The 122,643-nt window shown below is 36.5% G+C and overlaps 8 protein-coding genes, 1 long non-coding RNA gene and 2 other non-coding genes across 43 annotated transcripts; 5 read left to right on the forward strand and 6 right to left on the reverse strand.

Annotated features, from left to right (window-relative positions):
* Positions 1–17,539: 17,539 nt before the first annotated feature.
* On the forward strand, positions 17,540–20,074 carry LOC18430037 (uncharacterized). 3 transcript variants are annotated; one of them, XM_088859784.1, is made up of 2 exons: positions 17,540–19,422; positions 19,829–20,074. In XM_088859784.1, exon 1 carries the CDS (start codon positions 18,720–18,722, stop codon positions 19,407–19,409), a length of 690 nt encoding a protein of 229 aa, XP_088715910.1. In that variant the 5' UTR covers positions 17,540–18,719; the 3' UTR covers positions 19,410–19,422; positions 19,829–20,074. The 3 variants fall into 3 exon arrangements, with proteins under 3 accessions (XP_088715910.1, XP_020520569.2, XP_006840264.2); XM_020664910.2 differs by having other exon boundaries at positions 19,834–20,074; XM_006840201.4 differs by having other exon boundaries at positions 17,540–19,416; positions 19,834–20,074.
* Positions 20,075–21,799: 1,725 nt separating this feature from the next.
* Positions 21,800–44,405, reverse strand: LOC18430032 (syntaxin-111). Its single transcript, XM_088859887.1, has 9 exons — positions 43,795–44,405; positions 37,739–37,851; positions 34,656–34,727; positions 34,057–34,116; positions 29,900–29,994; positions 27,926–27,995; positions 27,226–27,374; positions 26,815–26,828; positions 21,800–23,167 (listed from the first exon to the last, which is right to left on the reverse strand). Exons 2-9 carry the CDS (start codon positions 37,823–37,825, stop codon positions 22,206–22,208), a joined length of 1,509 nt encoding a protein of 502 aa, XP_088716013.1. The 5' UTR covers positions 37,826–37,851; positions 43,795–44,405; the 3' UTR covers positions 21,800–22,205.
* Positions 44,406–52,114: 7,709 nt separating this feature from the next.
* On the forward strand, positions 52,115–58,463 carry LOC18430031 (cathepsin B-like protease 3). The gene is made up of 11 exons (XM_006840197.4): positions 52,115–52,243; positions 53,957–54,010; positions 54,114–54,194; positions 54,292–54,448; positions 54,605–54,609; positions 54,701–54,775; positions 54,987–55,112; positions 56,728–56,946; positions 57,055–57,168; positions 57,285–57,320; positions 57,942–58,463. Exons 1-11 carry the CDS (start codon positions 52,187–52,189, stop codon positions 58,071–58,073), a joined length of 1,056 nt encoding a protein of 351 aa, XP_006840260.1. The 5' UTR covers positions 52,115–52,186; the 3' UTR covers positions 58,074–58,463.
* An 835-nt stretch (positions 58,464–59,298) lies between these two features.
* On the reverse strand, positions 59,299–60,790 carry LOC110006907 (uncharacterized). Its single transcript, XM_020664933.2, has 4 exons — positions 60,682–60,790; positions 60,480–60,565; positions 59,687–59,820; positions 59,299–59,595 (listed from the first exon to the last, which is right to left on the reverse strand). Exons 1-4 carry the CDS (start codon positions 60,731–60,733, stop codon positions 59,547–59,549), a joined length of 321 nt encoding a protein of 106 aa, XP_020520592.1. The 5' UTR covers positions 60,734–60,790; the 3' UTR covers positions 59,299–59,546.
* Positions 60,791–62,902: 2,112 nt separating this feature from the next.
* Positions 62,903–62,974, reverse strand: TRNAG-UCC (transfer RNA glycine (anticodon UCC)). Its single transcript has one exon. It is a non-coding gene; the product is annotated as a tRNA-Gly (tRNA).
* Positions 62,975–63,052: 78 nt separating this feature from the next.
* LOC18430029 (Mitochondrial transcription termination factor family protein) lies at positions 63,053–64,930 on the forward strand. The gene has a single exon (XM_006840196.4). It carries the CDS (start codon positions 63,530–63,532, stop codon positions 64,721–64,723), a length of 1,194 nt encoding a protein of 397 aa, XP_006840259.2. The 5' UTR covers positions 63,053–63,529; the 3' UTR covers positions 64,724–64,930.
* LOC148783454 (uncharacterized) lies at positions 63,053–72,620 on the forward strand. Its single transcript, XM_088859785.1, has 5 exons — positions 63,053–64,934; positions 65,549–65,654; positions 71,374–71,500; positions 71,587–71,662; positions 71,752–72,620. The coding sequence occupies exons 2-5, from the start codon at positions 65,623–65,625 to the stop codon at positions 71,949–71,951; spliced, it is 435 nt and encodes a 144-aa protein (XP_088715911.1). The 5' UTR covers positions 63,053–64,934; positions 65,549–65,622; the 3' UTR covers positions 71,952–72,620.
* Positions 72,621–74,945: 2,325 nt separating this feature from the next.
* On the forward strand, positions 74,946–79,116 carry LOC148783455 (uncharacterized). Its single transcript, XR_016050337.1, has 2 exons — positions 74,946–76,053; positions 78,864–79,116. It is a non-coding gene; the product is annotated as an uncharacterized LOC148783455 (long non-coding RNA).
* Positions 79,117–80,970: 1,854 nt separating this feature from the next.
* On the reverse strand, positions 80,971–81,849 carry LOC18430028 (uncharacterized). The gene has a single exon (XM_006840195.2). It carries the CDS (start codon positions 81,814–81,816, stop codon positions 81,172–81,174), a length of 645 nt encoding a protein of 214 aa, XP_006840258.2. The 5' UTR covers positions 81,817–81,849; the 3' UTR covers positions 80,971–81,171.
* Positions 81,850–82,367: 518 nt separating this feature from the next.
* On the reverse strand, positions 82,368–85,122 carry LOC105420330 (pentatricopeptide repeat-containing protein At5g48910). Its single transcript, XR_016050338.1, has one exon. It is a non-coding gene; the product is annotated as a pentatricopeptide repeat-containing protein At5g48910 (transcript).
* A 1,640-nt stretch (positions 85,123–86,762) lies between these two features.
* LOC18430023 (protein serine/threonine kinase) lies at positions 86,763–118,555 on the reverse strand. 31 transcript variants are annotated; one of them, XM_088859787.1, is made up of 19 exons: positions 118,498–118,555; positions 118,315–118,380; positions 118,000–118,243; positions 116,558–116,592; positions 116,340–116,411; positions 114,092–116,200; positions 113,157–113,484; positions 112,813–113,028; positions 112,634–112,706; positions 111,867–112,072; positions 111,719–111,781; positions 111,323–111,531; positions 94,939–95,050; positions 94,290–94,805; positions 91,440–91,753; positions 89,143–89,386; positions 88,363–88,436; positions 87,289–87,424; positions 86,763–87,126 (listed from the first exon to the last, which is right to left on the reverse strand). In XM_088859787.1, the coding sequence occupies exons 3-19, from the start codon at positions 118,138–118,140 to the stop codon at positions 86,986–86,988; spliced, it is 4,989 nt and encodes a 1,662-aa protein (XP_088715913.1). In that variant the 5' UTR covers positions 118,141–118,243; positions 118,315–118,380; positions 118,498–118,555; the 3' UTR covers positions 86,763–86,985. The 31 variants fall into 31 exon arrangements, 12 of the variants coding, with proteins under 12 accessions (XP_088715913.1, XP_020520453.1, XP_020520452.1 ...); XR_016050357.1 differs by lacking the exon at positions 118,498–118,555 and having other exon boundaries at positions 86,763–87,123; positions 94,290–94,792; positions 112,634–112,709; positions 113,157–113,481; positions 118,315–118,411; XM_020664794.2 differs by lacking the exon at positions 118,498–118,555 and having other exon boundaries at positions 86,763–87,123; positions 118,315–118,394.
* Positions 118,556–122,643: the final 4,088 nt, after the last annotated feature.

Here is a 122,643-nt window from a genome sequence, read left to right on the forward strand (position 1 = left end):
CAGAGAGAGGTAATACAGAGTTGGCAAGATATGACACTCTATGTGAAGAGTATTCGATTTGGGAATAGCAAAAAGAAGAATAAACACAATACCTATAAAAGCATATTGGTTTCTTCAAATGAAGAGATATATAGAGAGACTTGGTGGTAGCATAGAAACACTAAAGATCAATGAGAGAATCGAAATTGTGATATTTGAAATAATGGGATGAAGAAGATATTTCCTTCATGGTGTAAGACAGGAGAATCCAAGTGCCGAAGAGATGGACACTACGTGACATGTGAAACCGATGACCAATATATTCTCCATCAGTTGCGTGAACTTTCATGATCATAAAACCTTTTCAGACAAGTAAAAACGATGAATCGAGAAAGCCCATGTACCACACTACATGATTTTAAGGTATGAAATCTACCCCACATTACATGGTAAGATCATATAGGGAAATAAGATTCAATAACTTTGTTTAATATGCTTTGGTTAGATTTTGGCTAATTGTTTTATGAATATGTATGGAGTGTACGGACATTAAGTGATAAGTGCTAACAAATTTGAAAGAGCCGATTTTGAATATCTTGTGTTTTTGTGCCTCCTTATGCTTGAGTATGAACTACTTAAGATAGTGATACATATGGAGATGTGATGTGATCAAGGGCTTTGAGTCCTAAGGGTGAAACACCAGAGATGGGTGTGGCTTATTCAAATATATAAGCACAAAGGGAGTGTTCTAATGGAACTCGGTTTTGGTGACCATCATCTCAATAACGTCTATAATATGATGTGTTGCATGTGATGATGATCTCTTGATAAATTCTCCATAATTGCCAAAAAGGAAGTATTTTTTCAAGGTTTTAATAAATATTATTTAATCGTGCTTTATTTTGGATAAAATTATAAGATAATATATATGATTTGTTTTGAGAAAACCACATAATCTTGCAAGGTCTATTAAGTCTTTATGAAAATCATTTTAAACTGTCATACTATTATATAACTATTGCTTGTGAATGCATATATATATATATATATATATATATATATATACCAAGTCAATTTTTTTTATTAAAAAAAAAACATTGTGTCTTGAAAGTATTTATAAAATTGGGAGAAAAACTATCATGCACTGTTTTTATTTTAAATACCTATATGCCTCCACCCATGTTTTTAGTTATTTAGAATCCTCGATTACCTAAGATTTTGAACCATAGGGAATGTTGTAGGAATGGAATCATGCTAGGCTTTCTTCACACATGTTGTGTTGATTAGATAACTTGGTTTGTATGAATTTACTACCAAGATGTCTAGTGTATTTAAACATTTGTGGTTCATGAAAGTTTTTGCATATTGTGAAATCAACGGGTATTGAATTACACATTGCACGAGACTTGATATGCTACCTCATGATATATGTATAAGAATGTTGAGAATGTATATGTTGTATGTGTAATAATATAGTGGGAGGTGCTACAATCCTACGTTTTTTTAGCTGCTTGGATATTCAGATATATATATGTACAAGCTATCTCACAGATCTAGATGATGTGAAGTCTACATCTAGATATGTATTCATGCATGGAGGGGGTGCAGTTTCTTGGAAATCAAAGAACAGGATGTGATGAAATTGTCCACCATGTAGGCAGAGTACGTGGCGTGCTGTTTGGTGATCGAGGAAGCCGTATGGATTAAGAAATTTCTTAATCGACTTGACTTTCACCTCATGCATTGTGAGGCAGTAAGAATTTTCTGCAACAACACGACGACGATATACGTGTCAAATGAGCCACGATTCTATAAGAACTCCAAGCATATAAAACCATGTTTTTATCACCTGAGGAATAAGGTGAGATTAATAAATATCGAGATCTAGATAAACTAAATATTTCAGTGGGAGTACCTGTTAGTATTTGACATGCCAGATGGAACAACAGACTATAATGTTGTTCACCCATGGAACCCAAATGTGTGGTGTTAGTTGTATGGTTACAAAAGGGAGTAGCTTATTTGAATAACTCTTTTGAGCTCATGAACATACGACCCCATGCGATGAGGGTACGTGATGGTCTTCTGCGACAACAGGTCTATGATTAGCGATGTGATGTGAAAGATGAGCTACGACCACTTTTGGGACGAGATCCGAGCAGCAAAGAGAAAAATGTGTTACCTCTACAAATCATTTTGTCAAAGGATTAATGACGAAAGCCATGATTAATGTATTGAGAGAATAAGTAAAAATGCTACAGAGAGATTGTAATTGGGAGACAGCGATGGGAATGAGAAAAAGAGAGAATGTAAGATCTCCAAAGGCCAAGTGAGAGATGTTAAGTGTATGTGGCCTTTAAAGGCCTTATAAGTGCTTGTAAAATGAAATAATATAGTGGAACATGAACTCAATGGGAGTGTGGTCCGTCATGAACCATACTAAGAAAACGATGTTTGCTGATACTGGACTGTGCTTGACGATCTAGGCCAGTCGGTTGGAAAGCCTAAGGTATCTAGGTATAGAGAACAAATAGAGAAGAGTTATGGATTATCCCTTGATAAGGTCGGCGTTTATGCCTGGATGAATGAACCGAGGGACTGTGTGACCCTTATATGTGATGGTGGGCATATAGAGACGGGGACCAAAACCTCATCCATGATCCATCACACGACATGCATGTCGATAGATCGTTCGAAAAAGCCAGATATCTACCTTTTAAGATGAAGTATATGCATGTACGAGAGATATCCCTATGCGCCATAGAGCTGTGGTCGCATAAGGTCTTTGTGACCTTGACTCGTCTCTAAGGGAGGACCTAAAATCCACAGACTAGGAGTGCGACCCCTTAGCTTATCGGCCAGATTTTGGTGAAATGAGCTCCTGCTTAGACTGTGGGTCATGGGAAACACTGGTTCTGTCTGATAAAGTAAGTGTGGTCCGTAGTCCACTGTTGAAGGTGGAGTGCCCCATGATTATTAATTCAATTCCTAAACCATATAGATCTATTTTCCAGCATATTAATTTAATTATGTTTGTTTTATGATATAAATTGTTTTAGAATTATTATTTGAATTTTTATGAGTCTTTTGATATTTTATTTATAATTTTTGGACTTATAAAAATAAATTATTTATTTTACAAAAGTATAAAATTCAAATAATATTTTAAAAAATAATTTGTTAAATATCATAGGAGGCCCATAGTGCACATGAGCTCACCATGTACCATGTGGTGGGGCTCACACATGCCATACATGGGTGGCACGCTCCACCTCTTAGTTGTTTGCTCTGTTGTCAAGTTATTCAAATTTAGGAAAAGTATATTGTGGCATGTGATCTAATATTAGATATGGAAAAGATTGACCAGATCTTATCCTAAATATTGAAAGCATATATTGACTTGACATTTATTTGAATAGTATGAGAAAGAAGAAGCAATTTATGGAATGAATAATATTTAAATCAGAGTCAATTTATTTAAATATATTGATGGGAAATTGGTTTAAGGAAAAGGGGATAATGGTCTAAGCACCTTCCATAATGTTGATGGTCCATTTATGGAATTGATGGCTCAGATCTCTCACCCCACAAGTGATCAATGGCCCATATTCAATCTCAAGAAATAGGCAAATTATAGGAAACCCTAAACCTAATTTTTCTCTATAAATAAGGGTGCACCCTCTCCCTATTCTCCACACTTTTCTTTCTCCCACAACTATCTCTCTCCTCTCTCTCCCATAGGGGCATGCCCACTCTCTCTCCTCTGGGTCTTTCTCTCCAATTTTCTCTCTTTAACCCTCTCTCTCCTACTTTCTCTCCTCTGGGTCTCTCTCTCCATCTTTCTCTCTTTAACCATCTCTCTCCTAAGCCTCTAGAGGGGCACGCCCCAACCTTAGGTCTCATACTTTCTCTCATGCTTTAAAAATACTAAAGGTGGGGAAATTAAGGGTAATCCAATAAAACTCTGGTGGTTAGAGCTTGTAGAGATTTAATGGTGAATACTCAGTTTGACCAAAATTTGCTTTTTCAGCTCAAGATTGAAGCTAAACCATTAATCCCGTGCCATCGGATGTTGGTGACGCGGTGTGGGGTGTAATAAGCCCGGTTGAGGTAATCACTGTCACTCTTTTTTTTTTGTCTTGCTATATTTAATTATATTTGTTTTATATTCCCTAGCATAAGAATTGTGGATATTTTATTTGTTTAAAAAAAATTAGTTTAATGACATCAAGGTTTTTTAAGATCTTGGATTTCTTAGTTTTATTTTCTTTGAAGCAATAATTATTGGAATAAGACTATTTGTAAGTGATCTTTGACAAAAAAAAAAAAAAAAGGGTGAAAAAGAAGAAGAAAAAATTCCCTGGCAAGATCGCATTAGTCATTCTTTCAAAAACATATCTTTGTTTTCCTATGTCTTTAGGAGGAATTACCTTTCTTATGCATACCATTTGCAATATTGAAGGGGGGCAAATATCGTCTTGAGAAAGCACTCCTATGTGCCCAAAAAAAAGTCGGTATTTGGCTAATGTCATTCATTATTGTCTCTATTTTCACTCATCAAAAAAAAAAAAAAAGTCGGTCTTTGGCCTATGTCATTCATTATTACCTCTATTTTCACTCCCCAATTTTCAAACCGTAAATACCCACCCCGTCTATGCGAGAACCCTTTGGTTTTTGTTTAATTGACGGCCTCTCTTAAGGACCAAAAAAAAAAATTTAAAAAAAAAAAAATATATATATATATATATATATATATATATATATATATAGAGAGAGAGAGAGAGAGAAAGAGAGTCGCTCTCTCATGAAGAAGAGAACAAAGATATGAAAGGGAAATGTTGAAGTGGTAGTGGCGATTTTTATTTTCTTAATCCAAGGAGGAATATGTTTTCTGAATTACTCAAAAAGAAAAGGAGTAAGTTTTCATTTCGCTGACTAAAATGGGTGATTAAAGAGAAAGAGGAAGTATGGTGGTCCTCAATAATTCCACATCTGGGATGTTACGTGGTGTGGATCAACCGTATTGAAGTGATGTGCCACACAATATAATTTTCAAAAAAATAGTTAAACGTGCCACGAGTGATGTCTCATGGACTAGATCGGCCGGCTGAACCAGCTCTAGTTTGGATAGGTGAACTCACAATCAAGATCCACAAATTGGATTAGTTCTCGAGTGTGAGAATCTGTTCAAAAAACTTAAATAATACTTTCAATTTTAAAAATAAAAAATTTATATAATGATAAAAACTAAAAAGGGTGCAGTTTGTATAGAAAGTAAAGTGCATATTCAAATAGTATCGAGAAATGTAGTTTCAATATTGGAAATCTTTATGATAGCCTTAAAATATGTTTTCATCTCTAATTATAAAAAATTAAAGCTTCAAAAATAGTGCATATCGAGCATATCTATGATAATTTGAAAATCTCGAAAATTGACGGTCCAAAAATAAGTTACAAGATGCACTATTTTCAAAATTTGAAAGCTATATTTTTATTTTTTCATGTCGATACATCTTGATGATGAGATGATCAATTTGAGGATATTTGAGCATCAAGACAACTTTTTTTAGTAAAATTTTGACGTGTGCTCTAATTTAATTGTTTAGAGCTTCAACTTTTTCCAAAATAAAATAGGTGAGAAGGTGATGTCGATTCCATGATAAACTCTTTGACTGAACTAGGTACTGAGAAGAATACACCCGCAATTAATTCTTATACTTGCACTCATGTATGTATAATGAATGGTATGGGCAAAAATGAGAGTCATAAGAGTGAGTAGAGCGCGGACAAAAAGGTCATTGTGAAGAGGACGGAATGATGAAAGAAGTAGCAACGTGGCTCGCTCTTTTATCACACCACACAAAGATAGAAAGCATATGCCATTCGAGGTGCGATATATTGATACACAAGGAACAAGGATGGGGACTCCTCACCTAAGGAGCTCCATTATATGTTTCCTTGCTATTGCATCTAGACATGATCTACAATCAGTTTGGTAGATTACACTTACTCCCTCGGTTAGAAGATTCATTTGGGAGTATTTTTTCAATCTAAAATTTCCATAACCATTTGAGAATTACTAAATGATTATTCTCACAAAAAAAACAAAAACAAAAAAGAACTCATCAAAGGAGTCTAGCTCGAACTCACCAAGGTTCACACCCAAGTCAGAGATCCAACATGGCCAATTCCCTCGGAAAATGATAAAGTGCGACCTTAATGTCAAGAGACTCACTCCATTCTTTGGCCCTTTCCCCATAATCCCATCCCAAGGGTGCCGATTTGGCCTGACATGGATCTCGAGTCGGCCTTAATCACTCTCTCATCTATAAGCACATCCTAATGCAAAGAATTTGATATTGTACTTTTTAATAAGGTAGCATTCAGCTATTCTTACCCGACATCTTGGGTCCATGCTTCTATGAGCAATGGAGTTGAAAAATTGCTTTCGATGAAAAATTCAATTGGCTATAAAAGGGTGGAACATGCTATAAACATGAGCAACAACTCATCTCCTTAAATAACCTACAAATTGGATCCCATTTAATGGTGATGCAATCGTCAAAGTAACTTATGTGGCATGTTTGAATCTTGAAGATGTGGCTGTAGAAGCTTCTTCTTCCGAGGAACTCACGGCTTCCATGGTCCCCCATGGAAACTGCATCTTTCACTTTTCAATATTGTTTTTGAGTGCTGTAGGATACTGCGGTTCATACAAAATGTGTAGCATTCTCAGTTACCAAACAGGGAAGTGCTACAATATTAGGAATTGGCGTGTTTCAAGACCACCACTTCTAAAAGCCAAACACCCACGTATTAACTCTACTCTCTTTAGAATATATTAAGCATAACCAAGCCGATATATGTCAATAACGGTCTCAAGGTAGAGGGGTGCCGTAACATAACATTTCGAGTTCCGTTCTTACGACAGGCAAGAGACCCCTTCCCCACCAAAGTACCCGCAATTCTAGAATTGGATGGCTAGCGAATAATCTTGGAACAACTCTGAGAGAAAGATCCGGCCCGGGGGGAACAATGTCTGCTTGAGTTTTCTTGTCTCTATTTTTAATTATCCTAAAATAGTCTTTTTAACAATCAAAATACCCTTACCCTTATTATGATGTATTTTAACTTTATTGCAATGTATTTTGCATGTATCCTATTTTTCAAACGTTAAAAAAGTAGAGAAATTTACGTATGGACACGGTAGGAGGTGTAAATTACACAATGGGATCACGTTTGTTCAAATTTACACATGAATACTATAGGGGTGTTAATTACACAATTTGGGATCACGTTTGTCCAAATTTACGAGTGGCACCTCCTCTCTCGCGTCTTTTTTTAAGCGATGTAAATACTGTATAGGAAGAAGGCTGTTATTTTTCAAAATAAAAAGAGCCGTCTGATGTTTAAAATACCTAACTGCATTATATGCCTATGATAGAGTTGGTAAAAAAGACGCATCTCTCTTAATACATTGAACCAAAAAAGCCCGACTTTTTAATCCGTGCTACCCTTGGGTCCACCTCCACTTTTTAATGCGTGCTACCCTTTGTAGTTTGCCACCCAAGCAACCCGTCCATTCCGCAATGTGTTACGCCCTTGGCTCACCTCCCCAAAAAGCTCCTCAAAAATAAAAAAACGAAATAAAGTCTAAACAGTAGAGACGAAGAGAGAGAACTAAAAATCCTTAGCTTTGCCACCTGCTGAAGCTGCTGGTGTAGCAGTAGTAGAGTATGGGATTCACATTAACAAATGGAAGAAGATACCATTCTTCCAATCCGATGTTTTCTTTCTCTGGTGCCAAGTTCCGAGTAAGAGAACCCACCCTCTGCTACTGCGCTCCATCCATGTGTGTGTACTGTGGAATGAATTATAATTCCATCCCCTGCCTCGAGTCAAATCACACCTACCTACCACGCAAACAAAACGTGCTCTCTGTCTCTCTCTCTCTCTTTTCATTTCACTCAATGACTGATTTTTATTTCACTAGTCTATTTCTTATCAAATAGGTGGTGTTTTTCCCTCCCAACTAAAGTGAATGAAGAGCAAGAGGGACAGGATAGAGAAAAGAAACAGAATATAAAAGTCAGTGGTGCTTAGATTGTTTTTCTCTATCATGAGAAGGCGCTTCTCACATGTGAAAACACCTTATTTTCTCTCTAAAATGAGGTTTGGTGAGTAAAAACCACTTGGGCATTTCAAAAATCCTCTCTCTCTCAAATACCCTCCTCTCTCTCTCAAACACTTTCTTCTCTCTCTTTAGAATGGCCCCTCTAAACTGGGTATTCCACAAACTCACAAAGGGTACAACAAAAATGGTATCCCTCACCTGCTAAAAAAAAAAAAAACCATTCTCTCTCTCAATCTCCAACCTCTCTTATTTCAGCACGTTTCCCTCTCTCTCGAGCGTTTTTATGCTACGATTACCCTCTCTTTCTCACGCGACTTCTCCTTTTCCCAAATACGAACCTCTGTATTTCTCTCTCTCTCCTATAAACTTTTTTTTGGTTTAGCCTCAATCCCCGCGGACAACTCCTTTTTTTTGGAAAAAAATAAACCCTCTTCCTGTCCGGCGTTTGCATTGTCCGTTGTCGGACAGAAGGCAACTTAAAAAAGAAAAAAAAAAAAAAAAAAACAAAACGTGAAGTGTCGGTACGTAAATTTCTCTAAAAAGTTAAAAAAAAAAACCATTCCCCAACAGTTTCACCTATTAAAACATTAAGACCTTACTGAGGCATGGGTTGGGAAAGAGCTATAATATTTAGTCTCTCTCACTACCCATAATTCCTCTCACTCTCTAATAAATTTTAGAAGTATTTTGGTCGCCAAAGAAAACCCAAGAACTTTGCATGGCTACCCTGAGAGAAGCTATTGCGGAGCATCATGATTTACACTTTAACCCATTAGATTCTCTCTCTAATCCAAAAGTCTTGACGTACTTTATGTGCAGGAAAGTTGGTTGATTTCCACCAAGCTTTTCTGGTATTTGTGTATTCGTTTTTATGCTTCTTTGGTGGCTAATTTAATGGTGAGAAAGTTCCTTTCTTTCCCCTTCCGCAAGTTTAAGGGAAAGCAAGCAACGAGAAGTATATATTTGGGCATGTTGTTATAGCTTGGGAGCTCATTTAGATGATAATTGTATGCTAGATTTGTTACTATTAAGTGTATAATAGTAGACCCATGCCATAGAAATTTTAGAAATTTATAAGGGATTCCATCTAAATAGAACTCAAAGCATATTTTCGTTGCTGAATATTCTTTTAGTAGCCTTTTCAAAACGATTCTAAAATCTGGTATCAGAGCTTTGGTTACTTTGAATGGATATTACAAAAACTATTTTCTCCGATTTGGCGAAGATAGAGAAATTAGATGGCTTTAAATTTTTTATTCAGAAAAATAAATTGTCTTTCTTGCTGCATACTATAGAATTGCTATATGTGATTAATGAAGAAAAATCGGCTGAACCAAATGATGATACAACTCTTAGAGATAGGCAGAGGTTTGGGAAAAAATAATGATTTCACATGTAAAGGTATAGTTCTAAATTGTTTTAATGATAGACTACATAAAGCATTTGAATGTTATTGGCAATGCTAAAAATTTCTGCTTGTTATTGAAAAAAGGCCCACGGATGATAACTATGTAGCCTAATATGAAGTGTGTGAAAGATATAAATGTAAAAGATTAAGGAAATTTAATGGGTGCTTGAATATTATGATGATATGTGTGTCATGGCTTAACCAACTAGCTGATTGTGGTGAACCCATTCGTGAACATCAACAAATTATGGCAGCGTTAGATTTCCACTCCCATCCGACGATAGCATTTTGACTCTTACTGATGTATTGTATGCTCCAAATATGAGGAGGGACTTGGTTTCTATCTCTAATAGTGATAGGAATGTAGGTGATGTTTATGTAAAAGATGGGAAAATGATGCTTTTGTTGTAAAAGTTACTACAGTTGGCAATATTTACAAGTTTCACATTAATTATAAAATGAATAGGCCATTTGCTTGTGATGAGTGTTCCAATATTTGATACAGAAGGCTTAGTCGCTTTGGTTTTGAAAAACTAGATAGATTAATGAAAGAAAATATTACCTTTATTTAGAAAAAAAAAAGTTCACATGTGTAAATAGTGTAAAAGGAAAAATGCATAGACAAATAGTTTTTAAGGGTAAAAGGGTACAAAACCTACTTTAAATTATCCATACTTATATTTGTGGTGAATTAAAATCCAAAAAGTCTGGGTGGAAATGAATATTTTATCTTTTTTATATATGATTATTCTAAATATTCTTAAGAGATTGTATACAATGAGACCATTTACTTTGGATACAAGTTGGTCACAATTACTTACAATCATCTGATGTGAAGTTTGATAGCTTGAATGTATCACAAAGTTCAAGTAAATTTCTTTTGAAGTTTGAGCATGGTCAATGGAATAATTGCAGCCACCCAATTTGACATCCAATGGCCAAAATTAATGTCTCACCTTGTACCAAAGGTAAATGGTCACATTCTATACTTTCCCTATTCTTACACTAATTTTATAACTTACAAAGATTAAGCATTAGATAAGTTTTCAAAAATATAAAGCAGAAATTAAAAAACAATTAAATAAGAAAATTAAAATCTTAGAAGTGATAAAAGATGAGAGAATCTATTATCATGAGTTCAACCAATTTGCAGTGAGAAACCTTATACTCCTCAACAAAATGGCATGGTTGAGAGAAAGAGTCAGACATCGATTGATATGGTCAATTGTATCTTAGAAGAGGCCTGTGTGGGGTATAACTATTGTGGCAACAATATATGCATTAAAACAGTCCTTTCAAAATTGACTATTGTAACGCCTTTTGAGCTATGGTTTGGAAGAAAACCTAGTCTAGCCTGCTCTACAACACATGTTCATATTCTTCATGTAAACTAGTGATATGGTACAGTGTAAGCCCAATGGCCCAGATTGAATTTGGGTTGGTCTGACGATCACAACGTCATTTCGTAATATATTTGTAATATTTTTTTTATAAATCCAAATCTTATTAAATTTGAGGTGTCCATCGAAGTGCACCTAATAAAAATATTTAAAAAATAAATCACAAAAAATAAATTTATCAAAATATCCCTAGAAAGTTTTAGAGGTATTTTGATCAATATATTTTTTACGAATTATTTTTTAAATATTTTTATTAGATTATTCAATATTTAAAAAGTATACCTCCAAATTTAAATTGATTTAGATTTGTAAAAAAAAAATTAAATTTCAAATACAAAATGTAATTGTGACCATTAAATCGGCCTATATTCAATCTAAGTCCTTGAGCTTACATTGTAGCTGTAAGCTAGTGGGCTAACATCGTATTCTTCCACACAGGCACATATATTTTTATAGTAATTTGTATGATATTATATTCATAAAGATTAAAAGATAGAAAATTGAGAGAGGCATATACGATTACCCATAGGAACAACCATCATCGAGGAGGACTAAGGGAGCAACGATCGTCCTTGCCCAAATCTGGGAGGTATATATTGATGCCATTAAAAATTCTGATAGGTTAAATAATGGGGAAGATGAGGGCCTACTTATGGTTGACCTTTCTTCTCTTTCCAAGCAAATGAATTGGGGTACCTGCAAATCATATTTATTCACCCTCACTTCCTTCTCGATCTTTCCAATGAAAAGAAAGGAAAAGGGTATCAATCAATCGTGGCTTTTTGAGATGCAAATGACCGAATCCAAAAGTCCTTTGATTGATGGGACCCACCCTTTTTATCTTTCACGAGAATAATAATAATATAAGCTTACAAATTATAGAGAGGGAGAACTTGGTTCTCTCTTTTAATGGTAAACAAAAACGAATATGAAGATTGAGAGGATAATCCCACTCCAAGTTGTATTAACTGGATATCACTTGGTTGCTGGCGTCATTAGAGCATGGATCAAGAATTAGAGGAGGTTATTTTAGTGATTATACTACTATTCTGTGCTGCATTGGTTGCAACATGAATCTAGAAGGGAACAAGTGTTGTTGCCCTATCTCTAGGGAAAATAATAAAAAATGTAACAGGGCCTCCAACTTGAAAAAGATGCAGTCGATGGTTCCATGGCAATACAAGAACAACTTTAGAGGGAGGAGGGGAGAATCTTGGAACAAAGTAGGCAACGATTGAGACACCCTTGTGGCTTTAGGGTATCTGCTCTTTCTTTGCATGAATATGGACCACGAATTAATAACCACCTGTATTTTGGAGATCGCCTTCCTTCAAGTTAATGGTAGGGGACGGCTTGGAGCGATCTCGGTAACACCTGCAAATCATATGCAAATATTACTTCAAATATGCACCAGGCCATCTTCCTTGTTAAAATGAATGCTGACGTCTCTTTCCAGACTTTCTAAAGATAAAAAGAGAAAAGATAAAAAGAGGAGAATATAGAGAACAAAGATTCATCAAACTTACAAGGACTTGGACTTTGAATTGCTTTTGGTGCCACTTGCGGTGTGGCGGCTAAGGGATTGGAAGTATGAAAGGCTCGCAATACGTGTATGTATGTATATAAAAAATATTTTGCTCAAAGGAAATTATTAGTAGGAGAATGAGCAGTACCTAAATCGCAGTCTGACCATAGTTTGCAATACATGTAATGACAACATGTCGTTAGATGAAAATGTTTGTATTGTTTCGGTTTTGGGCTAAAAATGTAATGTGGAGCCAAAAAAAATGGAGTGTCAAATAAGTTTTTTGAGTGAAAAAACGATGATCAGATTCGGGTTTGGTTCAGAAAGAGGACAGTTGAAAGATTGAGTGTACATGCGTTTATCTGGGCGTACATATGGTAATTTCCAATATCATTTCCTTCTTGGTGCTCAAAGGGAGTTGTATCGAATGATCCACAAGCAATTTGACAAAAATAACGAAAAAGGATAAATTACTGGGAATTTTAGAAAGTGTCCGGGAAAAGTTTGTTTTGAAAAAGACAGGGTTTCTATAAGTCCATGTAGAAATCAGACATCTCTTAAAAATCTTTTCTTGAGATGGATTTTTGTACTTAATTTTTAAGGACATATAATCCCTAACATAGAGATAAATAAATTTTGAAAATTAGAAAAATAATTTTATTAAAAAACATTTGAACCGCTAGTTTCAATTATTTTCAGATGGACCATCTATTTGCATCAATTTTTAAGATGAATGTTGTATACCTCAGAGACCGCAAAATTTCCTTTTTCAAAATGATATGATGCGGGTATATTCCTTTAGGGATTGTATATAATGAGATTTACCTTTGATACAAAGTGATCATAGTTACCACCGATGTGACATTTGATAGCTTGGATGTGTTACAAAGCTTGAAAAAATTTCTTTCCAAGTTTGAGCTCGGTCAATGGAATAAATGCAGCTACCCAATTTTACATACGATAGTCAAGATTAATGTGACCATTTTGTATCTATGGTAAATGATCTCATTCTACACCTTTTCATTTCTTTTTCTCTTTTAAGAAAAAAAAAAAAAGGGGGAGTTCTTCCTAGGTGATTTTGAAATCATGGCTTACAAAATCGGAGAATTTTTTTTTGTTTTTTTAAAAAGAGATTTGCTAAATTGATTCATACTTGTTGATTTCACACCATCGAAAAGTTAACATAAGTAAATTCGGAAACTCGAAGCCAATTTGGAGAGATGTTTGAAACTGATTTAGAGAAGAAAAGGGGATTCATTGTTGAAGGAAAAATTATTTCCAGACGAATTTATTCCCATGAGCATCCATGCTCATTGTAATGGTAGGTGTGACGATAGGCTGGTAGACTCCATGCAGCTCAAGCTGGGTGTACCAGGCTGGGCCCAGGCCACCAAATTTTATATGATGATGTGAAATTTAAGGCAAGTGTCTGAGCTGGGCCAGACCTGGGCTAGGGGCTATGGTCTGATTTTTCTGTTCTGGCATCTTTTATGAATTTAGAGGACTAAAAGATTTACCTCTACTGGCCTGGAGCGGTCCATCCTAGCCCAATCCCTTCAATGGACAAGGCTGAGCCACATGGCATAAAAGTAAGGCTGGGCCAGGTCTAGACCGGGTCCGAGCTGGCCCTCTAACATCCCGGGCTGGCCTCAAGTCAACCATGGCCCAGCCATTCCCACCATGAATATTAGTCCACAAAAGTAGGGAGATGATCAAATGACCCATGCTCAATGGGAGTTTAATGAACCTGCCCCATCCGAAAACAAGCACCATTTGATGTGGAGCCCGTGCCAAAATTGTCACGAACTTTTTGGGCTATTTTATGAGAAAGAAAATTTTAAAAGGTATTTTAAAAAAAAAAAAATATAATAATTAAGGTTTTTTATAAAAATATATATATATATTTTTTAAGTGAGATGTGACCAAAAAAAAAAAAATTCACAAAGATAGGTTAAAGTCATTTGTTTCTCTCTAGAGTACATAGGGTTTTCCTTCCAAAAATCTCAAAAAGGTTTGGAGCTTCTTAAGTGAAGCTCGTGTTCTCTAATGTAGGTTATGCAATTAAAAAAAGGGTGCGATTTGTATAGAGCCTAGGCTCTAAACAATCAAATCAGATCTACCTTCAAATGGTGTCGAAAAATATGGTTTCAATACTGAAAATATATGTGATAGCCTTAAAATCTATGTTCAACTTTATTTATAAAGTTTAAAGCTTAAAAAATAATGTAGATCGATAGATCTATGAAAACTTGAAAATCTTAAAAATTGACGGTCTAAAAATGCCTTACAAAATACACGAAATCTATTTTTTTCTCATGTCGAGATGATCAATTTGAGTATATTTGGACATCAAAACAACCTCTTCTAGTGTAATTTTTTAGGTAGGCTCAAATTTGATTGTTTAGAGCCTCGGCTCTATATAAACTTTTCCTTTTAAAAAAAATAAAACTATTTTACATGTCTTTACACGCATATAATTTTTATAGGGCTTCAACCTTATATAAAAATTTTTCCTTTTTATGATCACATGTAATTGGACATTCACAGGGGACCAATCTCAATCCTCTAGATGGGAGTGAGCTCAAATAATTTCACAAACTAAAATAAGTTATATTTATCGGATCATAATTAATGAACGACATTATTGTCATTCCACTCACATTTGATACTGATCAAGACTGGATGGATTCATTATTTTTTATTCTTCTCACATTTTTTAAGACTTAATCATTTACTTATTCTTTTTATGAGTATATTTTTATTTTTTATTAGAGTTAATTTTAGAAATTATTACAGAGATATTATTGTGGGAAAGAGTATGATCTATTTTTAGAGAGTTTGTTTTAAAATAGGAAATTTATCTTATTTAGTTGTCAGGATTACAGGAAGGTTATGTTTTGTTTTTTTTCCTTTTTTTTTTTTTTTTTTAAATGAGAGTCCATTTTGTTTTGTTTTTTTTGTACGATAGAAGGTTATCTTATATTTGAGAAGTGAAATTTCTCTTTTAGTACTTACCTTTTAGGTTTTTAAAGCAAACTCTTTTAAAAGAGGGGGGGGGGGGGGGAGGTCAATTGGAATGAGATAGTTTTTGTTTTAGAATGACCAAAAAAAGAAAATACAGTTAACGTCCTCGTGGGTTTTTTTTTTTTTGTTGTGATGTATGGTTGAGATCTCGAATACCCTTGTTTATGTTCTATTATTGCGATTTTTCCTCAGTTTTTTTTTCTCTTTCTAAAATGCAACTGTATTTGTCAATTATTAGCTGGCAATAAATTTTCAACTTCGTCAGGTGGTATCAAATGTCGGTTCTTGTGGAATCGTGGTGTTTGTCAATAAAGCATCATGGTTGGGGGACATACTAGACGGTTGGGTATCGGGAATAAGCCCATCCAACGAGAACAAGGCTGGGGTACGTACTCGATGGCCAGGTACCTGGAATGAGCCTATCTAGTAAGAACAAGACCTCCAAGTTATTGAGAAAGAAGACTTGGAAATGCAAGTTGAGCTAACCTAGCACTTGGGTAGAACCCACCCAGCTTCAAAGTACTATGATGACAGTAATGAGTCGGAAGTTATATTCGAGAACCCGTTTTATGCATATGCTCCACGTTAGGAGCCTCATGTTCGGGTGAATGGATCATGGGATTTAATTTATATACATGATTTCGAGGAGATCGAGGTTGATTTTGATGTAGGTCATATGAAAATCAGCAGGTTTAGTTTGGGATTCGCCACCAATATTTTATATATATTTAGATGACGAACAAGATCTTGTAATAGATACAATCTATGATGATGATTAAGATTTCATAGTTAAACCAATACTTGATGAAGAAAAAGATGAAGGACTCAATAGAGAATTAATAGGTTAAGTTGGTTATTTCATTGAAAGTTCTCATCTCAAAGATTCTCGATTAGTGTATCGACGGTTTCTTAATTTCAGTACATAATCATTGTATTTTGATCAATGCAATAATCCACAAGTCTCAATATCATGTTTACAAGATTAGGGATGAAGAAAGTTGTGGGACTAATGTGAATTTCATCTCAGTGTATTTCAAAACTCAATGATAAAGTTTTTTCCAAATAGGAGAAGATTTCAAAACTCAATGATAAAGTTTTTTCCAAATAGGAGATGATGCAGATCAAGGATGGATGGATACGGTATTTTTTTTATTCTTCTCATATTTTGGGCTAATTAACCAGTTTCTATGGGTGTATTTTTTTCGTTAGGATTAATTTTAGAAATTATTGCATAGATATTATTGTGGGAAATAGTACGTTTTATTTTTAGAATGTTACTTACTGTAAGCACAGTTGTATGCATTGCATATATGATTTTCAATGGAAAATAAAGCGCCAATGCATGTGCCCCAGCAGAGGGGAGTAAGGCTATGGAACAATTTGGAGTGTTACAGGCAGTGTTGGAAAAATCCAAGTGGTCTGAAAAACCGGCCGTGAATCAGCTGGTTGAATGGGTTTCATTCAGTAAGTTAAAAAAGTATTTAAAGCACAAAGCCCATCCAAACCAAGTAGCAAGTAGTGAAAAACAAATATAAAGCTGAGGAGTATTTTTTAAAGAAATGAAAAACATAAAAATTAGTATCGTTGGCCAGACCGGGGAGTTCCGAGTTGCAGAAAACGGGTGACAGGAGGTATTTATTTAGTGGCATGGTTGAGACAGGCGGCATTGTTTGTCTGTTGTCATTCCCATTCGCGTCCAAAACCAAAAAAATCGAAAGAGAGAAGGGGAAGAAACAGGTGTTGATAAGGGAGAGAGGTTTGGAATGTTGTGTCGGGTGTGAGTTACCTGAACCTCACCTTTAACGTCTTCCTCACGCTTGCTTTACCAAACTCTAAACTTTAACGTCTTCCATTCACTCTCTCTCAAAACAAAACATGCATACTTCTCTCGTGACCAACCACTCAGTCTGATAAAGATAACCCTGTTTTAAGCAGCTTTTGGGGCCACCAATTACTACTAACACTACTCAATAAAACCTCCAAACCATGGACCCAAACCCGACGCTCGATACGTCAACGCTTCTGTAATTTCAGTGTCAGAAATTTTAAAGATCGACTAAACATTTTTTTCATAATAAATTCATAACTAAAAAAATGAGGTCTTGTTTTACAACACACCACACGCTTTTTACAACTTAAAAAAAAATAAAATTCATATATATATATATATGTGTGAATCTTAAGGTCGAGACATCAATTGGAGGGTATCAAAACAACTTTGTCGACAGATTTTTAGAGCGTGCCTTGCGATAAAATTGAGACCCGACCCGATATAAACTTCTTCCATGTTTAAACGGCATAGGACTTTCGTTCCTTTCCTAATTTGGAGGTATAATAGTGCTGGAAGAATATGATGGAGCTCAATACTTTCAAAATGCAATGCCTGAGGATGCCTCCGTCTTTTTCCTTTCACAGTAAGCTAAGCCATGCTTATATTTGTGAACTAAAACCCAATCATATATGCGTGCAATAAAATGCCCCTCCTATCGAAATTTTAAAAAGAAAAGCAACCTTTTTATTCCCGACGGTGTCGTTTGTATAGAGCCGACCCTCTAAACAATCAAATAAAGTGCACTTTCAAATAGTGTTGAGAAATGTGGTTTCAATACTAAAACTTTTTGTGCTAATAGCCTTAAAATATATTTTTATATTTAATTATAAAATTTAAAGCGTCAAAAATAGTATAGATCGAGCATATCTTTGACAACTTAAAAATCGACGGTCCAAAAAATGTATTACAAGATGTACTATTTCCAAAAAACTTGAAATCCATTTGTTTCACATATCCATGTATCTTGATGTTGAGATGATTGATTTGGACATCAAAACAACCTCTTCCACTGAAATTTTTGAGATGCCTACTGATTTGATTGTTTAGAGCCTCGGCTCTATATAAACTTTTTCCATTTATGAAAGAAAAACAGATCATATAATAGATTGCTGTGGCCTTTAAATACACTTCCCTATTTTGATATATTTTCCTCTAAAAAAATAAAATAAAAAAATATTTATAGCGTGGGTGACCTTTCCAAGAACGAAATTTTAAATTTTTTTTTTACATATACGTAGTGTATAGGTATAAGGAAATCATATATACGAGAGTGCTACTTTTTTACTTCCTTCCCTCCCCCTAGACGGGCAGGTTGAGGTTGGTGTACATATAGGATTCATTCAAAGGTCTCCCTCCAATCCCATGCAAATACTTGGATTCTTTTGCAAAGAAAAGAAAGAAGACTCATCCCTCTATCCATGATTCTGATTCCTCTTATATCATACTATACTTGGCCCCCCTTCCCCCCCCCCCGCCCTCATTCTTTACCTTCTGCGGCTCCGCTTCTCCACCCCCGCCCTCATTCTTTACCTTCTGCGGCTCCGCTTCTCCATTGCAAAAATATTAACGCTTCCATTTTCTCTCGAAAAAGAAATTCAAGCTTGTCACTCTTTATAAATACCCTTCTCAGATTACACCTTTTCTGCAAGAAAACCCCATCTCTCCTTCCTTTCTTCATCTTTTACTACTCCTTTCCACTTTCTTACAACTACTCCTGCTGGTCTTTTTGTTCTCTTTTGGGTTTATTATTGAAAAGAAAGAAAGCCAAAAGGGGTGATAGTAAGATGGGTTCTCGCAGCTCTTCTTCTTCTTCACCATGGACTCAAAGGCAAAACAAGGAGTTCGAAAGGGCCCTGGCAATATTTGACAAGGATACACCAGAGAGGTGGGATAATGTAGCCTCCATGGTTGGTGGGGGTAAGTCAGCAGAGGAGGTTAAGAGACACTATCAAATACTCTTGGAAGATTTGAAGTGCATAGAGTCAGGCCACATTCCCTTCCCCAACTATCGGCAACCACCAAGGAACAATATGGACACCCCCCACCACCAACACCAACAGCAGCAGCACTTTACCAATGGAAAATCGTCCTCTGCTTATACCACCTGATCATGAGGTAAAGGTACCTATTATCTGTTTGTTCTTCCCTTTAAAAAGCGCGCATCTTGTTATTTTGCAATGCATACTTGGACTGAAGGTATCTTCCGCTCAATAAGTCCTCCTCTTCTTGTGTTTATTTCGTGGGGTTCTGGTTTTTGGGTATTTTATAAATTAAAATATGCAGACCTTAGATTACTATAGAAGCCGAGGCACCGTACCATCAAATCCAAGGAACCGCAAGCTTTTCTTGCAAAAAAAATTGTAAGTTGCTTGTTTTTTATAAGAAATGGTGAGGGAATCAAGGGGAGGAGGACCTGGGTTCTTATTAGCATTTTCATTATTATAATAACTAGTTGGTTACCCCATGACACTAAAAAAACCAACTGGGCCCATGTATTCTTACTAAAATCTTTGTGGTTACTTCATAGTGCAGGCAGGCAGGCGGGCGGGGAGGCTTGCTTGATGGAGAGGGTAGTGTTGGTGGTCTAAGAATGGAGGAATATCCCGCTAATCTTGAAAGAAAGCCGCAATGAAAGTTAAAATGGCAGTGTGTAGTTGTTTTTATATTTAGTCGTGATCTGTAATTTCCCTTGTCCAAGTAACTCTTTGTTGGGCCTCTCACTGTATTGTAACCTTCAGAATAGTAGTAGTACATGAAATCTTTCTCTCTCAAAGACTCACCTGCCGTGCCGCAACACACATTTTTCAATGGTCCCTCCCTCCCTCCCTTAGAATATCAGCACTATTCGTAAAATTGGAAAGGAGGTGAGAAATAGTAGCCCCTTCAATTCAATGCTCATTCATAGTGAAATAGTAGTTCAAGTTCAACGCATAGCTAGGTCAGGTCTACCCAAATTTCAATATTTGCATATGTTCGCATTTAGTGCTATTCTTAATGCTTTTTCCATTTCCATATACTATGTATGGTGGTAACCTGCATGCCAACTCATGTTCCCAAACAAACACCTATGTATGCCCCTCTCTCCAACACTTAATTGCTCTCGCCCATCCACAATTAAATAAAACGAGGAATTATCATCTCTCCCTCATACACATCTATAAATACTTGCACCCAAACTTTCAAAGGTGAAGGCTTTTTTCAGTAGATAAACAGCAGTCAAACTCTAGCCCCATTCCCTTCAAGGGCCATAAATCTCCCCTCTGTACTTGGCAACAGCATGGTTTTAAAATTAAACATTCCATTCATTTTTTGATCAATCAAATTAAGGAACTCATTTATCGTGATTGAAGAATAGGCTAAATTGACAAACTCTCCACTCCAAGATTTGGGCTTGCAAGAAAGCAAATCCATTGATCCCTTTCAGCCTCGGTCACACCGGTCGGGCCGGTTGAACCCGTGGATTCAGCATGATTGGATGCCTGAATCGCACACGTGGTAGGTGGAGTTCAGGGTCAGGGTTGAGGAGTTCAGTAACGCACATTACTCCATGGATGCCCACGGAGTCAGCATTTTTGGATGCCTGAATTGCACACCTGGTAGGTGGAGTTCAGGGTCAGGATTGAGTTCAGTAACGCACATTACTCCATGGATGTCTGAATTGCACACCTGGTGGGTGGAGGAGTTCAGGTCAGGGTTGAGTTCAGTAACGCACATTACTCCATCGGGCGAAAGAGTTGAGTAACGCACAATGGACCCACTTCTTTTGCGAAGCCCAAGTGTACACACACCTCCTCCATCCGGTGAAAGAGTTCCGTATACTCCGATCATAAATTTTGGGATCCTACCAAGAATCACCGCATGATTATGTTTTTAATAGAGTAATTTTGATTTAGTTTTTTTTTTTCCTAGCATTCACAGAGTGTGATTGATCCTTGAGTAGAAGACGTTCCATCTCAAAAATTTAAAAAAGTGCTCCTACATTATTGAGTTTTATTGGAGGGGGAATGAAAGGAGAAGCAGCAGGAGATCTTTTGAGCTTAAGAAAATTCCACATTCGAGGAAAAGAGGGAAGAGTGACAATGTGTTTGCATAACCCATTGTAATATCTTGGAAGCATTCACTAGACAAATTTTGCTCCAAATTCAATGAACAAGGATAAAACTTACAAATAATTTCAATATGAAAATCAAACCATTGCTAGTGATCTGCAACAAAATTCAACCATTAGAGAAGCAGGATCTTTGGAGTTCTGAAAAATCCACAGTAGAGGAAAAGAGGGCAGAGTGACAATGTGTTTGCATAACCATTGTAATATCTTGGCAGCATTCACTAAATAAATTTTGCTCCAAATTCAAAGAAAAATGAATTGTACTCCAAGGATAAAACTTACAAATAATTCCAATATGAAAATCAATATCAGCAACAAAATTCAACCGCCACCATGAAGTTGAAATAACTCCTAACTATACTTTCCAAGCACGAATATTCACTAAATAAATTTTGCTCCAAATTCAAAGAAAAATGAATTGTACTCCAAGGATAAAACTTACAAATAATTCCAATATGAAAATCAATATCAGCAACAAAATTCAACCACCACCATGAAGTTGAAATAACTCCTAACTATACTTTCCAAGCACGAACATCCTTCCCAACAACAAACGGTATTCCACATTCTATCCAAAGAAAAATTAAGAAGAAAAAAAGGAAACCCTTATATCTTCTCATAAAGCTGGAGCTTGAGCAGAACTCCAACCCCTATGAAATCCATGATCCCCACTTAAACCCACTCTATAGCAAATTACAAACCAAGTCTTACCCACATAACTCTCCCCCCACCCAAATATAAATAAATAAAGAAAAATAAAATAGAAAGAGATCTCACCCTCACCCTCTTTCTCTCTCTAGGAGTTCAAGCTGGCGATGATAGGAACTATAACAAAGAAGATGAGAGCAAGGAGCAGAATCAACCCAATACACATCCACTTCCTACTGCTCCTCTGGTATTCCTTTGCAGCCTTGAGGTTCTTGGTGCCATCCTTGACATAAGTCGCCGCACTCATAACATGGTGCTCGATGTCATCCATCTTCTCACCCTGAGCCTCCACCATCACAGCCATGTCCAGAAACACCTGATGAAGCTCCAGCAAGCTTCTCTCTATCTCCTTCGCTGCATCATGCCTGTCCTGTATCTCATTTACGGTCTCTAATATCTTACCTCTCCCCTGTTCTGCAATGGCTTTTTGCAAGAAGCTCTCACTCTGTCCACTCGATATGATCTTCTCTATCATCTCTTCGCTCGCATAGTCCCCTGTTACAGTAAAATACCTTCTCTCTACTGTCTCTTTGTACTCTACCATTATCTTTTGCCTGAGAGCTTGAAAATCCATCATCAACTCTTTCAGTTTCTTTCTTAGGCCATTTGTCACTGAGCTCCTTGTCCTGTCAAGTGGGGTGCCCTCTTTGAAGCCTGAGAGTCTCCTGTTTGCTAAGTTCTGCCTATCCAGCTCCTCAAGCATGGTTTTAATGGTTTTTGCCTTCTTTAGAACATTGACGACATCGCTGTTGATCCTATTTCTGAGAGATTTGAGGGCTTCTGGTTTGTGGATTTTCTTTGTTTCTTCGTTGAATTCCTTCAACTTCTCCAGGAGAAGCTCGATGACCTCCATCTCATCCTTGATGGCTCCAACTTCTTTGAAGAAGGGAATTAGGTTTTGATCCGTGCTGCTGAGTTGAGCTTCCATTTCAAGATCAGGACCGGCTTCCAGGTCTTTGAGGGCCTCTTTCTTGAGGTCCACATAGCTAGTGAACGATTTGGTCATCAAATCATTCATTTTGTCGCTTTTATTTTCTTTTTGTAGCAGGTCTGTTATTCCAAAATCCAAGAAAATAGGTTCAAATTTCAATTTCAAAGTATTTGAATTTTATACTGAAATCAAGGAGGAAAAAAAAGCTATTCATACTCTTAAAATAAGATATTGAAACAAATGAAAAATGGAAAAGTAAAGAGTTAGAAAAAATAAGAAGATGAACCAATCCGGAGTTCAAACATTTTACCACCGACCTCAAGCTTAAGAGAGCTTAAAAAACAAAAGATCACTCGTAAAAGAAAAATGAGAGACTTTTGTGAACAATTTGGTTATTATCTTTTTTCTGAAAAAACTCACTCCAAACAATATAAAGAGTTAGAAAAAATAAGAAGATGAACGAATGCGGAGTTCAAACATTATACCTGGAGAGTATTATGTGGCGTGCAGAGAGAGATGCTCTATTGAATTTCTTGATGTCAGTATTTTCTTGTTGGAGCAGGGTCTGTTTTTCCAATCCAAGAAAATAGGTTCAAATTTCAATTCCAAGTATTTGAATTTCATGCTGAAATCAAGAATGAAAAAAAAGCCAGACATTGAAACAAATGAAAGATGGAAAAGTAAAGAGTTTGAAGAAAAACAGATAAAAAGAAAAGGAAGAAGCTGAACCGATCCGGAGATCAAGCATTTTACCTGGAGATTTTTCTGTGGGCGTGCAGCGATAGAGATGCTTCATTGCCAGGGCTAAAAAGATGGGGTTCTTATATGTATCCCAGAAACACACGGGATAAATAGAGCCGTTTGGATAAAAAAAAGGTAAATAGGGCCGTTGAAGACTTCTTTTAAAATATGAGATGAAGCCGTTGGAGACTTTCTTTTAAAATATGAGATGAAGCCGTTGGAGACTTTCTTTTAAAATATGGGATGAAGCCGTTGTAGATACTAGATACTTAGATAGTAAACAACTATGATAACAATTCTCGGGAAAGCTTTCTACGTTCTCGAGAGCCACTCACCGTTTGATCTTTAGATCCAACGTCTTAGATCCAACGTTTTAAAGTATTTTATTTTTAGCTTTTTTAATACAAAATTTTTTAATATGAAATTTGGTATGTGTCATTTTCTCATTGGAGCACATCTATAAAAAATATGAGAAATTTGACATTAGGACCCTTCCCCACCCATGTGTGTAGGACTCCAAAAGATCACTATTAAATTTAGCACCAATCTATAGAAAAGTCAAGTCTCACACCCATGTGATAGCTTTTCTAAATATCAATACCAACTTTAATGATGATCATGAGGTCTTACACACATGAGCCGGGGAGGGTCATATAAAAACATTACTAAAAAAATATTAACAATAAATTTTCAATAAAAGATAATGACCAAAATACCCCTTAAAATTTTTAAGGGTATTTTGGTCCTTTTATTTTCTCTAAAATATATTTTTTATATTGTTTGTTAATGCAAGTTTAATAGAGAAATGGGCGTCCAAAATTTGGTGTCAAGAGAGTTTATAAAATAAAAATTAAAAATAAATTAGTGTAGAGACGCGACATTGTGATTGGGGCCATCTTAGTCCTCCATTAAAAAATAGACGGTTGAATAAAGAAGAGGATAGAACTTCTATATTGTAGGGGAACATAGAAAGCTTTCCCAACAATAATAATGTCAAACCATCACGGTCAACTAAATTGAAGTATGTAAAATTGGAGACACCGATTGCTACAAACTTATAATTTATAATTTCCTTCTCTAAGAAAGGTTGCCGGTCCGAATAGACTTTTTCCCCAAAAAAAAAAAGAAAAAAAAAAGGTATAAAGCTGAACTCTGATTTGGTACCAACCCCTTAGCTTTTAACGAAAACTTTATCCAAATGATACGTATAAATTATTTAACATTTTTGTTTTTGGGGTAAGTCAGAAAGGGAGAAAGCTCCAGTTATTTAACATTTTATTCATACATTTTGATTTAGTTGCAAGAATCTCATTCAAATGCACGTGATCATGAGTTTGAGTTAGTATCTAAAAAATTGGATCAATGAAATGGATCACTCACCCACGAATCCCGGTCGGAATGGAACATATTGGTGATCCATAAAATATTAAAAAATAAAAATTAAAAAGTGGGAGTTTTTGGTTAATAATGTACTAAGATAATAATACAAATAAAAAATAAAAAACTAAAGGAAAAAAAAAAAACCCTTTTGAGAAAAAGCAAATTTTGAAACACTTTGCTTGAAAAATGATAACTTGACTGCATTTTTACTATATATAACTTGACTGCATTTTTACTATTTTTACTATTTTTTTTACTATTTGTTTCAAACACTTTGCTTGAAAAATGATAACTTGACTGCATTTTTACTATTTGTTATTAGGAAATATATACATTGACATTGTTTACTATTGATACGCTCAATCATTATTAACTCTTAGATTTGAAATCGAGTGGTTGAATATATATATCATTGTTTAACCACAATGCCTAGAATTTTACTTATCAAAAAAGAGTTTGACTATTTTATACAACTTCCGTATTTATTCATTTATTTTCATCCATTTATTTTCTTATTTTTTCAATTTTTATTTTTCTAAATTTAAATTTATTATTTACATATTTTCTAGAACATGGTCTAAAAAAAGTGATGAACTTAAACTTTTCCTTAACCTATCCCATGTTTGGGTAAAAAGGCACAATTGTGTTAGATAATAACGAACGTAAAATTTTACCAAAACTATATCATGAATTTGATAAACTTAACCAGGCCTTTAATAGCACAGAATAGAAAATCCAGATTCTTGTAGCCGACCTCAATTAATTAGAAAAAAACTAAAATGATGATAATAAAGATATCTTTTCTAGACCAATTCAAGCACCGAAGGATCAATCCACCCCAGCTCAAATCATGGTTATGATTAGTCAACCTGGTGACCAATCTGAGTTTTAAAACACTAACAGAGTTCAACAAATGGGCTTAAATAAGGTTAATTTTTTTTACGTGGGCAATGCACCCATTGGACGGTGGTGATTGCAAGACTATCATCCCTTCAAACAAATACGAAGCATCCACTGGCTGATGTGAACATAATTGACATGGATTTTAAATCTAAAAACCGTAGTACCGTTATTTAACCAATATGGTGTTGTTACATCCGGAATGAATAATCCACGAAACCCAACTGGGAAGTAAAATTAGACCCTAATCCTATCGAATCTTTCTGGCCTTACATATAATCCTAGTACCTTCCTATTTATGATTTTTTTTTTTTTTGGATTTATACTATAAGACCATTTATTTTTTATAGAGATCATAATCATTTTTAACCGTTGGATGTGAAATCCAACAGATAAAAATGTTTTACAACATTTGAGAAATTTTGCTTTGGTCTTTGTACCAAAACAACGAAATGTCCTCAACCACCCGATATCAAATCTAACAATCAATAATGATTGTGATAACAAAAATAAGTAATCTCATTTTACACTTTTCCATTTTTCTGTTTTCTTGCTACTTCCTTTTAATTTAGATTAATTAAATTCAAATTCTTTCATACATAGAAAACCCAATACCTTATCTGCAACCAATATTCCACACACACAGGAGGGAGAGAGAGAGAGAGAGAGAGAGAGAGAGAGAGAGAGGACCATATGCTTTAGTACGAGGCTCACTTAAACCTAGACTTCTATGCTGCCTGCCCACGATCCTCAACCTTACTGGGAGAAAACGAGTATAATCTACAATGTTACAGAACAAAGATTACATAGTTAAACAGAGCCAGGTTCAATGCTTTTTAGAAACAATATTACAAACATGCTTACATCTTAAAATAAATAGGCTAATATTAAAAAACTCGAAAATGTAAGGTCACTCTCTTTTGGCCTCAAAAGTTCGTTGCTGATACCTCGTGCATCCTTCTCAAAGCTTCACCTTCATTCCTTCTCAACAGGCATTCACAAAGCCAACATCTTCTTTCAAGCCATTACACAAAACTCCAAGAAGCAACAAGAGGAAATTACATCTTGCTAGCGCTTTAGTACCAGTTGCTTCTCTAGATGAGGCCTAATCATCTTTTCCAGCTCCTCAACAGTAGGTGAAGGCTTGTCATCTTGCTAAGATTGGGGGCCCGAAATCCCTTCAGAACTGGGCACCTGTGACTGTGCTTTGTCGATCTGCTGCTTCTTAGCCTCTATTCTCCTTAGCATTGTCGAACTGAGCTTTTCACCACTTGATTCTACAGGTAACAGATCAACCACCTCTATCTGCATAAACCAAAGAATCCAGTAGAACAGTCATTGGTTACTTCTTGTGAATACCATTCAGTTAAAAGTAACCTATTAGCACTATCAGCAAATTCTTCCAAATTTTCAAAAATGTTTTTAAAACATGCAAAAGATTGCACAACTGGCATACTAATCTCACATAAAAGATGAGAACAATAAAAAATAAATTCATATTTCATCTTGATTACCTGGTCCACACAGTCTATAGGTCGCTTACTATTAGCAAACCAAAAATAAAGTAAACCCAATTACCCTAATTCTAATTGATACATAACCAAGAAATCCAGTTGTGTACGAGGGAATAATGTCAGATGTGAACTCAAAGAAAGACCTAGTAAAACTCCAGAAATTAAAATCAGATTCACCATATTGCTGTGCTGTATGGACAAATGCTATAAAGTTAGTCCTAAGTGCATGCATGTCAGTTCCTAAGGGTGATTATTATCATGAAAATGAAGTAGACCTTCTAAGATGCTCCCATTTCCAGAAAAATACAGTAAATGCACGTCAAAAAGAAAAGTTCAACTCGCCTTTAATTGTGACAGACCCTTCTCAGCTCTCCGCTTGTTAACAGATAAGCCACCGGCCAAAGTTTCCTTACTAGCAAAGCACACAAACAGGCCATTAGATTCTCCTTTCGACAGATAACCACAAATGTAGCAAAACTAATCTAGAGAGTAACAGATACAGGACTTCGCGAATCTGACAGGCTGAACCAGCACTCACCACCAAAAATAATAACATTCATGGCAGCACCAGACTGGCAGAGCCCGAGCCCATATTCACTTAGCCCTAGTTTTCTAAAAGTAACCAAAGACATGCCAATGTTTTGAAAAAGTAATTAAAGTGTTCGTTCTTTTAGCTTAGAGCTAGTGATGCATACTTCTGCAGGAGCATCCTACACACTTCCTTCTAGGGAAAAGGGCTACTATGGAGGATTTTCAATCTGAAATTTTGGGATCTCTAGAATAACCAGATAAATATTCCGAAAAAAAAATTTTGATTTTGAGTTCCTATACACTTTGATCTGACCATTCAAAAATTGGATGACCTCGATTCAATCTTAAGACGATGATGTGTGATTTTCTCTTCTTTTTTATATGGAGGTTGGCCTCTAATTTGAGGAGGTTACCTACCAAAAATCAGTGGTCCTAAAAATGTTCTCCAAACAGGGATTTGCCCAAGGGTGTCAATGGATGATGTGCTACCCTAGGAGCACGTAATCTTTTGGCTATGGTTTAATTAAAGGACTCAATTTCATTAGATTGTAATATTCTCTTTAGTTCCTGCAATCATAAGCATACATGGTTTAACTTTGTCAATGAAAAAGGATGAATAATTAGTTAGAATGATACAGAAATCGACCTAAAATATTTATTAAGTATACTACTTAATCAGTACCATCAACACATCAGATTTTGAGCATTATAAACACAGGTTTCTTTTATGAATACCTCGGAAACAAATTCATATGTTTTCATATAATGATCTAAGATGCACTGATATGGATAACAGAAACAGACATGGAGAGCAGGGATATAACATGCATTTCTCAAAATCCAGGACATGGAAATGCTACTAATATCCTATCTGACACATTGATAGTGATGTATTTTACCTTGTATTAAACATAAACATGTGCATCCAACACATTGATATGTGTATGTGAGCACACACACACACATATCATGCATTTTATATTTTCTATAGCTATTTCGCATTATGAGATCCTAAAACCATCTGGAATAAGTGAAGTGTCAACATGCTACCACACTAGTAAAGTAAGCATGTACAAAGCATCCAAGTATCATAGATGATAGACTTATTCAATAACTTACAACATAGTCCATTATGTGTTGAGCTTCAGGGTTGTGGGCAGCCATATTGGGGATTTTGTACAAAAAATCATTACTACATTTATAAAGTCAACCACTTGTCAAAAAACAAATCATACCATACTCAAAATATTCATGGGACTCAAGAAATAAGCAGCCAATTGTGAGTATGCCAAAATCAATTAATCCATGCATAACCCTAAATCCATCATATGACATCAAAAGGAGTAAAAAAGCATAGAAAGAATAACATTAATCCCCTCATGCAGGCCTTAGGGAGTCACCCAATGTCAAGGCTTTTATATGGAACACCAAAATTTCTGTGATAAATGTCCCTTCACTTCTAAGAGAGCCAATTTGAAAGGCAATTTTAGTAATCTATTGCCACACTAGGCAGTCAACGAATTGGCTGCCACATTCCCCTTCATCTCGCTGCAAGTTAAGCAATCCATATAGGATCAAGTTAAGCACTGCTGGTTCAAACTCATAACCCCAATTTTGCAACAACAAGCACTTTCAGTTGAGCTGTATACTTGAACCCCACAATAGATAGAAATGCTGAGATCATCAATTTGATGGAAGGTAGTTCCATGACTTTGAACAAAAAACCAGCTTCATGGATATGATTAGAATTGCAGCAGTCAGTAGATTTCATGCTTCAGAACATACCTGACAATTATAGCATCCAGATTGGCATCTACAATGGATGGGCCATAGGGATCCGTAATGGGTTCCACTTGAACTATCAATTCCGGTCTGATGGACTGAAAAGATTTCCAAGAAGATAACACAAATTTTATAAGACACGCATTTATAAATATTATATAAAAATGTGTAAGTGTGTGTCTGCAAAGGCATGCATATATGTCAGCACTGAGAAGAAGATTTATAGTTCATATCTGATAACAATCATATAGTCAAACCCCAATAGTTGGGATAAGGCTCAGATGATGATGATGATCAGATAACAGTCATATATAGCTTCCAGATAAATTTATATGTGGCATCTTCCTTGTTAATCAATATCATTCACAGCAATGCAATAATACTATGGCATACAGTCTTTGACAAATTGTAACCGATACTCATTTAAGAAGGTCTTTTGACGAGCTTTAGCCACAAAATATATCCAAAGATCTTCATTTTTAGCACCTAAAGATCATTAAAAACTCTACAACAGCGCAACAATAACACTAATAATATTTATACAAACTATTAATATAAACAAATAACAACCCATTCCCTCAATTGGGAATTCCATTCAACTAGAAGCATTGCAGTCCAAGAACCTTTGTAAGATGCATAATATGCGTCAGTCAATAAGGAGACTCCAGATATTGGATTCACCAATAGATGCCTATGTGGCTCCAGCTATCCCACACCCCCTAAATTAGGATCCACAACAGCTGAAATTCATAAAATGTTAAAAAACAAAATGCACAAAAGTAAGACTTTCATTAACTGTTCTCAAAAAAGTAATAAAATCTTGCAAGCCTGGTGCCAACAATATTATAAAAAGTAGGTCAGAGATCAATTTTTTTTGGAAATCCAAACAAAAGAGCATACAGTACACTTTTATAAGTTGACCTGAAATAAAACACCAAACATATATCCGGCATCATAATCAACTTGCGTGAGTTTAATCTAATAAGATCAAATGAGTTACTCGTCAGTCGAATAACTGGTATAGCACCTGGCTCATAACCAACCAAACCACTCGATGGTACCTTAAAATCAACTCACTCTAGTCTGAAGAATTTACATCCCAACAGCCTTTAAGGAGAATGAAGGAGTGACATTTACCTAATAGATATATAACATGATGGATTCTATTAAGAAGTCATAAATATAATTTTCCAAGTTTTGAAACAGTAGATTATGCTTCATTCCCTGGAGCTGGAAAAAAATAGTAGGATATATTCAGTTATTTTGATATGGTACCCATCATCATCATCATCCAAACCTTATCCCAATTAATTGGGGTCGGCTACTTGAATCTCATTCCTCTATTCATATGACATAGGTTTAGAATTCATGATACGATGTGGCAAAGGTTTACACTAGCTGCCTACCTAATGTAACCCTCCTTTACCTAGGCTTGGGACGGGTGAAGGGAAAGTTTAAGGTCCTCACCCTTCTTACTTAGACCTGAGCCTTGTTGTTCAACATTTTATAAAATTCAAAAAAGTCAAATTTGTCCTAACATTCCAGCATGTACAAGATAATGACCTCATTTGTTATATCATGCATAATCAGGATAGTATCATGTTATCACTTGATCTGTGTGGTGTCCATGATACCCTAACATAAACTCATATATGTCAGCCATGAATCATGCATCTCAGGTCCAACTCCTTGTGATGTTGATCTTTATTTGAGCTAAAGATTGAATCCCAGCAGTTTTGACCCGGGTTTGGCCAAAAAATACTACTAGTAAGCATTTCCAACAAATCGATACACCATGATACATAAAATGCAAGAGAACCATAGTTACCAAATTCGACCATCATGGGTAGCGGTCTGGCTCCAAATTCCGGCTTGTGCGATCTGAGGAAGGGATCTCAAGGGGAAAGCAATTTGTGTTTTTGTGGATCGCGATACCCTTTCTTAGGAATCAAGATAATATGAGATATGATTCTATAGTAGTAACCAGGGGATTCTTGATTTTTGTCTCAGGATTGATGTCCAAAACCTTGACACCACTAGCAAATAATGTCTGAGACATGAATATTGATCATGCTTATATAGTGGCTTGATGTGTTCAGTCCAGTGCTTCATAATTTCTATAGAATGCTTTGATGCGCAAAACTCGGACATCATCACAAAACCGTTTCTGATTCTATGCTGTCAGTTCGGATATTTGTTATTTCTGTATATTTAAATCTACAAGCTCCTGATAGCAGTGAAGTAGAAGACAGAAGTAAAGGAAGGCGTTGCCCCAAAAGCTGATGCTCCAAAACTTGAGGAGGCCGCCAAATATAGTGAAGACCCCAAAATAGAGGCTATCCAAAGTACTAAAGTTAAGATTCAGTAAATTCAGAAGTAATTACAACTGAAAGAAGCTTTGAATTGGAAAAATCAGTGGTCAAGGTGGAGAAGAAAGAAGCCACAAAGATAGAGACCCCAACTTTGGTAGAGATGGACAAGGACAGCGAGGTACCTAAAAAGAAACTGTTGCTGAAATTGCTGAGAAGTATTTGTAATGAGAAGAAGTTATTGCATCCGCAAATGAAGTGGTTGCAGAGGGCTGCAAAATGAAGTCACAAAGGAAAATGCTCCAACTTTAGCTCAGAGACCAGGAAAGTCAGTGAGGTTTCAAAAATCGAGAGCATTTGTGGTGCTGTACTTGCTGAGAATTTGGTGGAGCCAGAAGCAGTTGTCCCAGAAAATAAGTGGTTGTTAAGGAGGAAGCAAAAGATGAAAGTGCTCAAAATTGATGCTCCAAAATTAGTTGAGACCACCAAAGTTAGCAAGGTTCGAAAAGAAGAGAGTGAATCTGGCAAAACTAGAGGCCGCTGCCCTAGAAAATACAATGGTTGTGACACAAAGGGGGTAAAAGATGAGGGGAAAGAAACTGATACTCTAAAAGTAGCTGAGAGAACAGTTAACAGTTTCACAAAAAAATTAGCTGAGGTAAAATTAAAATACACTTATATGCTCCTACAAAATGGGGATTGAGTGTAAAATATGAAATATTTAAATTCCCAAAATAAAACAGGATTTTTCAGTAAATCTCCCTAGATAAGATAACCACTTCAAAAGGAATAAATTTGGAAGCTTGAGTTATGCTAGAAATCACTTGAAAAATCTGCCAATAGAATAAGCAATCCTAGTAGGAACAAGCCAAGCCAATGCAAGTGAAGAGGCCGATGAACTTGTCACTTATGCTCAGAATAGATGGGACTCGATAGACCACAATCAAGTCTTCCACCTTCTTGTTAGTCTTATTCTTCAAAGACTCCTGCGCTGCCTTTGGAAACACGTACCACTTGTGGACATGAGCCTTTAGGCTGCTCACTCCTTTTTGTGACTTTTATGACCAAGGAGCTTTTATAATTTGGATTAAGTAATTATCATCAAGGTTTTACAACCTAAAGCCTTTAATGCAAAAATATTTCACCAAATATCAAGCATTTTGCTTTTTCTTTTTCTTTTTATTTTTTTTTGTGCCATATGTCAAGCATCGTGCTACAGTCTGCTCATGAGGATCATTATAGAAGGTGAAAGATGGTGGGTAGCAGTTGCCAAACAGTGCAGGAGAGTAACTAGAGTGTTAAAGGCCTATAAAGCCATTTGTTTGTTTTACATGCATTTTCACATTTAACTAGTAGATGTATATCATTTTTGTCTTTCACCAATTGTAATAGGAACTCTGCTCATGTAGTGCAATATGGCATTGTCTTAGAATGACCATCAAAGAATAAAAGTCAGTCGTGGGGGAAGGGTATCACAAGAACAGTCCTGGGGTGGTTAGGGCTATCTTAAGCAGAGGATGGGGTTTCAGAGGAAGCTAAAGGCTCAGAGCTCCATACCCAATATTTGACTGCCAAAAAAGGAGGAATGTCCATTTCAAACAAGTTGAAATTTAGCCTTCTCCTTTGTAATGATTCCTTGGTATCTATATTCAAAAGCCTAACTGAACCCCCTTCCCCCACCCCAACACACGTTTCATGTGGTACCCACAAAGTTAAAATTTCCTAAACATGTCTCAGCTAATAAACACAAGGAATGAAGTTACTCAAATGCTTCTAGCCACTCGAACTCTAGTGTGTGAGATATCAACCATCGTGTATACTCATAATATGTGCTCGCAAATTTGTTATTACCTGGATATAATCTTCAACAGCCTTCATCCTTGTCTCAATGGGTTGTATAAGATGCACAAACTGTAAAAAGACCAAATCAATCCTTGCATTTTCCACAGAAAAAAATTGAGCAACAAAGCATAATAGCCAAATGCACTCATGCGTGGAATTACACGAACAAAAAAAAAGGATATATCCTCGATCATCCTACTTTCAGGTCAATAAACCACAATTCTTCCTAAGCATTCGAAATTTACCAAGTCATGATATTAGCTGGACCTCAAGAGACATAAAAATTAGAGCACAATCCATAACATCTGCCGATGGAAATGTGATCTTATTCAGGCATAAACACAATATCCTGTAATCGTGCAAAAAAGGCGCAAATTGGCCATCACTCAGTTAAATTTTGAAACTGAAGCAATTACAACAACCCTGCAGGCAGAAATAGTGTGACCACGTGAAGTAGAAAAGTATTATGTCCACTTCAGCAATCTCAATCAGTTACTCAATCCATTATTAATAAGTCATCTCAAAACCATCCAAGACAAGATATTAGTTTCGGCATAGACCCATAAGTTTTTACAATAACATGAGTAGAAGACAAACAAAACCCCTACCTCCTTCTTTACTAGCATCGGCCCCGTACAGATACCAACCACAATTCGATCTCTCGCCAGCTCTGCTGAGACCTAAGAGTAGAAACACACAATTACTAGTGACCAAGGATGAGCAACTGTTACAAACAGCACATGTGCACTTACGTTTACACCAAATCTCTCGTTTTGTCGTGCACTTCTATATATATATATATATATATATGAAGAGACTAGAAATGCCACTGGCGAAAATGAACAGTATTTTCGCCCATAGGCTTGGCACATCTGATTTTTTCGGACGCCATGGATTAAAGACCGTCACAAACTTTGCATGTCCGTAGCGGTTTGTCATGGCATAGCAAGTCCGTGAGGGAATTTTTTCAACACAAATTTGACGCAAAATTATAGGGGACCGCCACGGATCCCATAGATCCATGGCGGTTTTTAGGTAAAACCGTCACAGACATAGCATGTCCGTGATGGGGGCGAAATACTGTAGCACTTCGCTTATATATATATATATATATATATATATATATATATATATATATATATATATAGGGTGCTCACACTATGGAGTAATTTATCATTGTACTAAAAAATTTTGGACACTTCTATACCCTTGTTTTCTAGATGGAGCATTTTTTAAACAAGGGCATTTTTGGTCATTAAGAGAGTGCAGTGTTTCAAAAAGCGATAGGCGGCCTGGGGGGTCCAGGCCGCCCAGCGCCTAGGCGGCGGCCCAGAACCTGGGTGGCCCAATCGAATCCAAAAAGGATGCCCATTTGAATGGAAAAAGGATATATAGTATAAAAAATAAAAATTAGGTATTTAGGGCACTTACTTTGAGTTTGATTGCTCAATCTTCAAACTTCCACCTCAAATATGCTTCTAAGGATTCAAAATCTTCTAAAAAACCCCACAATAGATTTATAAAACATCAAAAATTAAATCTAATATCAATGGGTGATGTTTTGATCAATTTTTGTCAACTTTGAGAAACCCTTCGATCCTGAAGAAATCACCAAAAAGTAGTTTTTTGGAGGATTTCTCTATCTAAAATGGGCTCCAATAAGTTTTAGGTTTCAAATGATCTTAAAACCGTCCTTTTAAGCCTTTATGTTTTAAAAAAAAAATCAATACAAAAAAAAAATTCCATCTCTGGGCGGGGCGCCCACCTCAGCGGGAAGCAGACCCTAAGCAACCGCCTTAGGCTAGGCGGGTTCTGTACCTCCTAGGCGGTCGCCCAGGGACTGCCGCCTAGGCCTAGGAAATGCGTCCAGGCCTTCTAGACCGCCTAAGTGCTGGGCAGTCCATTCTTTGAATCACTAAAAGAGTGTGACGTCATCCACATGGGGTGTGACGTCACACCCTCTTAATGACCAAACATATCGTTGTTTAAAAAATGCTCCATGTACAAAACAAGGGTATAGAAGTGTCTAAAATTGTTGAGTACAATGATAAATTACCCTAGATATTATATATATATATATATATATATATATATATATATATGGATAGGGAATGATTACATGCCATGTCATTATAATATCACAAAACCACATTTCCAGAAAATCATGTTCGTGCCATTTGTATGACACCAAAAGGGATTTTTAATAATTTTCCCCTTGAAAAGGGAAGAAATACTTATGGTAGTATTTTGCCCCCTAAAAACCTTAGTGAGAGAGATATTCCTCACTCAAAACATCTTTGCTTACCTTAAATCAATCAAAAGGCATTCGACATTTGGAGGCCAAAAAGGCTGCAAAAGAGAGGTTTTGGCACCCCAAAGTAAGAGATTAAAGCCTACTTCGAATGGGTTTTGAAAAGTTAGAAGATTTAAATGTTTATGTTTAAGGTTTCATTTTTTAAATGAGAATTATATTATGTTATTTTTTTAAGGTAATTTTCTTGTGTTTGTATTTGAAGTTTGGCATTACATTAATGATGAAACTTCTTGAGTTTTTTATTTTTATATTTTAATGATTTGCTTGCTACTTTTGTGATTATAACATGTTTGGCTATGTTTCTACTTCATAGTGCAAAATCAAAATTTTATAATACATCGTGTGGATATGTTTGGCTGTGTCTAGCTTTTAATGCAAGATTAAAAATTCATAATATACTTTTGTCAATGTTTGGATTTATTTCCATTGTATGATGCAAATTTATTTATAATATATCTTTGTCTATATTTTTGGGTTATGTTTGGTAATGTTTATAATTTATAATGCAAAATTGAATATTTGTAATATATGTTTATGCATTTTTCCTTTTGTTTATAATTTATAACACAAAATTGAACATATTACTATATGTTCGCATATTTTTTTCCTATGTTTGCAATTCATAATACGAAATTTGACAATATTACTCATATTGAGTAATATGTTGACTATTTTCAATTTGTAAACTGTAAATTCATATTTCATAGAAAATTACGTTGGCTAAGTTTGACTGAATTTAGCAAGTTTACTGATTTATATTTTTCAAAATGTAAATTTTAGTTTATGAGAAATTAGATTCCATAATTGACAACCCCACACCCCACTTTTGTAACCCCACCTTCACTCCCCCCCAGTCGCCTACACACTACACAGTGGCCGGCCTATGCCCTGGGTGGCCGCCTAGCCTAGGCAGCCGTTTCTGTCTTCTTGAACATTGGGCCCAATCATGTGAGGTTTTGCAATCTCTATATGTAACTCCTTATGCAATTCAAGATTTCTCAAAACAATTTTATCTCTTTTAATGTGATGTCATCAATTTTCCTTCATAGAAGCCAAAATAACCAATTTTTCCTCAAAATGTTGGAGCACATGATCTTTAAAAAAATAAAAAATAAACTGTACCATTTTTCTTGGTAAAGTATTTCTTCTTTTGCTTATGGTGCAAAGCTTTCCATACATCCAGTTTCTTTCCACCTTAAAGAGTGATTAAATGCCACAATATAGCGCTTTCATGCAATGCATCATTTGCCACAAACTAGAATGTATATGTGCACGAGTTTGTTCATCATTTTCAGTACTTAATAAAGTAAAATAAAATAAAATTTATTCAGCAATAAGGATACAAACTGAGGAAGAAGATGGTATAAAATTCTAAACCTTTAGAAGACGGCGGTGACCATCATGTAAGCGATCAAAGGTTCCTCCAAGGACAACAGCACCATATGAGTGGGGACCTTTCTCCATTTCATTTACAGGTGATTGCTTATTCTCTGCCATTTATTATTTCAACAGGAAATAAGGTATATTACATACATATATACACAATTAATCAACTTCTCTTCCATAAAAAGGAGTAAAATCATGAGCAAGAATGTAACAAAGTTATCTCATAAGCCTTCCACAGACACGACTCATCCATAGCCAATTGTTCAAAGGGAAACAGTAATAAGAAATTTTCAAGCTACCTCACAAAATATCTAGGACTGAAGACAAAGAATCATTTTACCTGCTGTTCTAAACAGAGCTAGCTGGTTTAGATAAACAAAAAGGGCAAAAGGGCGAAAAAATAAAAAGAAAACAAAAAGAAAAAGAGAGAATAAACAAAATTAATAGGTCATTTGGATCATGATATATGCAAAATCAGGTTTTGATCATATCCTGGGTATGCAAACCTGGTTTTCTACGAAGAATTGATGTTAAGTGATTTTTCTATAAAAATAACTACAAAAGACACTCTTCTAGTGGGGTTTGTTCTATTAAAGCAGGCTATCGACAACAAATAAAGGGGTTTAGAAAATAGAAAAAAACACAGCGGTAGATTTAAGGAAAACAAAAGCAGAGTCCTTATGCCAAGTGGGGAGATGGTGGCTGAGCAAAGAAGCTTGAAAAGCGCAGGAAGAATGGGTGAATGGAAAAATGAGGTCAAAAAGAATGCGCAGAGAAAGAGAGGAGTGCCAATGGTGAGAGAAGATGAAGACATGGACGGGAAGGGCAAGCTTGGGGGTGGAGGAGAAATAAGGGAAGAAAAAGATGAGAGGGAAGAAATAAAACCATTAAGAGCTAAGCTCGGTTACACACATGCTTGTTCCAAGTTCTTTCTGGGATGAGCATTCCAGAATACTAGATGCTTTCTGGATCCCGAGCATGAGCTCCAAAAATAAAAACCTTCGATTTGTTGTATTCTGGATTTCCAAAATCAAATTTCAACAAGATCAAGAGAACATATAAATGCATACACAATCAAAGAAAAGAAAGGGGTGAACCTTGTGTGTCTAAAGCCCCTCCCATCCCCCCAAGATTGAAATCTCACGGCTTAATTTTTCATGATCGAAGCATAGATAGGAGTAGAGGGACAAAAAGAGAATATTATTATATAATAACATTGTAGATACAGGATATCATCAGTAGGGGGCAGTTGGAGCTGGGGCTACAAATCCTCATAATACGTTTTCTTCCTCATGCACACCATTACCTTCTCATCCTATTCATTCATTCTCCAAAGGATGGATTTTCTTTCTCTTTTTGGCAAAGAGATAGCTTGACTTCGTAAACGAGGCATTTGGCAACTTGAAGCTAAGAAATGGAGGTTAGAAATTCTACTTCTGAGATCTAGATGCTGAGGATTTTGATACCTGGTAAAAATAACTGATCTCTTTGGCAACCTGTCTAGAAATCTCTACAGTAGGGAAAAATGAGGTTGAAATATATGCACAGAGAAAGAGAGGAGTGCCGATGGTGAGAGAGGATGAAGAAATGGACATGAGGGCAACCTTGGGGGTGGAGGAGAAATAAGGGAAGAGAAAGACAAGAGGGAAGGAATAAAACCGTCAAGTGCTAAGCTCGGTTACACACACGCTTGCTCCAAATTCTTTTTGGGACAAAGACGCTTTCTGGATCCTGAGCATGAGCTCCAAAAATAAAAACCTTCAATTTGTTGTATTCTGGATTTCCAAAATCAAATTTCAACACGATCAAGAGAACATATAAATGCATACACAATCAAAGAAAAGGAAGCGATGAACCTTGTGTGTCGAAAGCCACCCTCTCGGCCCCCCAAGATTGAAATCTCATAGCTTAATTTTTCATGATCGAAGCATAGATAGGAGCAGAGGGACAAAAAGAGAATGTTATTATATAATAATATAGTAGAACAGGATATCATCAATATGGGGTAGTTGGAGCTGGGGCTACAAACCCTCATAATACGTTTTCTTCCTCTTGCACGTCCATACCCTTCTCATCCTATTCATTCATTCCCCAAAGGATGGATTTTCTTTTCTCTTTTGGGCAAAGAGATAAAAAGAGATAGCTTGATTTCATAAACGAGCCATTTGGCAACTTGAAGCTAGAAATGGAGGGTGGGATATCTACTTTTGAGATCTAGATGCTGGGATTTTTTATACTTGGTAAAGATAACTAATGTGTTTGGCAACCTATCTAGAAATTTCTACAATAGGGAAAAATGAGGTTGAAAAGAATGCGCAGAGAAGAGAAGAGTGTCGATGGTGAGAGAGGATGAAGAAATGGATGGGAAGAGCAAGCTTGGGGGTGGAGGAGAAATAAGGGAAGAGAAAAATGAGAGGGAAGGAATAAAACCGTCAAGAGCTAAGCTCGGTTACACACACGCTTGATCCAAATTCTTTTTGGGACGAAGATGCTTTTTGGATCCTAAGCATGAGCTCCAAAAATAAAATCCTTCGATTTGTTGTATTCTGGATTTCCAAAATCAAATTTTAACAAGATCAAGAGAACCTATAAATGCATACACAATCAAAGAAAAGGAAGGGGTGAACCTTGTGTGTCGAAACCCCTCCCCCCCCCCCCCCCCCCCGGCCCCCAAGATTGAAATCTCACAGCTTAATTTTTCATGATCGAAGCATATATAAGAGCAGAGGAACAAAAAGAGAATATTATATAATAACATAGTAGGTACAGGATATCATCGGTAGGGAGCAGTTGGAGCTGGGGCTACCAACCCTCAGGGCCTATTTGATAACTGGAAGCAAGTTCATGAACTGTAAATTGGAAGTTCCTGAAGAACTATACATTAGTAGTTTCTGAAGAAGTTCCTGGTTTCTGTGTTTGATAACATCCCTGAGAAGTTAAGAAGTTCCTGGCTTCTGTGTTTGATAACCTCCTGAGAAGTTAAAGAAGAACTGGGTATCTGTATTGGATTAGCTTTAAGTAATAAGCAAGATGTAAACGTTAAAATTGAGACCTAGTTATTTATTTATTTTTTATTAATTTGTAAAATATTTTTTTTTGGAATACAACATCAATTAAAAATAAAGTACGTTGGATTGAAAGAGAGAGAGAGAGAGAGTTTTATTGATGAGTGAGAGAAGCGTCCTAGAGAGAGATACACTTGTACACCAATTGACGCAAATGCTCCATGATAAACTTCATTGCACCTCAAAATTAAAGCAGACTATAGACAATGTCAAGCACAACATCAATTTAATTAAGTTTAAACAATAACCTGTAATAGTTTAAACATACATAATTAAAAATGCAAGAACTAAGAAATCAGCCCATTCAGACACACATCATAGCTGTAATAAGAAAATGAAAATGTTGGTAATTCATGCATTTCGTGTTTGCATAAAAAGATATAAACAAACCCACATCATATCTGTATATCTTAGAAAAAATATATCAAATTTCATGAACCCATAAACATTATTCTTAAAAAAGAATGGTAGCTACAACATTCATAATTGGAGCTAAGTAAAACTCACAAAATCCAAAAACAAAAATCACAAAAAAGTAAGCAAGATTATTATCAATTCCAGTTTGCTTTCAGCATTTTATTCACAAACAGAAAGCAAGGCTAGCACTATATCACAGAGACAGTAGTCAAAAACCCAAATACAAAAATAAACATATTCAATAAGAAAATGAAAATATTGGTAATTCATGCACATCTTGTTTGCATAAAAAGATATAAACAAACCCAAATCATAGCTGTATATCATAGAAAAAATATATCAGATTTCATGAACCCATAAGCATTATTCTTAAAAAAGAAAGGTAACAAAATAAGCATGGTAGCTACAACATTCATTATTAGAGCTAAGTAAAACTCACCAAATCCAAAAACAAAAATCACAAAAAGTAAGCAAGATTATTCTCAATTCCTGTTTGTTTTCAGCATTTTATTCACAAACGGGAAGCAAGGTTAGCACTAGATCACAGAAAAAGTAGTCAAAAACCCAAATACAAAAATAAACATATTCAATAAGAAAATAAAAAAATTGGTAATTCATGCACATCTTGTTTGCATAAAAAGATATAAACAAATCCACATCATAGTTGTATATCTTAGAAAATTTATATCAGATTTCATGAACCCATAAGCATTATTCATTAAAGAGATCAGAGCTCAGAGTAAAAAAAGCAAGAACAAACACATAGATCAATAGATTTAAACAGAGCTCAATAAAAAATGTATGGTCCATCTAAAAATAACTGTAAACAGATATCAGAGCTCAGAGTCTTGCCATCCAAAGTCTTGCCAAAAAGAAAGAAAAAGCACAAAATTGTATAAACAATTTCTAGAAATTCTCACACTTAAAGAACATGAGGATCAAGTTTACAACAACCACATATCCATGCAGTTATTCACCAAGACAAAAAGAACCACGAAAATTTTAAAAATAGAACCGAGTCATCGCACCCCATAAGTCTTTGGCTAAGACTGCCATTATGAACCACCATCCAAGCAATAAACCCAAGTAAAGCATAGAAATACTTCACACCAACATATTGAACATTAATCCAATAAATAAAATCAATAATATTGATCGGCAAAACCAAGAAACACATCCATTAATAAACAAGAATGGAATGAGTAAAAAGCATAGAAACAGTATGAAAGGTCAGACCAGATTCAAAAATTCTAATAGAAATTATCAATAAAGAACACCGCATGGAAATCATATAGAGATCAACACTTGGAGTTGCCAAATGCCAATAATGTCGCTTTTACCATAAATTAATACCAGCTGAACTTAAACAAATTGTTCCATCCTCCAAGTGTTAACATAAACCACATAAAAGGTATTCACCAAAAAAGAAACACCAAAATGCAATATCAAGGTACCACATCACTAAAAAGCAATTCATATACCACAAAAAGGAAACTAGCCAAATAAATCAAAGCTATCACTGCTTCAGTAATGCAATATTTAGCTAATCTTAAGCCCATAGAACTACACAAATGATTAAAAAACAGAAGATAAAAAATAAAAATAAATAAACTTAAGAAACACCAAAATGTATTACCACATCACTGAAAGCAATACATATACCACAAAAAGGAAACTAGCCAAATATATCAAAGCTATCACTGATCCAGTAATGCAATATTCAGTTAATCTTAAGCCCATAGACCTACACAAATGATTAAAAAACAGAAGATAATTAAAAAAATAAAAATAAGAAACATCAAAATGCAATACCATGCCCACATAGAGAAGGGAGTACATTTTAAGGATGCATAGAGGAATGTCAAGGATTCTTTGCAAGCAACACATGCCCATATAGAGAAGTAGTCCTAACATCTACAGCAAAACGACTCTCTACCAAAAAACACAAAACTATTTAGAAATCAATTAAGCAAGATGATAGGAATCATAATAACAAGGAAACCTCCAGCTTCCACCACATAAAACCAACACCAAATCCCGGGTATCTCCACAAACAAACAAAATGGTAAGCAAAAGTCATAAAAATAACTCAAAATCATAGTAAAGCATAGATTTCAAACCACTAAACAAAATCCTTTAATCCAGTCACCTTGTCTTCTTTTTTTTTCTTTTTTTCAAAACAAAAACATATACAGAAAACAAGAGTGAAACCGTATATACAAACAAACACCAGTCCAATGAAATTTAGGGCTTTTGCCAAAATTCACAATTTACAATTGGGACTTCTACAAAAAGCAAGACCATGGAGAAGGAACCCACAAAATCAAATGAATAACAAATAAACACAGAAAAAATGAATAATGCAAAAAAATGAGGAAACCCTATGATTCCATAATATGGGCAACCTAAAATTTCTCCCACAGATGATAAACCAAATCGAGCATTTTTTGCACTAAAAAAAACGATAACAACCAATATCACAGGATCTTAGAAGATCTTCGCACAAAGAAACCCTAATTTTTCGAGCAAGAGAAATAGGTATATAGAAGAAAAAAAAAAACATACCTGTTAATGGAGGGTGGGAGGTTGGTGACTCGAAAAAGCCCAAGAACAATGGAGCTCGACCTACTGATGTTTCCCCCAACAATAGATTTTTCGAGCTCTTAGTAAAAATCTGTGTAAGAGATGGCAGAGAGAGGGCTCTCTGCGAACTGCTTCTCGATGGCGGAAGAGGACTCTGCCTCTCTGCGAACTACGAACTGCTGAACTAGGGTTATCAAGGGTTGGAATTTTTTTTTAATGCAAGATAGGAAGATGAACAGTGCCGTGAAGTTTTGATATGAAGTTCTTTTTTTTTATTAAACACGAAACTTGAACAGTATTAAGAAGTTCTCAACTTCCAAGAAGGCACTACTTGTTATCAAACACGCCCTCATAGTACATTTTTTTTCCTCTTGCACGCTGTTACCCTTCTCATCCTATTCATTCATTCCCCAAAGGATGGATTTTGTTTTCTCTTTTTGGCAAAGAGATAGCTTGATTTCTTAAACGGGGCATTTGGCAACTTAAAGTTGGAAATGGAGGTAGGAATTTCTACTTCTGAGATCTAGATGCTGGGATTTTTTATACCTGGTAAAGATAAATAATGTCTTTGGCAACCTGTTTAGAAATTTCTACAGTAGTGTTTGGTTGAACCTGGAAGTTTGCAAACCTGGAGATCTGGAAATTAGTCAGCTCCAACCGTTCATTGCAGTTTCATTGATGAGAGGACGATAATTGTTAAAAGAATGAGATTTGAATTTCATAGATTGTCCTCAGTAAGTCTAACAAAAATCATGATATAGATCACATATGTTTTATTTGTAGTTCACATCTCTCTCTCTCTCTCCCCCCCCTCATCAGCTCCCTTCACAAATGGGCATGCAGCAAATAACTAAATAAGCTCAGCAATTTAGGAAACTATTAACAATATTTCAAGTGGGAAACTGCTAACAATATTTCAGCCAATAGGCTTTGAGAAAGAAAATTAGCAGAAAAAATTTCACCATCATGGTAAGATTCATGGACCATTTTCGGCATTCACCACTATTATAAATCCATGATCCATTCAATAACCCTTTTAAGATCCATCCAGCCATAAAAAGAGAACAATTTACAACAGCTCAAGGGGTACACTTTCAGCACAAAAAACTATTTTAGCAGAAAAATTTTCAGAGCCTACACAGAGCAAATTAAAATCAACAAAAGAATAATAAGTTTGCTTTTGTGTGCTTGCCTCGTGCAAACTACATAAAATTCCTTGTCTTTTTTCTTTCTATCAAATTAAATGAATTTGCATTTCCATGTTTGCCTTATGCAAACTACATGAATTCATGCTAATGCTATGAAGCTTATACCTTGCATTTTTCTTTGTCTGAATTTATTTCAAAATATCTGGTCATTTTCTTTGTCAGCAATCTGTGGCCAATATCTCGCATAGAGAACATCCTATAGTATGGTTGCATTACCTTTTTAATGCATTGCTTGTTATACAAGAACAATGCTTACTATGATGGTTACTAATAATGAGAAAGGTTTCTTTAAAATCAGGCTGCTGGTCATTGCTAGTTTTTGTTATTTTAGCTGTTTAGCCTTTCCATCACATTTCCTTTAAGTTTTGGTTTCTTCAAATTTGCAATTTTAGTTAGATCTTACATCTGGTGGATGTTCTCATTCGAATAGTAACAAATTCAGGTCATCAAGTTTCTTGAGTAAAACTTAGATCGTTTGTCAGCTTCAGAGCAGATAAACAGAAATTATAGGGCAAATTTTAGGACCATATTATAAAGCAAAACAAAAAGAAATTATAGGGCGAATATAGTTACCATTGTTTCCGGAAATGAAACTTATTGTTTCCGCAAATGAAACTTACATCCAAACAACCTGGGCTAGTGATCAACCCAAAAACAAATTACAGCAAAGAAAAAGGACATGTTTCTTGATTGATCTTTGTCTAACTCTCATAATAAAAAAACACAATAATATGGCCCCAATATATTCGTGACAAAAAAAAGGGCTGAAATATACGGGAGAAAACATATTAAACACGAGACAAAAGTGTATCTAATACACTCCACAAAACAAAAGAAGAAAGCCAAACAACAACATTGCATACCTGTAGAACGTCGAGCCCTTGTATATTGTAGAAGGGTGCTCTAGAGGGAGAGAGAGCAGGCGCTTCTGAGAGAGTTTTCTGTAGAGAGAGAAGGGAGAGAAACGATGGAAAGAGAGAGAGAGAGGGAAGAAAAGGGGAGGAGAGAGAGAGCTCAGGATGCAATTTGGGCGATGGATTGGGTGGGAGGGTTAAATCGGGGGTGGGTTAAATGCCATTGTCGGTTAAATTCCCTCCCCCTCGAAGTTACAGGAACTGCAGATTTCGAGGCTTGTTTTCCAAAATACCAGTTGACAAACTCCCGCTGGTTAATATCCCCCCCGAGCTTCACTTGGGAGCCCAAATCTTCTCTCTCCAAAATAACGGCTTGGGGTGGTTTTATGAGAGCCAGGAAATACCTCATGCGCGAGTGAATGGCATGATACCCGTTGTTAGCAATTCGGCATATTTAAAACGCGTTTTTATCCAAAAAAAAACTGCGATTTTATGGAAAACGTTTAAAACGGCACCTTTTTTAAAAGTGCGGCAAAAAAACAAATAAAAACGTTTAAAACAAGATTATAAGATAAACGAATTAAACTGGACCAAAAAAATCCTATCTTTCTTTTACCTGTAAATCTTTTTTTGAAAGATAAAAAACTATTTTCGTGATTTGTATAATGTTATTTTCATACTTTCTAAAAAAAAATATTATTTCAAAAAAAAAAAAAAAACCTAAAATAGATGCAAATTTCTGTGTTTAATATGGAAATATTGCTTTTGGCCTTAAAAACATCCACATTATCATAAATCACGGCTCAAACCATCCAGATTATTATAAATTAGGGCTTAAACCATCCATATTATCACATATTATAATCAACAAGCATGAAAACCATTGAATCAAAAATTCCCAAATTTTGGCTTGACAAAATTCCACCAAAAATTCAAACCAAATTAGGGTTCAAAGAGCCTCAGAATTCCAGATTACAAAATCAATACATAAGCTTAAAAAAAGATCTTTAAACAAAAAAAAAAAGAAACCTAGATTAAAGAATTTTTTCTTATCGCCAAACCTATGCGTGCTGCTTCTCTCTCTCTCTCTCGCTCTCTCTTGCTCAATCCCAAATGGGTTTTTTTTCATATCCTCAAACCCATAGTTCCTGTATGCGTGTTGTTTCTCTCTCACACTCAATCCCCGAACAAGTTTTTTCATTTTCCCAACCCAATAGATCATCTATGTGTGCTGCTTCTCTTACTCAATCCCCAAATGGGTTTTTTCATATCCTCAAACCCATAGTTCCTCTATGCGTGTTGTTACTCTCTCACACTCAATCACCAAACAAGTTTTTTCATTTTCCCAAACCCATAGTTCCTCTGTGTATGCTGCTTCCTTTGTGCATGTTGCTTCTCTCTGTATGTATTGCTTCTCAGGTTCTCCCTCTCTGCGTGTTGCTCCAACTGGGGTTTTATTCTTCTTCCTCTTTGTCTAGAACTCCCATATGCTTCTTGCTGCCGTTTGAACTTTGAAGTAATGGGTCGCCTACTCATCATACCGTAGTTATCATATATATCCAGATGCTTCCAACTCACCATACTGTAGTTATAATATGGTGTATCCATATGATGTATATATCATGGTGTCTTTGTCATGGTGTTTTTTTTTTTTTGGTACCTACTAAATAGGTATATTTTAAATTTTCTAATATTTTTAAACTTAACCGATTTTTTGACTCCGATTTGTTGAGCCTAGTCCGATATATTTACGATATCTTTATATGAAGTGTTTTTGCCGATCCATATTTTTTACCCGATTTCTTCATCTGGCTTTTTAAAATAAAAACGATTTATTTTCGATTTTATAGTGAGCCGAATTATGAAAGTCCCCGACTTGCTAACTATGATAATACCTCGTGCTTGTCTTTAATTCTTTTTCTTCTCCACTGCTCCCCTTATTCTAATATAATGCACGACACCTGCATGCTTCTCACTGTGGATTATAGTTTTTTGAGAAAATTATATAAATATCTGTTGTATTTTGTATCATTACAGATTTATCAAATAGTTTCAGTTTTTACATGTATGTCCATTTTTAACCTTTTTATAATGGAATATTTTAAAAAATACGACTTTACCTTTTTTCAGATGTTGAACAACTGAATTGGAGGGTTTTTCAGATGTTCAACATCCAAAAATAGGCTAAAAGTTTAACGTTTATATTCCCATTTTCGGGTGTTGAACATCCGAATGAAAGGCTTATGTCGATACATTGTATTCCTTGTGAAAATGGTTTCGGATGTTGGACATTTGAAAATATCATATTGTGAAATTCGACTTTACCTTTTTTCAGATGTTGAACAACTGAATTGGAGGGTTTTTCAGATGTTCAACATCCAAAAATAGGCTAAAAGTTTAACGTTCATATTCCTATTTTCGGGTGTTGAACATCCGAATGAAAGGCTTATGTCGATACATTGTATTCCTTGTGAAAATGGTTTCGGATGTTGGACATTTGAAAATATCATATTGTGAAATTCCAGAGACTTTTTGGAAAATATGACTTTGAATTTTCAAAAAATCTCTAGAATTTCGTAGTCATTTTCGGATGTCCAACATCTAAAACCATTTTTAGATATTGAACATCCGAAAAACCCTTTTATTTGGATATTCAACAACCGAAAATGGGAATGTGAATGTTAAACTTTGAGCCTATATTCGGTTATTCAACATTCGAAAAAAGATAAAGTCGTATTTTTAAAAAATTATGTTATAAAAGATAAAAAATAGATATACATTTAATAACAGGAAAATTTTGATACATCCATAATAACGTAAAATATAACGCATATGTAAGTAATTTTCTCTAAGTCTTTTTTAGAGCTCGGCGTGATTAATAGGCTTTTTCTTGCTTGATGTCGCTGTGTGGCATGACTCCGCCCAGTTGGAGTGTCCTACGTGTTTTGGGGCGCTTTCTTTTTGTATAGTTAACATCTCCCCATCTTCAGACCATAATTGCAGAGTTTGGTTGACATTTTCTACTGTAGGTGGTGCCATGGTGATGAACTTAACCAAAGGATATTGGTTCCATTATTATTTTGTGGTAATAGAAAGGGAAATAAGTGGTGTTTTACCAATTGTGAGGTAACGATTTTATTTAACCCGACCAGTTACTTCTCTTGTGAAATTGTACTCTCGGTTATCTGTGGATGCATCTCAATTGAGATGAAGCATGTATATTTGTGGTGATTACATTATGATTTGATGTATATTGTTGTGGTATTGGATTTTGTATTTTGGTTATCTTGATTTCCTCTTAATTTTTGCCAAACTTATTATACCAAATATTATTATTATTATTTTATTGTTACGGATAGGAAAGTTTCTTTGTGAGGCATTGCATTTGTTTTAATAGGAAATTTAATGTAGCAAAGGGTAATCAATCGGGATTGTATATTACGAGATCATTTATTTTTATTAGAACAATTGTTACATGCAGGCTGAGCTGCATTTGTACAATAAGCGGTGGTCTAGGGGTATAAAGGATCCATTTTAAAAGTGGATGCAAATAGGCGGTCCATTTAAAAACAATTGAAATTAATTGTCCAAATATTTTTTTAATATAATTATTATTTATAGTTTTCAAAATTTATTTTTTTATTCATATTCATGATCGTCATATCAAAGATTCTATATTTTTTAAAAATCAGGATCGGTTTTTATTTTAAAAAAAAAATGATTAAAAAGCCTGTATTTTTAAATGTGGAGGCTTGGGTTGACCGCATGCTAACGGCGTACTTTAAAATCGCAATCCAAAGTTTTCCAAATATTGTACGCAGCAAGCAAGTGGATAGACGGCAAACACACCAAATATGGACGGACTACTGCTGTTGCTGAGGAGGTTCAAAAATAAAAAGTTGTGCGTTTGGCACGTGTGGGAACAATCTAGCGGGTAGAGTAGAGCCGTGTGCGGAGAGGAGAGCGGAGATGAAGGAGTCTCTCTCTCGCACCCAAACAATTTGACAAGGTAAAGAAAGAGCAAAAGATTCCGTTCACCACCCTCTATCTTCTTCTTCTTCTTCTTTTGTTGAAAAAGAAAACAACAAAAGAGTGGTATCCAACGTTGTGTCACGCAAGCATCCATTGGCTGTGTAAGCAACCGTGTAACTGAACGCACCTTTCTGCCTCTTTCTCTATCACGTAGCTCCTTGCTTTAATTAGATTTCCGGTAAACTACCCATGCATCTGTCGTAAGTCGTCACCCAATAACTAATGTCACCATACCTGCTCACTTAATTTCTGCTCTCTAGTTTATGGCAGTCTTGTAAGGGTGAGAACAGGTCAGATCGGGGGCGGGCGGATATGATCAGATCCGAATTTTGATCTAAATAGTATATATCGGATCTGGGTTAGAGTCTAGGTTAAAATTGGATCTTAGATATTTGGATTTGGATCCAAATAATCGGATTCAAAGATCTAGATCCAAAGTATACATTAGATTTGGATTCAGATCCGAATTATATATATATAAAATAAATTTTTATTATTAAAAAAATCGAGTTGGATTCGGATTTAGATTTAGGTTGGACTTAGATCGAATCCACCTGCACCTAGATTCGATCCAAATTGCAATTCATATATGACTTTTGGATATGGATCTGGATTTCGGATCCATACATGGATCCAAATAGGGTCCGAATTTTGGGTTTCGGATTCGAATCAGGTAAATTCTCATTCCTATAGTCTTGGCATCAATAAATATTTCAAACTAGTATGAATATTTAGTTAGATATTATATATTCAATTCTAGCTTAAAAGTTGAATTTAATTATAATATTATTTTAAAAAATTGACTTAAAATCTATACTGTTCAACTAAAATTGATGATTTATAACAATGCAGCTATACTTTTATAAGTAGAATAAAAAAGAGATTGCCTTATGGAAGCAACATCCTTCTTTTTACATAGAGAAAAATGTTTTTATTACGAGGCGACAACCTTAATTGTACAAGCAAGGTTCAATGGATAATACAAATTTGACACTATCATAAAAGACTTACCAAGTTCTTATACCATTTTAAAAGATATATTAAACTTATGGGATAAGAGTTATATAAAGTTGCAATCTTATACTATTAAAGTAAGTAGCGATTAAAAAATCCTCTCAAAGCCAAAGAGAAGAGAATGTTATGATGATGGTAGACTATTCTATCAATCATTTCGACCTCAAAATGTATAGATACAAAAAAAAAAAATTAAAAATTTAAAATTAATATATGCTTACAAAGCCAACAATCTTTTTTCTCGTTATAGAGATTCTCACCCTTGAGAAACGGAGGGAGGGAAACAAAGGAAAAAGAGTTGCAAGGGCTATTCAGTCATTACTGGTTTATATTTTGCCCCTCTTTTGAAAATATGTGGTCATTGGAGCTTGGTGCTGAGAATCGTTAATCCAATCCGAATGGGCTGGTCAATCCAATACATTTCACTTGTGGGCCCACCACCTTCCTCACTGACGATCAATTGGTCCCCTACGGTTCTTTGGAATCTTTTATTGTTATTATTAGGCGGCCGATCCCAGCGCTCGAATAATTATATTCTCCCTCTCTCTCCCCGCCTTCCTATTTACCTCTTACTTTCCTTATTTTATTAAAATAATAATAAGGTGATATTCATATATGGGTGTGGTTTGTATAGAGCCTAGGCTCTAAACAATCAAATTAGAACCTACCTTCAAATACGTTTTAATATTGAAAATATTTGTAATGTGTCTTAAAATATATTTTTATACTTATTTATAAAGTTTAAAGCTTAAAAAATAATGCACATCGATATATATATGTAAAAACTAAAAAATCTTGAAAATTAACCGTCTATAAATGCATTACAAGATACACTATTTAAAAAACTTGCAATCCTATTTTTTTTCTCATGATCAATATGAGGATATTTGGGCATCAAAACAACCTCTTCTAGTGAAATTTTTGAGGTAAGCTCTAATTTGAATGTTTAGAAACATTTTCAAAGTTTTCATTCTATCTATACTATTTTCGAAGTTTAAATTTTATAAATAAATAAAAAAATATATTTTAAAGCTATCACTAAGGATTTTCAGTATTGAAACCGCATTTTTCCGATACTATTTGAAAGTAAGCTCTAATTTGATTGTTTACAGCCTAAGCCCTATACATACCGCACCACATAAGATTGTCGCTCTGTCGTCAACGAAGAAAAAGGGAGGGAGAAAGAAAAGAGATGAGCAACTCGACTTCTTTGCTCTCTAAAAATTGAGCTTTAATTTTCAGCCTGCGAACGAGCGAGCTGTAGGAATGGCCAAGGCTCTCATATCTCTCCTCCTTTTGGCAATTGTTATCTCGTTTGACGAGGTATATTTTGAGCCTTTTTTTCCTTTGTATTGCAAAAGCTCTAGGATTTAGCTGGATATCATCGGTCCATTGCTCTCTTCTTCTTTTGATTGCTTGATTTATGGTTTGTACTCTTTAACACCTTTTCCATATACTAGTTTTCTCAAATATACGAAGATTTCTCTTAATATGCCTCGAAGTTCAAAAGGAACTTGTGATGCAGTTCGTGGCTTCTTATTTAACCATTTTCTTCTTCTTTCTTTAATGGATGTCTGTGATTTGTGTTAGGCAATCCAGCCCGTTCGTTGTATTTTGAGGTTGCAATTTTTTATTTAAAATTAGATGGTCTTATTTGCGTAGACATTTCGCTTCTGTACCAGTCCTTTGCTCCCTTTTTGTTTTTAACAGGTTTCGAATTCCTTTACGATCTGAACTTTTCTTTAGATATTGGCTTATTTTATCTGTGTATAAACTCTTCTAGTATGCTCCAGATCCTTTTCCTAGTTTGTCTTACCTTTACTCGTCAACCCCAAATTGCACAGCTAGGCTCTTCTTTTTTCCATACTTCAATCACTTTTCTATTTACTTATGTTCCAATTTCTGGTATGTTCTTGTATCAAAACTACAAGCAAGCATCATATACAAGTGATTGCTTTTAGTGACGATGCTTAATGAGTCTAGGATGCAATTTTTAGCCAATCAGTTTGCTATAGCCAATTTTATGGAAAGTTCTAGGTTTCGGAACTTTGATTGGTGGTTCAGAATTTGACTGTTTGCTTCAGATAGACTTGAACTATCCACTGAAGTTTGATCATGATTCCAATCATTGCAATACGTAGACTTCCATTTGATGATATTTCCTTTTACATATTCTACAATCATGGTTTCGTGACTCGCCCGAATCACAGTTACTTGGACTCGCCCTAAGTATCCCTGAGTTGTGTGTTCCATTCCGGGTGCATAAAAGAAATTTTAGAAAGATTAAAAAACATTGTTAAAATATAGGAATGGTGTATAACTCTTTTTTTTATATGATTTGGATTTTTGGGAAATGATTGGTGAGTGTTTTTTGCCTTAATCCCTATTTTTATATTTTATTTTTTATTTTTAAATCTGCCCATCTATAAAACAGTTTTTTTTTTAGATCCATTTTTTCCTATACTTTTTTAATATTATTTGGACTTTTTAAGGTTGCTTTTAGTTTTATTTTACTTTTTCTTTCTTCATTTAATTTTTTGATTTCTTTTTTTTCATTATTTTCTCGCTATACAATACTCAGGCGGTCCGCTTGGACTCGCCCAAGTTACTTGGCTCGGCCAAGGCCTGAGTCCCTTGGCCAAGATGAGTTTCTGGACTTTGTGTCTACAATGATGAATAATTTCATGACAATCCCATATAAATTACCTTTCTTTCTGCTCACAAAAAGTTTGTTTGAACTTTAAACTGTCGCACCAGTTGAATTATTTGCTACCCAATGTCTTGTTCTGGTTTATGCTCCCCTGGTTTTTGAAATGGTCAGTTTCTTATTTTGTATTTTTAAGGCTTTGGAGCTGTGGCACTGGGTACTTCTGCTATTCCCACCTTATATGCAAGTTACAGTTTTTGATAGTCTAATATGCCATTCCGTTCCAGCTCAGTCAAACTGTGCCACCCCCTGTCTTCCATTTGCTGTGGAAATTATCTACTGCACTGTCTGGCAATGTAGCTAAATAGAACCGCTTTTGTATACTTCAGGTGCAGGCAGTGAAGCCTATTCCTCCAACCAAGGACAAAACTCACATTCTTCAAGTAAGTTCTCGTCATATTTATGGCCAACATATTATACCTGGTGCTTATTTTTGCTCAGGATTCCAGGTATTAAGTAATCATCCTACGTATTTCCACTATGCAGGATTCTATAATAGAGAAAATCAATGGAAATCCTAATGCTGGTTGGCAAGCTGCTTTGAATCCCCGCTTCTCCAATTACACAGTGAGTTCCTAAAGCCTGGCTACACTTAGACACCATTTTTTTAATGCAGAATATTGCTGTATCTGATGCAAGCAATTGCATACTTTTCTTTATGTAGATTGGTCAATTCAAATATATTCTTGGAGTAAAACCAGTACCCCAGAATAGCTTGGTCCCTGTTCCCATTAGAAGATATGAAAAAACTGTGAAGTTGCCGAAGGATTTCGATGCTCGAACAGCATGGACCCAATGCGCCACCATCAGTAGAATACTTGGTGTGTTGCTAATATTCTACCTTGTCAAACTAATATTATTTTACCGAGCAAATTACTCATCTCCTCCCAACTAAAATTCTAATTAGACGAAATTTTGACCTTTTCCCCTCTTCTTGTGTTCCTAACATGTGTTCACGTTCAAATTTCTCATTTAAGATCAGGTAAAATTTCCTTTTCTCCCTATTACTTCAGTTCTATTGATTATGAGGAGGACAAGAATTACTCAATTGTATACTTTTGGGTCTTGAACAGGGCCATTGTGGTTCCTGTTGGGCATTTGGTGCGGTTGAATCCTTGTCCGATCGCTTCTGCATTCATTTTGGAATGGTATTCAGTAGGAATTGAAGTTGAGGCATAGTATTGCTATCTTTACCATTGCACACTTTATACTTGCATTCCAAGGATAAAATAAGCTATCATTTTAGCTATCAGTCTGCCAATGTTTGACTTCATTATAATGCAAAGTCACTAGGTTCATTGTTCTTTATGTTCTTTATTTATCCTTCTTTCCCCCTCATCTGTGCGTCAACTGGTGCAGAACATATCCCTGTCGGTGAATGATCTGCTGTCATGCTGTGGATTTATGTGTGGTGATGGTTGTGATGGTGGCTACCCTATCTATGCATGGCGATACTTTGTCCAGAATGGTGTGGTTACTGAAGAGGTGCGGCTCCAATGTCTCCCTTGAAATTCTCATTTCTTGATCCATTGCTTAGTTTGGATTATTGGATATCCTGTCTGGCTTCCGGCTTTGTTGATTCATGCAATTCAGGTTCTGTTTCTCTTCATTGATGTGTTTGTTTGAAATAGATCGTATTTGAATCAGTGTTCGAAAACTCGCTCCAGTCTACTCAGACTCATGCGAGTTATGTGGCCTGCAGCCTGCCATGGCCAGAAGATTGTACATAATATAACATGTACACGAACAGTACTTGGGGAGTATCGTATAAAGCCTGGTCGAGCACTGTGAAACTCGGGCTGGCTCACCCAATTTTCACAGTACTTGGGTGACTCTGTACAATACTTGCCCGAGAATCATTCATGTAGCTGTAATATAAGAGGGGGCAGAAATCCTCCTCCCTTTTTGTGGTTTTTCCCTTTAGTTTTGCGTCTCTCTCATTCTCATTAAAGGGGGGCCCCCATTTCCTTCTCTCTCTGTCTCTCTCTCGCTTTCTCTCTCACACACACATACAATCTCGTGTCTTCCAGCCACTCAAATGAACCCTAATAAAATAATAAAATGTACACCTACATCTATGATATTAAAAAAATAAAATTAAGTTTTTGAATCACCCCGCTCTTGATCTCCATCAAATTTGAAGGACTCTATGATTAGGTTAATAGAACTTGGTAATTTCAGAAGGACTAACAGGTGAAGCCAGGGTTAGGGTTTCAAATGCCATATTTTATATTCATCTTTATCTTTTCTCTTTTTTTCAGAAATACTTTGTTCATCATTTATTTTATTTCCCCACATTTGATCTATTTTTTTCTATTTTTCCCGATTTTCTCCTTTTTTTTGAGTTTTCCATAGTAGGCCGTTTACTAGATTGGCAAGGAGTCGGGCACACCGCGAGTGATTCCGCCTGGCTAGGGATCAGATCTATGGCCAAGTTGATTTTTAGAGCACTTATACAAAGCATCGAGAAAAAAATAATACATCAGACTAGCAAGAGGCATGTGCGATGCACGTATATTGCAATCTCGACATCAGGTTTTTAAAAATCACGAAGCAGACTTGGGTTTGACCAAGTCGACCTAATCAATTTTTTATTTTTTTTAATTTTCTATTATGTCTGTATGACAATCTCAAGTTGGATAGCTCGACACAAAACCGGGTCCCCCAGTGATTTGGGTCTGACTCTGATTTTTGACATGCTGCTTGACATTGTAAAAACCCATACTTTTTTTCAAAGAATAAATTCCACAATTTTTGGAGATTAGTGATTAGGTTTCCAATAAAGTAATAATTATTGAGTGAGTTCTTTTTATATGTAAATGCATTCAGAATTTTTACTTCTAAGTTTGAATAAAGTATTTAGTGCAGGGATGTTTTCGTTTCCTGTTAGATTTCCCCTTTTATTTCCAAAAAAATATCGATGGAAATATTTATCAAAGGAAGTCATAGGGATTGAATTGGATAAAAAGGAGGTTACCTAAAACTCCCACTTTGTCGGGCACTTCTCAATAGAACAGCACTAACTGATTTTCATGTTGTCTTGCTTGTTGGTAGTAGGTATTGTGTAGCATATAATGATTTGTTTGCATTTTGATTGCAGTGTGACCCCTACTTTGACGACATTGGGTGCTCCCACCCTGGATGTGAGCCTGGATTCCCAACTCCTCAGTGCGAGAGGAAATGCAAAGTTAAGAACCAACTGTGGCAGGAATCTAAACACTTCAGTGTCAATGCTTACAGAATCGACTCTGACCCCTCGAGCATCATGGCTGAGGTCTACAAGAATGGTCCTGTTGAAGTCGCCTTCACGGTTTATGAGGTAATTGAATTGCATTATGAGTATTTAGCAGCATCCCAAGAATGATGAGTGAAGTTCAAAATCTTAAATTTTGCCGTCTTATTCTCAAATGTAATGATCCTATTGCAGGATTTTGCACATTACAAGTCGGGGATTTACAAGCACATTACAGGTGGTATCATGGGTGGGCATGCTGTGAAGCTGATTGGGTGGGGAACTTCTGAGGAAGGGGAGGATTATTGGGTTCGTCGTCTGCTATTTCCCTGTCAAGAATAATTGAGAGAGTTCTTTTGTTCCTATTTTACATGATTCACCATATGGTTGTCATAACTTAATTAATTCTGGTTTTTGCTCTGCAGCTTCTTGCAAACCAGTGGAATCGTGGCTGGGGTGATGTAAGTTCCTCTCCATTTTCCTAGTTTTTTCAAATTCATGTTTTTAGTGGTGAACCAATTAATTGGGATAAGGCTTGGAAAATGATGATGATGATGAGTGGTTAATCATTGTGCAAGCATTAATTAGGAACTTTAAATAAGGGTTCGACTGGCCGTATTTGAAGATCCAATGTAGGCTACAGTTCAGAGCTCAGAACAAACCAAAGAAAAAGGATAAACTATCGAAAAAGAATTCATATGGACCCTCTATGCCAATGATCTAAGCGGACTATCTTTTCTTGCAAGTTAAAGAGTGCTTGTTAATCTTCTTTCATGAAGTTGTTTAGACGTAAGAACTAGCAAGCTCTCTTCTTTCATGAGCCTGTTTATAAGTAAGAACTAGCAAGCTCTCTCTCTCTCTCTTTCCCATGCCACATGAACCAGTGTTCCGGGTCTTGAATGTCAATTCAGGACAAAGATGATGGTTCATAAGCCAAAATTTGATTTTACCAATATTCAGTCAGACCTCCCAAGTCAATTGGCTGGCCAATTTATTTTTATCAGACCGTTGTCCGCATATTTATTGCTCTGTAAAGCATTGCCTGGGAGTCTTGACCATTGTGCTTCTCTTTTGCTATTCAGGATGGTTACTTCAAGATCAGAAGGGGAACAAACGAATGTGGAATTGAGGAAGACGTGGTTGCTGGGATGCCTTCAACAAAGAACTTGATCAAGAACATGGCCGATGGAGATTCAGGTCATGTGACAGTTTGAGCATCTATAAAATTACTCTATGTGCCATGTTGCTAAATCACTGAAAATAGGAACACCAGGTAGCCTGTATAAGATGTTATGACCATTGCATTTATGTCAATGGACCATAACTCCGTAAATATCTTTGGTGCAGAAAGGGGTCCCACAGATCTCTTTGTATCAGTTGGAGCATTATAACAGGTTTGGCTCCATGTGAGACATCTATGTTATATACACAGGAGTTGCTATTTGCATGTTCTTGTTATTTCCAGCCAAAAAAAGTGCGGGGAGTAATTAAAACCTCACATGCTAAATTTTAACCATGTTCCTGGTTGGCAATAGCAAACACAGGTGTGAACAACATTTCTTAACTGAATGGTATCACTTAAGAAGCTTGTCTTTTTGGCAAAACTTTGATTGCAACCATCAAATGTGGAAAATGATTGTTTGCCCCTTAAAAAACAATGTCTGATGAAGTAAAAGGGTATTGTCGTAGGCTTTTAGCATTACTTGTATTTAGAGTGGGGAAGGCTCATTGCTCCTGCATTGTACAGTTACTTTTGAAGGAATAAAAGAAAGGACTTGGTTTCTATGCGGCCAAGCTCGTATATGTAGAAATGGGGGCCTCTTAATAAATCTATTTTTGAGATGGATTTTAAGGCTTAATTTTTTCAGGATATGTAATATCATGAATATGAAAAAATAAATAAATTTAAAAAATTAGAAATAATAATTCTAGTAAGAAAGCATTTAGACTTTTAGTTTCCATTGTTTTTATGATGGAACGCCTACTTGCATATGCTTTACCCTTTTTGGACCGTATTTGTAGAAATATGGTCCAGCCTGCATGAAACAATTTTCCTAATAGAAAATCAGTAGGCTGCAAGTTTTAAACAGATGTATAGAATGTAGCTAGGGAATTAAAAGCATTAGTCAACAAGACTCCTACAGGACTTGCGAAATTTGGTCTGAAATTTTGATCTTGGTTTTCAAATTTCCGAAATTTGGCCACGCATTGCATGTGAAATGGTTCAGTTGATTCTACTCACTCAATTGGAGAGGATAATCACAACAACAATGTCATCTTTTAAAATCCTGTGTAGAAGTCCACCATCATGATGTAGGACTCATGTATTTTTGGGTTAAGATAGGAGCCACTTCAACCGGAGCGGATACTCTTGATTTCCCAATAATGTCCCTGGATGCGTCTCACTTAAAGATCGAGAGTTCAATAAAAGGGGCAACATTTTTGAGCCATAGAAATTGTTCCCCTCAATTTGGATATCATGTCAATTAACAAAGTAGCGGAATTTTACATTTGGGAAGGAAGCCAGGGAAGAAAAAAAGAAAGAAAGACGAAAGCTCACAAAGAGAAGTCCAGAATTATTTACAGAGTTGTTTTGTTATGCCAAAAACGATGAAAAATGCGGGCATACTCTTCCTGGAGGCCATGGCTGCAAAGTGAAACTGTGTGTGCGAGATGAAACTTCCATGCTAATCTTTGGGGAGTTCATTTAGAAAAGCCCAATTGCTCTTTGTCCACCTTCATGCAATTACCCAATCACCTTTTAGTATAAAAAATTAAATAGTTCAAAGTCATGCACCGAAATACAAAAATAAGGCCCATTCCTTACCAGTCACCCGTCTCTGTCTTTTTAAGCTTCTCCGGACAATCAATGGAGTGGACTGAATAAAGTTTCTTCTCACATTGAGGTGATTTTGTAGAAGAACATTGTTTTTTTGCTTCCCTTTTCATCTGCTCACTCTCCTAACACCATAGATAATAATAATAAAAAAGAAAAGGGTAAGTTCTTAAGACGGTCGAGAAATTTATCAAAAAAAATGCACCTATTAAACATTTTACCTATTTCTCTTCATTATTATTGTTGAAAGGAAAAAAGCTTATATAGAACAGAGGCTCTAAACAATCAAATTAGAACCTACCTCAAAAACTACTTCACTAGAAGAAGAAGAAGTTGTTTTGATACCCAAATATCCACAAATTGATCATCTCTACATCAAGATGCATGGACATGTGAAACAAAAATAGACTTCAAGTTTTGAAAATAGTGCATCTTATAACGTACTTTTGGATCGTCAATTTTCAAGATTTTCAATTTTTCATAGATATGTTCTATCTACACTATTTTTTAAGCTTTAAATTTATTTTATAATTAAGGATGAAAATATATCTGAAGGCCATCACAAAAATTTCCATTATTGAAACCACATTTCAGGTGCACTTTAGTTTAGAGTCTCGGCTCCATACAAACCTCATCCTTGTTGAAAGAAAATGTGAAATAGTCAATAAGTTGGTTATTTTGACAAATTTACATTAAAAAAATCAATCTATGACTCGGTTAGCTCAATGATCAAAGAGTTACAACAACAACAACAATGAGAGGCGAACAAGGCTTTGGGACTCACTTGCTCCACCCTACTTGCAGCATTATGCAACTTCCTGTGCTTTTCTATATCCTCTTTGGTGAAGGATCTATTCCTCATAGAACGGACTACCATTGAATTTAAACCAAAGTAATTAGTAAGAAAATATTCATATAGTATATAAAAGCATACATAACCATAATAACTATTATAGTTGAAAAAGAATTGAGAAATGGTAGCTTACTGGTATCAGGATCCAATGGAGGGGAATCCCAACCTGCCATTAGAGAACCCATTTGAGACGCAGGCTTGCTTTTGAAGGAAGCTAAGAATGATGTTTTTCTGCATGGTTTTATAGAGGAGCTGAGAACAATGCGGCCGCCCACCGGATTTTGCAAACCAGGACAGGAGAATTAGTCACTGAAATGAAATTACGTGGCATTGAGATCTTGGCATTATATAAGTAATAATAATATGAGACCGACCCCGTTCTTATCCCCAACTCTCTTCTACAAATGAGTAGACTGGATCTCTTGCTATAATATTATTTTCACCCACTTACCCACATCATCGTCATTGAAATCGGGGTATCAAGTGCCACTCAAGAGATTTTACATTTCACTCACCCAATAATTTTTTGCATGATGTGCAACCTATGGTTTGATGTCTTTGAAATTTTTATCAAAAAAATAACGAGCTATTTGAAATTAAAAAAATGTAGTGAGGAATCTCAAGTACTTTACCACTGAAGTGTGATTTGATTAATTTAACTTGGGTTACTCATATAAAATTGCAATTCAAGTATTAGAAAACCTTCACATCCATCATCTTGGCTTGAACATTAAGGTTATAAAAAAAATAAGGATTAAAACATTTGAGGGATTTTCAAGTCTTATTCAAGCATGTTGCTCGAGGGTTCAATTCGGATGCTAACTGATTGGCTAACTTGGCTACTTTTTAAGCCTTGGCTTCGGTGTCCACCCTACCCTTAAACTCTTTCCCTCCCTTGACCCTTGGGGCCTTTTCCTATTTTTCCTTTTCCTTCTTTATTTTTAATTTCCATGTATCTTGTACCTTTCATTATCTTAATGAAGCTCACACTTACTCAAAAAAGTAAAAGAAAAAGGATTTCAAACTCTTAAAATAATGTCTATGACAACGAATTATCTAGACCGTCCATTTCTCCTTAAAAATAAGTGTTTATAGATCTACAAGATCTGTACCATTTTTTGAGTTTCAAAACTAATTGTCTGTGTTGGAAATTAATTTTAGAGACATTATGGAGATCTTTTTTTACTGAAAGTGCTTTCCATACGAGGATTTGAAGTGAGGCTTTATTTTGTTTTCATAAAGCCTAGGCGTTATAGAAATCTCATCTGGTTTAAGAATTACCAACTTCAAGTTGGTCAATTGGGATAAGATTGGGATGGGCGGCTTTTTAAAGCTGCAGCTAAAATCTAGGCAACAATGGATGATTATAGATTTATGTAAGGAAAAAGTTTATATAACGTGAGGCTCTAAAAAATCAAATTAAGGCACACCTAAAGAATTCATTAGAGGAGGTTGTTTTTTGATTCTGAAAAACCTTAAATTTGATAATCTCGACCTCAACATGTATAGATGTGAGGAAAGAAAAATTGTTTCATGCATCTACATTTGCAGTCCCAAGGTATAAAGCATCCATCTTAAAGATGGATGCAAATAGGTTTTTCTTAATAGAATTATTATTTATAATTTTTGAAATTTATTTATTTATTCATATTCATGATCTCCATGTTAGAAATTACATGTTCTAAAAAATTAAGTAAAAAAATCTATCTCAAAAATAGATTTTTAAGAGATAACTCATAGAAACGTGTTCGAGCCTACCTCAAAAATTTCACTAGAAGAGGCTATTTTGATGCTCAAATATCCTCAAATTGATCATCTCGACATCAAGATACATGAACATGAAAAAAAAAAAGGATTTTAAGTTTTGGAAATAGTATATTTTGTAACACATTTTTAGACCATCAATTTTAAAGATTTTCATGTATGCATAGATGACTCGATCTACACTAAGCTTTAAAATTTATAAATAAAGATAAAAAAAATAAAGATGCTTTAAAATTTATAAATAAAAAAAGAAAGATGCTTTAAAATTTATAAATAAAACTTCAAAATTTCCATCAATTTTAAAGATTGTCATGTATTCATAGATGTCTTGATCTACATTATTTTTGAAGCTTTAAAATTTATGAATAAAGATAAAAAAACAAATATGCTTCAAAATTTATAAATAAAAATAAAAATATATTTTAGACGACCAACTTTAAAGATTTTATAAATAAAGATGCTTTAAAATTTATAAATAAAGATAAAAATATAATAAAGGTTTTTAACTTTGAGGCAGCATTGAAACGACGTTTCTCAACTCAAAGAAGAGCACTTATCAAAGTGTCTTAGAACAGGAAGAACTGGCGATATGCGTCTGCCGGGAGTCGAACCCGGGTCTATTGCTTGGAAGGCAATTATCCTAACCGTTGGACTACAAACGCCGCAGCTGATCAGAGGCTGACAGCTAATTTTATTTATTCAAGTAGAGCTTTCTCTGGTGTGAAAAAGAGGGGGCGAGCATAAGACGTAGAGGTTGGGGGGGGTGGTGGATTCCTTTGCATAACATCCTGGTGTTGATCAGAAAGGAGGAGGAGCCTATCATCTCAGCAATTAGTTGCAAGAAGAGTGACTCCAGCTCGTGTTAAATTGAATTCATGCATGTGCGCTGCTCTCCTCCCATCTGATTCTCAAACCCTTTTCTTTTGAGATTATGAGGGAGATGTCCTTCCATGGAGGATCCTTAATTATTATTATTTTCATCGTTGTTATGCTAAACCTTGGTACATTCTCATTCCTGATTGATATGCATTTCACATGAAGATAACAAGGTAAGGGAGGACTCAAAATTCATCAAAAAAAAAAAAAAAAAGCTAAGGGAGGATCGCCTGTTACTACTCTTATTCTTCAGCACTGTTGTTTTTTTTTTTTTTTGAAACTGTCAGCCTTTATTCTTTTGGCATTATTTTTTTTATTGTTATTACTAAGACAAACCCAAAATGCGAGTTTACTCTAAACCGTTTAGAATGCTATTCTTTTTGTGTAGCCGTAGTAGTCGCAGTAGTTTTAGTGCCATTTTTTCCCAATCCATCACTCTTTCCCCCAAGCCCCCAATTTCTTTTCACCGAATACCACACCTCAGTCTCCACCCTTTTTCTTTTTCTTCTTTATCTTCACCTCCTTCTCCTGAATCTTGTGAAAGTTTAATCCCCCTACAGAACAACGCAGAGATGTGTATTGAAATTTTGAAGAATTATGGTTGCACTGAAATAGACGTTTCTAAGATCCTTGATCGCCATCCCTCTCTTTTAAAGGCAAAAATACCTTTTCTCGAATCCAAACTCCAAATTTTACAAAGGCTCGGTTTACCGGTATCAGACTTAGTCAAAATTTTGGCTTGCCGCGCTAAGTTCCTCGCTGTCAAGGTCAAGGAGGGGCTCGACCATAGAATACAGTATCTTGAGAACCTCTTTGGCTCCAAAGAAACCCTTCTAAGAGCCCTCCTTCAAAACCCATCTCTCTTGAATTATGATGTGGACCAAAAACTGAAACCTTGCATCGCTATGTATGAGAACATGGGAATATCAAGGCCAGACCTTGTCAGCTTGATCATCACCAGACCAATGATTATGTTACACTCGTCCCTTACCCCTGAGAAGCTTGATTATCTCAAAAAATCGGGCCTGTCCAAGGAGTCCAAAATGTACAAATATGTTTTATCATTGCTGGCTGTTTCTCGCATAGAAACTGTTCGATTGAAGATTGCCAACTTTGAGAAATTTGGGTTCTCGATGGAAGAGGTCATGGGGTTGATTGGCAAATCTCCTTATGTGTTAACCCTATCGGTTGATAAAGTCCAGAGGAACATGACATATGTTGTTGCAACCATGAAGCTCCCTGCTAAACTTATCATGGATAACCCTGTTTTAGTGCATGCCAACTTGGAGCGGGTTATAAGACCACGATTCATTCTTTTGAAGAAGATAAAGGCAATGCGGCTGATGCCTCAAATAGAAGGACCCATGATGTTGACAGCTCTTAGAATGACGGAGAAACGGTTTCTACAGGCCTTTGTAAATTGTCATGCAGAGGATGTTGCCCAAGATCTCTTAGATGCTTACAGGATGGCAAAGGGTTTGAAGAGGTTGGCGGAGGCCTCAAAATTGCCCGATCACAAGGGGTTGCTATTCTAGAGTTTTATGGAGGAGCTTCATATTGATGGTCTGATTGCACTTTACGATGTGCATGTATTCAAATGTATTGAATTAACCACTAATGTGCTTAATACTTGTCTTCTTTGCATACTGTAACACCATCCAACACTTGAACTTATGCTGGTGTAAGACAAAAAGGCGAAGAAATAATGCCCAGAGATCAGCAATGATTTTACACTTTCTAAATCATGTAAGTGGATATATGCTGTTGTAGTAATTATGTAAGTAGATATTCTTGATTGATGCAGAGAGTAGAATCTGTTATAATCTTACTTGGGAATCGACTATACCTTTGCATTATGAACCAAAGCTGGACACCATAGTTCATTCACAGAATCAGCATTCTCAAATGAATCTTTGGACCTCACATTTCTTCTTATTAATTGCCATTAGACTTAATAATTTTCCTGATTATGCAATAACAAACAATGGAAGACTAGTTTGGCAATTGGACCGGCTCCAATACTGAGTTTCTATACTGACCTTCTCTCCTTTGATATTTTAGGGTCCTTTCAATGTAGGATAGATATATCAGTGATTCAGTTTGAGCTCTGAACCAAGACTCAAATACTTTATTCTGTTTCAATTTTTTCGCAAATTTACTCGTATCATGTATTGCTTGTGGTGGAGACTTCACATGTAATGTCTGCGGAATAGATGGGCCCCAACTATTGATGTTTATGGACCATGTTGAGAAAGGCATTTGCCTTTGTGTGTATGATACGGCTTCTTCCCTTCTTATCACTGCTGGGTTTTATTTTCGAATAAAGGTGCGTTTTTAACTGCATTGGTTTTGACCTACAGTTGGCAACCAAAATGGTGCTGTAGTAGACTTGGACAGTAGGAGAAAGATCGTCAGCATTTGCACTGAAAAAGCGATGTCAAAAGCCAACAATAAACTCATGGATAGGTATAATTATGTAAATGTTTTAGTGTCATACCTTCAATTTTTGGTCTTTGGATTGTTTTGTTTGTTATGGCATCAATAGTACTGATGCTCCTTGAAAAAAATGCACGAGTTCTATAATGTTTTTGAGTATTATACTATTAATTTTGAAAATTATGCACACTTTCAAACTTAGGAAGTTTGTGCACCTTTGAATATGTTAAAAAAGTGTAATAAGAGGGTGGTGAAGGTCCCTCTCAGAGGAAACTAAAGGGGATTCTGTAGGAGTTTGATGGTAGCATGCAACAGGGCATGGGGTAGCTGCTTTTAGCTTGGGGCAGTTGTCAGATGCTCAAGTAAGTTTTTTCTCTAGGGCCTGTTTGGGTACCTGGATTTGATTTCCAGGATAAGGCTATCCAGATATTGGGCCCTTATCCCTTGTTTGGGTAACACATTCACGCGTGGATAGCTGAATCCCAGAGAGTGGCCGATCCGTGATCTTATGCAAAAAACGTGGATAATGCTATTCCACCAAAATAGGTGGAATAGGGCTATCCACGGTTTTTTGGATTGGCCAATCCCCATCGGACCCGAAATTTTACAATTCATTCAAGTTAATTTGAAATATTGAGGTCTGCGAATCACAAAGACATCTTACTTAAGTATGATATTATATATTGCATATAATATAATAAATATTTATTTATAATAAAATATATATTAATAGCATAAATATATAAATATGTAATATATATATCATAATATAATATGTAATATAATATATTTTATATTTATTTTATTAATATATATTTATCCACCCCCTAAAGTGAAAGTAGTTTTGTTAGATAATATAATATAATATTTTTATAATATAACGTATGATATTTTTATATCATGTATGATACAAATAAAATATAGATATTATATATATATATATATATATATATATATATATATATATATCTATATATATATATATATATCTATATATATATATATATATCTATATATATATATATATATTATGAGAAATGACACTATGAGACCCTCCCACACCCATGTGAGTAGGACCCGAAAGGATCACCATTAAATTTTGACACAGATCTCTAGAAAAGTTATGACATGGGTGTGAGACTTGGATGAATGGGTTTTTTAGAGATATGTGTCAAAATTTAATATAATACTATATTAATTATATAACGTATAATATTATATAAATATCATAAATTATATAATAAAATTGCATTAATAAAATGAATATAAATATATAATACATATAATAAAATATAATATAATACAAACATAATTTATACTATTATACAGTGATTAAAAAAACGTCGAGTCGAACCGGACTCACCCGGTTCGACTCGGGAATCGACAGTAGCGTCTCGAATCGCTCAAAAAATCGGGACTCGTCCGGTTCTAGAGAGAACCGAGCGAGTTTGTACAGTGACTCGCCGTTCACTGTACGGAATCGGCGAGTCCCGTGAAGAACACGGGCTGCACAGTGTTCTTCACGGGATTCTTCAAAATTTGTCATTTTTTGATCATTTTTCTTGTTTTTTTTGGCATGTGATCTAATATGTAGGCTTTAAACAGCTTTATTCAGCTTTTTCACGGATTAAATGGTTGAAAAATTTTATGTTTTTGGATCACGAAAGTTGCATTTTTAGGGTTTCCGCCTTTCTTTGTGTTTCATGCCAAATAGGGCATGAATCTGTCAAAATTTGTAGGCATTTTGATCGTAAAGTTGTTCATCAAAACCTTCTGTTACGAATTTGTGATAATCGTTGAGAAAAACAGAGTTATTTGGAGATTGAAGGCTCCGGTTCACAAAACCAAGTAAGAAGTTCGAGTTTTTTTTTTTTTTCCGCCATATGATTAATTTCACCGCATATTTTGAAGATAATGAGTTCAATTTGTAGGGTTTTTAATCTTTATTGTGTCTATTATGATTTAACATATTCAATTTTATGTAATTTGGTCAATTACAGCATGAATTTTTAGATGAACGCAGATATGTCTGAGGAAAAAAATTTCTGCTGTTTTTTTTTTTTTTTTTCCGCCTTTCGATTTTTTGTTCATGATATATTAGAAATAATGTGTTAGATTTCTAGCGTTTTTAATCGTTATAGTGTTGTTTATAATTAGATGTATTCAATTTGATCTGATTTATTCAAATTGAGCTTCATTTTTTAGATTCAATGACTGTTTGTGAAGAAAAGAACTGCGTTTTTTTTTTTTGCTCAATTTAATTGATTTGATTTGATTTATTGATGATAATGTGTTCAAAATTTAGGGTTTTGATTCCTTATATTGTTGTTTATCAGAAAATATACTCAATTGGATGTAATTTATTCACTTAGAGGTGGATTTTTTAGTTAAAATGGCTTATGTAAGATGGCTCTGTGAAGAACAAAATTTTTTTTTTTTTTTTTGTTTGTAATCCATGATCGAATTTTTTGTAATACATGATTGAATTTTTTGTAATCCATGATCATATTGTTTTTTTTTTTTTTTTGTAATCCATGATCGAATTTTTTGTTTTGTGTTTTTTTTTTGTAACCCATGATAGAATTTTTTGTAATCCATGATCGAATTTTTTGTAATCCATGATCGAAATGTTTGTTATTTTTTTTTGTAATCCATGATCAAATTTTTTGTTTTTTGTTTTTTTTGTAACCCATGATAGAGTTTTTTGTAATCCATGATCGAATTTTTTGTAATCCATGATCGAATTTTATGTATCCATGATCGAATTTTTTGTAATCCATGATCGAATTTTTTGTAATCCATGATCGAATTTTTTGTAATCCATGATTGAATTTTTTGAAAATTTGTGATTTTTTTTTTTAATCCATGATCAAATTTTTTTTTTGTAATCCATGATCGAATTTTTTGAAAATTTGTGATTTTTTTTTTTTTAATCCATGATTGAATTTTTTGAAAATTTGTGATTTTTTTTTTTTAATCCATGATCGATTTTTTTGAAAATTTGTGATTTTTTTTTTTTAATCCATGATCGAATTTTTTTTTGTAATCAATGATCAAATTTTTTGAAAATTTGTGTTTTTTTTTTTTAATCCATGATCAAATTTTTTGAAAATTCGTGTTTTTTTTTTTTTTAATCCATGATCGAATTTTATTTTGTAATCAATGATCGAATTTTTGGAAAATTTGTTAATTTTTTTTTTTAATCCATGATCAAATTTTTTTTTGTAATCCATGATCGAATTATTTGAAAATTTGCTGTACTTTTTTATTTTATTTTATTTTTATCCATGATCGAATTTTTTGAAAAATGATGATTTTCCGAAAAGATGTGAAAATCGTGATAAGGTTTTGATTATCATAATGTATTAAACCCAATTTTTAATTTTTATTGTTTGAGTTTGCTGTACTTTTTTTTTTTTTTTTCCATGATCGAATTTTTTGAAAAATGATGATTTTTCGAAAAGATGTGAAAATCGTGGCAAGGTTTTAATTATCATGAGGGCTATTAAACCATATTTAAAATTTTTATTGTTAAAGTTTTTGTTGAAAAAATTGTATGTTGATAGATTATTTATGCAGAAAGGCCAATGTTATTCTATTTTAATGCAAAACTGTATGTTTTTAATCTGTTGTTAATGCATTTTTTAGTTGGAATGACTGATGTTAGGTGGCTCTGTGAAGAATTGTTTTTATTATTAATTTTTTAATGCAAAAAATGTATGTTTCTTGATAATTGAGTTGTAGCCATGTTTGGAGCTTGCATTTTGTATTATATTATCCTGACTGTTTGTAATTGATATGTACGAAAATATTATTGTCAATAGAGGTATTTTGCAATAACAAATAACAACAAATATGACTACATGAACTACCCCAACATATTATCACTACACATGGTGATTATTTTTCTTGTTGAACTGTTAGGTTAATTTTTAACTTTTTACATCTTAAAACAGTTGAATCATGTCAACATCTGCATAAGACCCTGCATGGCAACATGGGGTCAGACTTGATCCCAACAAAAAAGACAAAATTATTTGTAATTACTGTCAAAGAGTGATAAGTAATGGGGTACATAGGTTTAAGCAACACTTGACAGGGGTTAAGGGAGATGTTTCTGCATGCACTAGTGTCCCTAGTAATGTAAAAAAACAGATGGCGACAATTCTTAATGCTAACAAAGGTAAAAAAATTGCCAAACATAGGATGAATGAGGAGATAGCTAGTTTATATACGCCATCAAGCAGGAATACAGGAGAGCAATATAATAATGACCTAGAAGAGCAATATAATAATGACCTGGACATGGCCACAAGATTGAGTTTACATGAACAATATCAGAGGGAACGTGGGTTTACAATGGCCGGTGGGTCTAGCTCAGACATGCATGGTGGGCCTAGCTCAGAGATGCATGGTGGGCCCAGCTCCAGCATGTATGGCGGGCCCAGCTCAAATATGTATGGAGGGGTTGGTGGCAATATGTATCAAGGAGAATCAGATGTTGAAGAAATTGTTTCTAAGTTACCTAGGAGTGCCAGTATTGCAGGTCATGATCATAAAGACCCATTTCTCTCAAAGCCTAAGTCACAACAGATGACCCTAAAAGCCATGGTTAAAGGTACAAGAAACATGTTGGGGAGATATGTTGGTAAATGGTTCTACGATAAAGGGATTCCCTTTGATGCAGCCAATAGCCATATTTTCCACCTATGGTCAGTGCAATCCAGAGAGTCGGGCCTGGTGTAAAACCCCCGACGACATATGAGCTCAGTGGGCCAATATTAGATGAAGAGGTGGAGGAAGTTACAAAGTGGATTAAAGAATATAAATAGAATTGGCCAAGGATAGGCATTACTCTCATGAGTGATGGTTGGTTGAATAAAGTTAGCAAAAAGGAGTTTTTAAACTTCTTGGCCTATTCTCCAAAAGGTACAGCTTTTTTGTCTAGCAAAGAAGTATCAGGGACGAAGAAGGATGCAAACTTCTACGTACGACTATATGATCAGATAGTGGAGGAGGTGGGTGTAGTCCAGTTTATTACGGACAATGCGTGTGCATATGTTTCTGCGGGCAGCAAGTTGATGGATAAGAGGAAGCATCTAGTATGGACCCCGTGTGCTGCACACAGCATCGATCTTATGTTAGAGGAGATCGGTGAGATCAAAATTGTGAAGGAGACTCTAGAGGAAGCAAGGTTGGTGTCGAGATTTATATACAACCACTATAAAATTTTATTTCTGTTTAGAGAAAACTCTAAGAAAAAAGAGATAATCAGGCCTGCCATAACTCGCTTTGCGATCGATTACTTAGTTGTGGACTCCTTTCGAGAATCTGAGGTGCATTAAAGAGCTTGTTTACCTGTGAAGAGTGGTTAAATGACCGCCTCACGAAGTCCAGTACCGGTATAAAAGTGGACAACATAGTCTCAAATAGGCGGTTCTGGTCTCGATGTTCCAGTGTTGTCGAGGCCACTGCCCCTTTGGTCACGGTGTTAAGAATGGTGGATGCTGACAAGAAAGCTACCATGGGTATCTTTTATGAAGGTATTGAGAGGGCAAAATCAGCTATTGGGGAGAAATGTAGTTTTGCTAGCAAAGTCATCGAGATTATAAAAAAGAGGTGGAACACTAAATTTGGACGTCCAATTCATTATGCTGGTAAATATATATTTATATCATTACAATGTTTCATTTTAAATCATTTTTTTATGAAATTGTAAATGACATTTTTCTATCTATATATTTTGTAGGTTACTACTTCAACCCAAAATTTTCTATTTGACACCTGAACATCTCCACAAGATTATGGAAGGGGTCAGATACATTATTGCAAGGTTGGAGAGAAGCCATCGAAACCAAGTAGCAGTAATACAAGAGGTATTATTTAATGTTTGGGTAAGAACTTCATTGAGTTGTTATATTTGTGAGGAATAATGCACTAAAACGTTATATATTTGGTTTAGCTTGCTATGTATGGGGATGCTATAGGATCCTTCGGAACTAGACTTGCCAGGAATTCTCGAACTATGATGGATCCAGGTTATCCCCTCGCTAATATTTTGTTCATTCATATATTTAATCTTATGAATTGTTCTTGCCCTTACAATGTTTTTTGCATTTTAATCCAGCTGAATGGTGGGAGATATATGGTACTGACGTACCTTACCTAAAGAGGATAGCAATCAAGGTGCTCACCCAGACATATTCTGCTACTGGCTGTGAGCGCAACTGGAGTACATTCCAGTGGTTGCACACTACTAGGAGGAATCGACTCGCTTCGAAGAAGTTTCATAAACTAGTCTACGTTCATTACAACTTAAACCTCTAAGAGTGACAAATAAGAAGGAAGCTTGAAGACTATGGGCCAATATACTTAGACACAATATTTGTCACAGACACAGCAGACCAATGGGTAGTAGAAGAGGAGGAGCCAGTGTTGCACAAGAGAGCGTTCCTTGAAGCTATCAGTGAGGAAGATCTTGAAGAAGGTGATGAGCAGCATGAAAGAGGAAGCAGCCATCCAACGTATCCACAATTCGTCGGAGATGACAGTGATATTGCACTTAATGAGGGAGAGTGGGAAGGGGGTCTAAGAGAAAATGAGAGAGACGATTCTGAGGCCGCCCTATCCCAGCCATATTATTCACATATCGAGTCCCAACAGCAACAGTGTAGGGATGAGTATGACAGTGTAGGTGAGCATGAACGATGGACAAGCTTCGGGGATTTTGGATTGGGAACACAACAAAACACTAATACTCAGGGATTTAGGTATAGTCAGACGCCTGCTAATATTGATGATTCGTTTTTAGATCGAATCAATGAATTGTCAAACGAATTTAATCAATGGCACCAGCGTGACCAAGAAGAACAACAACGTCGTCTGTCATTTTATTTTTAGATCGTATGTTACTAATTGTATGCTTTATTGTAGTCCATGTATGTTGATATACTTATTCCATGATAATTCTATGTTTATCCTTTTGTGTGATGTAAATTAAATGCTGAATAGTAGTTCATGCAGGGAAAGAACATATCAATATTCGCATATTCATGCAAAAACATGAAAATTCTTAATGGAGTACCCTCATTTCTTATTGAATTCCTATAAAACAATATTTATAATGAATTTTAATAATTTTTTCGGATTTTTTTGAAGCTTTATTCTGACCGATTCACCCGATTTTCTATCCGGATCGCCGATTCGCTGATCCGGATCGGTTTTTGAGGTGTTCGATCCGGGTCACCGATTCGCTTTTTAAACCATTGCTATTATATATTTATGTTATGGTATATTATATACATCATATTTTTTTATATTTATATAGTTATATAATATATATAATGTATATAATATATTTATGTATTATACTTATATATTTCTTCTATGTATATATATATATATATATATATATATATATATATAGAATCTATGTATAACGTTAATTATATAATTTATATAAATATCATATATTATTTATAATAAATATATATTACATATAATAAAATATAATACAATACAAATTATATTATATATAATATATACTAGTATATATTTATATTATATTATGTTATTAGAGATATTTTATTTATGTATTATACTATAATATTATATATTTCCTCTTATGTTATATACTAGGGAAGAGTTTCTATGCTTCCGCTACAACATAAAACATATATACTTCCCCCTTCATCTAGCCGTCCAATTTAGATCAAGTGAGCCACTAACTATTTAATCTAGATCAGATGCCTTAGAGTATTTTATTTTTAATTTTTTTCTACTAACTATATGTACCATCACCTCAATGGGGCCCGCCTAATTAAAATATTAAAAAAATATTTTTGATAAAATACAATGACCAAAATACCCTGAAACTTTTAGGGGCATTTTAGTCATTTCATTTATTGAGAATATTTTTTTTATATTTTTTATAGGTGCGGGTTCAAGAGAGGATTGGACACCTAAATTTTGGTGTCAAAATGTATTATAAAAAAATAAAAATAAAATAGTATAGAGGGTGACATTGTGATTGGGACCATCTAAGCCATCCATTTAGAATGGATTGTTGGATAGGGGAAAGTCTAGAAGTTTTATGCTATAGGGGAAGCATAGAAAGCTTTCCCTATATACTATAATAAAATAATATATTGTTTATAACATATTAATTATGATTGCAATATAATTTATATATTAAGTATATAATTTATATGTAGATAAAATATTATAATAATAATATATGGAAAATTGTTTCATGCGAGCTGGACTGCATTTCTACATATGTGGTCCAGAAGTGTAAAGCATCCATCTTTAAGATGGATGCAAGTAGGAGGTCTATCTAAAAACAATGGAAACTAACAGTCCAAATGTTTTCTTAATAAAATTATTATTTGTAGTTTTTAAAATTTATTTATTTATCATATTCATGATCTCCATGTTAGAGATTATATGTCCTTAAAAATTAATTAAAAAATCCATCTCAAAAATAGATTTTTAAGAGGCGCCGCATTTCTACATGTGCGGGCTTGGCCCGCATGCTAACTACGTCCATAATATATTATGTTGTAAACATAATTAGAAAATTTGGCCTGAAAAATTTTCAAAACGTCTAGGCGCAATTTGGGCGGGTGCATAAGGTGTTTTGCTTCTGGGCGCCGCCCTATGACAATTTTCGGGCAGTGGAAAAAAACCCTCATGTGAGGGTAAAATACATAATTTTTCGGTTTTAGGGGTATTCTAAACCCCCAATATACAATCCGTGGCCTTTAGGGGAGAAAAAACCTTCAAAAACTACTATTTTGTGATTTATCGAAAGATCGATAAATTTTATATTTTTCTGATTTCCTCCCAAAACGAAGACAAAAGTTCGTGGGTGGATTTGGAGCTTCTAATAGTTGATTTGAGAACTTTTGGCGACCCAATAGACGAAGTTTACACCGACACCGATTTGATTTTGATATTTTTTAAGTATTATCATATTGAAAGAGGGTTTTGATTTTATTTTGCTACAACACATGATGCTATGAATCATGTGTTTTTTCTTTTACTTTTTTTTTTTCTTTCTTTTACGATTTATGTACATGTTTGTAGTTAAAAGATTGATTTATTGATTTTTTACTCACTTGGATGATGAAATTGAGCATATATCATATTCTTTTATTGATTTTTTTCGTCTATTTCAGGATCACGAGGAGTTTGGGGCTTTAAAATTGCCTTAAAAACTCCCTAAAGCTATAAACCAGCCCTAAGAATTCCCCTATTTTTTGTTTTTGGGGTGGGTGGGGGGGGAGGGGGGGGGGGGGGGTTTAATATTGTTGAGGGCTCCCTGTCCTTGGGCGCCGGCCTGACTGCCTAGGTGGCTAGGCACCCAAACCGCCTAGGCGCCCAGGCACCCAAACCGCCTAGGCCGCCCGGATCTGTTTTTTTGAACCTTGATTGTAAATAGTAAACAGTGGGTTCGCATGTGAAAACAAATGCATGGGGAATGTTTCCCCTCGTCAATAGGTGTGGTTTTATTTTACAATGAATTAAACCATTTCATGGTAAAAGCTTTTACCATAGTATTTTATTTGCATATGCATTTGCACCGACCAAACCCCTATGAAACGTGATTTACATATGTAAATATTTCCTGGGGAATATTTTATGCACGAACCAAAGTACCCTAATAGAATCTTTGGAATATAGGATATCTATACATAAGGATACAATGGAAAGGAATAAGAAAAAATAAGGATTTCATCTTAGTTAAGAAATAATATTGAAGTTTAGAATCAGCGGGAGAAGTTAATTAGTATAAACTAAATGTAGGGTAATAATATAAAAACGGCAACTGAATATCTAGGGATTCACATCTTCTAGGCAATCCAAACAGTAGACAGGTATATTTCATGTTTCTTATCAGCTGCTATCCAAACAACAGACACCCCTCTCCCAGGGACAGATCAATTCCAGGATAACCCAATTCCAGGAGAAGCATATTCCCAGGACAGGCTTCTCCAGGTACCCAAATGGGCCTTAAGGTTTCTATGTTAATCAAATTCAAAAGCTTTGAGAAGCCCTCCCTATGGTGGTTTACAAGTCTACAAGTGTGATGCAGCTCAGGAGTTGTTAAGAGTCATGTGTCCTTATGCTTGTATAATTTCCTCTTGAGGGGCTCTACATCGTTTGTACATTGTATTCTTTACTTTTGGTCTTGGCTCCTAACTTTTAATGAGACCCTCCTTAGAACCCAGCTCAAATGCGATTACTATAACACTTTCAGGAAAGAAGAGATTTTCTTGAATCAGCAATCTAGAGTCAAATGGCTGAAAAGTGGGATCTGAACACAATTTTCTTCCACAGAATAGACAACTGCAGTAGAAGGAACAATACCATCACCCAAATTCGAGACCAGGGGGTTGCTCTCCATCAGCCTTCACAAATGGAAATGGTAATTATCGACTACTTCTAAAACCTTTTTCAAGAACTGGTTTGATCCACCCCCAAGATGTCGGACCTCACCTTCCTCTCCATTCCCCCAAATCAAGTCCAATGGCCTGAACGTCCTTTCGCCGAGGATGAAATTCTGACTTCCATAGATGACCTGGATCAAGACCGGGCCCTGGGACCTGACTGCTTCCCTGTTGCCCTTTTTAAATGATTTTGGGAGCCTCTCCGGGCTGATATCATATTCTTCTTTGCTGAATTCCATAGAGGGGTCATCCATAAGGGAATGAATGCCACGTTCATTGCTCTTATCCCCAAGGTTGAGGGTGCCAAGGAACTCAAAGACTTCAGACACATTAGTTTGATCAACAACTCTTCTAAGCTCCTGGCCAAGGTCCTCGCATCCAGACTAAAGGCAGTTCTTAATTGAGTCATCTCCCCCATCAAAGTGCCTTTTTTCAGGGACCGCCAGATCTTGGACGGGGCCTTGGTGGCCCACGAGTGTATCCATTCCAGATCCACTTCTAAAATTCTGGGTCTGGTCATCAAATTGGACCAAGAAAAGGCCTACGACCATGTCGGCCGGGCCGTGCTCGAGGAAACTCTACTCAAATGGGCTTCGACATCCGCTGGAGAAAATGGATTAGAGGGTGCATTCGCCAACCTTTCTTTTCCATCCTCATCAATGGCTCACCTCAAGGATTCTTTTCCTCATCTAGGGGTCTAAGACAGGGAGACCCTCTCCCCCCCCTTCATTTTCGCCGTTTTTTGTTGAGGTGTTCTGCATATCCCTTACTAGTATGTATCAACACGGTTTAATAGAGGGATTCAAGATTGGTCGAAATGATCCCATTATCTCCCACCTACGATACGCCGATGACACGATACTTTTTTGTGATGCATCGGTGCAACAGGTGGAGACTTTGGTTTTCTTCCTTAAATGTTTCCACTTAGCCACTGGATTTAAAGTTAATATGCTCAAGTCTAAGATGATAGGCATCACTCTACACCCCCAAACTAACCAGGCCTTTGTAGATCGGTGGGGGTGTGGGACTGATGCCCTTGCCTCCACTTACCTAGGACTGCCATTGTGTCATGGCAAACCTAAGAAAGTTAGTGGAGCTGCATCATCGTCAAATTTGACCTGTAAATTTGCCACTTGGGAGGGGAGTTACCTTTCCTCTGCGGACCAGAGTTACCCTTATTGAGGCTATTCTCTCAAATGCCCCCATGTTCCACATGTCTCTCTTTTACATACCTGTCTTAGTGGCACAATGCCTTGAACTATTTATGTGCAATTTCTTTGGTCGGATGACAGGGAGTCCAAGAAATATCACATGCATGCCCAAAGCCCTAGGCAGTTTGGGGATTTGCAGCCCTCATAAGAACAACTTGGCGTTATTGGGCAAATGGTGGGTGGAGGCTAGCGACCCAGGATGGTCTTTTGTGGCATCAGGTGCTATGCCACAAATACCACCTCAAGTCCTCCCCCTTGCCTCTCCCCGATAGGGCCTACCACTCTTCCTCTGGGGTCTGGAAATCAATACTCTGCTGCCTCCACCAGTTGAAAGCCCACATCCGCTTCCTCCCCAGGGCTGGGAATAAAGTTCGGTTCTGGACTGATCTTTGGATTGGCCACCACCCTCCGATGCTTGATTTCCCCTACCTCTATCGCTTAGCTAGAAACCCTTGTGCCTTGGTTTCAGATCTCCTAGTGCATGAAGGGAATTCTGAGCCCTGGAATCCCAATTTTTGTAGAGAACTCCGCGATGATGAGATTCCCACTTTCTTGGAACTCTCCTGTATTCTCAATTCAGCTCTCCTTTATTCTCAATTCATTCTTTTTTCCTCCTCTGGGTGAAGACAAAATCATTCGGTACCCTCTCCCCGCTGGGGTTTTTACGGTTTCCTCCTACCATAAGCCTATTGCCTCTCCGGCAGAAACTCCTCATCAATACATTATTACCAAAGCTTGGATTCCTTTCATCCCCCTGAAAGTTCAGGTCTTCAATTGGGTCGCCCTGTTGGAGAGAGCCTTAACAGTCAATCAACTCCAAAGAGAAGGCCTGCAAATTCCCAATTGTTGTGCCATGTGGTTGGAGGAGGAAACAAATTTGCATCTTTTCATTCACTGCAATTTGGCAAGCCAATTGTGGGAAGACCTGCTTCAGTTATTCGGTTGGTCATGGGTGACACCTGAATATGTCCCCTAGCTTTTCCACCAGATGCACTTCCTACCATGGCCCAAAGCCGGCACCATGCTTTGAAAGGCCTCAGTGGCTGCAACTTCATGTACCATATGGAGAGAACGCAACCACATAATATTCTGGGGACATATATCTCATCAGCAGGCCTTAAAGGAAACCATCAAGTCTACAATGATCTTCTGAGCCACCAACCACAACCACTTCAAGCTCCTCCCCTCATCCGACTTCCATCTCAATTGGCGAGCCATCCTTCACCACAAGCCCAGACTGGTCCCCCACTCATCCCTTTGGAGACCACCAGATATCAGCCATACCAAACTTGACTTCGATGAGTGCTCTCTCGTCAACCTTGGCCCTGGGCATTGGGGGCATCTTCAGGAATCATGAAGGAGTTTCCCTTTTCTCCTTGCCCTTTCCATTGGCCGAGCCGACTCCACAACACCGGAAGCCTGTGCACTCTTGGAAGGCATTAAAAACTTCAATCCCACTTGGAGCACAGTTTTGGTTGTTCAGGGTGACTCTAGAAACATCATCTCTTGGGCCTCACGAGAGGCCACCCCCCTTGGTGACTCACTTCAGTCATTTATGAGATTTTTGACATTTGCAGGCATACACAGGTCTTACGGAAACATACTTGGCAAGAGACCAACCAAGTGTTGACGCACTGGCTAAGGAGGGTGCTTTTCAAGCGTTGATCTAGAGCACTTGCTGCTGTATTTCACACAATATCCATGTTTTGTAATCTCATACTTGTATATTATTTTGTTTGTAATCTCATGCTTGTATAGTATTTTGTTTGTAATCTCATGCATGTATAGTATTTCATTTGTAATCTCATGCTTGTATAGTACTTTTTTATTATGCCACCATCTCGGAGGTTGTATAGCTCCCAAGCTGTGGGCAGAAATTTTTTGTAATATGTATACCTCCTTTTACTTAATACAAAGTTCACAGTTTAAAAACAAAAAACTTATGTTTTGGACATCTATATTGCATGTAGTGTACATGACGGTTCTTCCCTCATTAATTAGTAACATCATATGTTGAATCCTTGACTTGGTCTTAGAATTCTTGGAATAAGATTTTCACTTTTGCAATGATCATCAAGTCATATCTGAAGCTTCAGTAATTTAGATTAAAACTTATACTTGTTCAAGCAGCATATTTTTAGAAAACACATGGGAACACACACACTGTGCATCTCTCAATACAAACAAATCACATCAAGGCTACACTTACCTAATACACTTCTGTCAAAGTGAACTCTTAGATACTCACAACTGCAGATGCCTCCAATGCAATCTAATTTTGGGTTTGCGACGCTATCTTTAAATTATAAAAACCCTAGTTCCCAACCAGATCTCATGCCTTCTTGAGACCTTGGAACTCCTTCCTGACTTGGGCCCCAAGAGCTGCTGACATCCCTTGAGTTTGTGCATAAATTTGAAAGTCGGTAAAATCTTCCATTTGAAAGAACTTAGGAGTGGCAAGACAAGAAGGGATAGAATTCAAAATGAATACATTCAAAGTAACTTGGGTGTGGCACCAATAGGTGATAAGATGAGAGAAAGTAGACTTAGGTGGGCTGGCTATGTGCAGCACAGACCTAGTACAACACTTGTTACGAGGTGCGAGTTAGTTCAAGTGGACGGCTCAAAAAAAGCAAGGTGGTAGGTCCAAAAGAACATGGTTGGAAGTAGTGAGAAAATATATGGACGGACCAGGATTCATGTAGCTGACCCTAAATAGTTGGGAAAAGGCTTTGAGGATGATGATGATAGTGAAATGTTACATTGCTCATTGGATAGGTTGCAGTTAAATTGCCACTAAGCTGTAGTTTGCCTTAATGTTGAAAATATTCTACTTATGCTGAAATCAATATGCGTTTTGGTTTGATTATTTCCATATGTTTTCTTTAAAGGGTTGTGGGAATAAATAGGGTTTTTGGTTCCCTAGCCGTCTGTAGCTTTGAAAATGTATGCTTCATGTAAATATCAGTCCCCTTAGTTTTATTCATGAGCTTAGAAAAGATATCTGTGCATGGTGAAGTTCTCATTGTGATGTGTGAGGTGAACATGGTGTAGTCCTGAGGCTAATGCTCTCTTTTATCATGGGAAAATGTATGCGTCATGCAAACATCACGCCCTGTAGGTTTATTTGTGAGCTTAGCAAGAAACAATATTTATGCATACTGAATTTGTCATCGTCATGTGTGAGATAAACCAGATGGAAAACTAAAGTAAGTTGGATGTCCTACTTAATAAGACTCCTCAAGTTTACGATCTAGAAAAAGAAAAGGACTCTTCAAATGGTTTTAAATATGTTGTGAATTTGCCCAACTTGCTGTCTTGGAGTAACTGCATTATGACTATGTCAAAGGCTAATGGTGATGCGGACTATTAGGAATCATGCTTGGGCTTGAGTTGTTAGCAGTTGATTTTAGCAATACTACATCTCAAGTTCGATTCCTATTGTTGAACTACCGAAAAAGAAATTACAATGCTTAATATTGACTGATCACTACGGCATTTGGTTGATCTGAAATTTGTGGAACTTGGTTGAAATATCTGATGGTGTTTTAAATTAAATGAAAAAAAAATCATGATCCAAAGTTAGCAGGGGACATTTGGTTGGTTGGTGGGGTTTCCAGCAGGAATCAACTAGATTTCAATGAAACATCTAGCAACAGTGGGGAGTTAATAGTGCTGTGGATCTCAAGTAATTGATTTTCATTCGTCTCCACCATAACTATGTTCATCGTACATGCTAAGACATGCATACCACGGTGACCCTAACATTATTTGCCATTTTAACTATCTCAGTCAAAACAAGAAGTACAGATTACAGACGAATCCCAAAAGAAATCTTTTCATCCCGCACATAAAAGGAACCCCTCCGATGACTGATGTGTTTGCTCATGGGGGAGAAACACCATTACCAGGTATACCAGGTCCAACCCCACCATAGTCAGGGCCACTTCCACCATAACCACGGCCATCTCCACCGTAACCTGGCTCTCCTCCACCATAGCCTGGCCCACTTCCACCATTATCACCCCCATAACCACCATAACCTGGCTCACGACCATAACCTGGCCCACCTCCACCATTACCAGGTCCATAACCACCATAACGACCCCCATAGCTATCACGAGGCCCATGCCATCCCCCATCATATCCACCGTCCCGTCTGCCTCCTTGCCAACCTCTTCCATTTCCATACCTCCCTCCGCCATAGCCGTTTCCCCAACCAGGGCCATTTCCACCAAGCCCACCTAGACTAGAACCAGTTCCACCAAGCCCATGTCCACCAATCCCACCTAGGCCAGGCCCATGTTCACCAATCCCACCTAGACCAGACCCAGTCCCTCCAAGGCCACCAAAACTAGGACCAGTTCCTCCAAGCCCGCCTAGACCAGGCCCACTTGCACGGAGCCCGCCTATAGTTTCGGTGTGGTGGGTTATTTGTGCCTTGGATGCTTCCTTACTGTCTTGGGCTCCCACTAGAGGGCCCATCATCACCAGGGCCATGGTCAGAGCCATTTTGCTCATCAACATCATCTCTCTCTCTCTCTCTCTCTCTCTCTCTCTCTCTCTCGGTGTTGGGCATTATATAACACGAGGCTTTACTCTCCTTGAAGGTGGATAATTGCTTAAGGCTGCCACCCTCTTTAATCTTGTAACCAAACACTGCCTCCTTTTGAATATGAGTAGTACGTTTTACTTGTGCTATTATTTTCAACTTGGTATTAAAAATGTTTCAGTCTTATGCCTTAGATATGTTGATGGCCTGAGATATGTTAAGGCTTCTGCTACACACTCCTCCCTTGCAGAGGATTAACTGCGTTCCCATAACAGCCTTTATGGCTTCCCATCCTAACCATTTAATTTCCTCCTCTCTTGCAGAGGATTAAATAACAGCTTTTATGACTTCCCATCTAAAATCATTTCATTTCATGTCAACTTTTCATTTGAGACACTGATATGCATAATGCGAATTCCACGTTTTTTATTCCGCATTTGGTTTAAAGATGTAGTTATTGCAGTAACACATCGTTAATATCACATGGAGAGAGAGAGAGAGATTATTTGTTTGGAAACAGAAATCCTTGTTTGGAAACAGAAATCCTGTCTCATTAACCATATTATAACAGCCTTGAGACAAATGACCAATTGACCCTGTGCTTTCACAGCGGTGTCATAAATTGCTCAAAAACGAAAATAAAAAGCAACTGAGATGCCCGACCAATATTGCTACTTGTTCTTCACAACATGATCAAGCATTAACAATTTTTTTGTTGAGGGCAGTAATACAAATAAAGTGGCAGGCCTTACCAACTCAAAAGAATACAAGAATCCCCTACTGACCTCCGTCTTCATCAACCTCTAATCTAGGATATTTTCCTAATCTGCCTAAACTTCACCAGTAATCCATGCAAGAGCACATACCATCCTTGAAATGGTGGAACCTCCTTTGGTCCCTTACCACTATTTTGCGCCTATAAATCTTGGAAATGATTTTGGCAACCGAGTGACAATCATCACAAATGCGAAGGTTTTTAATCACGTGGAATGGGTTCTTTGAGCTTCCTTTAATCAGCCCAAATGCAATGGCCAATTTTTCACTGTGATGCCACACTGATATTCTCTTCTCTTCCTCACTCGCATCCATCAATATTTGTGATGTGTTTGGCACATAGCCTGTTGTTCTTAGTGACAGTCTCATCTCATCTAGCTTATTATATATGGCTTCTGAATCAGGGTGGGATCGATCCCCTGCAAAAAACTCGTGAATAATTCCATCCATTTCTACCCAACTACAACCAGGGACCTTATGCACCTTCATATCTTTCATTGTTCTTCTAGTCTTGCTAGCCTCATCCCATAGACCAGAAGCTGCATAAATATTTGATAAAAGTATATAAGGTCCACTATCTTCAGAATCAAATTCAGGAGCCTCTCGTGCCACCTGCTGAGCCAATTCTACATTATCATGAATCCTACAAGCACTGAGAAAAGTTTTCCATATAACAGCATTGGGTTTTATGTGCATACTCTCTATGAGTTCCTTTGCCTGATTTAAGTGACCAGAGCGACCAAGAAGATCAACCATGCAACCATAATGCTTTGCATTAGGTGTAATGTTGTAAGCATCATTCATCAGAGCAAAGTACATTTGACCCTCATCCACCAACCCTCCATGGCTACACGCACTGAGAACACCAACAAAGGTAATCTCGTTTGGCTTAACATTCGAGCCATGCATCCTTGAGAAAAACCAGAGTGCCGCCTTGCTGAGGCCATGCCTTGCGAAGCCGGAAATTAGAGCATTCCATGCTGACAACTCCTTACATGGAAGTCTCTCAAAGACTCTTAGGGCTTCTTCAATGTCCCCACACTTAGCATACATGTCTACTAGAGCTGAGCCTAGAACCCCATCAATGGCCATCTTCTTCTTTTCAATATATGCATGGATCCACCTCCCCTGACTAGTTGCCCCAAAATGTGCAATAGCCGGAAGAACACTTATAAGGGTGATTTCATTGGGTTCCAATTTCTCCACCTGCATTGCGTGAAAGGCTTCCAATGCCTCTTTGAAGAGGCAATTTTGTGAGTACCCAGAGATAACAGCAGTCCAAGAGAACACATCTCTGTGAGGAATTTGATTGAGCAGCTCTTGAGATTCAACCATCCTACCGTTCTTGGCATAACCAGCAATCATACTGTTCCAAGCAAATGCACTCCTCTCAGTGTCCGGCATTTCATCAAAAAGGAGCTTCGCAGTTTCCATGTCACCATTATTTGCATGTCCATTGATCATCAAACTCCAAGAGACCGCATTTTTGTTGACCATGTCATCAAACAAGTGCTGTGCAACATCTAACCTGCCAATTTTGATGTACCCATTGATCATGTCATTCCAACAAACAGTATCAATGGCGCCAATGCACTGACCAGAGACCTTCCAGGCATCTTCAAGAGCACCGAACTTCGCATAAAAGCGAATAAGCCGCTTCTGCACAAAAACATGAGAACAAAATCCTCTTTTCAAAGCTTGACAATGGATCTGCTTTCCCTCCTCAATGGCGGATGAGTTGTCACTATCACAGCAAGCCTTGAGCAAAGCGGGAAAAGTAAAATTATCAGGAAGAAAAGAATTGTTGACACATAACATGTGGTGAAACAAGAGAATGGCTTCTCGTGGGGCGGTGCTGTTAGCATAGCCTACGATGAGGGTGCTCCATGAGAGTTGTTTTGGAGGATGATAACCATGGAATTGTTTGAGGGAATAGGCGTGTAACTCTCTCGTGGACTGGCATATAGATATGGGTGATGAGTTGTGGCATTGCGGTGGCAGTTTGGTGCCCATGCATGCATGGAGTCGTAATGGTGCAGTGTCCAACATGAGGAGGTGGCAGTGGATTTGATTCCTAAGCAAATGTCTGCATAAAATACAATATTAACCTCGAAGCACCCATCCCGAGCAATTTCTACATCATGCCCTAAGAAACCAACCTAATCGTAACGATAGTAGTGTCCATTAACTGGTGAGTATTTGTGTTTGAGGGACCGTTTTGCTCAGTCGAACCTTTTTTGCACACTGTTTTTAATAGTAAAGGTTCCTTCCATTCCTAATGCAACTTGAAAGGAACAATTACTACTTTCACTACGTTGAGTTGTTGAGGAGCATATCAATTTCCCACTCGATAACATAGACTTGACATGTCTTTATTTCTCTCCACCACTAACAATAACTTTGACTACAAAGGATCGTCTTTATTTCTCTCTACCACTAACAATAACTTTGACTATACACTTACAATGGATCGTATACTATGAGACTATTTTATCTTAGTTACAAGGAGTTTGCAATTAAATTGGATGGCTTGGGCCCATTGTTCGTAAAATTGCCCTATCTAACTGCTGATCGCCCGATTAGATTAGAACCGGCCAGGCCGGTTCCAATTTTGGGCGATTAGGGTGATTAACCGGTATTTTTTAAAATAAAAATAAAAATATAAATATAAATTATAAAAATAATGAATTTGATTTTTAATGCATTTTTAAATATTCTTTACATTATGGTAAAGATTAAAAATTGTTTTGGTCATTAATACTCACTTTTATATTTTCCATCTTTTTAGAAAATTCTAAAAATAACCATTGGAAAATATAAAATGGGTTAAAATATATATTTTTCATTAATTTTCAACTTCATTTGAATGTGTTTTGTTTTAATCATTCTTTATATATTTTTCATATTTTAGTAGATTTTTTTTGCATCTTTTTATATTTTTTTTAACATTTTTTTGACCGCCTGGGATTTGCCCCATTAGAGCGGTTGAATCGGTCGGCTTACTGGTTAAGCCGGTTAAACCACTTCTTGGCCAATGTCTAATTAACCGTTCTGGTTTGATTTTGCAAACATTGCTTAGGCCACATTAATTTTATTTGTTGAACTTTGAGTCTATTTAGTGACACATCCATAGCCACCCCATTCAAGATCTAACGGACGAAAGTGACTGTGACCTCCTCATATTGAAAGTAAATGGTCATTTGTAAACTTTAAATAGAAAACAAAATGAAAAAAGTTCCCCCACCCCCACCCCCCCCCCCCTTCCCCGGCCACCCATTCATATTCATCAGAGTTGAGATCTTATATCACCATGGATGTGCTATCCCCGCATATTTCATTAACTTGTAAAGGTTCGAAAAAAAATGTAAAGAATGTTGTAGTAGATTAAGAATTAGTGTTTACTTATTTCCCTTTCTTTTTTTCTTTGTAACAAAGTAGTCTTTGTACATTGCACGGCATTTTCTTGATTCCCGGACATACATAATGACCTCAGTGCATGTGCTCAATCTCTCAAGTTTAATGGGGAGTTTCTACTCCCTATCGCTCGTAAGCAAGTAGTTTTCTTGGGCAAGTTGTATTTGCTTGCTGGTTGCCACGAACTCATAAATGTGGAAAGGTACATACGATTGTCAAGCAAAAGAAAGTGCGCAATAGTTGCGCGGCCTGTGGGAGGAGAGAGTATCTCATGTTTAAGAAAACAAAGATAGCAACCTATATCTCATAAGCATGCTGTGCAAATTTTAATCTCAAATTCATGGCCAAAATTGTAATCTGAAGGCCATGGAGTAAACAAAAGCAGCTTTATGCCCTTTCAACATCTGAAGGCCATTCACTCTCAAACTTCTTATAAACCCATGGCCAAATATGTAATCTCAAATTCAATGCTCACCCAAAATTGGAACTCCTAAATTAAAATGTACGTTATTTTGGTGTTTTAAGACTTTGGATTTCGTGTCTAGAGTTTGCCACCTCGACAACTGTGGTACCTCAATAAAGGAGACTGTTAACAATGTTCGCACTCGGGCATTGTCCATCAAGCAGGAAAAGAAGAAACAATAGAGCCTTATGCCATTACAACAACATAAGGCCGTTCACTTTAAAGTTCTTCTAAACCCATGGGCATCTGCTATTAAATGCGGACCTATAAATGGACTCTGAATTTGCTTCATTACAACGACATTTGAACGTCACCTAACAAATGGTCGAATTCATTGGCCAAAATTAAAAAACATTCACCCGCACAATGTGCGATGCACGGCTGAACATTTTGGGTGAACAAAGGAACAAGTTGAGGAAGAGAGATTAAGGCCACATTTAAACAAAAAAAAGAAGAAGAGGGAGGGAGCATAATAACAAAATGCACAACTATTAAGCTAGCAACACGTCTTAAGATGGCCATCCTCACTCCCAACCAGAAATAGCCGAGAAAAAGGAAGAACGCATATGCTTGATAGAGCTGACATATTCTTGGTACTACGATCAGCTGCATACAGTTTTTGTGGGAAAATCTGCTGCTGTAGCAACACAGGCATACATAGTAGAAGGAAAAAAAAAAAAAACTGGGTCATTTTTCTTCAATAACAAAAAATTTCCTGCTTAAAGTAGCATCTAAGCTCCAACAGATGAATTTCCTCAAAGATTGTTACAAACAGGAAGAGTAAGCAGTAGTTACATACCTCATCCGAGGATTTAGAAAGAGAGGATATCCCGATCTTATTGCCAGAAACTGAAATCATATCTTGACCCCATATGGAGAAACCGGAGATACCATCTGAATGGCCTCTAATCACACGCAATGGAGCTGACCAGTTTCTGCAATAGAACATCTGTGTCTCATAACCTTTACCGTAGAAATGATCAAGGAGAGTTAAAATTTGAATTCTTCACAACTCCTTTTCCCCTCCAACTTTCTTTCTAAAAAATCTCTCTTGAAGAAAACAAATAGGCTCATAATTCCCAGATCATCTCTCTGCCCACATTCCATTTTCAATCTTTATCACTAAGCAAATGCAATAAAATTTTCAACCTAACTCAAAACAATTCCTAGATTCTCGCTCTCTAAATGTAGGGAAAGGAGACTCGTCTCATGTCATTCCTAAATTTCCAAATGTCTTATTTTGCATTGGCATTAATTGTTTTCAAAACAAACAATATTCATAATTTAAAATGTTAATTTGTTTAAATGAATGTTTAAGTAGGAGTTTTTTAAGAATTGTTGAAAGAGTCACATTATTTCATTGTGGCATAAATTACTTACAAATAAAATGTTAAAATAGAATACAATAGGACTCCTTTCCTAAATTTTGAAGTCTCTTATTTTAAATTGGCATGAATTATTCTCAAACAAACAAAATTCATGATTTAAATTACACACATTTTATCATGTGTTACAAATAAGACATTTCCTACGAATAGTTGAAAATTCCATCTGTTCTATCAAGCCACAAATTAGTTATAAACAAAATGGAATTAGGGCATCGTGCAATGCACGTGCATGTTGTGTTTGTGTCTTGTGTGTTTATATACACACACACACTAACTGTGCACCCATCATTCATGTGCACATCAACATGTGTATATTCGCAAGGATTCAACACAGCCCATAAGCTGTGATTCGCGCATCCTTCAAAGTATATGAGCTTGCATGCATGAACACATCCTCGAAAAATCAAAAAATTACTGTGATTTCTCATAGCTGCAAAAAGTTATCGACTAATATTTTCTTAGGTTTCATTTATTATTTGCCATACCTCCTCAGGTCCCAAATGCATATCTTTCTATCAAGGGAACTTGACACAAGTAAATGGTCTTCTGGTGCTGCCAACTGCAACAATAGGAAATTACTTATCAAGAACAGAAACAATAGAAAAGGACTGAAATGCAACGGGCAAAATATGCATGCAGTGTTTTAAGGCACGACTGAGTCCACTCGGCCTTTCCCTATTGGTGAGCAGATTGGGTGCGGTGGGGTGCCCAACTTGCTGCCCCCAATCACCGGGCACCAAAAAATAGCTAAAAAATATTTATAAAATAGAGGAAAATGGAAATAAGAATATTTTTTTCAGAAATATGTTTTTTTAGATAGTTTTAATAGTGTTTTTAAGATGATTTGGGAACTTTCTTACTGTTTCCTCTTTTTTTGTAATTTTTCTGAAATATTCAAGGTATGACTCAGTTTCTCAATAATCCATTTTTATATATTTTTTTCATCTTCTTCAGTCTTTTAAATTATTCAATAATATTCAAGGTATGACTCTTACCTCTTCATTTTTTTCTATTTTGAATTATTATATTTTTACAAATTTTTACTTTTTATTTATTTTTGACTTAACATTTTGGGGGTGTACTTAACTTGGCCGAGTTCCCCAATTAGTTGGGAAAGGCTTCGACAATGATGATGATGATCACTTAACTCAGCCGAGTTACTCACCTTGGACAAGGGCCATATACCTTGGCTGACACGAGCTTTAAAACCCTGTATGTATAGTAAATGCAACAATATTCCATTAGCTAGGAGATTTATCAGATACCTTGGTAATAAATCCATCATGGGCTCGCCAAAGAGCAACTAGATTCCCACTTCTTATATCAAGCAGCCTACAATGACCTGAACTGAACCCAGCTGCTATCCAAGATGATGATGATGATGATGTCCCAGCTTGCCACTTATCAGACCCACAATAACAAATAGAAGACACAATAGATGCAAAGGAGGATTCAAATGCTTCACACTTCCATAGGTGCAGCTTACGATCTTGAGCAACATCGATAAACCTGAAAAGTATATAAATGATTTGAGAACTTATCCCTGGAAAATAAAAGGCCCAAAGAAACATGGCAAAATTCCTCTGTCAACTCTGCCTTGAAGTGCATGTCTTAGCCAGACTAAGACACAGTATATGGAATGTAAGTTTAGTAATAATAGGAGTAACGACGAGGAAGTAGTTAAGATGGATGACCAGGAAGTACAAAAAAGACCGCATTTTCGATATCTAGGGTCGATAATCCAGGAAAATGGAGAAATTGAGGTAAATGTTGCACACAAAATTAGAGCTGGGTAGGTTAAGCAGAGATGTGCAACTGGAATTTTATGTGATCGGCATATACCAAGGGCAAGTTCTATAGGATAACTGTGAGACCAGTTTTGCTCTATGGGGCTGAATGTTGGGCGGACAAAAAATAACATACCCATAGAATGAGTGTAGCGGAGATGAGGATATTGGGATGGATGAGTGGCAAGACAAGAAGAGATATAATTCGAAATAAATCCATTCGGGAGAGTTTAGGTGGAGCACCAATAGGCGATAAGATGAGAGAGAGTAGACTTAGGTAAGCTGGCCATGTGTAGTGCCGACTAAATACAACACCTGTTAAGAGGTGCAAGTTAGTTCAAGTGGAAGGACATAAAAGGGCAAGGGGTAGGCCCAAAAGGATGTGGTTGGAAGTAGTTCGAAAATATTTGGGGACTTCTGGCCTCACTGAGGGTATGACCTTTAATAGAGTAGAATGGCTGACCACTATTTGTGTAGCCGACCCTAATTAATTGAGAAAAGGCTATGATGATGATGAATATGGGTACAATGATAAATACTTCATCTCACATGAGGGATTTGATAATTTGCCTCCCCCAAAACAAGAGAGAGAGAGAGGGATCCATAATAATCCAACCATGTTTTCATATTGAAAAATACAAAAAATTAAGAGATTAGCATGATAGGGAAGATTATAAAAATTTAAGCGTACAGTTCAAATTGTTGAAATTTGAAAGTATATCATCACCATATTGATGAATTACAAAGCAAAAGTTCAACATTAATTCATGGGGACTTTAAATACCTTGTAGCAATAGAGGAGGTTCCTAAAAGATGAGAGGCAAGAGACAGACAGTTCCATACTGACATACATTTGAAGAATTTGTATTAACATGCCACAAACTTCTGGAAGAGTTCCACTCAAGGCAGTAAAAATCTGCTGCTAATCTCCTAATCTTTTGTACGTTGTGCTGCTGCTGGTCGTCCACACTTTTTTTTCTTTTTTTTTTTTAATATGTTGACATTGGTCAACCACACAATTGGACTACCACTTTTGCTTTAGTAACAATACAACCGACCTACAAAGTTTACTGGCTTTAGTCAGGCCCACAATCATAACAGCTAAGCTACTTTGATATTTTCGTTATCATCTCCTAGAAAAAAAACCAAGTTTGTGGGGGTTTGAACATTTTTTCTCTTCTTGATCATTTCAAATGTATTATTTTTCATTAGTACATATTCTGGTGAAGAAAATTGGCATCAGCAGAAGACAGTAATATTTGCTTTCTTTGGTAAATGAACATGCTACCATTTCTATTACTCTTTTTACCAACCTAAATCACAACCACCCCACGCAAGCTGTCTTCAGCATAAGATCTCATTCAGGCCCGCGAGCTCATAAATGTCACAATCATAGTCATTCACAAAACCAAACTGGTTTTGACCATATTATAAGATCTATGAGATCCTGCAGCCATTCCAAAAGTTATACTCACGGTTCATCACTAAGAGAAAATCAGAAGTATCATGTGTCTTATTCCTCGTAACCAGAAAAGCTAATATGTCACCTTGTTCAGTGACGACTAACTACTGGAATTGAAAGATGGTCAAGAAATGCTAATAAGAACTTACTTTACCCACATTGGATTAAATTCCATATTTATCATTATTGAAAACTTGGTCAATCGAAAGCATGACATATGTTTAGATTAAAGACAAGAAGAGGAAAAGGATAACATGGCACAGAATTTTGTTCAGATAACCATGAACACGTATTAGATGAGAAAGCACTTCACCTTAGTGATCCGCAACCGGTGCCAGCTACAAGCATATCATCAGATTCCAAGTAATGCATGCATGTGTACAAGGTCCCATTAAAAGCATTAGATAAGATTCCTCCTGATAGTGGAGCAGCATTAATTCCAGTCCCGTGCTCAGTATTCACCTTTGATACAGTAGATGAGAAACTTGAATGAGAGGAAACTGTTGAAAGTTCAAGTTCTGAGAATACTTTAATGAGCTTTGAATTCTGACTATTCCAGATGTGTATTGTCCCATCACAAGAAGCCACCCTTTGACTAGCAGATAATATACAAATTCCATTGACAATCTGACATTGCACAGATGTAATATCTCAACCACATGAGCAATGAAATGCATAGAGACCAACGACAAGTGCATCAATTTTAGGAATATGATCTCCATTAAGAAGCAGAAGGCATATACATAATAACTTTTTGCATGCAAACAGCAGAAATGCCATATTTAGGTGCATTCGATGTTTATCTGATGAGAATGCTTATTTCAAAACCTAGCACAAGTGACTAATAACAACTTAGACTTTTTGCATGATGTTCGTATATCACGCAATGGCAGGAAAAAGCCAATCAATAGCCTAACTTTATTGCATCATCCAAAGAAAAATAATATAGAAACATGTAGAATATAATGTGCAAAGATAGATCTAAGAAATATAAGACAAGATCAAAACAATAACAGGAATCATTTAATGACGACCATCTATTGTTGAATCAAATGAGTCCAATTGCCAAATACAAGTAAATGTGAACATATGATACATAGGAATTAAACTATTTGATCAGAGTTGGGGCTCAAACGTAGCGGTGTAGATTCAGAGACTACCATCTACTGGCCTAGAAATAGCTATATGTTTCACATATAAGTGTGTGCTAAAGATATCTGGAAGAAAGTATGACGCATCAAATCGAATAAACTAGAGAAAACACACAATCCAAGAACAAATTCACTCAAGATTGCATAAAAATCAAAAGCTTTTTACTAAAAGGCTTTAGGAAGAGTTCCAAGCGCTCGTAGCAACTTGTTCCATTTATATCCAATCTTTATACAAAGAAAAGATCCCCTATCGCCCAGGACATGTCCAAAACCCTTACCCTCGGTATAAGGTACTACAGTTGAGGGTTTATTATAGGTCATCCTCTATTGAGGTCAAAAAGATGTGGGTCATCCTTTTCAGATCGCACGGCGGCAGCACTCTTTTAGGGCATCAAAATCAAAATAGCACAACAAAAGTGTGGTCAACTCATAAATCACAAATTGTGGCTCTGGTTTTAGTGCGTAATGAAATAGATGTGGAGAAAGCTTCTAAATGCCGGAAAATTGGGCTTTAAGTTTCCTACTCAATTTTCAAATTAATTTCAAGGATAGTCAAATTTGACAAGATTCTATCAATTCTTTATTATATGGATGAAGGAAAAATTATCCTTATTTTTTATTTTTATTTAATTTCAAATCATGTATATTATAGTTTTCGTTTTAGGGTTTTTAATTTTTTTAGGAATTCTATGGTTTTTATATTTTTTATTCATTTCATGAGTACTATTCACAAATACTATAATGAGTATTGTTCACGGGTATTGTTAACAGGGGTAAAACTGTCATTACGAATTTTAAATTAAGTTAAGATATATAGGTCAATGTATTATTTGTTTGGACACTTTTTGTAATTGAAACATTAAGTTATAACATAGTAGATGAGTCTGGGGCCTTAAGGGAGTCATATTCCACATGAATTCTAGAAATTGAGAAAAAATAAAAGCTTAGGCTTTGGAACCCTAGCTTGGGGTATGGAGAATACATCCTAGGTTTCTTCTAATGGTGCTTGTGTTTGGATTTGTTACTTGCTAAGTTTACTGTTACCTCAAATTCTCTTGCATCATATACAAACCAGGATAAATTTCTTTGGGATTTCTTCTTACCGAAAAAAATATTTTGAGCCAACAGATAAGAAGAAGGTTGAAGGATGTGATTTTGATGCTATACTCATCTTAGCACTCTTCAAAACTCAAAGACAAGTTTTTCCAACTAGGGGAGAATGATGCAAGACAAATTATTCTTATTTTTAATTTTTATTCAATTTTAAAGAATGTATATTTTGATTTTAGTTTTAGGGATTTATTTTTAGGGTTTTTAAGTTTTCTTTTGAAATTGTAGGGTTCTTTTATATTTTTACGTATTATTCGCGGTTACTATTCATGAGTTGTAGAAATTAAAAAAGAAAGAAAAGCTTAGAGCCTATTTTTTCAAATGGAAAAAGTTTATATAAGTGCGAGGCTCTAAACAATCAAATTAGGGCGCACCTCAAAAATTTCAATAAAAGAGGTTGTTATGATGCCCAAGTATCCTCAAATTGATTATTTCGACCTCAAGATGAATGGACATGAGAAAAAAATAGATTTCAAGTTTTGGAAATAGTACATCTCGTAATGCATTTTTGAATTGTCAAGTTTCAAGGTTTTCAAGTTTGCATAGATCTGCTCGATTTACACTATTTTTGAAGCTTTAAATTTTATAATTAGAGATAAAAATATATTTTAAGGCTATCACAAAGATTTTCGATATTGAAACCACATTTCTTGACACTATTTGAAGGTGCTCTTTACTTTAATTGTTTAGAGCCTCGGTCCTATACAAACCACATCCTTTTCAAATCTCCCTGCATCATTGTCCCATGTCAAGTTTTATGGAAGTACAAGAAGCAACCTACAATGTGACCATTGCATGGAGAGAAAAATTGCACAAGTATATTCGACACATAATAGGCAAACAGCACCCATAAATTAATAGAGTATGAGAAGTTGAGACCATCATAATCAGAAGAAACAAACCTCCTCGTGGCCAAAATAACCTGAAATACTGTCTATTTCTGGTAATTCCCACTTTCGAACAATACCTTTGAATCCAGTACCAACCCCTCCAGAATAAACTGTACATTCGTCGCCATCAACAGCAAGTGCTCTCAAAGTTCCAGCATGTGCACGAACAGAGTGAAGCACAGACGCTTTAATCTTCCAAGGAAGTTCATCTTTTAGGTTACCAGCTCTATTGGCAAAATCAGAACCTTCCCAAATATCAGTTGAACCAGGGAACCAAAACCAGGGTTCACGTTTGTGGGAACTAGTCAATACTTCAGGACCCCCAACAGATTGCAGATCCTCTAGTTGTTTATGATTCAATGAGTTCTTGCCAGTTCTCATCAGCTGAGACTGTGGAATAGACCATCCAACGCCATTAAGCAACAACTTGGCTGGATTATATTCAGATGGTGGAATATTGCTGAGAAGAGGCCTTTGTGCATACAAATTCTTTAAACCTGTACCGCATGTCTCTCCTGCATGTTCCCACTGAATCACATATACAATCAGATAAAAACCATATTTGAATAAAGTAATAAAAAACTGAACCTTAATGGGGCCAATTGACATAGAGATTCATTCATCAATCAAATACAACCTAGTTGAATACAGTTAATCATACCTTCCAACTATAATGCCGAGAAAGAAATTGCTCAAGAAGCAACCATGTGGTACAGCACTGACGAAGCTTCTCTATGCCAAGCAGAGATGCTAATGGAGGATACAATAACAACCTGCCAACATCAGAACAAGCCTCATGAAGTAATGAATGTTGGTCGCTGGAGTTAGATACAAAGGGAGACTGAAAATTGCAGTTACACAGTGGCACCAATCACTTATTCATTTATATCTCACAAAATACAAATCGTTTTTGAGCTAAAATTTTGTTTACATAAACAAGACTTAATGCCCTTCTAGCGATCAAAGTTTCACTGAACTCTGATGTACCATTGTCAAGAAACAACTCGCCTAAGTTCCTGTTTTCTGCTGCCTGTAAAACAGTAACACAGAAAATAGCTCCAAGTTTTAGAGTGAGAAACTAGCACTCTATACTATTGGACAGCCCAAAATCGTTTAGGTCTCAAGCCCACACGGAGGGAGATTTGAGGCAGGGTATCTAGACTTAGGTCAATTCTCTCTCTATCTCTATCTAGTGTTTAATTGAGTATGGTGAACGAGTCCCTGGAGCAAACCCTAAGATACAACCATCTTAGGCCTAAGGACTTAAGCTATAAATTGGGCTCACCGCACCACTATATTGTTGTGAATAACTAAATTTATGTTTATATCCTCTATTATTTAAATCCCTAAGGATTTATTTGACTTTTCCCTTATCTAAGGGCAGTTTCGTTCTTTAAACCTTTTATTATTAATACAAAAGAATATATGAGCGGGGTGTCTAGAGGACAACATCACGACCCCTCTCCTTCTTCCTCCTCACTTGACTCTCTTTCTCTCTCTCTCTCTCTCTCTCTCTCTCTCTAACTTTCTTTATAGATCTTAACCTCTCTTATACTCTTTCATCACTTGCATATTAGTTTGTTGTATTTCAATGTAGTATCAGAGCAGGAAGTTTCAGGATATGTATATGAAACCTAATAATGTGGCCATGCGAAGGTATTAAAAAACACTAATATTTTGGCTCCTTTCTATTCGTGAACTTTTTATGTGTGGTTCAAAAAACTTGATGTGAAAAATTATGGTGACTTAAAACCTAGATCTGGTATGTGTGGATCGAAAACTCAGATCTAAAGAATTGGTATTGTGCATGAAATCCTAATTTCATGGTTACTTTCTACCTAGGTCGAGTTTATGATGTTGAACTGAAAACCCTAGAGCTGGTTGGGACATTTGGTGCTCAAATTTGGTTGCTGGACTCCTATAATACATCGAAACCTTGGTCATAAGTTGTAAGACTCATTTTATCAATATCTATTGCATGGATGGTCGTGAATGTCTGTGTGGAGTGAAGTAGAGCTGATTGTGTCAAACAGCATCAGTCAAGTGGCTGTTTGTGTTAATCAATGAGCATTTTCCGGTGTGTATTGGTTGTTTAGCGGTTGATATGTCCAATATCAGTGACTCAAAACACTCTTCTACCACATGTACACATCAGGTGAAACCTATCACATGAGAATGCATGGAGAAAACCCTAGACTACAGACTACAACTGTTAAAAAAAGAAAAATCCTTGATGGGACAAATCATTTGGAATGGTCACAGTCTACTATATCGTTTATTGGTGGAAGAGGGAAGTCGAGATATCCATGGAAACTTATTGAACCTGAAGAAACATATCCCTTGCATGAGAAGTGGGAGACTGAAAATTTGACAGTATTGTCTTAGTTGTTTCACTCAATGCTATATTCAATTAACAGGGTTTCTTGTTTCTTTGGACTGTGGGAGAGACCTTGGATTAGTACATCAAGTAAGAATATGTCCTGAGTATACCAACTATGGTAAAAGATATCCCATCCTCGATAGGGGGGAGTTGTCTAGTATATTTTTCTTTATTTTGCAACCTATGAAAGGAGTTCAATCATTATCATATGTTTAAACCAGCCTGTAAGCAAGATGGGGTAACTACAAGGAGTTTGTAGAACAAAATCATATCTTTAAAGTTTCTGGCTAGATTGAACCCCAAGTTTGAGTTACCTAGGGTTCAAATCCTCAGTCGGGATTATCTTGCATCTCTCAATTACATATATTCCTCTATCTAGAGTGAGGAAAATAAAAAAAGTATCATGCTGCATACACAACCAATGGATTATTAAGCCCTTATCTCTATCTCATTACCTCCTATGAACAATAAGAGGGGTGGATCTCAAAGATTTGGAAAATGGGGCAATAAAAGTAAACCGAAGTGTGATCAATGTGATAGGATTGGCTACATTAAAGAGAATTGTTGGGTTTTAGTTGGTCAACTAGCAAAATTCAATCATGCCAGAGTGCACAAAATGCTTAATTCACTGGTTGTTCAACACTGTTGGTACAGATCAAACACATGCCAATGTAGTTACTCCCTTATCTTATGCCCAAGAGGAGATGATATCAGTTCCTAACAAGGAAACTAGAAGGCTTCGTTGGTTTTTTGCACGGTTAGATGGCTCATCTACTCCTCTACATCATCCTTTGCCTGCTCAGATATTCATGCTTCTACTAATCATGTTTTTCTTTATTCGTCTGGACAGTCCTGGATCATTGATTCGGCAGCTCTAGATCACATGACTGGTATATCTCCCTTTTTTCCTTCTTAATCTTTTTGTTCTGATAGAAACAAAGTTAGAATTGCTGATGGATCATTTTATCCATTGCTGGAAAAAGGACAGTAAATATTTCTCCTCAATTGTCATGTCATCAGTTCTGCATGTTCCTAGCTTTGCTACAAACTTAATATTAGTCAATAGCATTACCGAGAATCTAATTGTAGTGTAACCTTCTTTCCTTCCCATTATGTTTTTCACGACTTGGATAAGAAGAAGACAATTAGCAACAATAGTCATGAGGCTAGTGGTCACTATAATTTTTACTTGCATACTACTACTCCTCAAGCCCTTCAGTCCAGCATTAATGTTAATAAAGACCGGATTTAGCAGTGGCATCTCTGACTTGGTCATATGTCTTTTCAGTCATTGAAAATTTTATTTCCCAAGTTTTTTACTTCTACTAGTGTGTCAAAGATTTATTATGAAGTTTCAAAATATTGTATAAACTCGTTTATACTCAGCAATAACAAAAGAATTGGTCTTTTTTCTATTGTCCATCCTAATGCATGAGGTCCATCTCCTATTACTTTTATTTTTGGTTATCGGTATTTTGTTTCTTTTATGGATGATTACTCCCGGTGTATATGGATCTATCTTACAAAGACCAAAGATGAAGTTCCTAACATCCTCAAGGTCTAAAATAAGATGCTCCACGCAGTTTTATACTATCGTTAGGGTATTTAGGTCTGATCAAGTGGAGAGTACTGCAATCAATAGTTGTTGTCCTATCTAAAAGAATAAGGCATAGAACATTAGAATTCTTGATTATATACCCCACAACAACATGTGCTAGCTGAAAGAAAGACCATACACTGCTTGGAAGTTAGATGTGCTCTTCTCTTGGGGATAAATGTACCCAAGAAGTCCTGGTCAAAAGTTAAGCTTATTGCATCCTATCTCATCAATCAGACGCCTTTTCACGTTCTAGATTTCTAGAATCTAGACTACAAATCTGCCTATAACCTTCTCCATTCTTAATGTCCACATTTTAAGGTTTCTCCTAAAGTCTTTGGTCGAGTTTGCTTCACTCATCATCTTGGTCTGAATCATAAAACTTGGGCCCCAAATTTGTGAAATGTATATTTTTTAGTTATCCGTCCTCTCAAAAGGATTACAAATGCTATGATCCAGTGTTAGAGAAGAGCCACGTCCAATGATCCTCGCATGGCTTCTGCAGGAGAATCTAGCCATGGGGATGGATCCCCTCTTGGCTGGAAAGCCCCTGATCTGAGTTCTCTTGGTGATGATGCTGATCGTGAGGAGGCTAATGGGGTCTCTACTGTTTTTCGTCTTCATGATATCGAGGATGTTGATGCTTCTGGAATTAGAAATAATGTTCTACATATTGATGGCAGTGAAGGTGAATCTTGCAGTTTATTGGAGGAGGTTGCTGCTGATTCCTTTAATGAGGCTGTTAAAGTTGATAAACCTTGTGTTGTTGCTGCTGCTGGTTCGTTTATTGAAGCTGTTATAGTTGATAAACCTTGTGTTGTTGCTGCTGCTGGTTTTGGTGAGAAAGATCTACATAATAAGAAGAATGGAGGGACAACTATTGATGGCGGTGATGGTGATCGAGAAGAACACAGATCTGGCTATGGGGGTAATTTCTCATACGTTGATGATGCCGCTGTGCTTTCTTCTCTTGCAGGTGTTATTGCTGTGGGCGATGAGAAAGATGACAGCAAAAATATCAGTTCTATGGTTGCTCAAGGTGTTAATGGTGAGAGGATCAATATTGTTATTGGTGATATATCTGGCAGCCACGTTAGTGTATTGAAGGGTAAAGGTATAGTGGGTGTTGGCGATGATCATGGTGCTGGATCCACTGCTGATTTGCATGCTTCTGTCACTGGGGATGTTGCTGGTTCTGCAGATGCCTGGAACAATATTGGATCTCGTGAGAAGGCTGTTGTTCATAATGGGATGTGTGATACCAGTTCTCATGTTCAAGTTGTTAAGCTGGTGCTGAAAGTTTCAATGTTATGGCTGGAAAATCTGCAGTTGGTGTTCCCATTAGTAGCGCTGATCTTGATCGAGTAAATAAAGATCCTTGACAGTAGTGTGGAGTTTCCTAGGTTGGATACTGCAAAAAAAATTCTAGGGAAGCCACTAAACCCCAAATCAGCATCACATACTGCTATAGATTTAAATTGCTGGAATAAAGGCAAATCTTCGCATTTGCTCTTTGGAGAGAAGGGGATGCAAACTGGTGTTTTCTATTCTGAAGACATTGGAACAACCTCTACTGACGTTGTAGATGGTAAATGCTTCATTGAAATCGAATTTAACATTGTGGACGCCAGCTTGGGTAGATGGAAAAATTGCCTTCTTGGTTACTTTCTTGGAAGAAGGCCGGAATGGTCTTATATGAAAACCATGCTTAAAACGATGTGGAGGCTCAAGAATGATTTGGAAATCCTCTCTTTAAATGACGGTTTTCTTGTTTTTCGTTTTGGGAGTAAGGGAAAAATGGAGGTTGTTGGAACGGGTGATCCATGGTTTGTTAATAAGAAATGTCTAGTTCTACAAGATTGGCATCCAACTGTAACTCCCTCAAGGAAGACAAGACAACAGGTACCAGTATGGATCAAGCTTCATGGTCTTCCAATGGTGTTCTGGGAACCGGAATTTCTTTATCGAATTTCTTTGTCAGTTGGGAAGCCTATTTTCATGGACAAACCGACCAAGTTGAAGATGCGGACGGAACCAAGAGTGTGTGGCTTTGAATTTAGAGAAGCCTCATTTGAGTGAAGTTTGGTTTGATGTCAAAGGAATACACCATAGACAACTGATTGTCTATGAATTTATTCCAATTTTGTTTTCGTCTTGCAAGTGAATGTGACATTTCAGACATACGCAAAGCACCCTTGTCTTGGAAATCTCAGACATCTCATAATGATGGGACTTATAAAACACAGAATGGTCCAAATGGTGGCCCTGTTAAGCTTACTTCTGGTGAGGAATGTTTGTGTGTCATGAGGGGCAGAAAACAACTTATATATAAGAAGAAAGTGGTGGAAAAGATAGAGAATGCATTTCAAGCCTTGGAGAAAATTAATGATGATGGAGATCTGATGACCAATGAAGCTCATTCTACAAGCATAAAAGAGGGATTGCCTGAAACAGCAGCCACGGTTGCAGTGGGTATGGATCCTAATGCATGTGAGCCTGCTATGCCTCATTAAGGGGACGTTGATGATGTCTCTTCTGATGACATATCTCTGATTTGCTCTGCATTGTAAATTCACCGCCTTCCAGACCTCTTGCAGAGGTTGTAGAGGATTCCTCTTCCATTGCTATTGAGGCATCCTCTACCACTGCTATTGTTGAGGCGTCCTTTTCTATTGATATTGATGAGGAACCAGTGTCTTTTCCTACACCTGCTGCAGTCCCAAATCAGCAAGGTGCTAATATCCAACTCACTCGTGGAGAAAATCTCTGTAAAGGGTGTCACTGATAAATCTATAGCATCACATGGTGAGAAGGAGGACAGTGTGCGAGCATTACATGGTCTCTAGGAGAAGAGCTTGGGCAAGAAGCCTATGCAGCTGAAATCAGCTTTTGGAGGGGCTAAATCATTAGATGGGGTGTTGCGTGATCTTATGAAGTCAAAACCTTTTTTTGTTGTGAGTGGTCGTTACAACACTAGGAAAGCTTAGAGAACTATCAAGGATGTAGCATAAGCTAGTGAAGTAATGCTAATGCTAGCTCAGCAGGTAACCCATGATAATCTGAGTCGTGACCCTTCCAATGAGTCCCTTATGATGGAGGAGAAAGAGTGTTCCAGTAATTTACAACAATTGTTGCATGAGGAAAGTATGTGGACACAACAATTTACAACAATTGTTGCATGAGGAAAGTATGTGGTCACATGATGGTGATTCCAACACAAAATTATTTTATCTTTTGACTGTTGTTAGGAGCAATGACAATATCACTTTACTAAAAGACCAAAATGGGATTCTTATTACCAATGAAGAGCAAATTGAGGATCATATGATCGGGTTTTTTGAGGATCTTTTAGCAAAAGAGAGTGATATTGATTTGCACTTGATGGATCATTTTCCACCTCCTTGTCAGCTTAACCCAAATCAGCAAAGGCAACTTATTGAGAATGTTTCCTTTTGAGGAGATTAAAGCATGTATATGGGCTATGAACAATGAGGGTGCCCCTGGTCCAAATGGTTTCACGATGGAGTTCTACAAGTTCAGTTGGGACGTGATCAAGAAAGAATTATTTGCAACCCTACAAGACTTCTTTAAGAGAGGTAAGTTTCTCAAATAAATTAACTCCATTTTTATTTGCCCTATCCCCAAAGTTAACTCCCCAAGTGTTATGAAGGATTTTCGGTCGATTGGTTCATGCAATGTTCTTTACAAGATTATTAGCAAACTCATTTCAAATCGTTTAAAGGTGGTCTTGGATTCCCTTATAGATCCTAGACGAGCAGCATTTCTAAAGGGTAGGCTAATCATTGACAATATTCTGATGTCAAACGAACTTATCTCTCTATGTCATAAGCATTATGTGAAACTCAAAATGTGCTTGCAATTAGATCTAAGCAGTGCTTATGACCGAGTGTCTTGGGAATTTATTCTTGTAAGACTTCAGTCTTTCGGTTTTCCTGCATTGTTTATATCTTGGGTCCGTCTTAGCATTACCACCCTCCCCCCCTTTTTCGAAGTTACACAATGGTTCTCCAAAAGGTTATTTAAGAGGTAAAAGCGGTTTACAGCAAGGGGATCATTTATCTCCTTATCTGCTTTTATTGGTTATGGATTTCCTTAGACATCTGGATCATGCGGTGACCCAAGGTTCAATTCCTATGGCTTTCCCTTTTAGAAGTAACTATGGGATTTCTCATCTTTTTTATGCTGATGATGCACTTATTTGGGGTTGCCTGTCTTTCATGATAATTTGAAACATTGTGATAATCTAGTTGGTAAGGCTATTGGTAAGATTGGGTCGTGGCAAGCTTTATCACTATCTTATACAGGCCGGTTACAACTGTTGAAATTGATTCTTTTCTTGTCGGTTATCTTCTAGATTATGTCTTTTATCTTAGTACCCAGGTGCACTTGTAATATGCTGGAGAGGCTCCAACATAATTTTTTATGGGTAGGTACGACTGAGAAGAAGGGAATTCATTTGGTCAAGTGGAAATCCGTGTCTTACTCTCAAGTAAGTCTTGGGATTCGTGGCATCTCAGAGTTTAACATCACAGGCATGATGAAGCTGGCATGGAGAGCTTTGGCAAATCCCTCCTCTTTAATATCACAGTTTTTTAAACACATGTACTTGGGAGGTCAAAAAGAAAATTTGCTCTCATGCATGGAAAGGCATTCAGATAGGACTATCTTATCTGTGGCATAATGTTAGGTAGATTATTGAAAACAGCCAGACAGTAGATTTTTGGGTGGATCCTTGGCTTTCAGAGAATTCTTTTTGGGAGTCATATGGTGACCAGGATCATGAAGATCTAACACTTTTTGCTAAACCTACGGTAGCTTATTATTTGCCGGGTTCTCCCCAGTTATGGAGTCTTCTTTCCCCTAATTATGGTTCTCTAAATAGAATTTAGAAGGAGGTAGAAGCATTTGCAATCCATTTGCAACCATAACGAGATTTTCTAGTGTGGATCCATTCTTCTTATGGTTTATTCTCTATCAAGGAGGCGCAGAATTTTATTCCGCATAGGGGCTCCATTCAGCCAATCTTCCAGGCCTTTGGTCCTCGAAGTGTCATTCAAGGGCTAAATGGTTCACTTGATTGGTTATTCATCTTTAACTTCCTACCTTTTCTCTTCTTTAGCAAAGAGGGATCACAACGGATTTCGTAGCGCATTTGGAGATCGGTTGCCTGGATATGCAACGAAAGACTGACTCTGGACACACTTCCATTGCAACCATGCTCAGAAACTGGATTGCCTTTAGATTCAACTAAGAAGGTTTACTGAATGTTTGACTTTCTCTTTTATTTACCACAGTTTGGATGTTATGGGCAGAAACGAAACCATCGAGTTTTTCAGGGAAGATATCCAGACAAGAACATTTGCTTAGGAGAATTACCTCTCATGTCAGAGAGATGGCGAATGTTAGAGCCCGGACGTCCCATTTGTCAGAGAGAGAAATTGTAGATAACTTTCAGATTACATGGCGCCACCAAAAAGTCAGACACCCCATTCCGGTTGCATGGTCTGTTCCTCGTCTGAATCACTTTAAGTTAAACATTATGGGGCTTCATTCTAGAATCTTGGACTTGCAGATGGTGGAGGCATTATTAGAAGTGATGATGGCTCCTTTATTGCTGCATTTGCCAACCCTTTTGGAATAGCATCAAATAATTTTGCAGAGTTTCATGCCTTGCAAGTAGGGGTGGACCTGGCCATCCAGCTTAATTGTTTCCCTTTACAAATCAAGAGTGATTCATCATTGTTAGTTATTTTAATTCACGATCGTTGCAAAGCTCCATGGGCGCTCAATATTGTTGTTGTTAATTGTCGATACAAGTTTTCTAACCGTGTTTGGTCCCTAGTTTATATTTATCGTGAGGCAAATATGGTGGTTGTTACACTCACTAAGATAGTCATAGCTTTCTCAGATGCCACCATTTGGTGATCTAGACCACCAGATTTTCTCACTCTTGTGTTACTTCATGTGGCACAAATGCCCTACTCTTTATGAGCTGTATTTTCTTTCATTACTAATGAAACATCGGGTAGGTGGCCTTCTCCCCCACTGACTTACCCAAAAAAAGGGAAGAATTTTTTTTCGATGGATGTAACCTACTTGGAGTCCACTCTTTTTTCCCTCGCTCTTTAGGGGGGGCACAGTGTAGAAGAAAAGCCTCATGTACCCTTCCTATTCCCATTTTTCCATATTCTAGAACTCAAGAGGATAGTGGGGGACAGTATTAGGATGTTCAAGTCAGAAAAGAGAATTAAACATCCATACTCGATGGAAACAAAAAGAAGTGGAGACCACCATAGCTGACCTCTCAAAGCCAGTAACATAACTCTGATCTAGGTAATCCAAGTTCTCATTGCATCAGTTCTCAGTGTGCGCAATTGGATCTGCCCATTGCTGTGCAGAAAGGTAAATGCCGTTGCATTGCTCACCCAGTTAGCAATTTTATTTCTTATGAGTCCTTGTCTCCTTCATATCGTGCTTTTGTGTCACCTTTCTTTCTGTTTCTAGTCCTTCTAGTGCTACATAGATAAGGACATTACTTAATAGAGACACTTGGGAACTGGTAGAACCACCAAAGGGAAGAAGTTGGTTGGCTGTAAATAAATTTACATTGTAAAGCACAACAGGGTTTACTCAAACAAAGACTACCAAGAAACATTTGCTCCAGTGGCTAAGATGAACTCCATTCGGGTACTTCTATCTCTAGCAGCTACCTTGGAGAGGCCCTTGCATCAATTGGATGTCAAGAATGCATTCCCTCATTAATGAATTACAAGAAGAAATATATATGGTATCTCCACCGGGATTCCACACCCTTGGATGTGAAGAAAAAGTTTGTAAGCTAAGAAAAGCCATCTATGGACTGAAGTGGTCTCCTCGCGCTTGGTTTGAGAGGTTTAATGGTATTGTTCAAAGAATTGGGTATACTCAAAGTCATGTTGGCATACCTTATTCACCAAACATCTAAAGACCAACACTACAGTTCTAATTTATATGCGGAAAACACTGTTGTAAAAGGTAATTGTCTCAAGGAAATTCAACAACTGAAGTTTTCTAGCCAGAGAATTTGCGTTCCAAGAACTAGGCCTATAGAAGTTCTTTCATAGAATAGAAGTGGCTAGGTCAAAGAGAGGAATCTTCATCTCTCAAAGGAAGTGTATATTGGATCTCTTTAATGAAACAACAAAGATTGGGTTAAACCAGCTGACACACCTATAGAAAAAAGCACAAGCTTGATGACCCAAAGGGTGATACTCTCAAGGATATGGGTATCTTTCAAGGATTAGTAGACTAATTTATACACCTTTCACTTTGACACCCAAATATTGCATATGCTGTGAGCGTGATTAGTCAGCTAATGGATTCTCCTCAACCTATCCACCTTGATGCTGCTGTCAACGTTCCCAGGTATCTAAAATCATCACTGTCACCGGTGAGAGGACCGCTGGTTGCTAATCATGGGCACTTATGAGTTGAAGCCTATACAGATGTAGACTCCACTGGTTTTATTATGGATTGAAGACCGACAACTCGAAACTGTACTTTTGTTGGAGGGAACCTTGTAACTTGGAGGAGTAAAAAATGGTCAATTGTAGCACGATCAAGTGCAGAAGTTGAGCATAGATCTATGGCTCATGGTGCATGCCAATTACTTCGGCTAAAAATCCTTTTACAAGAACTTGGTTTTTCCATGAAAGGGTCAATGTCCTTTTACTGGGATAACAAGGCAGCAATCAGAACACTAAATAATCCTGTTCAACATGATAAAACTAAGCACATAGAAGTAGAACTGCATTTTATTAGAGAAAGGGTTGCTCTAGAGAAAAATTGTCATCCATCTGTTAAAATAGAAGACCAACAAATATTATTGCAGAAGCTGTTGGGAAACCTTGACTACAAATGATTTTAAGCAAGCTGGGTATGAGAATTATCTATGCATCAACTTGAGGAGGATTGCTGTGTTTATGTTTATTACCTCTCACATTTAATTCCTTAAGGGCCTATTTGTCTTTACCCTTACTTAAGGGCAATTTGTTCTTTAGACCTTTTATTATTAGTATAAAAGAATTAGGTGAAGCGTGGAGTGTCTAGAGGACAATAATGTTACCCCACTCTCCTTCCTTCTCACATGACTCTCTCCGTCTCTCTCTCTCGTGCACACATCTCTCACTTTCTTGAACTTAATCTCTCTTATACTCTTTCATATTAGATGTATTACGAGTGAGGATCAAAGGGTCTTAGTGAAGAATGACGAGGTCAATAAAAGGTGGAGAATTTATGTTAAAACATTATTGACATAAATGAGGACAACTCATAGATACATTCATAGGATTGAGTATCTGAAGTGAAAGAAGCTTTGAAAAATATGAAGATAGGAAACGTTTTAGGACCAGATGGTATCTGCTAGAGGTTTGTAAGTGCATAAAGGAGATTGCCAGATGTTGGTTCACCAAGATGTTCAACAAGATATTGAGAATAAAGAAAATGTCAAAAGAATGGAGAATAAGTACTGTGGCATCTATTTACAATAACAAAAGAGACATGAAGAATTGTATGAACTATCGAAGGATCAAATATATGAGTCATCTATGAAGTCGTGGAAGAAAGTGATTGAGCAACGACTAAGGCATGAAACGAGTGTAACAAGAATCAATTCAATTTTATGCCAGGAAGGTCAACAATTGAGGTCATTTTCCTACTTAGGTAATTGAGAAGTTTTGGGAGAAGGGAAAAGACCTTCACATGTTCCTTATTGATTTAAAAGAAAGCATACGATATGGTACTCAGAAATTTAATTTAGTGGGGGCTAAAAAAGAAAGGAGTCTCCAGAGGCTATATTCACATTGTGAGAGATATGTATGAGGGACACTAACTAGTGTGATGACAACTAGGTGAGAGACAAGTGAGTTCTCAATGACAATAGGCCCTCATCAAGGCTCAACACTGAGCCCATATCTCTTTGTTTCAGTTATGGATGAGTTAATTAGGCTCATATAAGACGAGATACCACAGTGTATGTTGTTCACAGCCGCCATTGTTTTGATTGATGAGACTATAGGCGGCATCAATGCAAAGTTAGAACTTTGGACAGATGCTCCAAAATTTAAAGGTTTTAAAATTAGCCGAATTGGGACAAAATATATGGAATGCAAGTTCCATAATAACAAGAGTAAAAACAAGGAAATAGTTAAGATTGATGACCAAGAAATACCTAAAGGAGATTATCTTCAATATGTTAAGTCGATAATCCAGGTGAAATAGAGAGATTGAGGAAGACATCGCACATAGAATTAGAGTTTGATGGGCGAAGTGAAGATGTACATCCGGAGTTTTATATGATTGCATACCAATCAAATTGAAGGGAAAGTTCTATAAAACAGTTGTAAGACCAACCATGATTCATGAGACATAATGTTGGGCAATTAAGAAACAATATACCCATAGGATAAATGCAGTTGAGATGAGGATGTTGAGATGGATGAGTGGCAAGACAAGAAATGATAGAATCCGGAATAAATACATTGGAGAGGATTTAGGCGTGGCTTCAATAGGCAATAAGATGTGAGAAAGTAGGCGTAGGTGGGCCGGCCATGTGCAAAACAGACCTTATACAACACCGGTTAGGGGGTGCGATTTGGTGCAAGTGGAAGGCTCTAAAAGGGCAAGGGGAAGGTCCAAAAGGACATGGATAGATATGGCGACTTATGGTCTTACTGAAGGTATGACCCTTGATAGAGCAGAATAGCGGAATAATTTTTGTGTAGCAAACCCTAAATAGTTTGGAGGTTGGATGATGATGATGATGCTGATGATTTTAATTTATACAACTTTTAGGAGTCCCCTTATCCTTCCTTGTTGGATGCAAGAGACACGTGGTCCTCTCCTCACTCCTCCGAAGAGAAATGTGGCCTCAACTTGACAAATGCAAGTGATCCTTGGCCAACATAACTCGCCTCTTTTTATTCTAGCAATCATTGACTCCATTCCTCAATGGGATAACCAGTTTCAGACCAGCGACTTTTACATATATCTTTTCTTCATTTGAGAACCAAGAGGATGAGAAACTCAAGCACTTCTATGTTGTGTTGAGACTATTTCACCCATAGGAGCCTTTAGAGTTGGTAGTAGACTTATGTCCAAAACTGCATTTGTGTCTCCAAACAGTAAATTAATTACCCGTATTATATGCGGGGAGGTAGGAATCTCTACCGAACAGGGTATAATTGATGGGAAGTGGAAATTCCTACCAAGCTATCCTAAAAAGGCTCTCTTCCTAGTGCAAGGAGGAAAATCAAATTTTACCTAGTTAAATCCCACCCCTAAAGGTTGGGGTTCCTTCAAGCTATGAAACCTGCCCATTATATAAACAACTTTACTGTGCTTCCAAACAAGCTATAACAAATCTGGTGGGAATAGAATTGTCTGCAATTTTGATGCAGGAAGGAAAGTTGGGAAATTAAATCCACTATTTTTTTGAACTTTAACAAGTAAAATCAGCAATAATAGAGAAGAACATGGTTGTAAAGTAAGCCAGGAGAAGAACAACTGTTTTCTTTCATAAAATAAAATTTATTCTAATAACATATGCCTCCCAAAATATGAAATTTAACCTTTTATAAGTCTATGAAACCTGAATTTAACTTGATATCCAAGTAAACATTTAAGACTCTAAAATACCCCTGAAACAATACTATAATTTCAATAATACCCTTGTGAACAGTAATGCGTGAGTAGTAACTATAAATATGAATAGTAAATAAAAAATCAAAACCCTAGATCCCTAAAAACTAAAAAACAACAAATAAATCCTAAAATTACAATATGTATCTTTGAAATTGAATAAAAATAAAAAATAGAAAGAATTTTGCCCTCCATCATTCTCCCCTGGTTGGAAAAAACTTGTCCTCGAGTTTTGAAGTGTGTTGAGATGAACTTGACATCAAAACCACTTTCTTCAACTTTCTATTTTTTGTCAGATCAAATATTATATTCGAGGTAAAAAGAATTCCTCAAGAAACGGATATCCATATTGAGGAATCAATGCAAATTTATCAAATATGGATATCTCTGAACTCCTATTGAAAATTGTGTGGGAAGCTTCAAACTCAATTCTATGTTCTCTAAAGGCTTTCTCCATATCTATTTCACTACTCTCTAAAACCAGAGCCACAATTTGCAGATTCTGAATCGACCACACTTCCACCGCGTTACTATGATTCCAATGCCCTAAATCTCCTAAATGTTCCACCTCTTTAATATCCTTAAGATCTTTATCTTTTTCTTCGTCATAGATCGGTTCACCCACATAATCTTAATCATCATCATAGATTGGATCATTTACAAGATCTTGTTCATCATCTATGTATCAAAAATTGGTGGCAAATTCCAATCTACAACCTGTTGATTTTTGATACAACCTACACCAAAATTAACCTCGTTTTCCTTCAAATCATTTATATCAACTAAATCCCATAATTTATTCTCTCAAACATGAGGCTCCCAACGCGAAGAGAGTGCATAGAACAGGTGGTTGAAGGCTTCATCAGTCCGCTCCAACTCTGAGTCAAACTTTGATTCACGTCATTCTCCATCAAAACCCTCACCATTTGGATCTATCACAGTAATTCGTCTTCGTTTAGGGCACGTTGTTGCTGGCGTCGCTTGTGCAGTAATAACTTTGTAACCGTCTCCGTCAAGTTGTTGATTTCCTTGCGGCATTGGATCAATCGGCAACCCTACGGCTAAGACCTCCACGACAAGCCATCGCAATCTCCAGCCGTCCTCGAACCATGCTTTGATACCACTTGATGTAGGAAGGAAAAGGTGGGAAATTGAATTCAGTATTTTCTTGAACCTTGAATAAGTAAAATCAGCAATAATAGAGAAAGAACATGGTTGTAAATTAAGCCAAGAGAAGAATAACTTTCTTCGTTCATAAAATAAAATTTATACCGATAATATATGCCTCCCAAAATATGACATCCAACCTTTTCTAAGCCTATGAAATCCAAATTTAACTTGAGATCAAAGTAAACATTTAATACTTTAAAATACCCCTAAAACAATACTATAATTTAAAAAATACCCCTGTGAACAGCAACACATGAACAGTAACACATGAACAGTAACTATAAACAATACCATAAATAGTACTTGGAATAGTAAATAAAAAATAAAAATACTAGAATCTCTAAAAAACTTAAAAAACCTAGAAACAAACCCTAAAACTAAAACTACAATATACATCTTTGAAATTGAATAAAAATAAAAAATAAGAAAAATTTTGCCCTCCATCAAATTTGCGTGCAACCAAACAGTCTCCAATGGGCAACCAACCAAACAGGGCCACGGTGAGCAATACCACCTCTAAGGCGACAACTTTCTACTTGAGACTCTAGTATAAGCATATGACCACTCGTTGGAAACTTATCGATGAACTCTACAACATCAATACCATCTAAGCTAACTTTAACTATCAGAAAAGCAGAAGAAGGCCTCTAAGTCTGTGAATGGTTTTCAGATAGGTATAACATAAAAGCCAAACAACATATAGGTGGCTGCTGGTCTGAATTATTCCCTGATTACTCGTGAACCAAGTCAAATGACAACTGTATTTCACACAAGGAAAAGTGTGTTTTTTATGGATCTCAAGTCCCGATTACCCTAACTTTCACCATGGGCTTGCATATATCTTGTTTTCGACCAAAGTATCTCAAGGGCTGACCCGAGTCCTCTCTCAGGCCACGCCTACCAATTACATTCACAAGACTATCCACCCCTTGGTTATTGGTGTTTGCCTTTCCATGCTCAAAGTCATGACGATCATTTGTCCTCACCCCAGCCTTGAAAGTCTTGAAGGACACAGTGTCCACCCTCTCAGTATTGACTGCGAAATCAGTTTTACGAAGTCACCGGGCACAAATCCTAATCTCAGATATGTCCAGTCATGCAGGATGTGGCAATTATTTGGAACTTACCAACAAAAATTCATGAAAAATCCTTTTAAAGTCAAAATGCACTGAAGTAGGTAAAATTTAGGCTGAGGCTTACACAAGATCAGAACGGCTCACAATTTGAGCTTCTTCATCAGATTTTGATTTAACAACATTTGCTTTCAATCCCTGAGAACCTGGCCCATGACTTATCTCTGGTGAAAACGCTAGTTCGTCAAAGAGCTCTTTGAGCTGTGGAAGGATGTGCAATGCTGTGGCATCCAGTCCAATCCTTTGGCAAACTGCCACAAGTGCATTTGCAGCAACCTAAACAACAAGGACAAGTAAGTTTTAACCAAATGGAGCATATTTTCATCAAAACAACCTAGACAGCAGTGTAATTGATCTGGTAAGAAAGAAGTTCATATAGTCATTTGTATTATAAAAACATTATAAAATTGAACTGAACAGGGTAAAAAGAAAAGCAAGCACTGAAGAACAAACCAAAACACACCTGAAGCACTACCAAGTCGAGATGTTTCTGCATCAGAACCTTAACATGGAGACAGACCTCGTCCTGGAAAATGAAGACAGAAGCATAATCACAAGAGAACAAAAAGAATGAAAGAAGCACCATAACAACATTAAGGGAATGTCCATACCTGAAAAAGTTCACTGATGACTGCGTCCCTTGTCAAGATTGCAATGAGTCCATCCAAAGTGGCAAGACAATCAATTAAAGCTAGAGAACTCCAGCTCTGCACAGGCTCCGGCTTATCCATGTACGCAAGAGCAATGCAAGAGGAAGCAATACTCCGTAAAATAGGCAGAAGTTGTCTCACAACAAATTTTTCTCCTAAAAGCCCCCCTAGAAACAATGAATAAAGCCCAAGCTGAGAACTGCATTATATATATATATATATATATATATATATATATATATATATATATAAGAAACCACATTTCTAGTATATCATGTTTATGGTATTTGATATGACCCAAATTTTGCATATGCACTCTCTTCATCCCAACAATCAATCCCAATAAAAATCAAAATTCAATTTGTGCCCTAGATGTGGTCAAAATGAGTCCCTCTCAAACAATGAATCCAAACCATTTATTTCGTGAACAATGAGATTAGGCTTTTACGAACTCAAAATCAGCTTCTTCTTTTTTTAACATTGTTCATGTAATAAAAATAAAGCCATCTAAAAAAACCTTCGAGGCCTAGATCCAAGTGTTTCACAAGATGGAAAAACACTTTTTAAGGTGCACTTTTTTCTTTTTTTTTAAAGTAATTGGTCATAATAAATTGGAGTCAAACAAAGGGCCCTAGAATGCTTTTTAAAGATTTTTTCATTATATTACTACAAAACAGTTGCATAAAACCATTCCCCTATATAACATAGACCCAAGAAATAGAGGTTACCAATACGTATCAAGGCATCAATGCCATCAGCCGCAAGTCCTTTTCCAAAACAGCGCACCAGGGGCATGATTGTCTACTGAGAGATAGCAAGTTTAGATACACCACACTATTATGTTTGTTATAACTCTTTATAAACGGAAATCAAGCTACATGAAGAATGCATATCAATGCAAATTAACCTGATGAATAGAGATTGGCACTCCAAGTTCTTCACAAGAACCAATCAACAAGACAGACGCAGCAGAAGCAGTGTTCTTGTGAGGTAGCATGTACAAGTTTGAGATAACTGAAGGGTGTATCTTCTCTAGATATGCTTGTTTACCCAATTGCTTCCATATATCTCGCACAAAAGAGTTTTGGAGAAGAGCAACCTTCAAATGAGAATATTCTGTGGTCTGAAATGATCATAGTCTTAAATGAGAAGGCATTACCTAAGAATATGAACTTTATGTCTAATTTCGAAGGATGAACCAAAAAGAACGTTTATCATAGTTATAAGTTAACCCTAAAAATGGTGACTGGCCTGAAGAATATTCTGGATGGCGGGTAATATAAGTGTCTTTACAGCAGGGGGCCTCAGGCACTTCATAAATTCTTTGAGCAGGTAAAATGCTAATTCAGCCTCAGAATCTGAAGATGTGTCCACAATAAGGGGTAGACAGTGAGAAACACTCATTTCAGCAGCAAATGAACCCATTAATCGCAACGCCCCTTCTCTAGCCAATTTGGCTGCATACTGTAGACGAGAACCCAGACTTGCCATGAATTGAAGCGGAGCAAGAAACTGATAAACAGTCCGGACTGTTGGGGGAAAATAAGGTGATTCCAAGAAAGATTTTGCAGAAGGCCTCCTGATGCGTAAAAATAACAACAGAATCAAGGCTCGATAATGAGGGGAAAAAAAACAGTATACCATGATGTCAAAACTGTGTCTTTAATAAAGGGTTTGCTTTAGTATGCAAATCCATATGGAACTTTCTTGAGGAACTTTCTTAATACCTTAACTGCCAAACATTTCTAAGAAATGCCTAAAACACCTGGCTCTAAAAAAATAAAACAACTCAAACATTTGCCTAAATTCCTGGACCACCAAATGTTACAGTGAACAGGATCATCAGTGTGTGTTTGTTCTTTCCCATAACTTTAATAGGACTGTAAACAAGGAGATCATTACCTTTTGACAAATGTCACGAACACCAACTCATCAGCTGTAAAATAGGATGGCTGGGATTCATCATTTCTCGACATGAAGTCCAATGGAAATTTTTTCGGAGTTCAAGAGTGATCAATAATACACCCCAGCTGTCCAATTTCACATCTGACAGTTGAATTTGATCGTGATTTTTTTGTACCAAAGGTAATTGGTCGTGTTCTATGCTTCCCAATTTTAAGAAGTATTCGTTGCAAATTTCGCCATGTATCTTATTTGTTGGGCATGTGAACTATGGATATGAATACCTCTTCCAATCCCTCTCCAGTGATGATTCGACAAGGACTTGAACATGAGGAGGAAGCTTTTGTAGTAATCCTGGTAGACTACCATGCTCCTTATACATAGTTAATGAGATTGGGTCAAATAGTGGCTGCTTCAAATGAAGTTCGGCTAGAATGCAACCCATGGAAAATATATCTCCTGACATATCTTCTGAATAGGATCCCTGGCAAGACGACTTCTTCTTCCACATTAGCAATTCTTGAAATCCCTTTTCATCATCATCCTCACTCTCAAAATATTCAAGGAGCCCATTTAAGCCAATGCATGATGATTCATGAACAGGAGCCTGCACAACTACCGATTCAGCTCGTGCTTTTGTTGACTGTTCACATATATTCTCAATAGAACCTTGAGGATGGACTGTGTAGCACGGATTCAAATTCCTGAAATGTTCACAGAAAGATGCTGCAGCTTCCAATGCCTCAAGATAATCAATTCCTCGATGGTTAACATCCTCAGCTTCTTCAATAGCTTTAAAATTCGTCTTGCTTCCATTTTCTCGAATCTCACATGCAGTGTTCATTTCTTGTTTGTGATGATAGTGTGTGTTTCTCCAGGAAGAGTGTAGGCGCATTGGATGCGGTTCGGAAAAGAGTTGTCGACGTCCCGTAGCCCTGGGCATTGTTGGTTCAGATGTAGGCAAGGTGACATTCTTAGCAGCAATAGCAGCCTCACCAGAGAGCTTGTAGCCAAATGTCAAGTCTATCCAATGGTGAATTTTCTGAGAAACCCGGTCACTTTCAAGAGCAGCCCGATGCAATTCAATGAACTCCTCAGGAGAACTTGCCCAAGATGGTACAGCTAAATCACTCATTTCAGAATGAATAGACTGAAAAATACGAGGGTCGCTGTAGAACTCAGGAATACACTCATCCGGAGTCCATTGATACAACCTCTGCATGGTAGCAGGATATTCATTGGGTTCATAAACCGAACGAACAGCACAGCGCAATACACTCAAGGGAAGCCTTCTAGCTTTGTAACTGCACACAGCTAGCTCAGAAAGGCATTCATCTGAGACATGGTGAGGCACTTCTGATGTTAAATACGTAAAATCCAATTGCTCATCGCCTTTTGCCAACCTCCACTTGCTCTTTTGGAGGTCTCTCCAACCAGAGTGAGAGTGCTCATCAGGTCTCACGCTGAAATCCATCACCCAGGGCATCACTGTATGGAAAGTGCAGTCTCCCCACCTCCTCCCTGACAATCTGTTCAGAGTAAGGAGGTATTCATAATTAGTTAATTCACCTTTCCACCACCTCTTGAAATCAGAAGTCCAATCTATGGAAGATGACAACTTCAAATCACTATACATGGCTTCACATGAACAGTGAGGCATGCAACACGTTACCTTTACCGACAAAGAACCAACAAGCTCTTCTTCGCCGCCAGAGTGCAGAAGGTGACTTTTTAAGCACCGCCCATCTGACAAACTCAGCCAACACCAACATGAATCTTTCAACATTATGCTCAATGGGTCTAGAGCACCATGGGCAACACCTGAACTGTGCATGTGCACCAAAGCGGAGAGTACTTGATACATAAGAAATCTAATATGCCAATCAGACTTTAATGCCCCAGGGCTATAGTGCAAAATATTCTCCAAAGTGTAAGGTGCTTTTGGGTACAACATAAAACTATATCCATCTATTTTCAGAAGCCCAAGATTGGGCACTATGTTAGGATGCCTGACACAACCGGAAGTAATACTCTCACCAAAGTCAGGAATACCAACTAAATGAAGAAACTCTGCAGCCTCCCGGGTTGGTTTACCTTCAAGAAGGAGATTGAGTGATTCCAATGTTTTATTTTCAATCGAGGAAGATAAGAAGTTGCATACAAGGTGCTTAATTGCTGCATAGGAAGCAGTACCAACATTTGCAATCGGTCCTAGCGTAGCAATATTCTTTAAATAAAGGAGCCTGTCACAATAGTTAATGTTGGGATTCTGACATCCCACTACCCCCAAAGCACCACCATTGTGGTTCAGACAACAGCAAGAATCTCTTGGTAGATCCTTCCGATCATTTCCAAATTTATTCCCCTCAACAATTACTGAAACCTGTCCACCTCTGCCAATAAAAACGACCATTATAAAGAAGGCTATTTACAAGCACGTGTTGTGCGACACAAACAGGACTCCTGCAACCTTAATTTCTAGTATGTGTCTTCCACAACTGAAAATTTAAATATGAACAGAAGATCACTTACATGTATTTTCTCAAGCACTGGCCTTCATGATTTGCAACAGCCACCAGAATGATTTCGGCTGTATCCTCTTTGCTGAAAAGCATCAGCGCACACCAGATGAAGAAGATTGTCAGAAAAAATGTCGAATGAATTACTGAAAATGAGTTGAAGGAAAAGGAAGCAAATGAAAAGAAAAATTTCCATGGAAAGGAAGCAAATCAAACTATTCAACAGCATACCTAGATGTCTTATCCACCCTCTCAGTCAACTGAATCTACATTCCACAATATAGGCAGGATTTATCAGTTAAGGAAAGCGTTGAAGAGGCAACAATCTCAATATTTCAGTTTAAGAATTGTCTTCTCAATATTTTCCCCTTTACATTTGCTAGAGTGATGAATATTCACTGAATAAAGAACAACACAAAGGAGAGCAAACTCTGCTTTTCCACAATGCGGCAAAAAACCCCAATTCCTTCAATTCAAAAATCACGAAGGCCAAGTCTTCCCCAACCTTAAAACTGTGCAACCTCCACCCATTTTGACAATGCTTAGCATACTTGATTGTGTCCTTCAAGACACATTCAGGCTGAGGCTCCATCAATAATCAATTGAATCAAGAACATACAAGAACTCAACATATTTGATGGAGTGTGTCCAATCCCTATAGACTCCTCGACTCCAAACTTTTCGTTAAATAAATAAAGAATAAAAAAGGGACAAACCAAAAATAAAATTAAGTCTGTTCAATTCATTTAAGGACATGGGAGAGATGTAAGGTGGTCATATGATCTCCTTCAACAGATACTAGAGTCATAACTTTTCCTAAACCCAGGCAGGGAAAAAAAGAAAGAGAAGCCAATTTTTGTTAAAGAAGCATATCAATGTAACACCAAAATTTTAAAATTCCACAAGCAGGTGATTCTCTTCAATTTTGAAGAACAACCACATAAACAAGCACCTAAAGTGTACATCAAATGCTCAACATTCTAATCCAAGCTATAGGACCTTGCATAAGACAATAATTAACGCCCTGAAGAATAAAGTCTATCATGGCCCGTTAACATGCCTAGAGAAAAACAACACACCACAGCACTTCTTTCTTTGACTTCGAAGGCAGACAAAAGCATTTCCTATGCCATTTAAAGAAAATGAATGGGCCAACTAAACTTCCTTAATTGCAACTAAGCTAGGATGCCCCAACCCCAAAAAACCCAAAAACCCCCAACCTAAAAGGAAAAAAAAGTTCAAAACACAGCCCCTGCCCTTGGGCAAAAACTATTGATTATAAACGATACTGAGTGCCCAATCAAATTGTCTAAGCCCTTCAATTAGTTTAGGTTTCCCACATTAGTGTCTCTTATGAGTTGCACCAATCCTTCACTCCCTCCGCCAACAAACACCAACCCCCCACAACCTCAAGCCTAAAAGAAGCTCAACTATTGATTATAAGCGATGCTCATTGCTCAATCAAATAGTCTAAGCCCCTCAATTAGTTCAGGTCGTTGTCATCAGTGTCCTATACAGATGCAGTAGAAGTTCTATTATAGACAGGAAAGGGGTTCAGAAAACCATACTTTATAGTCATCGTTACTCAAAAATCACAGATATCATTAGTAAACAGCAACATTCATCTTCCATGGCATTTTTTGAATTCAAATGATGAACGAAGAAAGAGGTACCTGGCATACAGCCCTAGAGGAGAAGGGGAGAGGAGAATGAGGGTGGGGATGGAGATAGGAGACGAGCACTCTCTCTGTTTGAAAAATGCTGTCCATGCGTTGCTGCCAGCAATCGAGGCACATGATCACCGTGTCCTCCATTTTCAGTTAGGCATCATCATCCTCCGTTTCCAATTCCTGACCAACCCGTGATTCCTTTGATTCATTAATTGATTGATGCTTTTCAATTTCTCTCTCGTCTCATCTGTAGATAGATATATTAGACTAGTTTTAAGGACTGTCTACCAAACCTCTTGAGGCAAAGCGAGGAATTACCATGCGTTTTCTTCCTTTAACAGACACCAAAAAGAAAAAATATTCCTCTGTATCTGTTAAATTCCTCTGTATAACAGACACCAAAAACAAAAAATATTAATAATAATTAATTAAAGGATAATTATTAAAAATATACATTAATTTTTTTTATTATTTGAAATAGATTCCAAACTTTTCAAAAACCTCAGCGGCCCATAGTTGTTTTAGAAATGCGGTGTCACGTGGTTTATTCGAATGTCACAATTCTAATTTAACTGCCACAAGGCCGCTTAACAACAGTTGTCCTGATGCCTTAAAACAGTAAACCGTCGCCTATTTTCGGTAAAATTAAAATAAAAAGCGAAAAAAAATATGGATGAGATTTTAGAAAGTTTTAAATTTATTATTTGTAATAATTTAAAATATAATTTGATAAAAAATTATATTTTATCAAATTATAAAATATAATTTGATGTTTGAATGCAATATGCTTCGGAAATCATCATCATCATTTTAGCTTTTTTCCGATTCATTGGGTTCCACCACATGAATCCTGATTCTCCATTATATTCTTTTAAAAAATGGGTTTTGTTTATTGCTTTCTAGGGCTTTTTTTTTTTAACTTTGAAGCTTCTCTTGATCGTTTTTTTTATATTAATGGTTTTTGTAGTGGTGCTCCGTGTTCTTCATATGTTATTGTTATTCATTATGTGTCAAAATGGTTGAATTAAAATTTAGTAGAATGATTTGGTATTCTTCTTAGGTATTTATTTAAACTTCACACGATATGTTATGGAGTACAATTATTTTTTTTTCTAAATCTTACTTCATAGTACTTCTAAGTTGCTTTTTTTTTTTTTTTTTTTTGTTATTTGAACATATTGCTTATTCTCATTGCTTCCCATAGTCTTTGGAAAATGTGCTACAAAGTTGTAGCATGGATTAATGGTTTCCGTAGTGATGCTATGTGTTTTTGATATGTCCTTGTTGTTCATTATGTGGCGAAATGGTTGAATTAAATTTGAATAGAATGATTTGGATTCTTGTTAGGTATTGATTAAAACCAAACACGATTTAGAGATCTGTGCTAGATGCAATTGGGTGCAATTTTTAATTTTTTATAGATATGTACTGGATGTTACTTCAAAGTACTTCAAGTTGCACTTTTTTTGGGTTATTCTTTAACATATTGCTTATTCTCATGGCTTCCCAATGTGCTACGAAGTTGTGTTTCTTCATTCTTGACTTCAGCTATGGCAATAGGAAAGGCAAATGATAGGATTTGTCCTAAACCCTAAACTCTAATTTTTTTTAAAAAAAAATTATTTTCTGCTTATTTTTATTGTCAACATAAATAAATTTGTTATTAGCAACCAAAATAAAATAAAATAAAATGATTGTCAACAAACCAAAGCAGGAATCGACCAACTTGAGACTTAAAGGCTCTACCAACAAAATGATAACCACTCTGCCACATTAGCACATGTATAGTTATTAACTATATTAATAGTACTTATCCAAAATTTGTTGTAGTTTAACACATCGTGGGAATTATCCAACATCCAACAGCGAGCTTTAATTTCGATTCTATAAATAGCTTTGTAAGTTCATGGGTGTTCGAGCGCGTGTGCCCGTAGTTGCCATCCACACGTGCCCAGTGTGTAACTGTAGTCTTCTACGTGTGAACTATGAAAAATCGAACGTGTTGACTCTGCTATGTGACGTCATACGGGCGACTTTCACCTGTGCATGACGTCATACAAGCGGTTCAATGGAACAATTAGGCAGGGTTGTACAGTGACTCGGGCGAGTCCGTTGCAACTCGATTTTAAATCACTGGGTTGAAGTATTCAACAGAACAGTCAGGCAGGGTGTACAGTAACTCGGGTGAATCCGTTGCAATTTGATTTTAAATCACTGGGTTGAACAGTCAGGCAGGGTTGTACAGTGACTCGGGCGAGTCCGTTGCGACTCGATTTTAAATCACTGGGTTGAAGTATTCAACAGAGCAGTAAGGCAGGGTTGTACAGTAGGTTTATTTACTGTGGATGAAGCTCTTGCATTTCAATTTTGAGGAGAACTAGAGAAGAAGAATTATCTTTGGTCTCATTCTCCATCATCAGAGACATGGCCATTCACATGAGCCCAGACTGCCTCGAGTATTGCTCGAAGGAAGCGTACAAAGCCTTGAGTATTGCTCGAAGGAAGCGTACAAAGCCTTGAGTATTGCTTGAAGAAAGCGTACAAAGCTTTTGCTTCTAACTGCAAGTTTGTTGAACCTGGAAACCTTAATCATATCAAATACCGCTCAGATTCCATTGTTGAATTGTATCCATTGTGGCAAAAGAGTCACTGTCTGTTGAAATGGATTTCTATGGAGAGAGAACTGGATCGCCCATTGGAATCATTTCGATTTCTGATGGCCCCATTCCCTCTCATTTCATGGGCAGTTATGACCCAATGGAATTCGTTTTCTAGATATTCCTTCGCTTTGTTCGTTACTTCCCTAGTACAGTACCCTTTGGTATTTATTATTCACAACATAAACCGTGGCAAATTTCACCCGAACCAAAAAGGGTTACAGCAGTATACATCCATATGCTACCCATATTGGCTTGGCTTTTGGTCAAAATCGACTAAAATTTGGTCAAAGCTTTCCTTGAAGCTGTCCTAAATTTAAAACTGATTTTGGCTAGAAATATTATCATCGATTACCTTTCATTTGAATCCAAGACAAAAACTCTCCTTTTTCGTTGTAGTGATCATATTTACCAGAATCTTCCAGCCCAGGTGGCATTTCGATTTCAGAAGCTCGCCTTGGTGCTTTGGTCAAACAAATCTTAGTAGAATCCGGTCCTTTGAATTTAGGAATCTTGCTTTCACCTTCAGGAATCTCAAGGTGATTTTTTTGGGATCCAGATTCTACAACAACAAATTCCAAGATTCATAGGTGCACCAAACCATGATTCAGTCATAGAATCTCGCTTCCATTTATTAAAAACATTTGAAACATGAATTCCCTAGTGGATCATGTTAACGCGCTTTAACAAGTGTTGGGTTCAAAATAAACTTAATTATTTCCTAGTGGTGGCATGGTTGAAAAAATATCTTGGAATGCTGGGATTTTTTAAATATTATATGCACCAAGGTAAACGTCATTGTTCCCTTGTGGAATGATTGCAAAAATATCACGGAATGCTTGAAATTTTTTAAATATGGAACCTCCTATTTTTTGGAATTTGTTATGTATAAATTGTACTTTCTTTAGTGAACAAGGATAGGTAGGTGTCTAGAAACTCTACTTAACATCACGATGGGTGTCTAAAAATTCTACCTAACGTCTAGAATTCAAAATAAATGTCTTTTTTTCATTATTAATAAATCAATCAATCTTGCTTTATTTATTCAATATAGAAACTTCAGTCTACCTCAACTGTAGTACTTACGGAACTCTAGTTAAAGGCACTTGACGACCTTTATTCCAATACTTCTGGGGAACCATGATTCATCGATTCCAATGCCAGGGTAGAATTGAAAGCTCCGTCGTGGAAACTTTGTTGCCCAGATTACGCTTGTTTTTACTACCATTTTCTCATTTTCTATATCAAATAAAAACTTCAAAAACTACATGAAGATAAACTTCTGTTTTCGAAGCATGATCTTTCGTTTGCAAGCTTCTTCATACACGTATAAAAGCATCCAGACATGCTTAGTTACAATAGAGCTATCATAAATAGCACTTAAACACTAAAACATTATAAATAGATCAATATAATTTATTAGTGGCTTGGGATAGGGATGATGTGTTTTATTGTTTGATTTGACGTATTTAGAACAAAGGTCAAATATATCTTTCGTTGCTGCCACGCAAAACAAAATAATTGATTTAGAAAAATATCAATGAAATTACAACAATAGGAAATAGAAAATCTAGTGAGGAAACTTGAAAGGAAATGTCCCTTTAATTTAACCCTATTACACCGAAGTCCTCCCATACTGTATAACTTTCACATCCAATTTCGTATTTTGCATTTTTCCCAAAATGCCCTAATTTCTGATTTTGTATTTTTATTGGTGGTTCTTAAATGTGGATGAGTTTTAGTCAAACTTATGGCAGCTATGCGAGCTTACATGGTGAGGTACAAAGAAGGCAGGAGGAGGCTCAGGAGAGGCCTGCAAAGAAGCGGGAGGCGATGTCGAGGTTTGTGAAGGGGGCAACATCTATGAAGAAGTGGGAGACGATGGCGAGATCTGTGAAGAGGAAGTGTGGTCTACGAGAAGAGGGAGGAGAGCGGGATGTGAAAAAATTAGGGAAAACTATTGGGGCACAAGAACTTATTTCTCACGGGG

The sequence above is a fragment of the Amborella trichopoda genome, chromosome 2 (genome assembly GCF_054954075.1).
Source record: "Amborella trichopoda isolate Santa Cruz 75 chromosome 2, AtrichopodaSantaCruz75HAP2 v2.0, whole genome shotgun sequence".
Taxonomy (NCBI): Eukaryota; Viridiplantae; Streptophyta; class Magnoliopsida; order Amborellales; family Amborellaceae; genus Amborella; species Amborella trichopoda.

Bases quoted from the DNA above. Each gene is read 5' to 3' on its own strand.
- LOC148783454 (XM_088859785.1), top strand. From the start codon at position 65,623: ATGTCAAAAGCCAACAATAAACTCATGGATAG. The intron at 65,655-71,373 runs GTATAATTATGT...TATATTTTGTAG, and splicing joins AACAATAAACTCATGGATAG to GTTACTACTTCAACCCAAAA. The intron at 71,501-71,586 runs GTATTATTTAAT...TATTTGGTTTAG, and splicing joins AAGTAGCAGTAATACAAGAG to CTTGCTATGTATGGGGATGC.
- LOC110006907 (XM_020664933.2), bottom strand. From the start codon at position 60,733: ATGGGTTCTCTAATGGCAGGTTGGGATTCCCCTCCATTGGATCCTGAT. The intron at 60,566-60,681 runs GTAAGCTACCAT...ATTCAATGGTAG, and splicing joins TCCATTGGATCCTGATACCA to TCCGTTCTATGAGGAATAGA. The intron at 59,821-60,479 runs GTGAGTCCCAAA...CTATGGTGTTAG, and splicing joins CTGCAAGTAGGGTGGAGCAA to GAGAGTGAGCAGATGAAAAG.
- LOC18430031 (XM_006840197.4), top strand. From the start codon at position 52,187: ATGGCCAAGGCTCTCATATCTCTCCTCCTTTTGGCAATTGTTATCTCG. The intron at 52,244-53,956 runs GTATATTTTGAG...TGTATACTTCAG, and splicing joins TTGTTATCTCGTTTGACGAG to GTGCAGGCAGTGAAGCCTAT. The intron at 54,011-54,113 runs GTAAGTTCTCGT...TCCACTATGCAG, and splicing joins ACAAAACTCACATTCTTCAA to GATTCTATAATAGAGAAAAT.
- LOC18430032 (XM_088859887.1), bottom strand. From the start codon at position 37,825: ATGGAGAAAGGTCCCCACTCATATGGTGCTGTTGTCCTTGGAGGAACC. The intron at 29,995-34,056 runs GTAATAACAAAT...AAATCTTTTCAG, and splicing joins CTGTTGAAGATTATATCCAG to TCCATCAGACCGGAATTGAT. The intron at 27,375-27,925 runs GCGAGTTGAACT...TGGTTTATGCAG, and splicing joins AGGGTCTGTCACAATTAAAG to ATAGAGGTGGTTGATCTGTT.
- LOC18430023 (XM_088859787.1), bottom strand. From the start codon at position 118,140: ATGGAGGACACGGTGATCATGTGCCTCGATTGCTGGCAGCAACGCATG. The intron at 116,593-117,999 runs GTACCTCTTTCT...TGTGGAATGTAG, and splicing joins CCTCTAGGGCTGTATGCCAG to ATTCAGTTGACTGAGAGGGT. The intron at 113,029-113,156 runs GCCAGTCACCAT...TGATCATTTCAG, and splicing joins CCATCCAGAATATTCTTCAG to ACCACAGAATATTCTCATTT.
- LOC18430028 (XM_006840195.2), bottom strand. From the start codon at position 81,816: ATGATGTTGATGAGCAAAATGGCTCTGACCATGGCCCTGGTGATGATG.
- LOC18430037 (XM_088859784.1), top strand. From the start codon at position 18,720: ATGATTCTGATTCCTCTTATATCATACTATACTTGGCCCCCCTTCCCC.
- LOC18430029 (XM_006840196.4), top strand. From the start codon at position 63,530: ATGCGAGTTTACTCTAAACCGTTTAGAATGCTATTCTTTTTGTGTAGC.